Source organism: Ruditapes philippinarum, unplaced genomic scaffold, assembly GCF_026571515.1.
Source record: "Ruditapes philippinarum isolate M1 unplaced genomic scaffold, ASM2657151v2 ctg587_1_1_1_1, whole genome shotgun sequence".
In the NCBI taxonomy this organism is placed as follows: domain Eukaryota; kingdom Metazoa; phylum Mollusca; class Bivalvia; order Venerida; family Veneridae; genus Ruditapes; species Ruditapes philippinarum.
In genome coordinates, this window is record NW_026860903.1 from 38,565 (window position 1) to 182,743 (window position 144,179).

At 32.9% G+C, this 144,179-nt stretch overlaps 7 protein-coding genes across 9 annotated transcripts in view; 3 read left to right on the forward strand and 4 right to left on the reverse strand.

The window, feature by feature from the left end:
* Positions 1–5,596: 5,596 nt before the first annotated feature.
* LOC132713823 (membrane protein BRI3-like) lies at positions 5,597–16,318 on the reverse strand. 3 transcript variants are annotated; one of them, XM_060696497.1, is made up of 5 exons: positions 16,190–16,318; positions 14,663–14,712; positions 7,430–7,482; positions 6,790–7,013; positions 5,597–6,482 (listed from the first exon to the last, which is right to left on the reverse strand). In XM_060696497.1, the coding sequence occupies exons 3-5, from the start codon at positions 7,455–7,457 to the stop codon at positions 6,354–6,356; spliced, it is 381 nt and encodes a 126-aa protein (XP_060552480.1). In that variant the 5' UTR covers positions 7,458–7,482; positions 14,663–14,712; positions 16,190–16,318; the 3' UTR covers positions 5,597–6,353. The 3 variants fall into 3 exon arrangements, with proteins under 3 accessions (XP_060552480.1, XP_060552479.1, XP_060552481.1); XM_060696496.1 differs by lacking the exons at positions 14,663–14,712; positions 16,190–16,318 and adding an exon at positions 8,514–8,665; XM_060696498.1 differs by lacking the exons at positions 14,663–14,712; positions 16,190–16,318 and adding an exon at positions 7,663–7,790.
* A 22,470-nt stretch (positions 16,319–38,788) lies between these two features.
* LOC132713825 (membrane protein BRI3-like) lies at positions 38,789–45,034 on the reverse strand. Its single transcript, XM_060696499.1, has 4 exons — positions 44,887–45,034; positions 41,941–41,989; positions 40,464–40,594; positions 38,789–39,498 (listed from the first exon to the last, which is right to left on the reverse strand). The coding sequence occupies exons 2-4, from the start codon at positions 41,978–41,980 to the stop codon at positions 39,370–39,372; spliced, it is 300 nt and encodes a 99-aa protein (XP_060552482.1). The 5' UTR covers positions 41,981–41,989; positions 44,887–45,034; the 3' UTR covers positions 38,789–39,369.
* A 9,459-nt stretch (positions 45,035–54,493) lies between these two features.
* LOC132713814 (target of Myb1 membrane trafficking protein-like) lies at positions 54,494–74,500 on the reverse strand. Its single transcript, XM_060696488.1, has 15 exons — positions 74,265–74,500; positions 71,424–71,508; positions 69,692–69,776; positions 68,602–68,748; positions 68,186–68,320; positions 66,760–66,822; positions 64,328–64,549; positions 62,539–62,617; positions 61,846–61,994; positions 61,061–61,169; positions 60,295–60,373; positions 59,759–59,843; positions 59,192–59,215; positions 56,107–56,127; positions 54,494–54,661 (listed from the first exon to the last, which is right to left on the reverse strand). Exons 1-15 carry the CDS (start codon positions 74,320–74,322, stop codon positions 54,494–54,496), a joined length of 1,509 nt encoding a protein of 502 aa, XP_060552471.1. The 5' UTR covers positions 74,323–74,500.
* Positions 74,501–89,430: 14,930 nt separating this feature from the next.
* Positions 89,431–97,046, forward strand: LOC132713826 (dynein regulatory complex subunit 3-like). The gene is made up of 10 exons (XM_060696501.1): positions 89,431–89,603; positions 90,306–90,422; positions 91,233–91,399; positions 91,955–92,101; positions 92,821–92,940; positions 93,283–93,395; positions 93,940–94,114; positions 94,411–94,542; positions 95,164–95,358; positions 95,825–97,046. Exons 1-10 carry the CDS (start codon positions 89,444–89,446, stop codon positions 96,074–96,076), a joined length of 1,578 nt encoding a protein of 525 aa, XP_060552484.1. The 5' UTR covers positions 89,431–89,443; the 3' UTR covers positions 96,077–97,046.
* Positions 97,047–97,826: 780 nt separating this feature from the next.
* Positions 97,827–107,499, reverse strand: LOC132713827 (ATP synthase mitochondrial F1 complex assembly factor 2-like). The gene is made up of 8 exons (XM_060696502.1): positions 107,344–107,499; positions 105,004–105,048; positions 104,238–104,383; positions 103,541–103,638; positions 102,381–102,461; positions 101,400–101,515; positions 100,016–100,131; positions 97,827–97,998 (listed from the first exon to the last, which is right to left on the reverse strand). The coding sequence occupies exons 1-8, from the start codon at positions 107,465–107,467 to the stop codon at positions 97,861–97,863; spliced, it is 864 nt and encodes a 287-aa protein (XP_060552485.1). The 5' UTR covers positions 107,468–107,499; the 3' UTR covers positions 97,827–97,860.
* Positions 107,500–107,534: 35 nt separating this feature from the next.
* LOC132713828 (glucose-induced degradation protein 4 homolog) lies at positions 107,535–118,748 on the forward strand. The gene is made up of 5 exons (XM_060696503.1): positions 107,535–107,748; positions 112,432–112,599; positions 112,905–113,003; positions 117,245–117,375; positions 118,245–118,748. Exons 1-5 carry the CDS (start codon positions 107,608–107,610, stop codon positions 118,306–118,308), a joined length of 603 nt encoding a protein of 200 aa, XP_060552486.1. The 5' UTR covers positions 107,535–107,607; the 3' UTR covers positions 118,309–118,748.
* Positions 118,749–135,131: 16,383 nt separating this feature from the next.
* LOC132713829 (protein P200-like) overlaps positions 135,132–144,179 on the forward strand; it is a 14,289-nt gene continuing 5,241 nt past the window's right edge. Inside the window, exons 1-3 of the mRNA XM_060696504.1 lie at positions 135,132–135,568; positions 138,357–138,508; positions 141,326–144,179. The exon at positions 141,326–144,179 is cut by the window's right edge and continues 5,241 nt beyond it. Coding sequence (XP_060552487.1) covers positions 135,455–135,568; positions 138,357–138,508; positions 141,326–143,720 — 2,661 coding nt within the window. The 5' untranslated portion in view covers positions 135,132–135,454 and the 3' untranslated portion in view covers positions 143,721–144,179. The remainder of the gene's footprint in view (positions 135,569–138,356; positions 138,509–141,325) is intronic.

The following is a 144,179-nucleotide window of genomic DNA, read 5'->3' on the forward strand; positions in this document are numbered from 1 at the left end:
AGATACATAATAATTAAGTTCAAGTTAAATGGTTTCATATACATGTATAAGCTTCTATATGATTATATTTCTATATGATTATATTATCATTATATCAAAGGTTATCTTAGAGCAATAAGAATGGCCTCAAAATCAAAAGTTCTTGGCAATGTCCCTTTTTTACGAGAAACAAAACCCACTTGTTATTCTGGCTCATGTTATTGATCTGGCAGGGAGGGAACAAGTAGCGTACACATATATATAGACCGAACAGTATGATCTCCCTCAAAGTATTAATATATTTATCTTTATTAAACCTAAAACGTTGAGATTGTTATGATAAAATCATTATTACTAATTATTTCATTTGTTAATTTGCTATGATAATATTCTAAATCTATGAGGCATTTATTATGTACTGAAGTTTCAAGTTACGCCGATTATCATTAAATTTGTTTAAGATATAATTATATGTCTTGTTTTGTTAAATAGTGACTTAATGACGACCAATATTTTACCTACATGATAAATTGATAAATAATGTGTTACTTTACTTTTAACAACAATAGAAAACACATCATTCATCATACGATTCATAATTGAAAGTTACCCAGAAGCTTATTTTAAGGTTTGTATTTGATTGCAATCCAACATACCTTATTTTTTCCATTTAACGGGACGAACAAATAAAGAATACTAAATACTGCATTTGCTGATAAGACGGCACACCCTTGGACGTTTTTTAAAGGATTCCGTTTCGCATTACAGAAATTCCCCCAAAAAAAACCAATTCAACTATAACTGATGGATTATTCAAATGCCTTATCGTTTCGTTAATCTATTACCATATTCATGATGCGAATATTTTCTTTGGATGACTCACAACCGGAAATTCTTTTTGACATTTTATACGCGAAGTATTTATTTTGGGATCGTCCCTGACAGACGTGCGGCATCCAGACACCAAACGTTTTTTGAAGCGGTTTGTCTCTGTGGCTAATATCACCATAAATGGTCAAAGGTCAAATAAAGATATGAGAATAATTGCATGAAGAATTCTGCTTTCCTGAGGCCCCTTTTGCCTTTGGGATTGGCTTTAAGGGCTTTGAGGTATCAGAATTTCAGCCACCGTTTATCCCTGCGTGATCGTAAGAGGCAGCAAAATCGGGTCTATGCAGGTGTTTTGTAAAAGTTTGTAACATCCGAGGTAAACCAAAGTCATCTTTCTGTTTCGGCACCACATGACATAAACTGTGCTGGTGCGCCGTAAAACCATTCAAACAAAGAGACAAATTAAATTCTATAATAAAGGGGTTAGCAAAACTGTTTGACAGTTGTCAGCATACTATAGGTTTATATTATGTAAGGTCAACAGAGAGGATGAAATGTCCAGATTGTGGCTACATGAATTTTCTTAAAATGCGCGCAAGAACATACATAATTATGTTCACTATCATGCGATGTAGTGTCGCACGAAGTCAAAGGTCAAAGTCACACTTATATAGGTCAGCGGAACAAAACTTCCAAAAATTGAACAATGGCAGAACACAAAATTTCGATTATATCGAATTTGCAGGTAAACACTTAGCGATGTCCAAACTTCGTCTATGACATCGGTCACGTGACACCCAGTATAGTGCCATATATATAAGTAATGGAATGTACGGAAGCGAAAAAGTGCCACCTTCGCAATTACGTGTTATAACGCCATGACCATTGAAAGGATATTAGTTTGTTCGAACCTTTCTCTAATCTACAAATCGTTAACAGAAATGCTTATTTCTGAAATGTCTTGTTATATTTTAAATCAACAGCAACCCTCGCACACATATAAAATGACCATGGCCATTTTCTTTCATTCTAGTTTTATCTGTAAAAGTTGTTGTAAATTTATATACATAGTCGTTACCAAAGTTATTATATGTTTATTATTTGTTTTGATAATCATCAAGATCATTGTAAAGACCATAAATTACATAAATCCATTAAGAAATATTTTCTAACTGCCCCATTGAATAATGACTGATACAAATTATTACATATTTCAGTATTACTGGTATATTCTATATGTTAATACTAATTCGCTAAAATGATCTAATGAATGATTGCATTTATTCATTACGGCAAATTATGCAACATTTTCCTTTGATGTAAATGTCATAACATATGCAAGCGGAAACATGTCGAGCTGTTGCATTGTACTGGAAACTACAATTCGCTCAAACATGTAATCATCCCGAGTCTTAATTTTCTTATCAAGGAATAATATTCACAAAATTCGTTTTAATTCTAAAATTGCGTTTTTGTTATACTTCATATGTATGCATGTCATAAAATAAGAAGTCATTGCAAAAAATAAACTCTGATGATCGACTTCTCATTGGGTTCTGGACGAGAACGCCCCTATGGTCACGGTAGAAACCCCTTGAGCACCCACGGCACATACTGTAGATGCTGCATATTCGCATGTAAATGCACTTTGGCGACCCTATTTAATTTGAAGTGTGACAAGGTAGTTCTTCTACGACTATAAAGTTTTCAGAACGCCATTGCAGTCGTTGTGAAGAAGCCTTAAGAACGTCATAGTTGTAACACACACTACAAACACAATGAAGGCCCCATTAGGTCGCATTTAAACGACCTGTAAAAACCCGATCCATAATTGACAGTGTGATGCCTTACTAATTGCAATTAAGTCTAAAGACAAGGGGTTCCTGAATGACTAGGGTTTTAAAAAAATGTGGGTTACGGTCGCCGTAAGAACGCCACGTTAGGACCTCGTAAGGTTTGACATGGGTATTAGGGTACATGTACGACAGTACAATCGAGACTGCCTTAGCGACCCCCTGATTTCAACGACTCCCTGTCTTATCCGACCTTGTTTCAGTTCTCCCAACGTATTTTCCTATATAAATGGTCTGAATTAAACGACTCCCTGTCATATGTGACAAGCGACCCTAATTGATTGGTCCCAATGCAATGTTTTGTCTGATTTAAACGACTTTCACTCCTTTTAATTGACCGTTAATCAGATAAATAATACCTGTTTTAACATCCAGAGAGACAAAATAATTAAGTCCAATTATAATCCAGTAGTCAGTACTCTTCAAACCAACTCTACACACCTCTGATTACATGTATATTATGCAGGTGTCGAGTGACGTAGCGTCTGGAGTGTCCGTAGCGTCTGATGCAATCGATGTGTGTTAACAAATTGAGGTCACAGGTGTAATGAACATAATGAACTGAGTAAACTTGATTAAGACTTGTGTTTAAAAAATTATGGAGTGCCAACGGAAGATTTTTTTAGGCAGAATTTTTTTTTTACTTTACCTTTCTATGGCTGCATGGATAATATGGAAAAATGTTGATACCAGACTAATATGGATATGTTTTTAAAAGTATGATATTTATTTTAAGGATTTGAATGCATCAAATTCAAGTTTATTTTGTACCATAATGATACAATATTAAACTAATACAAAAAATAAAATTTTATATGATATACATACTATTATATTTGCTTTACAGGGATTCTTATTTTATTTACATCAAATATTTAAAGTACCTATGTATATTTGCAATTGGTTAGATATTATTCTTTCACACAATTATACAGTATATATGTTAAGTCACAATGATATATAGACAGATAGATGGTATTTAAATTTAATTTTCTATGAGACTGTATTAAGAGACTCCCTGTCATATGTGACCTTTTTCTCAAGATCCCTTGGAAAGTCACATATGACAGTCTCAACTGTATTTTATTGCAACTAATCAGTACACGAATACATGTAAAATACATGATTGAAACAAACAAAAAACACAGAGATATAGAGCAAATGGGTCGGGCTAAAAGTTATAAAAACATTTGCAAAAGCCCTCGATCCTCACCTTGATCTGTCAAATAAATTAACTACATCATTTCAAAATATACCGTTGACTTAAAACTGATTTATCACAAATGCCTTCAGGTATTTTTTGTTAGCATGTTTGCATATAATTAGTATCGTCAAATGGATAATAAAATGTCTAACACGATACTATGTCATGCATAATCTAAAATTGAAAAATTAAAGTTTCGTATGAGTTTTGCGGGGTTGGATTATAAGTTGCACTGCTATGATGATACGGGGTTGTCTCAGACGTAAGGGGGTGGGGGTTTGGGTGAGTGAAGCAGAAATATGCCCCTCAATAACCTTTCCAGGTTAAAGTCACCTACCCTTGGCGTAGGCATCTCTTTTCAAAGCACATATGAAGCTGGAATGGAATTTTGGCCGCCAATTCTTCGTTTAGTCAAATCTCAAGAATGGTTTATCTGAATACTTAGTCAGATTTCGTGAAAACTTCGTATTTTGAGTACGTTTTGTGACATTGTCTCATACGCATTGCATGTTTTAAACACACCAGATCACACGACAGAAAGAATATCTTCACGAAGAATGCATGAAAATACGATACAATAACTGGAAGTGAAAATTCAATTTGGAGATTCATATGGAGTCATAAGGTCAACAACCCAACTCACCCCCCCCCCCCCCCCCGTGTACCTATGAAAATTAAAATATATTCAGTATTTTAATTTTATTTATTCATGAATTCAGGTAATTTTTTGTATTCAACCACATTTGACAGCTGATGAATTGATATTTGGAAATCTATACTCTTTTCTAGCGTACCTTCCCATAAAACAATAACTAAATACTTCAAAATACTACCGTATTTTATGACTATTTAATGTTAACAGCCACACATAAAGGTGTGCTTTAATAAAAGGGGGAACAATCGGTTTGTTATCCAATGTATTCATATCATCAGTTGTCGTTCTTTACCATTTTCAACCTATGGCAAGAATATAAATGACTGAACGTAGCAAGAAATCAATGTCTATGACTGTTATACACATGATTGTATTAAATGTAAAATGAATTTAATAATAACCTGCATTATCAGCTTCTTGTTTATCTTTCCTTTATTTCGTTCATATTGACATGTTTACATATTTGTATCAGTATGGATGATAAACAATGTATTGGCAAATTTCTGAATTTTACTTGAATTAACCCTTTGTATGTCCACTTCCAGTGATACAACGCTCCTAATTATTTTATAAATATACTGGTGACATAAATAATGATAACTTAATTTGACATCGGTCTTAAAGAAGAAAAAGGTTGACTTTTTTAATGTTTATAAAGACAATATCCACCCAACTGATATCCTTCATGTAGGATTACTTAACGTTTTATTAATATGTTTTAGATATAATCAATGTTTTGATATTGCAAAATTAACAGGATCGAAACATAGTAATATTTTAAAATTGAATTTCTTTAGATCTGAAGAGTAGACATAACTGATAATTGGTGCTATGTAGCACACACAGTGCTTTATCAACCATTTATGTTGCATTAACAGATAAGTTCATAACGGTTCTAAAATTTGACTTTATAATTCGTAGGATTGTTCTCAAGAAATTTCCATTTCCATGCTTTCTAACTATCTTATAATGCGGCTATTTTTGTCATAATTATATACTAAAGGACTTTGAGCACGCACGCATTATTAAGAGTGTTATCACAACGACGGCACTAATAATAAAAATATATCCATACACATTTGTTTTATCCTTTATTTTTGCTATCAATTAGAAACAATATATTTTAACTTAATTTGATAATAAAGAAATTAATCGCATGATAATAAACGGTGCCCTAAAAATCGAAAGTAACATTTTTAACAATGAAACTTCACTGTTACTGTAAAGATGTGTTCTTATTTACATCCCGAAGATATGTCACACGTTTCAACTTAATAATGATAATAATAATAATAATAATAATCTTCAGTAGTTTTCAAGATTGATTGGCACGCAGACTTCAATAAAAAAAATCATAAGTTCACAAAGGGCTATAGGATGGTTATTGGCCGTGTATGTTGCTCTCCAGACATGTATGAACTAACAAATAAATATCTTTTAAAAAGATGCAAGTTAAACATTAACCAGTGTTCCACTGACGCCGACACAGGGATAAAAAAAAATAGCATATCACCACTTTGCTTCGAAAAGCCGAGCTAAAAGGGAAAAATATAATTATGTTAAAATTTAAAGCTGAAATATTTGAAGAATTATAATTTTGAAAAGAAAGTCATCAAACTATTTCCCTTTTGAATACTCCTTTTCAAAACAAATAATCAAAGAGGAATCAATATTGTTGTTTCTATAATAAGATGTTTAATTAAAACAAAGATTTCTCACATAAATCTTACATTGAATCATATAAAATATAAACAGCATTGTAAAAAGATAAACAATACACTGTATTCAACATAAAAACATGCAGATAAAATAAAGTTCCATAAAAATGTTGTTAATATGAGGCTCCACATCTGTCACATCTTTTCTCCATCAGGAGGAAACAACACAGAACGCCAAGTGGGAAGAAACAAATTGCCAGAATGATACCAAGTGCAGTAAAACTATCAGATACATGGCCAACCTGAACAAGGAAATAAAATTAAAAAAACATTACAAATTTGAAGGCATGAAGTTCTTATAGTTATAATATAAACTTATTTAAAATAGAATTAAAGATTTAAGAAACGAGGTCCTCAAATTATGAATGTACTACTTTTTTTATAAAGAATGTAATCAATGCTCTACTCTACACAAAGAAAGGAGGTCTTATTCTTTTCTATCAATGCAACTTCAACCTCTAAATGTTAAATTAATACGTATAATATATATTGAAACTTAATTTGAAAAATATAAACGCCTAAGAATACTATACTAGTAAATCAATTTACCCCACATGCTCGACAACCACCAACAGCGACGACTTGTTGCTGCGGTTGTGTAACAACTACTACATTTGAAGATTGATGATGTTGTGGAGGCGGGCCGTATCCCTGCTGTGGAGGCGGGGCATAACCCTGTTGTGGAGGCGGAGCATAGCCCTGTTGTGGTGGCGGGGCATATCCCTGTTGTGGAGCAAATCCTGGTTGAGGGGGATAACCTTGTTGCTGGTAGGCTTTGTTGCATAAAACAAAATAAACAACGGTTGACAATTGTGCAGAAGTGAAAATACAAATATAATGTCACGTCATTGCTTTAGTAAATAACATAGAAATAGAATAATTAGTTTTCTCTGCAGCCATACATTTATTCTAAGACAGTCGTCAGATGTCTTACATATGAAATAACTAATCACTGCATGTTTGATTTATTTTGATGATGGATATTGAGATATGAAGACATTTTAGATAATTTGATGGCGTGTCAAAATGGTGTGAGTTCACCTTTTGAGGTTTAAGTGTTTAACCAAGATAGATAACATTTTACAATAAAAATTGACATGCTTAAATTTATTTACGTAGAGGAAGTTAAGATATTAATGCAAACAGTTGTTCTAATGTTTTATCATGAACTATGTGACTCTATACTTACGAGGGGGAGGCCCGTCTATTTTCGACATATTTAATTACTGTACAGAAAATTCTCTGAAATTAGACAAAATTTTAATTATAACATAAGCATTTGAAAATATTTAACTGCTGGAAACTTAATGATTTAATGAGAATGTTTAAGTGTAAATAAATTTTTGTTATGTATACATGTATAATGATTTGTCTAGCCAATACAGCTGTTTACTCAATTTAAGTTTATTAATATTACGATACCTTTAAAATTCCTTATGAAAAGTTCTTTATTCAAACACATATTCAGCTGGGCAAGGCTTAAAATCAAAACCTTTGCTGTGCGGGTTTATAAAATGAAAAGTAACAGTACAGAAACGTTTCAGTATTTAAATACATTACAGTGCGTCCACGTTTTAATGCTCGGATAAAAAATTAATATACTTATCTTCATTGCTAGGATGTAATTTTGAAATAAAGTGACGTGTGATGATCGAGATTAAAGGTTATCAGCCGACAAACATATACGCTTGATTTATCTTTACCTTATTGTTGTGAATTCAATACTATGATTGGAAAATAACAAACAATCGTTATAAATTGACCAGTCTTAACATTGTTTTGTGACATAAACTTGACTATGTTAAATGTTATAGTATATGTACAACATAATTTTATATGACTTAAATATGTAGGTTTTGAAGAGGTTATATGTAATAATGTGTAAACTTGAAATATAATATGTTTACTTTTAATGAGAATCTGTTAAATATGTCTAAATTTAATATCTGTGCATTAGGAGCGTATGACATCAAATTCAATCGAATGAAATATCTTATATCATTATTAAGAGAAAGTATTATTGTATACTCGTACATTGTACCATATCAACATGTATTCCTATTCAATAATACACTTTTACCATCTATAGTTCTGCTTCACTATTTTTTCCGCTCAATAAACAAGTATATAGACATGTATTCAACTATTATGCTAGTTAAAATTACAAATCATCATGAAATAAACAATATAGCTAAAGATTATTTAAATGTTTGGATTTTTATTAGTTGATGTCAATTAATGGTGGAACCAGATTAAAATAGGTCAAAACTAACCTTTAAACCCCTTTTATAAGTCCTTTATATACACTTTCTGTAATTTAGTACACTATGTATTGAATTTACATTGGTTGACTCCTAGTCATGTGGATTTATTGTTGTGTGATAAGTTACCGTACTGTTCATAAAATTAGCTCAGTCCCGGATGCAGACTGGTTTACACAACAAAGTCAATGTGTCATGACCTTAATGTAATAATTAACATAACAATAACTGGTCGCAAAGTAAAATGTAGATAACCTATTATTATGTACGTGTATATCCTCTATATGTCATAAGTGTACTCGACGGCCTTCAGTTTTTCTTTAGGTTAAATATGTTATTTTTAGACCAATCGTTTCATATAATTGGCAAATTAAAAGAATTTAGGTGGAAAATGAAATTTGCAGACGATAAAATACATTAATAGTAAGGAATCCCCTTGACACCTCTTATCTACCGGGCTGCTTTCTACGGACGTCAGTTGCGCGTTATAAAAAGCCCTCGAGAAGCTGTTGTTTAGAAGGCTGTACAGTGATATTTTGCACTTTTCCAAGATGAAATTACTGAAATAATTGGTTTGAAACAATATAGAATTGTTTTTCCAACAGAAAATAAGACTGAAGGCCGCTTTCAAGATATCAAAGCTTGTCTCGCTAAAAGGCCAAGAAAATGACAGAGCAATGTGTCATTTTATGGCATTAGTCTTTAGATAAATCAGTTGATATATAGAATCTGGTCAGAATACACGCATGTGCAGTTTTGGTTGACGATACTCAATGTGAAGTTTTCATATATTAATATAAATGTGTTTTTTCTTTCGTCTGATAACATGTCACTTTTATATCAGTTTCGTTGTTGCCTAGGTTAATTTAAAACAATTATTGATGAGTTTAATTAAAGTAATAATCTTGAAATTGTTATGATATAATTTCTAAATTACTCATGTATGCGTGTAATTAAAAAAAGCATAATCTAATTTAGATAGAGGGATAATATCACTGCATCATTATTACGAGTATTTATTGTTCATTGTGTATGATTTATTGCGAGCACAAACACCTATCATTCCCGATGAATGTATGATTATTTACAAGTGAATTTAGCTCATGAAGTAGCAGTGAACTGTACGCAGAACGGCAGTATCACACACATTTGAGCCGCGTCACGACAAAACCAACATAGTGCGTTTGCGACCAGCATGGATCCAGACCAGCCTGCGCATCCGCGCAGTCTGATCAGGATCCATGCTGTACGCTATCAGTTTCTCTACTTGTAAAAGGGTTGGTAAGCGAACAGCATGGATCCTGATGACACTGCGCGAATGCGCAGGCTTGTCTGGATCCATGCTGGTCGCAAACTCACTATGTTGGTTGGCGGCTCATTTTTATTTTGTATAACTATGGTAATCACTTCATGTGAGATATCTTCCTGGTTGTCATATTTCACGGTTGTATTTCATTTTATGTTTAATAGCATACAAGTCGTATTTGTAGTAAATATTTAAACAATGTTAGAATACCTGTTAAGGTTATACCTGCTTCGTTTATATTATAAATAAATAAACATTTTGACAAGTAGACAAGTAGAGTATATTGGTCACGTGACTCAAATAGCGTGGGATGGTTACATCCGGATGTTGAGTATCATCATCATGTGACGGAGGGAATTAAAACATTTTCGTTATTTAAAAAAAATTATCGTTTATTTAGATCTACACTTTTTTGCACAGTAAGAACAATCAAATTTATGGAAATCTATTATTCAGGATTTGTCAAGTTGACATTTTGCTGTCGAACGTTCCAGTGCTGAGCCTTTCTGTATTCCTTTCTGTGTGTGTCGTCCTTGATCACTAATGCATTAATGATACAACCGATTCGTGAAGTATTTCATTTGTTTCCTGTATTACTTGATCTATTTTCCTTCTTTACTATTCTAATTTTAATTGTACTATGTATGGTTCGATGGTGGTTTTATTGTTTTAGTGTCCCATTTTCCGCCCTAGTGACTATGGTTTTTGTGGTAATGTTTTGGTGATCATTGTTGGGGGTTGTGTTCCGTTAACAAAGTGCTACTTTTGTTGGTCTTTGTATTTATATGTGTTCCTGTTCATAACAGACAATGAACGATGCAACATCTCTCATACCCCATAGCACCGGCTTAGCAGTGCTAAACGATATTAGTCGATGATCCCGAAGAATTAAAATATATTAAGACACAGCTGTGTGGTATTGACCCATCACATCACTTAACATCTGCTGTAGATGTTCCGTTACAAATGATATACAACAATATGACTTTCAAATAATTTATCATGATTTAATTTATTACTATTTACATATCTGTCAAATAAAAATCGAGCTAAAATCAAGAAGTCTCACACGTCCATCTACTCGGAGTTTCTGTATATATATAGTGATATAAAAGCATATTTTTTTTTGGTATTTGCGACATTATAATATATGCACATAGCAATGTTAGGTGGATATTGGATTTTTTTCCCAATGTGATATAAGAAAACAACAATGTTTATAACAATGATTTCAATTGTTTATGAACTGTCAAAAGCAATATTTGAGCCGTGTCACGACAAAACCAACATAGTGCGTTTGCGACCAGCATGGATCCAGACCAGCCTGCGCAGTCTGATCAGGATCCATGCTGTTCGCTATCAGTTTCTCTACTTATTATAGGGTCTGTAAGCGAACAGCATGGCTCCTGATCAGACTGCGCGAATGCGCAGGCTGGTCTGGATCAATGCTGGTCGCAAACCCATTATGTTGGTTTTGTCGTGACGCGGCTCATTTATAGTATGAGTATAAGAAAACAGTTGTTCAGTAGGTAACACCACATCTGTCACATCTTTTCTCCATCAAGAGAAAACAACACAACACTCCAATAGGGAAGAAAAGAATTGCCAGGATTATGCCCAGAATTGTGAAATTGTCAGACACGTGACCAATCTGGAAAAAAAATCATATTTGGTGTAATTTATTTCGGTTGTATTAGGGCATTAATGAAATATATTTACAATATAATTTGCAGCCACGTCCAATGATACAAATCATATTGGTTCAAACTAAAGATAATTCTTACAAATTGTTAAAGTATGAAAATCAGGTTTAACATGCACACACATTTGCTAATGTTCATTTAAGGGGGTGAATATGAAATATTTCATGATCATAAAGTGCGAACGAAGACAGTGACCTTCACCCCTGAAGCTGGTAGAAAGGTAAAGTTTGGTGATTATTATAGGAAATATGTTTTGAATTTCAGAAATCATATTTAGAGCACACCGTAAGCCTAGCATCCCCAGCTGTTTAAAAGTTTCACTTTTTAATTGACACTTGTTCTTTTCAGATTCCTAAAGTAAAGGTGATTGATGACCTTTTTTCTGTTTTACAAAGATCTTCCGTCTGTTACAGGTAAACATACTCGCATTCGAAATCATACCGTTGTTAGCATATTACAACATAAATGTTTGATATTTATTAGAATTTATTGGGTAGAATTTGCCGTTATTTTGTTTCATGTCAAAGATCTCATTGACTTTTCTTAAAATTAGATTTCTTTTAAGTTGTTAAGTTCAATTTTTTTATCAAACGTTAATAGAATGTTTTTCCCAGTCTAACGCGTCACACATGACGGGTGGCTGCATCTATTCAGGATATTTCAAGTTGTGCAAATGCATGACAATTCAAAAAAAGATATGACCATTTACAAAAATCTCTAGACAAAAGCTTACAAAGTACTACTATAATCAGAACAATAATTCGATATTCAACCACGCGCAAAGTCAATCTCTAAATGAAATTTGATGTAAACTATTTCCTTATTGAAACAGACATTCGAACGATGGCATTTTAATCTAGTACCATTAGTATTGATATAAGTTTAAAATTCATTGACAATGCATTTTAAGATTCAACGAGTCATAACGAAATTAATATTTGTCGAGCATTGTTTCCTTATTACAATAAATATTCATGCTGAGTTTTTTTTAAATCCATAAGTAAAATATAGCTAAAAATGGACATAGAGGTTCAGGACGGAAGGACTAACGGACAACAGACGATGCAATTTCAATATCCCCTATTCCGATTTTATTGGCGTGCGATAATAAAGAGCATTAACATATTTGGGTGCATCTCATATAGAGCTATCTATATCATATCAGCTTAAATGAGCTTAAATCTGTATTGTTCTGTGGCAATATACAGTATATTTACAGTCATATTTGTTTTGAGCGATACAGAGATTATAAGTCAAGAAGAAGAAGTACTATCTAGGCATTTGTCTTCACAATAATAACCTAATGCTGTTAAACAACTTTCAATGAAAGTGAAGGTCAATCTGTTCGTTCGCTTTTATGATCAAGTGAGGTCTCAACATAAGCTTATTGTACATCAAGTTCGATTACAAAATTTCATTTTTAACTCTAGTTATCAAAAGAAAACCATTTTACTATTTTAGTATCAGTAACAAATATTGACCTTAGCCAAAGGGGGGGGGGGCATATACCACGTTTGATTTCAATGTCTCATTCCTAACTCATATTTAGTTACCCTGGCCTTGACCTTATGCCAAAAGCTTTCCCATGCCAGGTCTCTACAATCGCCTGCTATATACCAAGTTTGTTCTCTAGTTATTGGTTATCTAGTTGTATTCTTTTTGTGCAAGAGATAAATATTTCAAATTGATCACGTAAAATGAGCTTAAAAAATATAGAGTAAAACAATGATTAAGAGTTTACCCCACAGTGTGAACACGTTCCTATAGCAACGACTTGTGGCTGTGGCTGCGCAACAATAACATTAGTTGTTCCATAACCAGGCTGTTGCTGATATGCTGAAAAATAACATTGTCTGGGGTTTTCTCTATAATGTTAAGTGCAAAAACAAGTATACCCTTCCATTTCAAGGATGAATATTACAAGGGATAATAACGCTCGTTAGGTTAATATAGAATGACTTAAGTTCTATATGAGAAGTAGTTTAAAGTTGTGATAAAAACGCTCATTTGTTTAAAAAGTTTTTTCCGAAGATCCTTCATTTGCTACTTTCCCTATCACCTGTTTAGAGACATCGACTTTATTTATTCATTTAGTTAAATACTATAGTAGCAAATTTAATTTTGTAGGGTATTTGAAAAGTGTATTTGTCCATATAACTTGTATAATACTGTTCGAGTACTTTGAGCTGGTGATGATGTTAGGCTTTTCCGTAGGACTTCTCTATGCCTGATAACAACCAGCGTCCCGAATATCGTACCGTCCGAGCGTATAACAAAATGTACTTGAGTATGATACAAGTACCGGATCAAACTATTCTAGCATGATAAATGTATAATATCAATTTCATTTAACCACAAATATATGATATGTTATCATTTTTATCTTAGCAGGGATGATTGATTCACCAGTTTCTTTGGTATCATTTAATGGGAAGGGTTCAATTATTATAAAGGTAGACTAGTTACTACATTATAATACTGCACGTTTGCAACGTCGCTTTACATTGGATAATCGTGATGTTTATATGTTTTTTTTTATAATACTGCACGTTTGTAAGGTCATTTTACATTAGATAATCGTTACGTTTATATAGTTTTAAATACACGCCTGATGTCAATTTTCTAAAAAAATCTCACTTTTTCTCAAAAAAGTTTGCTGCGTAATAAATTCGTTATAAATATTCTTGACAGGTTATATGACCGTAAATAAACGGTAGGGGCTCGGGTTATATTTCCAAACAACAGTTTACATAGAGCCATATAACATTTAAAAAATCTTTATAACTAATAATATACAATGCTGCTGTCAATTTATTAAGACATCACATTTTTTCCAAAAAAAAGGAAAGAAATATGCCGTATTAAAAATCGTTATAAATATTCCTGACCTGCTTTATGACCATATATAAACGGTTGTTTGCAATATGACCGTTCGGTCAGATTGGGTCATATAACCTGTCAAAAATCTTTATAACGAATAATCTACTTGTCACATATAAACATCCTTATATTAACATGTTGTGATGTCCTGTAATGCCTTGTTGTTATATAATCATTGCATATTGGGCGTTTGTGATTATAGCTACATGTACAATGTAACATGTACGGGTAAAGACAGTTCATGAACATATGCATTGAAAAATTATTCTTACCTGGAGGATTTCCTATTGGTTGTGACATATTGCACGTCGTCTATGTGTATCTACAAAGGAAATGTAAAGTAAAATATTTAAACTGGTGTGAAATTTTGAAACATAAAACTTCTTTCAAGGTGATAAGGAAGTTAAATTTCGTATGCAACAACCTAGCGGTGTGGAATTTTAGGAAGAAGATGGGAAAATTCCAGCCCACACAAATTGACGAGAAATCGAGGCCGTTTAGGGATTTATTTGGCAATATTTTCAAGAAATATGTAGACACACATATAGGTATTTCGTTTTATATGCGTTCATGGCAATGGTCCAGTTTCAGCTCAGTTTTTATTAAACCAAGGCATATGATATGCAACTAGTTATAACAAACAAATGAACAGAAAATAAGTCAAAAATCAACAAATATCACAATAAAAGAATAAAATTTATTATAACAAGCTAAATTAACAAAAAATAGGAGATCATATTGTTCATTTCAACTACAGAATTCAATATTACATGTATTTTACATTGTAACAAATGGGAACGGAGAATGAGAAGTATTTTCTAAATTTTAACATAATGTTTTTACAATATAAGGATAATTATATATATAGCAGAATGTTTTATCACAACTATTCATTTATCTGTCAAGTGTGGTCAAGTTTAAAAATATTGGGATAAATATAACAATTAAGGAGCAGAGATTTACGTCTAATGTCATTAAAGTACGAACATTCAAATAAGTAGTGAAATTCATCACCAATTGCTTGATACGGACATAAGGAACAGAGTCTATTATTATGATCAATTGCCAAATGTCTGCATTTTTCAATTGGTAATAGGTGAATTATTTTCTAAATTTACATAAATATTTGCCTATGTCAAATGGAAGTATATCTAGATATTTTTCAAAACAATGAGTATTTTTATATGTACGATACACTAAGCACTTGTTTTATCAAATTTTATAAAAATGATTGTAAGGACTTTAAACTCGATTTTTGTGTGGCCTTGGTCAATGTGGTTCTGTATATTCTTTCAGATGAACACAAAACTGGATAATGTTACTGGCTGATTAGACTGATTATATATAGTGTAATTCCGTATTAATGTGTTTGTGTGATATGGATGATTTGACAGTCAAATTTTTACAAATGAAGGGGAAGGGTATTCTTTCTTAAATTTGTGGGAGGGTTAGGAAAGTTGTTTTTCTTTTCGTCTCTCTTTATTTTAACAAAAAGGGAATATATATACTTGATATAAATTAAATTTCAAGGAAAACTATTTTTCCTAGAAGGAAGACACCTGAAAATGACACATGTGTACGACAATGTTTCAAGGTTTGAACAAAAGCACAAACATATATGTTTACTAAGTGAACGTCAAATATAAATACGTAAAATTTACAACATAGAAATTCATGTTGGCGTTTAATCCGATAACTTGAAAGTAGTTGTTAAATGAATTTAAAGATGATGTACAAAATTTTTAATATTTTATAAAATGCAAAAATAGTGCTTGTTTTCATAAATTGAAAACACATACCTTGAGATAATTTAAAAATATTCCCCCTCCGATGTTTACTTCTCGTGTATGTACTAGACAATATATACTTGTAATAAAACACAGATCATGTGACTGAGCCTTATAGATTACCGTAATCTACATAATCAAATTCAAGTGGTGAAACTTCTTCATGTTTTAACTTGTTCTTCTGTATCTAATTTGATTACTATTAATATAGAAAGTTTATATAGGTCTTCTTTTAGGTAGGACAACTTCAGTAAAATCTAATTTATTCGGCTCTAAATAATGCTCCGCTTTTAGATCTGACCGTGACCAAATACGAAGTCCAGAACAGCGAGCTTTCATAATTTTGAAAGCGATGTGGTTTTTGATTTTGACCCTGGGAAAGCCAATACTTAGTGAGTAATTTTTACGATTTCGAGAGCAAACATGGCGTTGTCCATATAATCTACAGGTAAACTGGCAAAACAATCTTGCCCATTAAAAATTGACTATTATTTCAAGTTAATTTGTTAAAAATTGCTTCAAACATTTTTTGCATATCAAAAATCAACATTTTCTTTAACTTCCACGGATAACGGTATTTTGATACTTCTTCTAATGCCTATAGAAACCGATTTGATTGCATGGCTAAAATAGCTTAAGATCAGTAGCATAATACAGATTGTAAACCCGCGACAGTTTTTTTTATTTATTTGTTGTTGTTATTATTGTTGTTGTTATTATTATTTTTATTATTATTATTATAATTATTATTATTATTATTATTATTATTATTATTATTATTATTATTATTATTATCATTATAAATATATTTCAATATTGTTTTGGTAAAGTTTCAAAACTGTCTTATAATCGCCGTAGAATTTTTACAAAGGAAGTCATGAACAGGAAGAAGGTAAAAAAAGTTTATTTGCATATTTACGGTAATTAGAAATATTATCTTCCTGTTTATGTTTTATTCATTGTGTTCATCAAGGTTACTCATTATGTGTGGTTTCATATTAAATCGATTTTTGGCAATATACCACTCCATATTTGATAAGAGTTAGGATAAGTATTTAGTGTATAAGTGTGCCAAACAGGTGTAACAAAAAGTGGCCCTCCTCCCTTTAAGTTGAATTATTTAAAATTAGGACATGAATAAGGCCCTGCTTTACAACAGTCGCATTGTTTTAGTTTTCATTTTCGGGGGTTAAGTGTCAAGCTTATCTGGACAATTTTGGAAGAATGTCCTCTGAAATGATTTCTGCGGAAAAAAGACTAACCAACACTTTATGACAATACAATTTTCAATTAATATTATCTACGTAGAATTCTTGAATTAAAACTAGAAATGGAATCACGTACGTTTCTAATATTGATTAAGTGAGATTATGAGATTTTGATTTATATTCGCCACCTATACCCAATAAAAGAATGTATTGCATGTGCAAGCTGGCAGCGTTTGGTTTATGCTTTATATCTTATCTATATAGCTAGATTGCTCAATTGTCTATAAAAGCATAAACAATATTGATGATTATAATTTAAAAGCATGCAAAAGGTTTATAACACAAATCAACTAATATAAAAGTTCAACTCTGTGTCTGAAACAAAGCAAACAGTACATATGGTCCTGATTTCATAGCTGTAGCTCATAATACAGTTAGTTGGTAACATTGTCAAAATTTAGATCATAATGATATCAAATAAGGCATGTGGTCCAATTTGCAAGGGTGTAGATCCGAATACATGAAAGTATGTCGATAAGTCAAATAATCTAGGTCAACTTATATCAAATCGGGTCATGATTCCAACAATCAGACAGAGGTCAACAAGACAATGATTCTGTGTACAATAATGACAAAGATTTTGAAATATAGACCCAAAGGTGGGGTCAATTAACATGTAAGTTCTAGGCCTCGCAGTTATCGGTGAAACAACTTTTTTCTCCTATATTACTTTAAGTAAAATCAAGTGGTCCTTAGGCAGTGTAGGGTAATGATTAACGAACTTGGCATTGTTTCTCTATAGAATGCTACACACCAAATATATATGGTCCAGACATTGGAATTGGGAGAAAAAAAATTAATAAATGTTCAATCAAGTAACTTCCCAGGGTTGTGGGAAATGATTAGAGATCCACTATATGATGTTCATAAAAATCAAATATGTGAGCTTTACGCTCAGAGAGAATTAGATTTTATTTAGGTTTTCCTATATTAAATCAAATGACCATCGGGGCGGGGCAAATTTTAAACACCGCGTCATGACTTTGATATACTTGATAAAGGTCCAATAGACAACTTTACACCAAACATATCAGGTCTAGGCTTTATGGAATCAATTTTATGTTTTTCCTATATGATTATGAGAGTAAAACGATAGTGTTATAAGTTGAACAATCTTGGTATACCATTAGCTGATGCTGAACTATAATTATCTAAGTTGTAGGCTTTGTGCTTTTTAGTCCCTCTGCCCTAGATATTTAATAGACATATTTGAATAATATTGGTAGAACTTCATGCCAGGAACATTTCAGCCAAGTTTCATAAATTTTGACATAGTGGGGTCGAGGTTTCAAAAGAGATGTCGTTTGAATTTCCAGGTCAACATTAAATGGTTCTTGGGCCTTATTTTGTCCATTTTTCTGTTTCTTTTTATGACTTATTTTGGCATAAATAGAAGACACTTTGATGTTCACATCTTAAAAATTATTGTCCTCAAAAGACGTGCGGTAATAATACAAATAAAACGTAGCTCAATAACGATCCGAAAGTAAATATTTTTTGTAACTAATTTAGTATATCAATTTGCGGCTGTAATCAGTACATTAAAATTTTTAATGTCCTTAATATTTTTACTTTAATACTCGACAAGTTACATAATAATCGTTAATGCTTCCTGAATGCACTACAATTTTATCAATAATAGATAGCGTCTAATTAATTACAATACGTTAAAATAGCTGTTATATTTTTCAACCCTCATTTTCTTAAAGGCACATTTAAATAATTAAACAAATTTACAATTATTTTTTTTGTCTAAGAAATATTGGCGACAAGATATGAACAACAAATAACTGATATCAAACATTTCTGTTGTAAGTTGTGAAGTTCTTGAGTTTGTTAACATTTCAACAGTGTGCCCTTATAAATATGATAGCTATGTACCATGCAGTTATTAAAATGATGAGATTTTGCATTAGTTTTCAATTCCTTTAGTCAGTATTACTTTATGTCCTGTGATTTCAACTAAAGAATTCTCGCCCCTGTTTACATATAATAAACCGATATTGTTGGGGGGAAGGTATTTAATGTGCACATGGCTGTAAATAACCGTAACAATTTACAAAACGTAACAGTGAACTGCTTGTAGATGCTGGTGGGATAAGCCGAAGCCAACCAAAGACAGATATACCGCACACAAATAACATATTAAACAGTAAAAGTGATATATAAGAACGGCCTTGCCGAAACCCTCAATTAATTTAAAACTTTTCAGTTGTTGACACATGACGTTTTCTTTTTGACCAACATCGTGACCATATGGAGAAAGTATTATTATTGCTATGTAATTCATGTTGAACCATGATCAAGTAAAACTTATATTAAAAATGTGGTTAAATTGGTGGGATTGATTGTTTAATCCTAAAACGCTATTGCACCATTATTGTGTTAACTGTTTAAATAATTTCTCCTTCTATTTGATTAACAGTAAGTAGAATTTTTGCTAAACTATTTTCAATTTTACTAGATTCGAGTCTCCAAAAATTGGCTGAGGAGAATATATCTTTGGGGTTTTTTATTTGGATTTCGAAAAGCCAAAAATACTTTTGATTTTACTTTTGTTTTGAAAAAGGGTGATCCCTCGGAAGCATTAATCACAACAAAATTACATGAAAATTGCAGGGTCGCTTTGATTAAGTCTGTATATGAGGGATGAAAAGTGCCACTTCCCTCATGCCCCCTAGCATCAACATGGCGGTACTCAATTTTCAACTCTTTAACAGTGCTGGAATCAAAGATAGCAAACCCCGTTTGCTTAAATGTTTCAGAAAATTACGTAAGTGAAAAACCATGTGTTCGAGCTAATGAACTAAGACTAAGAGCTATTGAACACGCTTTTTTACTTGGGGACTATACACCGCTTTTTATGGAATGGCGCAAAAGTGTCAAATTCAAGATGCCATGATAACCGCCACATCTGCAGATGTTTCTGGATTCAAAATTACACCACTTTCATATTTAAATATTGAAATAGAGAGAGAAATAGATTTCTTAAAAAGTCTGAAACGGCGAAATTGAAAATGTTGCAGGTTCGGTTTGATTGAGCCTGTTCATGGACAGTACTGGAAAGTGCAAGCTATTATCCACGCCTCCTAGCACAGGCTTAAGTAGTATTCAACATTTGAATATATAATCGTAAAATTTTGAATAAAGAAACATCCGCAGAGGTGTTCATACGGCGGTAATCATATATTCGTGAATTCTGCTTAAGCCGGTGCCAGGAGGCATTGACGTTAGTTTGCACTTTCCAGTACCGTCCATGCTTAATCAAACTGAGCCCTGAAACTTTTACAATGATGTCGTTTTTGGAGTTCTTTAGGGATAAAGACCCATAAGGCCCGTAACTCTAGCCTGAAGTGTGACTGAATAAAAGCCTTTTTGATCTTCGAAAACTCATGGTTACAGTTTTGCGTACAACACCAATTTCGAAGCTATTGTATCTTTTCATTTCTTCAAGACTCGAACCAGTAAACCCGCAACCAAAAATATCGAAGCGTATGGAACGCCATAGCTGCCTCATGTTGTTACATTTCGTTTTATTTTTCCCTATGAGCATCTTATTATGTATAATAGAAGTGTTGGCTTGCCAACGTTTTATGAGAACCTGTCTTAACGAAGTCTTGTTAGGTCAAATATTCATTTTCTCTTGCCCAAACGTAGTGCTGACTTGTCTAAACACTGTCTTATTATTTGAAAACGTCATGTTATCATGTGCAAATCCGGTGTTAACATGCCGAATGGAAGTCTTACTATGTCTAACATGCACGCCATCTTTTCGAATTAAGATTTCAATATGTCTGAACACAGACTTGTTTAAATGTTGTGTTGAATTGTCTTGAAATTGTCTTATCATGTGGAGCAGTAGTGTTATCTTGTCGGAAGTTGGTGTCATCTTGTCCAAATAAAATCCTGGTATGTTATGACACTATTGTATTATGTTATACTGTCGTTTTGTCTTGTCCAAATGTGGTATTGACTTGTCTAAACACCGTCACATTTTGTCAGACTGCCATGTCATTGTGTTCAAATTCGGTGTTATCTTGCTTAAAGAATGTCTTTTATGTCAAAATAGCATGCTGTCTTGTCCAACTGTGGTGGTAATTTGTCTAGAAATTGTCTTATTATGTGAAACAGTAGTGTTATCTTGTCGGAACTTGGTGTCAACTTGTCAAACTCATGTCTTATTATGTCGGCTAGTAGTGATATCTTGTTCAACCGTTATATTGACCTGGCTGAGTGCTGTCCTGTTTTGTCAAACTGTTATGTTGCTTTGTATGAGGTGGTGTTATTCTGTCTTATTGTGCCAAAACATCATGCTTACTTGTCTAAAACTGTTGTAATCATGTCTATAAAATACTTATTATGTGAAATATTAATGTTGACTTGCCAATAAATTGTGTTTGTTTGTGTAAAAGTTATTTTATTATGTCAAACAGTATTGTTGGCTTGTCGAAAGATGGTATTGACATGTCTAAACACTTCCTTATTATCTCAGATCGTCATGCTATTTTATCCAAACTTTATGTTAACCGGCCTAAACACCGTTTTATTATGTGAAATAATGATGGTATCTTTACAAATTATGGTTATGCACTGTTAAAACGCTATTTTAATTTGTTAAACTGTCATGCAATTGTGTCCAAATGCAGATTCAACTTGTCTATATTCGTCTTATTATGTCAAATAGTCATATCATCTTGTCGAAAGTGGTGATGACTTTTCTAAATTTACTAACTTTTTGTCAAAGTGTCATTTTATTTTGTCAAGGTTCAGTGTTTATTTTACTAAACATCGTCCTTTTATGGCGAAGTATCATTTTTCCTTTTCAAATGTGGTGTTTACTTGTTGAAACACAGTATCATTATGTAGTACAGTGGCGTTAACTTGCCAGTTTATGACGTAAACATGTCTACACGCCGTCTCATTATGTCAGATAATCGTGTTATCATGTCCAGATGCAATGTTGTCAAAATTTAGTATCACGTGACCAGAGCCCGTGCTGAGCGTTAAAGATAGAGCAAAAAAGGTAACGGGACAGTTTAGCAAAATCAGACAGCGCTTTCTCAAGATTGAACTAAATTTGAACAAATTAACACAATTATTAGACATAATAAGACTATTTCTGTGCTTTACAAGAAAACATCAAATTTCGAAAATATAACACTTCTGTTTTACATGATAAGAAAGAGTTTAGACAAGTCATTACCACATTCGGCAAGATACCGCAATTTTTTGACTTTATAAGACTGAGTTTTAACCAGTCAGACAAAATAGCATACAGTTTATCATAATAAGGCATGATTTAGCCCAGTCAACACCCCATTTTGGCAAGATAATTCGAATATTTGATATAAAAAGACAACTCAGTATTGTACATTGGCAAATTAACACAGTTGTTTGACACAATCAGACAATGTTAAGGCATTTAAACACCGTATTTTGACGAAATTCCATGACAGTTTGATAAAATAAAGCTGTGCTTTTACAAGTCAACACCAAGTTACGACAAGAGAACATTACTGTTTCAAATGATCAGACAGTCTTTTGACAAAACAGCTCCACAATTTGACCAAATATCGCGACTAGTTGACATAATATGACACATTTCAGACAAGCCAAAACGACATTTTGACATGATAACACTACTGTTTGAAAAAAATTAAACAATGTTAACACAAGTCAACATCACATTTTAAAGAGATAAGACTACTGTTACGCATAATAATGCAATGTTTAGACAAGTCGTCACATTACAATGGCATTACAACGCTTATATTTGACATAATAAGACGCTTTCTGGGCAAGATCAAAAGAAATGTAATAACATGAGACAGCTATGGCGTTCCATAGAAGCGACTCAGTTAACCAATGTCAAAGTAATATAATAACGACGACGATGGTTGAATATGTTCAGTTAAGAGCAACGTCTGTTACAAATGTGATTCTTATGTCCACACTTGATTTGGACAATCACATTTGTAACACATTAAAACCTGTTACGAATGCGATCCCATGTGTAACAAACGTGTTAAAATGTGATATGTTACGAATATGATCGAACAATGCAGGAACTAACATTCTGATTTCACCATGTTTTGTGAACAAAGTTTACCTGTTCTCTACTCTTTGTTTGAACCTATATATCTTAAAGAATATGTACTAAGTCTAAAAAATATTCCAGGAAACAAAAAACTTGATTTGAATTTCTTAAAATAATCAAATTTTTGGCATGTTTTCAATTTGCCTATGCCAATTTTGAAACAAAAAATGAATATGATCGCTAAAGCGTTGATTGAAAAAGGTAAATTTTGAAATTATAGTGTTTTTAGCTCACCTGACCACGAAGTGGTCATGGTGAGGTATAGTGATGGGGCTATGTCCGGCGTCCGGCGTCGTGCGTCGTGCGTCGTTCGTCGTCAACAATTGGGTTGTTAACAGTCTAGCAGTCACAGTTTTGATCGGATCATCATCAAACTTTGTCAGAATGTTTGTCTCAATGAAATACAGATCGAGTTCGAATATGGGTTATCTCGGGTCAAAAACTAGGTCACAGGAGCTCAAAATAGAAAAAGCTTGTTAACACTCTAGAGGCTACAGTTTTCATCCAAATATTCTGTGTGTGTGTGTTGAGTTTATTTACCCTCGCCACCGGTTAAAAACCATATGGGCGAGCATATGCTTCATTTATTAAAGGGAAAACACTTTATTTAGTTAATGTCTGCATATGTGACTAGTGAGTACAATATTTCCTGCCCCAACAATGCAAAATATTTGCACTGAATGGGGCCGGAAAACGGTGGGATTACATCCCACACTAAGATTAAAAAGCTGTATTTAAAATTTAAACTTAAATTAAAAAGGGGGGAAGACGCTTATACGCGGACGTCTTCTATATAGGGAACAAAAAAAAACCCTAATAATTATGTTTAATGATAGCTTCATTTATTGCAAATCATATTTATAATGTTAAAACAAATATTAAAAGGGGGGAAGACGCTTATACGCGTACGCCTTCTATAACAGACCAACACAGTTAGATTTGTTTATCTTAGTTTTTTATAAACTTTATTTAGCACATGAGAAGGTTTATAAGTATAAACCTTAGCAACACGCCCGAGAACATAGTTCTTTACAAATGGCCATCATTTAATAATTTACTTTTCGTAGGGAGAACAGTGCAGAAACGATTTTGACAGATAGCGCCGAACCACGTTTAGTAGGTAAATTTTGATTGGCCGAAAAATGGTGTGATTTGTATGGCTAATTAGGGATAAGATATGATTGGTTGATAGTAAACAGATTTCATTGGCGCATTTACTATCCGATTTTGGAGCTTAGCTCGAAGAATTTTGTGGTCTAGACCACGTGGTCTCTGTATTGACATTTCTGCACCGTCTCCCATATAATGCTAAAAATAGTAACAACGGTGTCTGTTGGAGACCAACCACGACACCGCTGTTTAAATATTTAAAAACAAGGAGGGGAATAGTACTGATACAATTGGTACATGATCTTATAAGAATAACAATGATATTCAGTAATTATATTGTTATTCTAGACTCTCTATAGACCTATACAAAAAGAATATAGAGAGATAGAAAAATTATACCCTAAAATGGCTATTAATAACTTGCTTGGTTACCTACAATGTGATGAGTACTGCCTTTTAGAGGAGGAAAAAAGCTGCCTCATACTTGTTCTACTCAATGAATTAACGTATGCTCCATTTTTGTCATTGAGTAGATCACAGTATAAACTGTTTTATAAAATATTTGTTTATATGGGTACAATCTGATATGGAGTCTTTGCTAACATTAAGGTTGTCTTTAAGAAAAAAAGAACAGTATTGTAGTCCATAGGGACTTGTTATGCTAGTTTGAAATAGAATAGGACATCCTTAATGTGATGAAGTCCTCTTATTAACATATAAAAGAAGACTTCATACTTGATTGAGCCCTATATAGCCTTTGCTCCATATTATTGAATAGGGCTCAATTTTAACATATAGTATGTTATAGATTGTACCCTATATAAGAATGAATAAAAATAAGAAGATATATGATATATTATATATTTACAAACAGACCAGCTGTTTTATTATTTACAAGGATAAAAAATATAGATAAGAGGTAATAAAATGGAGTCTTTATGTAAACATTGTAGGTATCATGTAGCCACAACCCAATTTTGATTGATCATGTTCCAGGGACAATTAAAAATAGGTGATAGTGTACAGTCAGTATATAAGAAATATGTATTAAAATGTATTAAAAATGTAAATAAATAAGCAATATATAGTTGTCTCAACCGTTAACGGCCACTTTTTAGGACCACTTTTAAAATTAAAAATTACATATAATAAAAGAAACAATAGATTATTTACAATAAAAAGTGTCTGACTGTACACTATACAACTTTAAAAAAATAATTATATTTAATGGAGCTCATAGCTATTATCACAAGAATAGAACAAAATAAAACAATAAAGTAATGATGGAAACACCCATTGCAGGTAATTGGAAAATTTATACACCTATATGGATATACCATATTCTACATTAATAAAACTGGCTCTCTTGGAGCCAAATGATAATTAGTTGAAAATAGAACAATACCAATTAAAGCTATTCATGGAGGAAATATGTACCCAAGGAAGGACAAACCACAAATTACCTTAAAATAGCACCATTAAAATAGGTATTAAATTAATACCAAATTACCCACATACCTATGTGTATTTATACTATATGGAAACAGTTGAATATTTAATTAGGACAGCATTGGGTCAAGTTTCCCTGAGGTACGGCCTGTCCACACGCTCAGTTCAGCCCGCCCCATATCTGTCCCTATCAAAATCTAATTGAAATATTTTATTTTACATTTAAATTCTACTCTGGCACCCAGGTTGGTAAAAGATGTAAACAGATTTCAGTATTTTCATGTACAATGTTGGTTTCCCCTCTGACAGGTTATATTTTTTATGTTTCTATGTATATAATTTCATTCATTACAGTAATTGGGGACACTTTGCCATTTATTTCTTTAAAATTCTTTTGTATTACATTTCATATGTTCCTTAATAGTTGAACTAAGTATGATTATAGAGTAAAACCAATAATAACCCAAAAATTCAAGTATTGGGAGGACAACTCCTACTTATACCAGAAATTTACCTTTTCTAGCTATAATTCTTATTTTCCTCCTATCCTATTATCAAAAATTATCTTAAACTTGTTAAAATTACATATTTATATCCTATATAGATCATGTTATAACCATTTGATCTTATTATGGCCATTGTTAGTTATATCAAGCAGCAAATTGAGAAAATATACTTCATTAATCCAAGTTTGAGTTGCTTCCCTTGTACTATTATCTGAAATTTAGTGATTTAAGTATTAAGTTTTATGTGTCATAGGTAATTGGCCATATCTTCTTTAAAATTTAATGGATTTTGATGGAATTTTCTTTATTATCTCATTAAAAGATTGCTCTTAATTATTATAGTGATGTGGCATTTGTAAATAAAGAACTTTACTTTTTGGGGGAGTTTAAGTTGGTGAAATTTTATAGTTTATTGTTGAAATTGACTATTTACCACATATTAAATATGCTGTATAGGGAAACAACCATAACTTTTTTAATAAACCACATAAAATAATGAAAGTTCTTTTAATTAGACTCTCTTAATGGTGTTAGTTAATTATAATTAATTAATAGTTTGAATATTTCAATTGTATTTGGGTTTAATTTTTGGTTTTACTGGGTCATATTATGTCAATAAATAGAGATTTCACTGATTATCCTAAATATCTCTATTATGAGTAATATACTGTCATAGATGCTAATTAAGCATTTTTTTTTCTAAAACTAGCTTATAATCAAGTTTTTAAATCTAATGGTTTGAGTTACCAATTAGCCATTAATAGAAATTGGATACTTATTTAATATATTTGATGTTATCCAAAACTATAAATCATAACAAAGACCGGTATCGGGGGACTGAGTATGCAAACTGGGTCCCATTAACACCTAATAATAAATTAAATTGATTTATACAAATAATGCAGTCTTTATATATATTGTCAGAGGGGATGAAAGGTGGGATTTTACATTAAAGGCCAATCATGACTTCATATGTGAAATATGACTGCTGGGATCAAGGTCACAGTTGTATTTGAATAAAAATTAACATTAAAGGCCCATCACTACTATAATTAGTGATATGGGTTATTATTTGTTTAAAATTTTTGTCTGTTAGACAACAGTTTAAGAATGAATAACTCTAAAGCTTTAAAATATGTACTGAATATTTCTTTGGTGGGTTTAGAATATTTTGTGTGCTATATCCCAAACCTACAGCACCAAGTGCCGACCGCAGTTCATATCTATGGTCCCTGAACTGGTCGCACTCATGCAATAGGTGGGATATATTATATCTCACTCCACATTGGGCACAATTGGGCTCATTTCTGATATAACACACCAGAATCCCCTGGTAATAGGGTTGTGCCCAACCTCAGTCTTGTTATGGCCCTATCTATTTTTAAAATATTTGAATATTGAACTGGGCGACTGAGCCCACTGAGCTATTTATATGTTTCCTCTGATCCTGGCATGAATTGGACTCAGTTTGCCACAAATGAACTATATATTTTTTTATTTTGGAATATATCTCAGTGGGGAGAGTGAGATTGATTCAGTGACATTGTTGAGGTTTTAAGCCCATTTTTGGCCGCCCTGGTCTGCCTGTTCATTGCCTGAGATTCCTATATGTGCTGGACACCAAACTATGGTAACCTGTTTTCCTACATTTAGGACTTTATTATATAATAGAATTATTTTCATTTAATAAATCTGGTCTCGACTGACTGTTGTTGGATTTCAGTGAGAATCAGTGAAGAAAGTGAATCCGAGAAAATGACAGCTCTTTGTTTATATCACTGTCCTGAATCCAGCACATAGCATTCTAATAGCAAGGAGCTCGGCGGTATAGATGGATGTATTATTAGTTAACCTATCAATTTTTTCATATTGTATGGAAGGTATTACTACAGCCGAGGCAACCCTGCCAGAGTCCGGGTCTTTTGATCCATCTGTATAATGTGTGTTTTGACCTATATATTTGTTAATTAATATTTTTGTTTCTGTATTTGCGAGATGCGGCAAATCAGATTTGTTCATTTTTCTTGTAACGTAATGTCGACCTCAGGCAAGGTTAGGGTCCACGGCGGAACCTCCATGGGCCGCTTCTCAACAATGTTTTGAATCCTTAATACCACATTCCTCCGCCAGGTCCTGCGTTGCAGCACCAAAAGGGAGGACTGGGTCTTTAAACCTATTTAGTGTATAGTGGCCTTTTCCCAGCAGTCCTCGGACCGGGTTGTCTGTCGCAGAGGCTCGAACCCGGGTATAATATTTTAATGTTTGTGATATTCTCCTTATGATAGAGGTACTATACCGGCCTCCACCTCCAGGTCCCTTGCTGGTGTGGGGTGAAGGGCCCCCCAGGGCCAATCTGAGAGCAGTGTTTTGTACGGTATCGAGTTTATTTAAATGTGTTTTTCTTAGCACAAGAATAGATCTGAGCACCATAATCTATCTTTGAACGTATTAAGGATTTATATAGGAGTAATAGGCTATTCTTATCAGTCCCAAAGTCAGTGCCTTTTAACATCCTCATAACATTTAAATCCTTTTTTACATCTGTTGACCAAATCATTGATATGCGGCCCGAATGTTAATTTGTCATCTAAAAGTAAACCTAGAAATCGGACCGTTTTAACAAATTTAATGGGTGTACCACCTAAGATACGTTCAAATTGTGCTTTTTTTTGATTACCAAATACAATACCACAGTTTTAGTTTCAGATATTTTAAAGCCCCATTTTTGTGCCCATCCCCATAGTGAGTCCATGCCAGCTTGTGCATCCTTGGCTAGCTTAACCAAATTGGACCCAGATTTCCAGGTGCTGGAATCATCAGCAAACTGGCTAATGACCATACCAGAACCTGAGAGAGATTCTGGTAAGCCGTTAATAATAAATAGAGAATAATAACGGCGAGAGGATCGAGCCCTGGGGTGTAACACGCTCCACTGGCTCTATGTCAGACATTGAAACCTCAACTCGAACCGATATTTTCCTGCCCTCTAGAAAAGACCTTAAATACTGGAAGCAGGCACCTGTCACACCATGTTCTTTTAACTTATATAAAATACCGAAGTGCCATGTAAGATCAAAAGCTGCTGTTAGGTCTAAAAAGATAGCTAGCACTGATCGTGATCTGTTTTTTTGCTAGGATCACGTCGTGTTGCAGTCGAGCAAGTTGGTCTAAAGTGCTCCTACCCTTTCTAAATCCAGACTGAAAAGGGTTAATAATGTTTTTTGATTCCAGCAGGTATTCTAAACGGGCCTTAACCATTCCCTCAAGCAATTTCCCTGAGTGTGAGATGTAAGGCTAATAGGTCTATAAGATTTTGGTTCTGTTTTGTCTTTGCCATTTTTGTATATAGGTATGACACATGCCTCCTTCCAAGCATTGGGGTAAATCCCCTCAACCCACACCTTGTTGTACAACCTGAGCCAGATGTCCAGCACCCCCCTTGGCAGGTGCTTGAACATCTGGTAGGTTATTCCATCCTTTCCCGCGGCGGAATCACGCCTTTTATTCAAACATGACCAAAAATTCCGTGATAGTAAGAGGTAAAATTTAAAGGCGTGTCATTTTCCCCCGGCTCATATATATTTTTATTTTGTGACTCAAACTCTGCCTGGTATCTTAAGGTGTCTGGTAACATGTTTGAGTCACTGGAGACCTGTTTTGTAGTGCTTTACTAGAAATTGAGCCTTTTCAAAGGGAGTTTTAGCATAATTTTGATTTAATTTTTAGTAATGGTACAGGATTTGTAGCAGAGCCTTTAATTCTTTTAATTTTCTGCCAAAATAATTTTGCACTACATTTCTGAGTGGACACTGACTCACAAAACTCTGACCAGTTTTTCTTTTTTAGCCTGTAATATAGTATGTTTAACAGTTGGCTTCTGCTACTTCATAAGTTGTTAAATTTCCAGGGCTTGGATTTTTTTTAATTTGTTTATAGATTTTTTTCTTTCCTGTACCGCTTTTTGACAATTTTCATTCCACCACGGGACAGACTTGTGCCCACCTGCCCTGGGGGTGACGGTCGGTATAGCCAGTCCAGCCATGTCCATTATTTTACCTGTTAAATTTTCTAAAAATATATTGATGTCATTACTGTAGACTTCCTCATATGTAATGTCCTGACATAATGTATGAAAAGTAGACCAATCTGCCTTTTCATAATTAAATTTTTTTTGATTGGGTAAATTTTGGTTCTCATTGATTTTTGCATTTAGTGATATAATTAAAGGGAAGTGGTCAGATCCCATTGTATCATTTATTACACCCCAAGCAAAGAAGCCGAAATTTTTGGAGGCTGAGGTAAGGTCTATACATGACAATGAACCATGAGCCTTATTTAACCTAGTTTGGTGAGCCATCATTTAAGAGCACTAAACCCGTGTTTTCGACCCATGACCAAATTTCCTTTCCCCTATAATTTGTTCTTGATGACCCCCATACTTGGTGATGAGCATTAAAGTCTCCAGTTATCACACAATTAAGTAGATTGTTATCTTGAGTAATGATATCATTTATTTTACTCAGTGATAACTGGTCTGCACCCCTTGAATATATATTAACCAGGACTAAAGGGGCACCTGTTAAATGTATTTTGATTGCCTGTATTTTCAAAAGCCACTTCCCCTACTGAATTAATGGGGTTGTCCACAGCAATGACCTCATAGTTAATTGAATTTTTTATAAAAATAGCTAACCCTCCTGCTATATTTTGACTACCAACGGCACTCTTATTAAAGTGTTTATATTCAGGGGTGTATCCAGGAAGTGATCTTTCTTTATTTGAGTTCATTTTAGTTTCCTGGATACATAAAATATCAATATGAGGGTTATTATCAATGAAGTGTTTTATTTCTGTATGTGTTGACTTGTAAACCCTGAATATTATGAGAAAAGATATTTAAAGATCTAGACATGACTGGGCCGGTTGAGAAAACTTCTTGTTGTGGGGAGACTTTATAAAATTACTTATAGAAGATCTCCCCTTCTTGAGTTTACCTGGGGTGCCAGGGACCTTATACCCCCTCCTAACATGTTAGCCCCCCGGGATGTCAAGGCCCTGTGGGTTTTTGTTTTTAGATCCACAGTCCCATCATTGGCTATTTTTTTCGGGCTCGGACTTGAAACCAAATTTTGTTTAACAGGACATTTTTTATAAAAGTGTCCTGTCGGTTATGGGCTGGTCTGCTTTTATTTTTGATTATGCTGATAATCAAACTTACAAGATCTTCTAAGCAGACCGATTTGGTTTCTGCAGATCTATTATTGTCTTTTTTAACATATATAGATCTGAAATGTACATGTTTTTGATTGGCCGGTGACGTTTGGGCTGACTTATTGGCCAATGACGGAACCATAGTTATGCTCTTAACCGGTGTGTCAGGGATAGACATTAGCCCGGAAAGAGACAGATTTTGTATCCCTCGGGGTCGGGTCCCTCGAGGGACTATTTAAATACGAGGTATGCATGGAGACCATGGAGTCCTCGTCGGTGACATCAAAGTCCCCGCAGTCACTCACGGTCCGATCCTTAGAAACCGTCCGTGGTGATGGGTGACCCTTCTGCCACCGGCGGTGACCCCCTGGTCTCCCTGTTGTTGGGAGTGGATGAGGAGGGGGGTTCTTCAATAGTACCCCCACTCCCACTCTTATCAATTTTACCAATTTTACCAATATGCGGTTGAAGGTTCGAATCCCTATCAGGAGTCCTCACCTCTGCCACACTCTTATTGATCAAACATCCCTGCTCGCCATTAACAGGCGAGCATGGGGGTGTGGCAGGAGGTGAGTCCCTGGGGGGGAGGCCACGATCATCTTCCTCCTTGATCATGGCCTCCTCCTCCTTCAGTATAAGCTGGGCCTTAGTCCAGCCCACTTTCCTGGCCCGGGCAATGGCTGTTATTGCTGTGGCGCGGAAATAGGCGACACAGCCCGTGTATGCCGCGCTATGTCCTTCGCCACAGTTTATACATTTAATGGTCTTAGACCCACAGGTCCTTGTATTATGGGCCCCGGCACACCTACCGCACCCAGTGCTACCCCTGCAGGACTTGGCCATATGGCCAAAGCCCTGGCAGAGATAGCACCTGGTGGGAGGCCTAACATATGTTTCTGTTTTGTATTTTATGATTAGGTCATCCTCCCTCAGGTACACATCAAGGGGGCAAGCACCTGCGAATGTAAGTTTGATTGCCGTAGACGGCTCCCTCTTCTTATTGGGAAGCCTATCCACGGCAACAAGGGATGCCCCCTTGGACCTGTCAAACTCCAGCCTATGCTGGAGTGTTGACAGGTCCTCCTCCATGGATATGCCGTGGATGACAACATCATATGTTGTCTCCCCCGGCATATTTGTGACTACACACAATATATTATTCAGCTTAAATTTCCCTGTTTTTATACTAATAACAAGTGCTTCATGAGAAGCAAACTCTAGCAGAAGATTACCTGATGCCAAGGGTGTTGCCTTCTTAATATTTTTGATCTTGCTGTTTAGCTCCTTGGCCAGGGTCCTAATTGGTAACGCTGTGATTTTCTTACTTAACCCTTTCAGGACCCCTATGTTCTCTGCCGTGTTGCAAGATATCTCATGGTTCTTGCGAGGGTCCAAAGCACAACCAACGACCCTCGAAAGGTCCATGTGATGTCTCGATGGCCCGTGACGGGCCACCTTGACTGGCATTTTTGCCAATTACTGCGGTTATACCGCCAATTATCAATATATTTATATTTACTGGATTTAAAAATCTATTTATAAATTAAAACTATAATTATAAACATATACTATGTATATGATATACTTTCTTATTATGATATACAGCTGATTGTTACATATATACACACAAAAAAAAAATCAGAGTGGCTCACTAGTCAGGTAAATAAACCAAACACACCAATGGTCAATATGACCTTGTATATAATTTTGTATGTCAACCAAAAGAACCAAAAATCAAATTATCTAGAATAATAAATAATGGTTGACCTATTAATCAATGATCAAATATATAAATAAGTTAAATACGGAGTATTTAACTATATATGCTACTAAACAGTAGGTATATGTACTAATAAATAATTTTTAAACGTGAACAAATAGCTAGAAGACGATCGGGCTGGTGTGGAACCGGTATGGAACGTGGCGTAGGTGGGAGGAGTACTGCTTGGCTGACGATCAACGTCGAATGTAGAATATAAAACGTGTGTAGGTGAACCGTAGATGGTGGCGATCAATAATCGATGAGGTGTACCAATGTAATATTACGTGTCTGTGCTTATATATAGTCTATTTATATCATAAAACTTTGATTTTGTAAATATTTTGACTTTGTTTACAAAATGGCCTCCACCGGAAGCGGGTGAAGGGAGACAACTGGATATTCTGGAAATTTGTCAGGAAGGTTGTTTTGATGATATCTAGGTCAAGTTCGAAGATGGGTCATCTCCGGTCAAAAACTAGGTCACAGGAGCTAAAAATAGAAAAAGCTTGTTAACACTCTAACAATTGGGTTGTTAACAGTCTAGCAGTCACAGTTTTGATTGGATCATCATCAAACTTTGTCAGAATGTTTGTCTCAATGAAATACAGATCGAGTTCGAAGATGGGTTATCTCGGGTCAAAAACTAGGCCAAAGGAGCTAAAAATAGAAAAAGCTTGTTAACACTCTAGAGGCTGCAGTTTTTATCCAAATATTCTGGAAATTTGTCAGGAAGGTTGTTTTGATGATATCTAGGTCAAGTTCGAAGATGGGTCATCTCCGGTCAAAAACTAGGTCACAGGAGCTAAAAATAGAAAAAGCTTGTTAACACTCTAGTGGCTGCAGTTTTGATCCAAATATTCTGGAAATTTGTCACGAAGGTTGTTTTGATGATATCTAGGTCAAGTTCGAAGATTGCTCATGTCCGGTCAAAAACTAGGTCACAGGAGCTAAAAATAGAAAAAGCTTGTTAACACTCTAGTGGCTGCAGTTTTCATCCAAATATTCTGGAAATTTGTCAGGAAAGTTGTTTTGATGATTTCTAGGTCAAGTTCGAAGATGGGTCATCTTCGGTCAAAAACTAGGTCACAGGAGCTAAAAATAGAAAAAGCTTGTTAACACTCTAGAGGCTGCAGTTTTCATCCAAATATTCTGGAAATTTGTCAGGAAGGTTGTTTTGATGATATCTAGGTCAAGTTCGAAGATGGGTCATCTCCGGTCAAAAACTAGGTCACAGGAGCTAAAAATAGAAAAAGCTTGTTAACACTCTAGAGGCTGCAGTTTTCATCCAAATATTCTGGAAATTTGTCAGGAAGGTTGTTTTGATGATATCTAGGTCAAGTTCGAAGATGGGTCATCTCCGGTCAAAAACTAGGTCACAGGAGCTAAAAATAGAAAAAGCTTGTTAACACTCTAGTGGCTGCAGTTTTCATCCAAATATTCTGGAAATTTGTCAGGAAGGTTGTTTTGATGATATCTAGGTCAAGTTCGAAGATGGGTCATCTCCGGTCAAAAACTAGGTCACAGGAGCTAAAAATAGAAAAAGCTTGTTAACACTCTAGAGGCTGCAGTTTTCATCCAAATATTCTGGAAATTTGTCAGGAAGGTTGTTTTGATGATATCTAGGTCAAGTTCGAAGATGGGTCATCTCCGGTCAAAAACTAGGTCACAGGAGCTAAAAATAGAAAAAAGCTTGTTAACACTCTAGAGGCTGCAGTTTTCATCCAAATATTCTGGAAATTTGTCAGGAAAGTTTATTTGATGATATATAGGTCAAGTTCGAAGATGGGTCATCTCCGGTCAAAAACTAGGTCACAGGAGCTATAAATAGAAAAAGGTTATTAACACTGTCTCTACTGGCTGCAGTTTTCATCCAAATATTCTGGAAATTTGTCAGGAAAGTTGTTTTGATGATTTCTAGGTCAAGTTCGAAGATGGGTCATCTTCGGTCAAAAACTAGGTCACAGGAGCTAAATATAGAAAAAGCTTGTTAACACTCTAGTGGCTGCAGTTTTCATCCAAACATTCTGAATTTGTCAGGAAGGTTGTTTTGATGATTTCTAGGTCAAGTTCGAAGATGGGTCATCTCAGGTCTCATGTCCAGTCAAAAACTAGGCCACATGAGCTAAAAATAGAAAAATCTTTTTAACACTCTGGTGGCTGCAGTTTTAATCCAAATTGCCTGGAAATTGGTCAGGAAGGTTGTTTTGATGATTTCTAGGTCAAGTTTGAATATGGGGCGTGTCCGGTCAAAAATTAGGTCACATTGCCCAAATATGGAACAATCTTTATAACACACTAGAGGTCACATGTTTTACTCAGTTGTCATCTAACTTGGCCATGATGCTTGTTTAAGACATTGCTTGGATGCGGTTGTGTCAAGTGAGCGATCCAGGGCCATCATGGCCCTCTTGTTATTGTTTTCTAACACATGAAAACCCTACATCATTTATACTTGACATTGCCATTGACTAACTGGTCAAAGTACATGCTATATACAGGTAAATAATGATTGTTTACAATTTTGTTCTAAAACTTTAGAGACCTTCCTTTTTATATAAAACTGACAAAGCTAATTTACCAATAACTCCATAATCTGCACAATTTTACACCAATTATATATTTAAAGTTTCAACAATATCATATTTATATATTCCACAAACACCTGAGCCATTTAACAGAATTGAGGCTATAAGACTATCAAAAAATGCAGTTTTTTAACATATATCTCTGTTATCCCTCGTCAAAGACGGAGGGATATAGATTTGGCGTTGTCCGCCCGGCTGTCGTTTATCATATTGGAACTTAAAACTTCATATGTGGTTTACATCACTTTGAGAAGAACTGGTGTTCCTCAGAATAATAACATTTTTGTTAATGTTCTTTGCAATATTTCATACTATTTAATTTGCGTTCATCATCTGATTTTCAACTTTACACCCCTGGGCCAAATACTAAACTATTTCGTAAGTCTTTCGTTGTATTTGGACGGCCTTCCTGATTATCAAGTCTGCTAAACTGTAAACCATTTAAAATCTTTATACTACAGATATTTTCACACATCGGTGTATACAAATTGATAGCCTCATGTATGTAACATTTGTGTATTTTAATAGTTTGAATATGTTAAATTTATATTGTTCCTTGTTGAGAGCCTCTGGGAAGATCAATGTCTTGTTCAAATGAGTTCTCTTGTTAAGTAACTTCTTTATTATTATATTATAATTATTATTATCTCTGTGTTGGGCATAACTAAAACAGTAGTTAACTGCTGAAATTATTTTATTAATGAGAAGCACATTGTTTTATAGCATCATACTTATTGACTTCAAACTTAAAATGCTGCTTCATTTTTAGAACTGAAATGCATTTTTAAAAGGCGGGTATTTAAGTACAATTTTATTTTTCAAAATTTGTAAAGGACTGGCCTAATTGTTGACTGTCAAGGGTAGTTTAATCTGTTAAGCTCTTTTGTAGAATTATACGCCTTTTTCTGCGTTGCTTTTTCATGCCTTGTTTAAACAATGCTTTCTTTCTTCGTTGATTTTTTCCATTATATACGTTCTCGACAAGAGTTGCATAATATAAGTAATAGTACACAGTTCTTCATGCCTTATAACATTTTAGTGACCACCCCATCTCTCAGAGAAATTAAGAATCCCTAAAGAAAGTCCAAAACGGCAAAATTGAAAATGTTGCAGGCTCGGTTTAATTGAGCCTGTTTATGGACGATGCTGTAGCCACCAGCTTCGGTCCGTCAAATGTTTGCAGACTGACTGATCGGTCACCATATGCTATAAGGTTTGTCCGATTTTTTAAGGATTGTCATATTTTCCAATTTTGAAACAATCTTGTTTTATATAGAACGGCAGGTTTTATTTCAAATCTGCCCACTCATCTTAAATAAGATATTTACTCTGAGGACGATATGTATTTTCACGGGAAAACATTTTATAATGTCTGTTAATTCTATACTAGAGTTTTGTAAGACATACATCATTTGATTACGTAGAGTGCATGTTGTATTAAGTTAAAAACAATGTTTGATGATTTAATTTAATAATAAAAAAAACATATGAAAACATTTGGTCGCCATAGTTCCCGGTCTTCAGCCTTCTTCAGTGGCTGTTATAGCATTTTAAAATTCATATACATGTATAATATTTAGCATTATTCTATTCATTATTTCATTATGTTATGTTGTAGGCGTACTCCATGTCTTTTAAACCAAGCTCTCTTGACGGTCATTCTGTCTGCTAACTCCCAATATTACAAGGATATCAATAAAAGGAAAACAATTCAAATCCATAAAAAGTTGTCAATAAATATACTAGTAGTGTGTTTAGATCATATTGTATTATACTGTGCTTCTCTTAGTTCACAGTACTTAACGCGTAACAATGAACTAATGGTACAGAAAAATGTCATTAGCTGTAACATTTAGGTATTTTCAGATTGATGTATCCGTGCGCATGTACAACCGGAACGCGAAAATGTGAAAATGTAACAATCCGGAAAAGCGAAAATGTTATACTATGTTGTCTCTGTGATTTCTCATTTTTGTATTTTAAACATAAATACGACAGATGGAATGCAAATATACGACAGATTTTATGTGTCGTACTTTCGCCCTCGTTCTGTCGTATTTTCGTTTTGTGCCCCTAAACTACGAAGAGACGACAAAGTCCAACATGATTACCTCTTCGTATTTTCGCATTTTGAGGCGAAGAAGGGCGTAAATCAGCCACCAAAGTATAAAGTTGATTACATGATTGATGTAACGGAAATTTTAACCAGAATACTTAGAGCACAAATCTCCTAACATAGATTATAAGTGAAGGATTAAGCTCAGTCATTTATGTTTGTGTGCATATTAGATTGTAATCGATGTTGATTGATATACCTGAAATCTCATACATAACGCTAGATCCAGAGCCATTATATTGTACATCATTGTGTAACGTTTTAAGGCACACAAACCCTGTTGGTGATGTTACAATTGATTGATGGATGTTGTAATTAAAATCTCCAGTTCTACAGTCATTTCTTTAAAAAAGCTTGTTGATTGCTTTCACAAATTCCGTGAACTGTGTCACAAATACATCATGGTGTCACAAAAAAATCTGAAATCTCCCATAGTGTCAAAGGGGTTAGGATACATAGATCAAAACCAACACAATTTATCAAAATACTTTTAGCTTTAATAATAAGCATCATCAGTTGATAAATAACAAGGAAATGAGGAAATGACGTCTAAGAATTCTGAAATCTCTTATGGTGTTAGGAATCTTGAATATATGTATTTCATTGAGCCATAGAAAATCTAGAATATCTGCATCATGGAAATCACAGAAAAAATGTTACAGTGTTAGCTACCGGTATCAAATTGTTGATTGAACTTAATCTTCAATTATTGATTTGATTAATAGTTTCTCAGAAGTCTCATATAAGTTCATAGAAATCATAAAGATTTCTCTACAGTCATGGCACATAATCTTCGATTGTAAAATGATAAATGGTTTTACGGATGACTAAAATATCATGGAAATCTCAAAGATTCCACAACATCGATATTTATTTTCTGTTGATTGGTTAACAAATAAATAGAAGTCAAAAATGGTATCATACATTTAGCTTTCTTTGTTGATTGTAAAATGTTGAAGAAGTTGAAACTGGGGCTATTAAAATCTCAAAGATTTCTTCACAGCCATTTATCTTAATTGTTGACAATGGAAGCTGTAAGGTCTCGAGATGTAACATGATATTTGATATGGATGAGTGACGGGCATGTTTTAATACTTGGCTCCACAATGTGAACATCGTTTCTCTGTCATCAGGAGACAGCATATAATTCCAATCGGGAAAAATATTAGTAAAATAAGAAATCCTAGCAGTGTGTAGTTAGTTTTCACAAAACCAATCTGAAATTAAAATAACAGTAAAAATGAAAAATCCTAGCAGTGTGTAAATAGTTCTCACAAATTCAAACACCGATGATGATATTGTCTTATATATATATATATATCTCCTTCTATTATGTTATATGTATCCTTTTATTATCTTATATATATATCCTTCTATTTTGTTACATATATCCTTCTATTATCTTATATATATCCTTCTATTATCTTACATATATCCTTCTATTATCTTACATATATCCTTCTATTATCTTACATATATCCCTCTATTATCTTACATATATCCCTCTATTATCTTACATATATCCTTCTATTATCTTACATATATCCCTCTATTATCTTACATATATCCTTCTATTATCTTACATATATCCTTCTATTATCTTACATATATCCTTCTATTATCTTACATATATCCTTCTATTATCTTACATATATCCTTCTATTATCTTACATATATCCTTCTATTATCTTACATATAATCTTCTATTATTTTACATTATATATATATTGCATAATTATACTTATAGATAATTATGTTATATCACATGTTACATTCTATTCTACTTTATGTAGTTACATTTCGTTTGTTCTTCTATTGTCGTGTATATATATTTTATGTGTTATGTTGCATATATCCTTGAGGAAACTCCTTTTTGAAATTATCAGAAAATCAAAAACGGTACATGTATATCTTAAAAAGGAGTAAAAAGTTAGCAAAGAAAACGAAATTGCATTAAAGGGTATATTGAAAATAGTCATGAGAACCATTTTGATAAAAGATGAACGACCAACATTTGAAAAAATATTAGATTTTGTCCTTAAACATTTTATATCATAGGAATTTAAAAAAAAATCCATTACTAACCGAACTTCAAATATATTTTTCGTAGGCACAACGATATGTATTTCCAAATATTTATCAACTAGAAAATAACACGATAAATAATAAGCATTTGACTTACACCACAATGTGGACAATTTCCAGTGCCACGTGGCACACCAGGTTGGGATATGACTACCACGTTAGATTGCTGCTGAATCTGCGGCTGTCCGTAAGGCGGAGGATAGGCTTGGGGGTTTACTTGATTAGGTTCTGTAGATAAAATAACTGCATCAAGATTTATATAAACATTCCAAATATATGAAGTAGTATTGTGAACTATATAAGCTATAGGATAGTTATATAAGGATCTAATTTATATAAGGATAATTATATAAGCTATTTAATCAAAATATATTGACGTACCAAAGCTAGATAACGAGATATTTGAGCCGCGTCACGACAAAACCAACATAGTGCGTTTGCGAACAGCATGGATCCAGACCAGCCTGCGCATCCGCGCAGTCTGATCAGGATCCATGCTGTTCGCTTACCAACCCTATTACAAGTAGAGAAACTGATAGCGAACAGCATTGATCCTGATCAGACTGCGCGGATGCGCAGGCTGGTCTGGATCCATGCTGGTCGCAAACGCACTTTGTTGGTTTTGTCGTGACGCGGCTCAAATTTTTTGTTCTGGTTCTAGATAGGAGATATGGAGCACAATATCTCATCGCGTAGTACAATAAGTTGGACTAATCAACTAAAATGATCCTGATGAGTACAATATTTTGTCTTCATTTAATGTCTGAATATATGTTTGTATTTTGTTTTATTAAATATTAGTATGACCTATAGTATTAAACTGTAGTATTGAGGTGTACCTTATTCTATGGAGATCAGAAAAATAAAATGAGCGCATTAATGCAAACAATGAAAAATAAAATGCATAATCGACAGCATAAGAGTAAAGTAGTGCGATCAAATACAATTAAAATTTTGAAATACATGTACGTTCAAATTTTAAGCTCAGCAGACAGTTTGCCTGTTAATATCAGCTGTTACTAGATTAGGGAACTTCTACACACAGCTTAAGAATACATACTGGTAGATATGCTAGAAATAGAATACAAAGAAAATAAGCTACTGTCAATGTTGTTCTTTAAGAGATTTAGAAGATGAATTACATTTTGTTCTTATATGCCCATGTTATACAAATATTCGTAGCCTTTATATTATTTTAAAAGATATTATTTTGTTCTTTTTATCTTATATAATTAATTATATAATATACGACGTCATTGTTACTTCATCCCCGTCCGACTGATTTTAGAATACCCGACTGTTTTAAACAGGGCATCCAGTCAATTTGTTAATATAATATGAATTCTAATGGGAATAAGTATGTTCAAACTTAACACAGTGTATAACAAAATGTTTAATGATACAGATCTTATATATATAGTAGCTGAGTGTAAACGAAAAATAGAACCAGAAAATGTATATATACAAATTTATGAAGTAGCATGTTTGAATAAAATTAGCATGTTGTTTTTGTTTATTATTATTATTAATTTTTTTTATTAGAATCTATTATTATTATTATTATTATTACTTACGTGGCTGATACTGCGGAGGAGGCGGAGGATATGACGACATCTTGTTTATCTGAAACACAACATGAACACGTGTTTCACGTCACGTTATTCAAATAAGTACTACAATAAAATACTTATTTTCTTTCTTTTTAAATAAACCGACTTAATAAATAATTTTACAATTTTGCACAGTTTCTTTTAAAGACGTTCATTGTTTTGTGTTCTTTTATTTTCTTTCCCGAAACCTTTGTCAATTTTCTTAAACACTTGTGTTAAAGAAGTTTTCTGTCTCTTTCATTAAAAGGACAAAAGAATAATATTAGTGCTTGATTGAATTCAATGGAAGTTTGCAGTGTGGCCAAGAAAAAATGAAAGACATAGTAACATCAGCAAGAAGTATGTAATGACCTAAAATATAGGAATTGTTCATCAATATCACATGGACGAAACTGGCAAATTAGATCTTTGACTAAGATGGCCGAGTATTACCGGAATAAAAATTGTCTTATGTACCATCGTAAGTCTACAAACTTGCTATTTATATAGAGCAGAATTCGGCGATAAGCTCTCCTTTGTGACCTCTGTAATATCTCAATTATTATACTACTGTTTGATAAAAAAGTACATTAATTTTACACATTACAGCTTATTTATAAAGTTATAAACCTTTTAAGTTCATACAAATATTTGTTATAAATGACTAAACAACATGTAAAGAAAATTGAAACATCGCGTTACAGATATTCCACATTTGTAATCAACACTATTCAAGTTTATTTATGGTTATACCAGCTTAACAAAAACAAAACAAGTTTTGAAGTCTTTCACTGTATTTGATTATACTGTAAATAAACCAGTGAAGCAGAAGTCAGAATATTGAATAACATTCTGGTCGAAAATAGAAAATTGAAACATAACTTTATTCTCCTTTTTAAAATGATACACCACACTAAAGAATAATCCCCTTTGACCGTATGGTTAGCTCAATCGGTAAAATGAACGCTACTGTCAATGTTGTTCTTTAAGAGATTTAGAAGATGAATTTCATTTTGTTTTAATATGCCCATGTTATACAAATATACGTAGCCTTTATATTAAAAGATATTATTTTGTTAACCCCAGTATGTACACATTTATTGCATTGCTGCAAAGTAATAATAGAAAAGAGCTATGTAAACTAGCATTATATTACAAAAATGGTATGACTGTTAGAACTACAGTATTAAATTATGTTCAATGATAGATTAGAATTTAGTTTTTAAAAATAGTTTTATGAGTTTAATGATAGATCAAAATTTAGTTTTGATATTGATTTTTCTTCTTTGATAAGTTCATCCTAACTTAACTGAGGCTCAAAAACAAATATCTGAAGTTTCATTACAATTATTAATGTCTTTATATTAGTTATATTTAGGTAACAGAAAGACGGTTATTCAATACGCATGTCTGCGCCGTCCCCAACGTGATCACTAACAAAAGATTAGGATCAGGATCAAATGATCCTGATTTTCTTTTCTTTTTTTTTTAAACTAAAATTGAAAGTATTTTTTAAATTAAATAGTACTTAAACAAAATTTGAAAAATGCTGATTTGCACAGAAACAAGCCTAAATTTAGGGATGATTTCGACAAATAGCAAATCAAATACAAAAATAATCAACAAGGATTAATTTTAGAATCAGGAAGAATATTTGGATCAACTATAAAAATATCAATAATTATCTTGATTAACCCTTTACCTCATATATACGCGAAACAACGCACTTTCGACCCCCCCCCCCTTTTTCAGGCCTCAAATAGTGAAAAATGTCCTATTTGGGCCCCAAACACATGTTTTCGTTTGAGAAATGTTGGTAAAAAAATTGAGCACTTTTTCGGCGCCTTCCCCCATCCAAAAGATACATCAGGGGGTTGCCAGAAGGGGGATGTGCCCCCTTCTGTTAGGGGGATTAGAAGGGGGCGGAGTCCCCCTCATCGCCAAGAAAATTTTGGACTTGTGAGAGGTTAAAAATGACCCCAGGTCGATCATAATGTAACGTGTAACCAACGCTGAAAAGCCTTTGACTCTATCCCAATCCCTTGAGAAGTTGCAGCACTTTGAAATAAATTTTGATGGAAAAAATCGAGGCAAAATAGTGATTTTTGGCAATTTTGAGATGTCCCCTCGTTGGCATGGTAACAGGAAATTTCAGACTGAGCATGTCGTTACAAAGGCAATGGTCCAGTCAACATTTGTGCCAAGTTTGATTAGTATTGAAGCATTTTTCATAGTTTCATAGCAGTTTGAACTTGTAACAGGAGGCTTTTCAGTGAAAACGGCTTTTTTCACAATATGCTCATGGGGGAAAGGGTTAACTAAAAAAATTATAAATGTGACAAAACAACAATTTTTCACCAAAATTAGGTGAAAGACCACATGTTAACATGGAAAAAATAGTTTTTAGGTGATTCCAAAGTTTTTCATCATTTTTTGTTAATAACAACACATTTATTATAAAATTTTATAAACATGCTATTTTAAGTTTAATTTAATCAAGTTGATATCAAATATTAATTTTATTGGGATAAATAATGAAGAATATTAGATTTTTTATTTAATTTGATCCTGATCTCGATCCTTAAATCTTAAACAACATTATAGACTCAGTCTTTCCCAATTTTTATTCCCCGCTGTCACTTTCAATCTACCTAATTATAATCTCTATTTTTAATTCTGTGATTTTTTTGTATACTTTGTATGATACATTATGTTAACCAACAACTGAAAATGAACATCGCCTTTACCAAAATTTCGTTCTGTTACGTTTTAATTTTACTTGTAAATACATACGTATCACCAGAATACATTGTTTCACTTAGCAGACACATTAACATTGACTAAATGCAATGTAATTATTCTCTTGACACATTCAACAACAGTTCAATATCAATAAATTTGTAATTAGGAATAAAAACAATTTGAGAATACCTTCTAAAATCTGCTTTATAATAATCCGTATTTCTTCAAAAAGTTGTAGCACTTCAAATCGTTCTTTATAATTATAGGTTTATATCAGAGGTGTATATATTGAAATAGGATTTATAAAAAAAACCAATAATGGTCGGATCAAACAAATATGAAGGTTAAAGTCAACAAAGAATACTTTAGTATACAATGATGGCCTGGGATTGCTTACCTTACAGGTTTAAACCAGTAATGAGGTCACATTGGGTTTGTCATTTTTTCGCTAAGCTGCATAATTGTTAAATAAGTGACCCCCGGGCGGGGCCATTTTTTGACCCCGGAGACAGGATTTATATGACTTTTGTAGATGACCACAGTGATACTACATGCCAAATATCTAAGCTCTGGGCATTGTAGTTTATGAGGACAAGTCTTTTTAGTTTTTTAACCATACATGTCTATATAGTTTAAGTAAAGCCCGGAATGCAGCCAATTTTGACCCAAAGGACATGATTTATTTAACTTTATATAGACCAACTTGACGATGCTACATGCCAAATATCTAAGTTTCTGTCATATCAGTTTCGTAAAAGACTAAAAATACTTACTTAATGAGCCTACGTAAACTAAGGGATCCCTAGGGTGTGGCTATTTATATGTCTTTTATAGAGGACCACACGGAAATGTTACAGGCCAAATATCTGTCCCTCTCAGCACTGTGCTCAGGTGAGCTAAAATAACGCATGTCAAACTCATTTGTATGTTTCATAATTCAGCTTTAAATTGCACATTCATTATCAGTAAAACATCTTTTTTTGTTTTGTAAAAAATCAAATATATGTTAATAATTATTTGATTATGTATGTAATCGCATATCTAAAGCGCGATAGTTGAGAACATAACCACTTGTTCTTAAAATAGCGCACTGTTAATGTACCACTGACTGACACATTTCAATATTTTGACATTCTTGTGAAATTCTAATTTGAAAGTACATTTGTAACTCAGTGGAGACAGATACGAGCGGTTCCTCCAGAAATTTTGTAAAATAAAGGTACATGGAGCATTCTGGGGCGTTTTCTCAAATATTATTCATAATAAACTGAATACATATCATGATCTGCCATTAAACTCAAGAGTGCTATCTCACATAAGTTTCAGTTTTACCAGCATTAAATGATCCGTCTAATCCAGTAGTTTTTAAACGTAGAAAGTAAAGATTGGACATGTTGGCCTGTTGTATACATACCCAGATAGAAAGCTAAGGTAATTAAGTGGTAGGCTTATTAACTTCCCAGCAGAAATAAAATTACAAATATAATATTTTAATTTTCATTTAACTATTTAACTTTATTGGGGGTTACTTGTCAAATGTCATAAATAGAGGTGCTTTAGAAATAGGTCTAAAGTGACAAGAATGGGTGAAAGATTCACTGATAAAGTAATGTGACTAAAATAACAATGAATACAAAATGAAAGTTGGTTGTTCATATTTATTTCATGCAATATATCGAAGGACACAGAATAATGTGATACTACGAAACAGGTTATTTATCACAATAGTTTGAACACCTATCACAAAGTGACATCAACAGTGAGAGTACAGTATAGTGAGTTCTAACATTATCCCTACTGAAGTTCTAACAAAATTAAACACACGAACTTCAATTGATATTTTGTTATCAAATTTGTATAAGGTTTTTAAAACATGATTCAAAGACTGTATCTTTAAAATAGACCGTTTCATTAAAAAGCTCCTCAATAAAGCAAAAATAAGCTGCTCAAAAGGGCTAAGTGGGCTGTCTATGCATACTTGAGACTGACATTTCAGTTATCACCTGTATATAAACGTATTTATAATAGGATTAATTACCTTTCTTGTGTTTAAAGCTAAAAGACTTTGTTTAAGTCATATGGTGACCTCATAGGTTTTATAAGTGTAAGAATACTTCAGGATATCCCTGTGTAAATGATTAAATATATGGTCAGAAAGCATTGACCACTGACCGAACATTAGCTAAATCAACTATCTCTCCCTATAATATGTTTCAACATCACTGGAAAGATTTGATTCTACTTAACTAATGGGACCCAAACTGTTCTCTTATATAGCAAGGGAATATCTGCCATATGACATTGATCAGATGTTGGCAATATCGTACCTGTAATGTTTTATCATAACTGGTAATAAGTTTAAAAGATAATTAGATGGTGGACACCTGATGATCTATAAATATTATAAGCTAAAATGCCAATGTTAGCTAAACAAATATTCTTTCATTGCAAAAAACATTTCAACATGGCTAGAATTAAAGCAATCTATCTAAACGTTTTTTATGAAAATAAATACACTAGCAGAACAAACACATATGATTTTTGGTCTATAATCAACTTATTTCTAAATAATTGACTAATTGACATAATAATTTAACAGTAAGTAAATCACCAATTATTTTCATGTTCTTTATAATTCACTAGATACCAGTAATTATCAATAAATATATCAATACATTTTGTATTACCACAAACTAAACAATAATAAAATTAAAATGACATTATACTCATTTAATTTTTTTCGCTGCCAACTTTAGCTGAATGAATTATATATTTCAAAAGATTGACTATTATATAATAACGGTTATTAACCAATAATTGATTTTTTTTTTCAAATTTATTAAAAGATAAAATATAACCTTTGCCTAAACTATAAAAAGACTGCTCCACTCATTTTTTAAGTTTAACATCAACGACACAATGTGAAGGATATTTCTAGAATTTTTCATAAGTCACATGGGAATACATGTGAAGTAAAACATAAAATTGTAAATGACTAAGCAAAATGTGAAGTTATTTTTTTTACTTTAACCTGTACACTCAGCATGCATAATGTCACTTTAATCATTTAAAATACAAAACAAAGTAATTTTTTACATGATTTGTACTCCTTTGTTTTCCTTTCCACTCGAAGCAATAAAATATAAATGATAAAAGCATAATGAAAACAAAACAGCGTCTGTACCTTGACTATAAGCATAATAAGTCATTACATGTAACAGCACAGAAAACAAAACTAAAAAATCAAAGTTTTTTCCAACATATTTTTCTCATCATTCTGCAATGTATATTATCAATAATACATAAGTGGTCTACAAAAAAAAAACCAGAACATTATATTATGTATGCATATAAATTTATAAACCCTTAGCCAACTAAGCAGCAACAGAATTTACCCAGGCAACCAGTACAGACAAAGATCATCCGATCATACATGTCATCTGATCATGATTTCCCTACAAATGAGGAATGAATTCTTCCAAAATAAAATATGGACAAGTCCATTTAAGTAATATAGCATGGTTACTGTAAAGAAAAGCTGTAACAGAGAATAATTAGTTTAACTGACAACAAAATATTGCAACTCAGACAACAACTAAACAATATATAAAATAACTGCACCATCAAAATAATATCTAATCTTTAACCACAATAATAAAACACAAGAATAATAATAAATGAAAAATGACTTCATCTTGTTTGGTTTGACATTTGGTCATTTGTTTATATTGAAAATTAATAAATGTAATAATTTCCCCTCTCTTATAGTGCTACATTATATTAAATTTCCTCTCTGCAGATTAACTTGTAAGAAAAACCTTAATCTTGATTAACAACCATAGTAATGCAAACTTCTACAAATCAAGCAAATTTGTGTATTATGCCTTTAAAACACAAGAAAAATATCAGACCTGATATTCCAAAGAAATAATCATTAAATAAATCATTAATTTTAAATAATACATAGTATTTGACATGCCCCCAGTGTATGTAACTAAAAATCACTAAATGTTTTCACTGAAAACAAAATTTGGAAACATATATTTGCTGCTTACATTTTTTTCATGATAATCTAATGTCCTTCCATTTTGACTTACATTTTTTTAACATAAAGCAAGAAAAATAATTATGAATATAAAAAAAAATAAAAACAGACAATTCTTCACCAAAATAATTCTTACATTACCAAAAAAAAATTTCATTAGTAATATAAGTAACAGTATTTCTAAATCATTATTCTAAACAACAGAAAGTAGTTGCTTTGCTTACTAGGTAAACCCTTTGATCTCAATTTATATAATAAGCTTTCTTCCCTGCATTTATCTATACAAAAATAGAAGTTTTAAGACATTAACAATAAAAACTGTATTGAAATACCTCAGCAAGAAATGACTGAATTTATTAGTGTTACAGAGTGTGATATATAAATGTAATGATGACAGACAGACAGATAGACAGACAGATCAGAAGTTATGAATCAAACCCTCACAATGGCACTATAATGATTTTCTGATTACATCAAAATAAATGAGCCGCGTCACAACAAAACCAACATAATGGGTTTGCGACCAGCATGGATCCAGACAAGCCTGCGCATCCGCGCAGTCTGATCAGGATCCATGCTGTTCGCTATCAGTTTCTCTTCCTGTTATAGGGTTTGTAAGCGAACAGCATGGATCCTGATTAGACTGCGCAGATGCGCAGGCTGGTCTGGATCCATGCTGGTTGCAAACACATTATGTTGGTCTTGTCGTGACGCGGCTCAAATTCCCCGGTCAATAAATATTTGGGATATAGAGTAAATATCAATTGTTTTCTATGTAATTAAATCTTTTTATATCATACATGAAAGCAGTTGGTGTGTTGAAATTTTGTAAAATATTTGGTCTAAAACATATTTCTCAATCCAAGTAGCAATATATATACATATACATAATATTTCTTTCACCATTTGTACAACTTCGAATTTAAATAGAACTAGAGGATGCTTTTGTAAAAAAGCGCATGTCTCCCCCACTGCTGAGAATAACTGTGAATGGAAACAGGAATGGAAATGGAGATAAAAGAACAGAGTATATAAAACCAGACAACTGATATATCACTGATATATCAATAATAGTTAAATGTCCTCACTGATAAGAACTCTAGTTATCATCCGGAAATGAGAAAATGACCAATGGTCACTGTGACCTTAACCTTTGACCTACTGAGCCCATAAACAAGAGGGATCATCTGCTCAATAAGACCAATCATCCTATGAAGTTTGAGGGTTGTAGGTTCTAAAGGAACTCTAGTTATCATCCGGAAAGGAGAAATTAACCAACGGTCGCTGTGACCTTGACCTTTGACCTACTGACCATTAAAACAATAGGGATCATTTGATTAATAAGACCAATCATCCTATGAAGTTTGAGGGTTGTAGGTCAAAAGGAACTCTAGTTATCATCCGGAAATGAGAAATTGACCAACGGTCACTGTGACCTTGACCTTTAACCTACTGACCCAAAAACAATAGGGATCATCTGCTCTATAAGACCAATCATCCTATGAAGTTTGAGGGCTGTAGGTCAAAAGGAACTCTAGTTATCATCCGGAAACGAGAAATTGACCAACGGTCACTGTGACCTTGACCTTTGAACTACTGACCCCAAAAACAATAGGGATCATCTGCTCAATAAGACCAATCATCCTATGAAGTTTGAGGTCTGTAGGTCTAAAGGAACTCTAGTTATCATCCGGAAACGAGAAATTGACCAACGGTCAGTGTGACCTTGACCTTTGACCTACTGACCCCAAAACAATAGGGATCATCAGCTCTATAAGACCAATCATCCTATGAAGTTTGAGGGCTGTAGGTCAAAAGGAACTCTAGTTATCATCCGGAAACGAGAATTGACCAACGGTCAGTGTGACCTTAACCTTTGACCTACTGACCCCCAAAAACAATAGGGATCATCAGCTCTATAAGACCATTCATCCTATGAAGTTTGAGAGCTGTAGGTCAAAAGGAACTCTAGTTATCGTCCGGAAACTAAAGAATGGAACGGACCGACTGACGGACCGGAACTGATCGGGGACGGTAACGGTTCGGCTACAACGGACCTGACGGACGGGACAGGGCAAAAAACAATATGTCTCCCCCCCGAGGTGGGGGAGACATAATTCTTAATTTGAATGACCCAGATTAAATGATATTCTGTTAATTTACCAAGTTGTTTATTTCATATTAAAGGATTTGATTAAATATTGCATATTTGATCCGCACAACCTATTTTATTTCCAGAATAAATTATATCAAAATTACACCATTAAATACAAAACTGGTCAACTGTACTGTTACACTGACGTGACATCTATCTGCCAGTTTATTACAGTATAGACCACAAATCTTTACTTATTTTATAACTGAGAATAACAATCTGGCATGAAAACAAAATAAAACAAAAAAAATTTTAGTTTTAACATACACCTGAAATCAATCAATTAATGCTGAAGTACAGATAATCCTAGATTTAAATTCTGTAAGGTTTTGTTAACTCTATAACAAGTAAAATGAAATACAAAAACCATTTATGTGACTTTAAAAGAAACAAATAACATGGATGTACATTCATAATGAACAGATGCTGACAAGTGACCAGTGCTGGACACTATATAACTTAAAAACATCTTTTTCCCTCTGTTTTTATTTCTTCATGACAAGTGTAATAACATAGCTGGTCACCTTATAGTCTTATATCAATAGGTTATAAGTTTGGAACCAGCCAGGTACTCTTTAATTATGAAGATAAGATAAAGTTCAGGTATGGTATAAAGCAATCACTACAAGGCAAACATTGGATTATCATCATCATCTTTCTGTAACTGCCTTCTATTTTGCTGTGCTCCTGTCTGTGCAGATATGGAGGGTAAAGTGCTGGCTGCAGAAGCTCGGTCTGTTAAAAACTTGTCAAATTCTGAAAAAGACAAAATATATAAATTTCCAAATCCTAGAGGAGAGTCATAACATTCAACATAGGAAATCATTGATCTAAAATTTTGTAAGCAATATAAGTTTGAGTTACAAGCCATAATTTTGCTGACCGCTGAACAACTTCAATATTCCAAAAAAACAATGTATTTTGCATGATCAATCCTCATCCTAGCTACTTTTTAATACATCCAACAAAAGTAAAAGCAAGTAACTTGGCAATTTCACATTTAATTTCTGGTTTTAGGTTACATCTACTCATCAAACAATTACTTACTGCTATTCAAATTTTATAACAATAATCACAGATACATCACAACTGAAATGCCTTTACGGTCTCTATTACAGGAAAAATAATCAGCTACGCCTCAAAGCATCACAAATTTAACCACACATATATACTTCCACAAAAGAAAAATGTAAGCCTGAACTAATATCTAAAATAAAAGCAAAATATCAAACAAAACTGACAAGAAGAAAGGCAAGTCCAGGCTATCCAAAATTTGATAATTATATGTACTATATACATGTGTATTTGCAATTACATTAGTCATAAATTTGCATAGAATAGTCAACATGGCATAATCAGTTCCTTGAACTTAATGAACTGATGCATAAGACCAAATTTTAGGACTATATTTTAGACAACCCACTTTATTTCCTTAAATTCTCAGCCACTTCTATTGACTATTATAGTAACACAAACATTTGTATATCTTTTATTATAACAAATACATAAAAACTTTCCAGAATGACTCCATAAGAACTATACAGTAGTTGAGTTTCCGATTTTTTCTTTTGTTTATTTTTTTTGTTTATTTTATTGTTTGTTTGTTGTTAATATATAAATCGTAGCAAAAAAAACCTTTGTGTGTGTACATATTTCATCTTATTTGCTTAAATAGTCTCAACATAAAGTCTAAATATTATAACCATAGCAAAACAGATAGCACACAACAAAGTTATAAATAAAATCTGGTACATGATTATATTCCATCTTGTGGACAAAAGTTTACAAATTACAACAGCATAGTTAGACAACATGATTTTCCCAAACCAAATAAAAATAAAAACCCAAAATATTCTTCATGATTATATTAATCTAAAATATTTATTTGATAGTAATGTTGCTTTTTAACCCAATTTTTACAATGATTTCAAATGAACTTATAAGAAATCTTTATCATATGAGACAAAACAACAACTGGGACTAGGGGCAAACACACACTTCATGCATGTACAGAAACATACCTTTTGTCCACAAGTAGAATTATTTATCTAAAATTCAAACAATTATTTTCATAAAACTGAGTTCACAAAAAAAGTCACTGTTTGAATTAAGAAAAAAAAGAAAGATTTGTTTGTTTGGGTTTAACATCACACCGACACAGTATAGGTCATTTGGCAGTGTTCCAGCTTTACTGGTGGAGGAAGACCTCAGGTGGGCCCTTCCGTTGCATTATTCAGGCATGAGGGTACCTGAGTAGAAACCACGGCCGTTCTGTAAGCTAGTGGTGCTTTCCTCACATGGGAAAAATCCCAAATCCCTGTCGGATTCGAAACCCACAGCGGTGAGGGGCAAGTGGTTTGAAGTTAACGACCTTAACCACTCAGCAAATATGATTTAAACCAGTTTGATGATAATATGTTCAAAGAACAATGTTAAAGCTACATTTACTAAAATATCTTAACATATTTTTCCATCGGCTTACAAACCAAGCATTCTATAGTTTTGTTACCATTATTAACAGTATTGTTGTGAATCTCATTAAAATTGTTCATAAGTTATGATTTTAAAAGGAAAAACCCCATGGTAACACTTAAGTTTGTATACGAATTTTAACATGCAAATGAAGACTTGTATAATTAGCTTGTGTATGTGCTACATCACAATGGTAAAATCAATTGTAACCATGTGGATCACAGCAAATTATGAGATATTCTTGTGCGCAAACAAACTTTCAACCATTTTAGTTTCATGGTACATTAGCGCTGTCATTTACAAAAATAATCATCTTCAGAAAAATATTGAATTTGTATGAAAACATCCCTAATATAAATGCAGAAATTAACCGTTACATTCGGACTGCTACTTAAAACTGTTTCTTGATATTTCTATTGATGTACAGATGACCAAAAGGCGGAGATTTCTCATGCAAAATAGAAATTGTACTTCCAATTTTCCCCACAATGAGGTTGTAGATTTTACAGCTTAATAAAACTCATTTTGGTTGTCTGGAACACCAAAATAAGAATGGGAGTTGATATGAACATATTTCATTAACAAAATGTAGCTATTATTTTTTTTATGAAATTTATTTAATGTAGCTTTAACTGTCATAGCATAATTTCATGTCATATTCTTTTCTATTCTATTTGATAAATTCACTAAAGGTGTGCCTTTACAATGAAAATATCACAATATTGTAACATGATTTCCCTACTATCAGTTACATAACAAAGTTATAATCTTTGATGATAACAAGGTTAAGATTTATTTAGCTGGAACAAACAATGCTCTTATTTTAGAATTTAGATTTTCAGACACAAATCATTCTCTGGTAGATGAATTAACAGGAATTATAACATGAAAGACGAATGCCCTCTTGGGTTTCTTGCGTAAAGTTGTTCTAATCCCTAATTCAACTACATCTATGTTGTTTGCAACCTATGATTTTGTGTCACAGCTAATCTTAAATCATTTGGTTTTTTTTGCATTATTTTTAAATAACAGGAACTACCAACCAATAAGAAATGGGTTCAAACAATGTTCACAACAAAGTTTTTTCATATTTTTCATCTCAAAAAAATGTTCTTTTTGCCAATCTATTCTTTTAGGACTAAATTCGTTTCTTTATCAAGGGAGGGGTAATTTAATACTGACCTGAATGGAAAATAGGTTTTCCTCCAGGTTTTTCCTGCCCCTGTTTGCTCCTCATGCTTTGCTTCAAACCATTGTTCCATTTCATCATAATCTGTCTCTTTGTCTTGTAACTGATATATATATAGAGATAAAATATATATATCAAAAGTATTTCAAAACATACATTTTATGTATATCAATGTCTAATTATCTTCATGCTTTGATATAGTATTATTTTAAATATATTAAAAGTCTAATATTATAAAATTTCATATTTTTAAGTTTATTTGTGAGAAAAGTACTGTGTAAAAGTAAGTTAGAATATATATGTGTGATACACTACAGAAAAGATTATCTTACAGTTATATATTACAACAATAACTGACTTTCAATGTATATTCTTAGAGAATACAAGAGAGCAATGTTGGTCTTCAATTGCTCACTTGAAGGTGTTGTCTACATAGACATGTTTTGCTCAAATTATTTTATGAACAATTTCACTTAATACATTTAATACATATGAAAACAAACAGCCTGGAAAATGAATAAATACAAATTGAACACATCAGGTCAAACAAAACTAGCTACTACATATGGTTATTTTCTAGGGAACAGTTTTTCTTATTATTTTACAACACTGTGGTAGACTCTGCAGACAGGGTAACTATCACATCAACAATTTTACCCCCCCCCCCCCAAAAAAAAAACAAACAAAAAAAACCCTAAACAAACAAAAAAAAAACAATTAATGAGAAGTTCTGTCTACATTTCTGTTGGTTAAGATTTAAATTTTTTTTTAACAATGGAAAGAAAGTTTTCATGGAAGGATTTTTTGGAACAATAAAGTATTAACATGTATAATATATGATATGCACTTTTAGAAATTTTGACACTATAGAGGTCGAGAATGACTCCAGGTGAATATTGTATCACTGTAGAACAACTAATATGCCCAAAGCTAGGTGGATAGCATCATCACCCTATAAATATCTAAACCCATGTAGAAAAGGTGTTGGTAGTTTACCCTCCCAAACAGTAGTTAGTAACAATGGATTTAAAGTTTGATCACCGCATTGTTGCTGGGAAGACTGTCAAGCAGTTTACCAGTGCCAGTTACCTTCACTTTCTCAAGGTACTGATAACTACCTTATATGCCAGAGTACAGTGTGAATGTGTGTAGAAAGGATTACATGATCAGTCATAATGAATGTGACCTGCAACATCCAAGAATTGAACCAAGGTTGCTCGATTCACAGTTCAATGCTCTTCATATTTAGCTAACTGGAATGTTAATTGGCAAATGTTTAAAGTCATAAACTTAATACAATCAGTCATGAAGACAAAATTCTCCTACCCTCCCTTCAAGATGTACAACTTTCTAGTTTCTAAGTCCCTTTAATTAAATATCATGTACTGAACATCTGTAAGGTGTATTTAATTCACAATTTATGAACAATATTTACAAATGAAGTGGGCAATCATACACAGCATGGAAAGCAAAACAGAGTATTTAAAAAGCAAAAGGTTTAAAGAAAATTGACATATAATATATTGGCTTTAAAAAACACAAACAGACCTTCCTTGTTTGTAATCCAGACTAAGTAAAACATGAAAACAAACAAAATATATAAGACAGCAATATAATAAAGGAAAAAAAATAAAGCCAAGCATGTAATGTATGATGTATAAAAGCATACACAATTAAACTTCAGTTATAAACTTTGACTCTTTAAAGACAATCATATATTTATGAGGCCATCTCAAACAAGATCTTCCCATCAGAGAGCATGCTCATCATCTGTTTGATAGTTATGAAGGGGAGTAATCCAGCAAATATTGATTCTAGAGTCATGGACATTGGAAAGTAATCCTCAATTATGAACATGAAGTCATGTGTAAAGTTTTGAAAGAATAGCCCTAATAATAAAATTAGAGCTACAAACGTAACCAAGAATTAATTCTCTAAGGTAAATGTTACAGTTGGTTATTATTTAATCAAAATCATGCTAGAGTATGGGCCTTAGACAGTGACCTACAATTATGAGTCAAAAACATTAATGAGCCGTGCCATGACAAAACCAACATAGTGGGTTTGCGACCAGCATGGATCCAGACCAGTCTGCGAATCCGCTCAGTCTGATCAGGATCCATGCTGTTCGCTTACCAACCCTATTACAAGTAGAGAAACTGATAGCGAACAGCATGGATCCTGATCAGACTGCGCAGAATAAACTGATGTGCAGGCTGGTCTGGATCCATGCTGGTTGCAAACACACTATGTTGGTTTTGTTGTGATGCAGCTCAATTTTGTGAAGTGTATAGATCCAGTGGTTAATGAGATATAAAGTTATATATAAAACCTTCACCATGTGTTACACAATCATGGATACCAGCAGCAATTTTCACAAAAAAACTTATGACAAATTTTATCGTAAGTGAAATCTTACTTTCACAAAATATCGTAAGAAAATCTTAAGTGCAACATTTTTTCGTAAGCTTTAAAAATGATTGTGTTTTTGTACAAGTTCAAAATTACTTTTATCACATAAACATGCTGCAGGAGTGAAATAAGCCATTTGATACAAAAAATACACTTATGTAATAACAATTTAATGTGGCATCATTTGCATTATATACAAAGATAGCATCACAGTGTGCTAATGGTAGCATTACAATATCAACCTGGTTCCTGTAAGGGAAATTGACTACTGTAAACTGTTCTTATTTTTGGATATATGATAAATGGGACATTATATTTATGTAGATTCAATGCTAAATTTATTAAACACATAGTATAAAACAATACTTTGCTCTCCTGAGGCTTGCATGATATGATTTTATTCATCTTGTTCAATAAAATTAGTATTAAATCTACACTTATTTAATATTCTCTTTATATTTAAAAATTTGTATAATACTGTAATATGTAGTGCATGGCATTTTTTATGACATTTTATATAGGTTATTAGTTAATAATACAAAACTGCAAACTAAAGGATAAACAAGCAAACTATAATACAAATTTTCCCTCTAAAAATACTACTTCAACAAGTGTCACAGTTAGCAAAAATGATAAAAGTTTAAACTCGACCTAATAACTGTGTCAAACGTTTAACCGACCTTAGTCATAAAATTCTAAGATTTTCTTCAAGACATGAAATTACATACTTTGTTGTAATCAACAAAGATTACAATTTAAGTCCAATTATATGGACTTATAAAGTAACTGTCCATTAGGACATTACCATACATGATCAGATAGCATGCAATTGGACAAAACAATTGAAATTTAAATAGAATGTCATATCTTGTTATAAACTAGAAATGTGTCCATAGGACACGGATGCCCCCACACGCCACTGTTCTGTCAATCTTATGACTCTAGGTCAAATATTTTTTGGACTACATGTGCCACAAGTTGAAAACTAAAAATCAACAAAGGGCTATAATTCTATTAAATTTGGTCGCAGCAAAAATTCCTTCCTTTACTACCATCTACACATTAAGGTTGTTCATCCCTGGAAGTTTAAGCAAAATCTGCCATCCGGTTAAAGAGGAGTTGCGTTCACAAAATTTCTACATAGTATCTAGTGAAAAAATCAACAAAGGGCCATAATTCTGTTAAATTTGGTCGCAGCAAAAATTCCTTCCTTTACTACCATCTACACATTAAGGTTGTTCATCCCTGTAATTTTAAGCAAAATCTGTCATCCAGTTTAAGAGGAGTTGCGTTCACAAGATTTCGGGACGTACGGACGGACATACCAAAATTTTATGTTTATGAGGCAAATGAGCTCATAAACACCACCTGGACCAACGTCCATAAGCAAAATAAGCTCATAAAAACAAAAAAATAGCTCTTAATTTGAATTTTATGAGTTTATGTTCTTTATTTAACTACGGAATGAAGCTCATAATAATCAAATGTTGGCTCGGACTGACTGACGGACGGACGGAAGGACAAGTGCAACGCTATATGCTCCCACATTGTGGGGGCATAAAAACTTAGGTAATGTTTAGAATATTCTTTTAAAAATTGGTACTTTGTCTGATACTAACCTCAGTTACCGGTTAGTGAGTTTCATAACTGGGTTTTAGCTAAAAACGAACTTGACACCCCTGATAATCATGAAGTGATCACAGACAAAATTGTTATAAAATTTATATCTTCAGAAGAAAGAAATCTTGGCAAAAAAAATATTAAAAAAATATATATCGCTAATCCATATTTCAACAAAAAGCCAGGTTAGAAATATATATCTCCAATCTGAACTATCCACAGGCATTGTCACAAACATCCCATAATAATTCATTTGTAAAAGTATTTATTTTGATACTCAACTTTTATCATAAAACTATGGTGGCTGACTAACGCCTTGTTGTGTTTTCACTTTTTCCCCACAAAAATGCAGAAAAGAAATTTAATTTTTGTCAAATCTTTGACTGTTTATTCTCATTTTCATAACGTCTACTTATAAAACTAATCATTTACCTCCACTCATCAAAAGCATGTACAGAAGAACATAGTGTGAGTAGTAAAAACAAAGTTACTGTGAATCAAACTACAAGCAAGAAACAGCTGATATTAGATAATGTAAATTAGACTGTTACAAGCTGTACAGAAACTACACACTATAAACACATTCCATAACCATGGTTACCTGAAGAATTTCCTCATCTGTTGCCTAAAATATTGCAGTTTTATATTTCATTTCATGAAGAGTCAACATATAGCATCTTTATTTATATGTTAATAACAGACACACACACACACAAAAAACAACAATTCCTAGCACTTATTTTAGGATCAATAATTATACAAATAATGAGATTCAACTATAGTCACTTCCGCCTACAATGTGGCTTTCACACTCATTTCAAACTGTGTCATAAAAATTAGATTGCCAAGGTAAGTATTTCTCTGCATAGCATGATGTTTTATAAAAAGAGTTAAAATTATACCAATCATATCTTTCTTTACTTTGGCTTAAAACTACTCCAATCTCTGTCCATAAAATGTTTAATCTTTCGTTACAGCTAAATTTGTGACATACAGACTTGCCCAGCCTTAAAACTATCCATTGTTAATCATAGACATTTCATTTTTAAATTATTTTATTTAAGTCTAGTTATAGTTAGACTGTAACAGCATGCATACTGCCTTAGCTCAGTACAAGTGAATAGGACTAGTCATTATTTCAGCTAGTGTTCTCTATAAATACACATACCTGTGTTTGTGCCTTCATATTGACAGCTTGACCAACACCTGTACCTTGTCCAAACTGATCCTCATTTACATAGTTAGTACCAGACCTGTTAATATAATATAACGATAAGGTCAGCTTCATGATACAACTATACAAATGGAAACACACATATACATAGTGGGAAAAGAAAACAGTCTCTTCTTTAATGTTGCATTCTCTAGCTTTTTCACTTAATTAGTCCTATGTCATCATAATTGGCTTCAAATGACACAAATTATTATGAATGTATGAAGTTTTCCATGCCATAAAAATCATTAACCTATGTTCTGTATTTTTCCTGTATCTTTGGATAAAGAGATCTCACTTGTTTTAAACAGTGTGATATGACATATATCTCACTAATTATATCTCACATCAAAAACAACTTTATCATGTACAACAACCAATAGTTTGCTTTTAATTATTCACATATTTTTTGAGAACCCACACATGAATTTATAGAAGTTATGAAACATGGTTTATCTTATTTATTTTAAACAACAGTATTCAACTATTACCCCATATTTTCTCTATTTTGGTCAAATGACTTTCTGGATTGAGCAAACATGTCAAAGTCATCGTTGGCCCCATTTACATCTGTAAAATATAAAATCATGTACAATAATGATGTGTAATATGAGTTAAATAGTTACATTAAATGTGTTCATACCAAAAAGGTTATTTGAAAATACTTTAAAAATCATTATTTCTATTAAAATATTTTTTAGCAAAGCTATCATCACCACTATACAAGAATTAACTTTGATGGATATAATTATTTCATTATAATAATCACTTTAGTGGTATCTAGTTCAAACATTTGACCTACTGAGCATTACCAATGTCTAGAAAAGGTATTACTTAATTCAGTTTTTAAGTCATATTGACAATGTAATCACATCTTACAGCAACTTACAGCTAAGAACAGTTTGACAAAAAGAGATATATGCAGTGGTGGCATGGCTTAGCAGTAAATGTGTCAGGCAAGTAATCTTAGGATCACTAGCAGTGTGGGTTCAAACAAAATTAGTGGCCACAGAATCTAGAGTGAGTCTATAACCTTATACATTCCCAACATAATTGAACTAAAATGAATTCTGGTCCCGAAGTGACCGAAACTAGTAGACACCAATAAAATATTGTAAACTTGCCCTAGTGTTGACGTGTATTACTCTTTATTTTTAACTTGCCTTGGTTAAAATGAATTCTGGAATAACTAAAATGATATATCAGAAAGCAATAACTTATGTTTAAGGTTAAAATAGAGGAGTAGACTAAACTTACTCATATTAGCCAGTTGATCAGCAACTTGTGTTGTTGTAGTTGTTGTGTCATCCCCTAGATCTATCAAATTACCAACATTGGTACTTCCAGCACTAGCAGGCGCTGGTACCTATACAAAGAAAATTCCCTTAAGAATTAGAACAAATTTATATGTTAGTGTTCCTTAAATTTTAAATTAGCTAAACTTTGTTTTCCTTATTTCTGTGTCAGAGCACTAAAGGACTAGTTGTTAAAGTGTCTACCTTTAACCCAGAGATCAAGAATTTAAGCTTTCTTATGTCACTTACATGTTTTTTCATACAGCACCAGCACTGTGGAATTCAGAAAGCAGGCAAAAAAGCAATTATTAGGGATCAGATGAACCTTTTTCATAATCAAGTTTAATCAATATAAACATTTCTGTTTTCATTTCAAAGTATACCTCCCATATTATATTAATTACACACAAACATCTTTTTGAAATAAAATACATCATGATCAAACAAATATTTCTCTCATCGATGGAGAGGACAAGGACAATACATGAAAATCATTTTTGGACAGGTGAATGGGACTTGATTTCTGCTGAAATTATTTGACATTAACCTTTAACCTGCTATATTCTTTTTAATGTACTTGTTTGGTTTTACAGAATCTAACTATCAATCAATAACTTTATAGGTATTAAGATAGTAATCTAAATTTGTCAGTCAACCCTATAGATATACATGTAGTTATTTAACTTACAATAACATTATATGAAATTGTGATATCACAAGTTTCAGTGTACAAGTTATTTAACTTACAATATCATTATACGATGGTGGATGTACAGAATCTGTTGATGCAGGCTCAACTTCCTGGGGCTGACCAGTCTGTCCAGTTCTATAACGCTCAAATCTTTCATATCGTAAAAACACATTGTTCAGGTCATCATTAACACGTAATAATTCATCTGAAAATTAATCATTGTTCACTTTAATTTAATGTGCATGAATGACCTTCATTTAATTCAAATTGTTAAAATTTAAACTGAGTACTACTTTAATTTTTTAATGCACAAATTAGCTTATACAACATATGTCAAAAATGATTTTATCAACATTAATGGTAGTTTCTTTAATGTGAAGATAAGTTAATTCTATAACACTGAAATATGTTAGGTACATATTAAATAATCTGAGTATTATTGCCTTTTACAACACACAGCCATATTGAGCGTACAAGTCAATGAATGATTGAAACTTTTCAAGACACAACAAACTGTATCACATATTTATTATCTTATAATAATATACACATGTATGTTTACTCAAATGTACTAGAATAACATCACAATAATGATGTTGAAACAGTACTGAACTTGTCTGACTCTTAAATAAAATTACATCATTTCACTCTAAAAAGAATTATACTATGTTAATCATACTATGTTTTAATATCAAAACTGTGCTATTTGCAGTATAAAAGTCATATAAACATATATAAAAATGACTTACTAGTGACTTCTTCATTAGGTATACCATCTAACAGTTCAACAATTCTTTGTTGCATCTGTCTGTTTGTTCTATTTAACTCCTATAAACATTATACACAAATTTTACATCATTACAATATCAATACTACACACAACCCTTGTTTTCTACCTGGTTTAAATACTAATATTTCATATAAAAACAACAGTTGTTTTCTACCTGGTTTAAATACTAATATTACATAGAAAATAATCTACAGAAGGAATTTCAAAATCTCTCATGAACAGAAATATGTTCAAATTCTGTTACAATCTCCCATGCAGTAATCTCCCCTTACAGGATTAGATAGATCTCTGCCATCACAACATTTTGTTAAGATTTTTGACGATATGAAAATTTTTGAATTTTGATATTTATTTTAAAAAGTAAACACAGTTTTGCTAATGTTTCAAAGCCATAATGTGTTACATGTGAACTTAACTAAGAAATAATTTCAGAAACATAAATACATGTATTATGAAAATAATTTTTAATATCGGACAGTGCACGGAGTTTGATACTGTTAGTGATAAAATACAATAGTAACTCAAGACATAATCATATTTTCATGATATGGAAATCAAAATGTTCATCCTCAGGGCATCGTTAACATTAATGCCCTCTGAAAAATACTTCAAGAAAGATCAATTTATTATTAAACATATATTCAAATAACACTTTATCACTTCATACTATAGTTACAAATTATGTAAGGTTTCATAGGGAGTGTAGGACAAAAGTCCCCCCGGACGAAAGCCCCCCTTCTAAAAATGACAAGGTGGACAAAAGCCCCCCCCCATGAAATTTTCACATAGGACAAAAGCCCCCCCCATCAAAAATACAGTTAGGACAAAAGCCCCCCATCTTTTTTCACATGAACAGGTGCTCAAATTCATCAAATTTCGTACAAACTTTTAAATAAAAATGAAAAGAATCTGTTTTAATGTTATTCATAATGTATATATTGAAGTGATGACAAAGTTTATGATAACAGATAAAATAATGCATGCATGCGATACCGAATTCATAGCTTTTCATATACACAACAAGGGTCAGAATAGTAGTAATGTTTAATCACTTTTTGCAAAAAGGAAATCAAATTAATATCCTTAAGCACTCTTTCACTACATGTGATTGTCATCATACATATCTTTTAAACACATAAAAACACAACTTTAATACACTAAATGTAAATTTGATTGACTATTGGGGGGGGGGGGGCTTTTGTCCTACCTTGACTTTTTTATGGGGGGGGGGGGCTTTTGTGCTATGTGTAAATTTCATGGGGGGGCTTTTGTCCACCTTGTCATTTTTAGATGGGGGGGCTTTCGGTCTGGGGGGGCTTTTGTCCGTATCCCTTTCATAGGATATTCAATATTCTATTCAAATCACCAAAACAATTTTTTTATTGTTGGATTTTAAGCTTGATTATTGCCAAAATGGAGCAATAGCCTAGTGGTTTAGATGTTCACCTCTCAACCCGTCAATAATGGGTTTGAACTCTACAGGTGTCAGAAACAGATTTCTTCAAATGATATCAGTACTGGCTAGACTCTAGAATGGTACAAACAAGCTAAAACCTTTCTTCACAATCAAGCTTATATCATTTTAAAACTAAATGCAACCCTTGCATTATGTGAAGGAACCAGCAGGCATTCACTTAAAATATAGTACCACAAATCTTCTGTTAGCTAGCTAGATAGCTTCATCACAAGAGAGAATAGAACCTTTAACTTGTATATGACTGTTAATGTAAGAAAAAACAAAACTTCACCTGTAATAATTCTAGATCTGAAGAATCAACATTGCTTGGAGATAATTCTGTCAGCATCTCACTCATAACCCGAACATTGCCTTGTACAACATCTAGTTCACTACGCAGCTTTGCCAGCTGTTCTGGTGTTGGAACAACCGGTATACCAGGCCGCCGGACTGGTTGAACAGCAACGGGAACCGGAGCAGGGGAAATAACTTGACCAGTGTTTCGTACTGACGACTACAACAAACAGACCATTCTCATTATGTCTCTTTAAAACTTTAAAGAAAATAATTTAAATAAATAAAAAATAATGAAATAATGACTATAATAAAAGAAACACTATGGATCAAACAAAAAATATTTTAAATGAAAACATAGAACAATGTATAATTAAAAACTCTAATTAAAACTTAAAACAAAGCTTATAAAAGAATTGTATTGAAAATGAAAAAAATCACAACAAAAGTACAATTACATAATAAGTGTGTACTACATATACATGTATAACAAGATGGACATGATGATTTTAAATCACTCACCAAAATAAATATTAAGCTTGAAGGGAGGCAAAATGTGAAAGAGTGAAACTCATCATTATTCAAGGTAATTTCTATTTTAAGTTCCTAATGGGGCCAATGTAAGATAACTGACCAAATGATTTAGATGAGACTGTATCAAACATTGAAATGTTAATACATGTACAAGTAATTTGCTTTACCCGATGACCTAATGCAGTGAATGGGAACCAATTTGAAATAAAAACATCAAAGAATATTATACACCAAATTTAGTGATATTCAATGGAAAAAGTTGTCCCATGTTTTGGGGTGGGTTTTTTGTATGTATCTTTAGTGCTGGTAAGGTTTTCTCTTAATCTTTACAAGGGAGGAATTCTGAGTTTGTTTGAGAAGATGATCTTTAAATTTATTATTAAGATTGAAACATCTGTCTTTTTTAAAAATAAATCAGAAACATTTAGTTTTCTGTCAGCTTTAAATGACATAATGATTGTAGTTCCGTAACTTCATAGATAAAATAGCCGAACAACATAAAAAAACAATTTTTATATCACAGAATATACCACAGAAACAGAGTATAACCTCACAAAGATAAAACAACAATTAATCAATCCAAAAAATACATTGGTCATATCCTGGATCAGGGCCTCACACTTTCTAAAAGACAACATATATAACATAGTCTCAACATCTTTGTAACTCAGCCATCATTAATATCAAACAACATAAAAATAATACATATCAACAAAACCCATAAGGGCCTCACAATGATAATAAAACAATAAATATAAAACCACCTCCATAACCTCATCTTCATCTTCAACAACGTAGGCTGACTAATGATAAAAATAATTGATAATTTAAACTACAAGGAAGTGATAAAACAACTTTAAAGAAATGTAAACAAAACTAGACAAAAATGAAGAGACATACTGGTGTAAATGTCTATTTGTATAGCTTGAACTGGGATTTTTAGGTATCTAGGCTGAAGAAGAAGTTTGTGAAGTAATTCCTACACCTGTTAAAGAAAGCAGGATGTATATTTTCCTTTACTTTGTTGTACATCTTAGGCGCTTAAATTTGACAATGATTCTTTTTTTGCTACTGAGATTAAATTTAGGGACAGTTTTTATTATCTTTCAGTGTTTTTTTTCTCACACTTTTATTAGAGAAATGGTGGCTGGGCCAATGCAGAGGGGAAATTGTGTTGCAGGGGGAAAAAGAAGAAATAATTAAATGGATATTACAGTTTGTGATGGAATATCATTATCTTCTCAGACTACCATGCCCCTCTATTTCCTACTCAAAAACAGATAAAAGAGGTTTTTTTCTTCCAGAAATAATGGGGAAATATGTTTTTTGGAGAGGGAAAAAGATCAAATTAGATCCTAAAATGGTCCCAAATCGCATTGTCATTTAAAATATTAATTATTTATATCCCTGTATTGTTTATCTCGCATAAAATATACTGGACTTATTCTTCCTAAAATATATATATTTCACTGTGATTGTATATGAGTCATCAGATAAATCTTGACTACAACAGACCAGGAAATTTCTTACATTATGTGCAAAATTATAACAAATAAATCAATAATTCAAAATGCAAAGTGCAATGTGAGTGTTGTGGATTTATAAGCAACATTAAAAAAAGAATATGTATATACATGTATATTAAAATACTTTGAAGACATACCGATTTGCCATCACTCCATCACTCCATTTACATAAAAAATTAATCAATTTTCTTTAATTTTATTTCAATATGGTAACAAGCTTGAAGCTGATGCATTATATACAGAGCTGCTGAAATATGCTTTTTGAGTCTTAAATTTCCTTTTTAAATTAACTCAACAAAATTTATTGTTTCAGTGTAACAAGTGTATTTTCAAAGCATTTTAGTGAAGAAATAAAGGTTGTGATACTAACTGCTCTATTGGTGGTACTGCCTCTACTTCTAGTAATTGGTTCTGGATCAAAACCACCTTGTGTCTAAAATATAATAAAACTATAACATGTGTACACACACAGAAACAGAAACACTTAATATATAAAACCAAAAATATCACTCAACATAATTATACCAATACAGTAAAATACAAATATCAAATTAACAAAAATCAATTTCAATCTCTATAAGAAAGGGATATATTTTTTGCATATAAATGTGAACTTTCTGTGAATAAAGCAATTACACTCCTATATGGCAGATAGCCTGTGATTATATATGGCACAAAGTATATTATCCCTCTATATGACAGATAAACATAATAGAAATATGACACAAGCATGACTCAGTAGTCTCAAGTTTAATTTCTTTCCTCATCAACATGTATATAATGATGAATATCAAAATGGAAAGAGTAATAAAAAGTTATTATATAATATAAACACATTTTATGACATGCCATCCAATATTAGTATTGGATATTTACATCAGACTTTTCTAATAAATAAGATATTAAAATTCTAGAAAGCATTGAAAATTACCTTGAAGTTTAATTAAACATACAGGTAAGCAGAAATGAAAAATATACTTTTCATGTATAACACAAATTTACAATATAGATATTTTAAATTTTATAAACTGAGCACTTGCTCAGTTCAAGTTTACACTGAAAAAAAAGAAGAATTTAACTCCTTGTATAATGTAAGGATAAGTGTCCGAACACTTTTGTTCTTTAAAACAACATATATTCTACCAGTATAAAATAATGTTTTAAGTATAATTAAGTTTAAGGTAAAGCTGTCACTGCTAAGAAAACAATTATACATCAAGCTTTATAGGTAGAAATAAAACCATATGTCTAATGTGTTCTCTATTTAAGGAATGAGTGATTACTTTAAGTAAATCCACTATGATTCTTGCAGCCAGATAGATAGCTACCTTATTTGAAAGAATTCAATGGCCATATAGAATTTCAACATTTGACCTGGAGCATGAACAGCAGCTACATATTGCCTTGCTGATGTGAACATTTAAGCCAAGTTTGGAGAAAATCCTTCAAGGGGTACAGGATTTATAAATTTGACAGGATAGCCACAGACTGACCAACTGATTAACCGCTTTGGCATAATGATTCCATCATAGCCCCTTCCACATGATGTGGTGGGGCTATAAACATCTAAGAAATTTTGAGTTATGCAAACAAAGTATATCAAGAGATTTTCAACTAAAACTGATCTTCAAAACTTCTTTAAGCTTTTTTTCAATAATCTAAGCTAAAAAGTGCTAACCAAAATTGAATATTTTTAAGAACAAACAATTCCTTATATTTATGCCAAGTATTCATGGTATTATATAATTATGTAATAATATATCAGGGAAGATAACTTTGGTCACAATATAACATACCCTTGCTGGAGTGTGTATTGGAGCTAGATTATCTAAATCAGTCATTGGGAATTCTATGCCTTTTCCTTTTAAATCTTGGTAAACTTTCTCAACATCCTTCATGTCTGGTGACCCTCTGAATGCATCTGCCCATGTCTAAAACAATAGTAACAACATTATTCATCCTTACATCTAACACTAAATCTTCCATTAAATCAATATTATATAAATTGACAGTTTTAAAAGTGTACTTCTTGGTTACTGTTAAAATTTCTATTGGCTTGTGTCCTTCAAGTTAGACATATATTATAGTGCCTGGTTAGAAGCAGCAGCTGCCAGCAGGCTAAGGGTTAAATATACCAATACAAATAACAATTACATCATGAATCTATTAACATATGACTATAGAGTCAGAAGAAGAATAAAAGTTAGTGTACCTGTATCATACTGAGAACCTTCTCTTGTAACGCTTGTGGGGGATCATACTTCGGTCCTATCACCTTTACCATATCATTGAGAAAATCTTTGTTGGCTATTTGGATATGAAGTCTGCGGCCACAATTCTTGACACATGCCTCTAAACACTGTTGCAAATAAACACAGAGTGTCATTCCAGTATTAAACTTGAAATTAAGATAAGTGATTCAATTTCATACAGAAGGCCAAGAAACACTGTGAAGAGTTAAAATTTGAGGAAATTTGTATTTTCTGTGCAATAGTCAATAACTTAAATTTTGTAGTTTAGCTCTGTCCAGCAAAATTTTATCATTTTGAAATAAGAATATCAATAAGTCTTGAATCACCATTAGCTAAAATGTTTATAATTATGAGATGTAAGGGTAAAACAGGTAGCAAATGTTTGTATAAAATAGCAGTCTTTAAATTCCAACCTTTCATTTTTACCTGGAAATTTGACGTGGAATAAAACACCATACTCAACACATCAATAATTTTCTTGTTAAAAATAAAATAGCTTTCACAAATTGTGGTTGATTAAAAGTCTAATGAGAACTGACAATATCTGTCTACAAGAATACAGTATGGAGAGATATTTCTGAGAAAGAATCAACTGTAACTAAACAACACTTTCATACAGCTACAGTTTGTTTGTTTGTTTCATTTTACACTTTTCCCAACGGTATTTCAGTCATATAGGCGGGTAGTTTCCTAACCATCGTTCCTGGAGAGTTACACCAGTACAAGACTACCTTCCTCCGCGCTAAACTACCAAAGCATCTCCCGGGGTTCGAACCCACGCCAGAGAGGTAACTGGATTAGAAGTCATCGACTCTAACCCCTCAACCACAGAGGCAGTCACAGCTACATGTAAATTGCCACAATAAGCTAAGTTTATAGATGTATGGAAATAATCAGTGTTCATTTACACAGTTTATATCTGCAGGATGAACAAAATACATGTGCACACATAGTAGAATCTGTTCAGAATACATATACAAATATGACAAGTCTTTATTCTGGTCAGTATTGCCACACGCTAGCTAAATTAGCAGTCAATTCACTACTTACTGTTAATGTGTATAAAACAGCTGTATGGTTTTTGCCCATATTCTGGTTTAGTCTTTTTCTAAATGCCTTGACAGCATCTTTTGGACTGTAACATAAATTAGTATAGATTTTTTTATTTCCCTTTTAGCTTAATTTAAAAAAATGTAAACAAAAGAATTACAACAAGAGCTGTCACAGGAGACAGCGAAGCTCGACTAATAAAATACTGGACGCAGTAAGGAGGACAAAACTATGAAAGAAAAATCAATAATGTATAATTACGTATTAAGTTATATTAAAAAATAACATTTGTTAACATAAATTCCAAGATCAAGGGGAATAATTATAGAAATAGTCACGCTAGAGTTATGGATCTTGCCACACAACATTTGTGTAATGATAAGAAATATATATTTGAAGTTTGAAGTAGATACCTTAAAAAGTAAAGAAGTTATTATATTTCTTAAAGAAAATCCTTAGTTCAAAGAGAGATAAATCTGTAAATATTGCTTCAAGAGTTATGAACATTGTCACATAAAATGTAATTAATGAGTATTTGAAGTTTGAGGTAGATACCTTTAAAAATAAAAAAGTTAAAATAAAAAATAACATTTTTTTAGTAAATAAATCTAAGTTTATGGGGAGATAATTCTTGCAATATTGGTGCTAGAGTTATGAACCTTGTCACATAAGATGTGGATGACGATTACGTAAATATATTTGAAGTATGAAGTTGATCCCTTTAGAAATAAATAAGTTAGAGTAAAAAATAATATTTTTTATTGAAAATTCTAAGTTCAAAGGGAGATAAATCTGAAAATATTGGTGCTAGAGTTATGAACCTTGTCAAATAAGATGGGAATGATGATAACCTAAATATATTTGAAGTATGAGGTCGATCCCTTAAGAAACAAAGAAGAAACAGTAAGAAATAGTATTTTTTGAGGAAAATTCTAAGTTCAAGGGGAGATAAATCTGAAAATATTGGTGCTAGAGTTATGAACCTTGTCACATAAGATGGGGATGATGATAAGGTACATATATTTGAAGTATGAGGTTGATCCCTTAAGAAATAAAGAAGTATCAGTAAAAAAATAGTATTTTTTAAGGAAAATTCTAAGTTCAAGGGGAGATAAATCTGAAAATATTGGTGCTAGAGTTATGAACCTTGTCACATAAGATGTGGTTGATGATAAGGAACATATATTTGAAGTTTGAAGTTGATACCTTAAGAAATGACAAAGTTATAGTGAAAAATATTTTACTGCACCAAAACTTTAATCTAAAATCTGGACGCGGACGGGGACGCCGACGCCGACGCCGGGGCGAGTAGGACAGCTCTCCATATACTTCGTATAGTCGAGCTAAAAATGTTTTCACTAGTATGCTTCTATGGAAAATGTCATCCTGGGATGAAAATCACCAGATTGAAAATCAAATTATAAAACTATCAAAGATTATCCTATATGCAATTCTTAAGAAAGTTGGTTTTTCTAAAGTTTTTCATTTCCTTCATTATTGTTGTAACAACATGGCATATAATGTGAGAGCTACATTCTGGCTATTAAAGTCTTTGTCAAGTAATTTAACATACAAGTTTTTGTTAAAATTTGTGATGGTCAATTTCAATCCTAATATGTTTAATTAAGTCTTTTTCATTTTTGGTATGTAAAGTTTTACAGGTACTTTTAAATCTTTTTTTTTCTTTTCTGGACCAATTCATATGTATTCCTTGGATCCAACTCCTACTCACCCTTCATCTGTTTCATTAATTTTGTCACATACTTCCATGTACAAGGCCCAGTTTTCCGATGGCTGAGTTCCATCTGTAGATTTCTCTACAATAACAGAATACAAATATGTTGTTACAGACTTCAAAATTTCCATGTCACTATAACAGATAACACAATTGATTGCCGACTTAAAAATCAAGAACCAGAGAAATTATCTATTTGATACACAGAAAACAATAAGCATATCAGATTTAATTTCCTTGATTGATTTAAAAAACTATATCTTTGATTGATAAAAAAAATCATATCAAACATAAACATTATATAATCATACTAGGACAAGTAACAGGTCAATACGCTACACAGTACATGTAAAGTAAATATTAACCACATTTTATTAGTAAAACAAAGCAATTTATTTCCAATACAGTATTGGTAATTAGACATTATTATATGCAATATTACAACTATTTTTAAAACCTTGTGATGTCATAAACAACACTTTACACACCTGAATATAGTACAATAAAACAAAAGTAATTGGATTTACCTCATTTATCAACATATATATGAGACAACAAGTGTTAACTTTACTAGATAATGATCATTCATCAATTTACTATAATTATACCATGTTTTACCTTTGCTTTTTTTGTTTGAACATTTTTACAAACACTTTTAGTTTTAAGAATTTAAATTTTAAACATTAATAACGTAATTATGAACCATTTGCCCCAGTTCTACTTTAAATTAAACAGTCCATTCAACATTTACAGAGATTATAAGACAAAAGTAAAAATTAAAATAAATAAGTAAATTCCGAAACTTCAAAATGTGGATTATACTGGAACTATAGGGCCTAGATTTATGGATCTAATAAAATATGGTGCGGGTGTTGCTATGGAACATATAAATGAATTAGAAATGCATCAATAGGACAAGGATGCCCCAACATGATTTCACAGTTGTCAGTCTACAGACAGAGGGCATGATAGAATTACTAGCTTATATTATGAAATATCACTGATACTAGCATAATAAGCTAAACAGAAATGTAAAAGACATTATTCATTAGGCATCAGGTAAGAGAAAGTCAAGTATGAGGGCCACTCATAAAGTTCCCGGACTAGGGCCATAACTAGTGATATCAAATTTTTTAAGGCAAGGGTAATTGGGCAATTGCCATGACAGTTACATGGTAAATTATTGTATGACATCAAATTCAATATGTTGTACAGCTATGGTACTGGCGATGTTAGATTATTACCGGTAAGTATAATTACTATTATGACATTTTGGCAGCAATTATTTGAAAAAAACACACAAAAAAACTCAAAAAAACAACAGATTAGATGAATAGAACATATGATTTCATTTAAGAGGGACATCAATGTGCTCTATAACTTTGTTAGTGTGATATTGCCAATGTAATGTTAACTTGAATAAAAAAAAATTCTTTTAAATTTAAAGTTAATTATCCAAATTTTATTGGAAATATGTTATAGGACATACTGGATATATAATTTTTTTAGATAGCACCCAGTTCTGGAACTTTATGAATGGCCCTAATAGTTTCATAATAAATGGAGGTAATAATTATAATGCAATTTTATAAGATAGATGTATATATGTATATATTGACATTTAAGCAAAACAAAAAACAAAATCAGCTGATAATGACTTTAATTTGTTATTTTTGCAATTTGAAGATTTAGCAACTCCACAGAGCAATTCAAATTTCTAAACAATTTTATATATTTGAATTACAATGTAAAAGATATGTAAATATATTTGAGTGACAAAAAATAATCTTTTTAATTAGGAAAGAGAACTTGACGCAACAAAGTGTGCTCCAGGGTTTTTTATTATGACAGTCTTATCGTAAAGGCAGTCATCTATGTAATAGAGAAATACAGAATCCTTAAAGAAGACATGTCAGCATGCTGAAATATTGAAATCCCTAAGATTCATGTCATCATGCTTAATTATGAGACTAGAAAGAGACCCAATCAGTTGTCGGAAAAATGATTTATCTTTATTATCCTAATGTCACTATATGACCTATAATGTCATCTCTTTGAGGTCTCACTCCTGTGATACCATGTAACCATGAGTCTGTACTTTGTTGACATTTTCACATATTGTGTAATTTTGTGAATGGGCAGTATCTTTAGTCAGATTTTGACCCAGAAGAAAGTTATCTTAGTAAGTTAGTATCAAGCTTTGGTATGTCAAAATATTTGGACTAGACTATACGCCAGCAGTGAACATGTGTCATCCTAAAAACACCTGCCTTGACTTTGACATTGTTTTAATCTTCCTATTAACAGGACTGAGGAGTCAACAATGAACAATCATGCGCAAAGACCACTGCCAGGTCTAGTCTCAATATTTTGCCTGCAAGACGGACTGATGTTACATCTAATATAACATATATGTCAGTTGTATATATATATTTCAAAGAACCCTGTGGCACAATGTGTTGGCCTACAACTAGGTCCCCTGCAGGGGTTTGAATGGAAGAAATAATATACAGTATCTAAAAGTTCTACAAAATCATTAATGGAAGATACATTATAATACAGACTAATCACCAAATACAAAAATATTTTAATAAATAACTACTTGTATCATGATTTTTGACAGTATATTTTGCAAGCGTCTGGGATTCAATATCACATGAGTATGAGTGTGCTGCCATTTTTTGTTATTGTTTACGTTTTGTCAGGTAAAATTTTGACAGGCAACACCCATTTCGTTGAAAAATAGTATTGAGGAATTTTTTTCAACTGTCAATAAGCAAGCCTAACCAATTATACATCAAATCAACACCCTGCACATGTATCAATAACAATTATTACCAATTAATTGGCCAACTGGAGTTGAAAGAGGATTCCCGTGTCCGAAGAGAGCAGCCATTTTTAAATCATGACGTCACAAGCATCTGTTGTCTAAATTTAGCAAAGAAACAAGGTCATTCCTCCTAAATTTTTTTATAATTGATAATTTTAACAATATATGAAATAGGACTTTTTCATGAAATTTGTTAAAACAAAATTAAATTGTGCTTTAAGGAAAAAAATAGGATAAGTATTTTGAAATAGTGCTGCCAGTATATCCCGTATGCGGAAGAATTACGGACAGGGCGGACCGTGAGACAGGGCGGACCGTACCAGTTATGACGGGGCGGACCGTATTTTGGGACAGGGCGGACCGTGACTCGAGACGAGGCGGACCGCGCTTTAATGAAATAATAATATTTGAATATTGATGTTTCTTTGCTTTTGTGTGTGTAATTATCCGTCGGAATCAGAGACGTAGATAACAGAGATAGGCAACTTTCTAGCCAGTTAAAATGTCACGCGTGCCAACTTGTAGCAAGTAAAACTTATTAACCAGATATCAAAATCAGTAAAATACTATATTTTCTGAAAGCTTATGCATTTGTCTATGGCTGCAGGTAAAAATATTTACAGTTCCCATTTAAATTGGTGGCCATGGCTACGGACACAGATTCCATGTCCCATTCTGCAGAACAGACACCATGAAGTTCTCCTTTGTACCTTCGGTCATCCGCCTGTGGAACCAGCTTCCAGAGCACCTAGCCACAGCAGTCAACCTTGAGGCCTTCAAGGGAGGACTAGTCATGGGGCCCTAACATGTTCTTCTTTCAAATCTGCACTTATTCGCCGCACAACACTTTGTACATACACCCTGTACGTCAATGCCCCAGAGTGGGTTATGTACAGTATTGGAAGAAGAAGAAATAAATGATACATCAATTTTTAAAGAGAACTACAAAACTATTCATATGACGAAAAAACTGGCTCAGTGGGTATGGAAAGTTACATTGTACCAATATTTTAACATGCAGCAATAGATATAAAAGATTCACCTTTCAAATGGTATATAATATTAAAGGATCAAATGTACATCCATTAAGTTTTATTTGCTACAAAATGCCTATTTTTTCGTTTTTTCATTGGCATGAGTGATATTTCAATGGAGTATATAGGAGCTGCTTATCTCTGTTATATATGTCTCTGTCGGAATGTATCTGTAACTTTCAATTTATAAAATGAGTGGGGCAGTCTTTATATATTTAGAATTTAAAGGTGACCACCAAAGGAACGTCCCTGTGAAGTTTGGATGAAATTGACTAAGCAGGTTATGAGGAGTTGTCTTTCAAAGAAAAAGTTTACAGACGGACGCCGGACAAAAAGCGATCACAATAGCTCACCACGTCACTGTGATAGTTTTGTCAATTGTTTTGATCAGCAATTCATATTATTCTATTTGTTTAGGTGGTTTTTGGTTCAACTTTGTCATCTATTATAACTTTTGCTAAGATTGTTAATTTATTTGAAAGTTTATTTTGATTTTGTGGTTAATCATTAGACTACAATGTATTATCATAATCTGGCGGTTTTTACCTCCCAGTTTGGTTATTTCGATACAAATATTGATTGCCATGTTTGTTATTATGTAACATTTGTCATTTATGACATTTAATAAATGCCCTATTTCATTCAACCTAATTGTTGTGTTTTATCTCATACCAAACAAGTTTGTCTTGCCGGTTATATTTGCTTGACCTGGACAATACATAAATAGATTAACTGTTAACTTAGATTATCGTAAATAGCCATCCTATTACACAGGTATATACATGTTATCATATATAAAATTCTGTAGCTGTCCAAGAATCATAACTTGTGTATGATTTAAAGCAGCACGCCTCCAGATTCATGCTAATTTTCATGAAAATTTTGAAAATGTATTTGAATGTGTAATATTGTATAGTTACCAAAAGGAAGCAATTGACATGTTATCAAATGGTACAAACCACGTTAATTACCAAAAGTGGTCAAAATATGCATAAATAGCCTTTACTGCGTTTAAGTAACGCAGTAGAAATATAGTTGTAAATACTGAAAAATCAGTCATTAATCGCACATAATATGTAAAATATTACTTTAATCTTGAAACTTTTATTTTTCCTTACATCTTATTACATTTTTCTCAAGTTTGATTTTATTGAAATATTTTTACTCACCTGGAGGCATGTAGCTTTTAAGCTTTTGTGGGCTTTATAATTCCCAATTTAGGTTTTGTAAGATATGATCTCCATAAAAACCGTATAATGCAATCTCACACAAGTTATTTTTGGTGTCCATCTTGTAGCTTATTATGATTCATGTGTTTTTTTCATATTTTTGCTTCTTGATGTTGTTGTCATTTCCTTAGTTTTTCTATATTGATTAAAAAAATGGATTTTGTTTACTTTATATTACAGAAAGTTTAGTTCAGATGTTTTCATTTTTCTTTTCCTTTATATATTTGGTAATGCTTTTTGTAATTTTGTTGTTGTTGTTTTTTCAATATTTATATAAAGTGTTGATTGAAAAACTTCTTTGTTTGTGTTTTATTTTACCGTTTGTTACTAGAAGCAGTTGACAACTTTCGTCTTTACACAAGTCAGTAAATTCTGACTGAAATACATGTATTAACTTATCTCTATGTAGGTCAGTATTTCTTAACAAACCATTGAAGAATAAATTGCTACATTACAAGATAGCTATGCTATCACTAAAACACATAATTCCATTGCTTAGTTTAATAACTCAGAATGACAGTCCCGTCACAATTACAGTGCTTTCTGACCAGACTGTTAACAGGCTGACCTAAACTTTAACCTGAATATCCCCAAAATTTGAACAGTTTCATAACTGGATTCTGGAAAAAGTGCATTAGAGAATTTCAGCAGGTTATTGCATAATTATATGAAAGTAAAAAAGAAAATGCCAGCGCAAACTTGTTATAACCACTACACTTCAACAAGAAGAAGTGTTTAATATATAAAGATGAGTTTAAACAACGAATGCTCTTGAAACAACAAAATATATTAAAAATGTAATGAATTTGACAGAAATATAGAAAGTTGGTTTGCTTTAATGCAAGGATATGAGACAGGAAGCTGTTTGTGAAGCAACAGTTTGTATGGGAGCATAAGGCCTGTCAATCATTGTAGTATAAAATTAAGGAGATGCCCCAAAATTTAAGAATGGCATCTCACTTATTTCTTTACAGATACACAAACATGTAACGAAGAACATTTATACAAAAGCAGCCGCATGTATATAGATATTTTCACTGAATATATATTCGGTCATTCATATATTCATATTTACACCCATAATTACACAGGGTCATAACGACTTGCACAGCTATAAAAAATTTTATGTCTTGTTGGAATATTATAGCCATAATTTCATGAAATTTAACTGCATGCGCCTGGTTGACTTGTGTTGAATTCTCCTTTAAATTTGATTCTTTGACGAATTAGTTTTTATTAGAATTGGTTTTTGTGCTCTGCCTTAATTAAGATGATGTCTGTTTAGTGAATTAATATACATTGTATATCAATTATTTCTTTGTTTTCATATTGTAATTAAGTAATATAAATAATCTATATTCCTCTATACAGCTAAAATGTTATGAATGGTATATATAAAAAATATTACAATTAAGGTAATTGTTTCAAGTTTATATTAACATTAGCGCAAAAGGAAAACATGTTTTATATATGTAGATGTATTCTCAAACCATTCCCATAATTAGCTTACACAACCTATTTTATACTTATAATTGTATGGGTCAATATCTATAATATTAAATATAAAGTTAGATTAATCCACAATCCGCCTTATGTCGTGTGCACATGATTAATACATACATATGTAGATCTAACTAGTATTAGATCGATGTTTAGATTTTTAAATACAAATCTGTTCAATATGAAAATGCTTACAGTATATATACGACATGTTAGGATGATAATGATGCCGAAATATATATAGAAAATTAAATAGCAATATTTAATTTGAAAATATACATGGTCCGTCTCGTCTCTAGTCACGGTCCGCCCTGTCCCAAAATATGGTCCGCCCCGTCCAAACATACGGGCTGCCCTGGTACGGTCCGTACTGTCCCATGGTCCGCCCTGACGTACGTCGATGCGGAATATCATACCGTTTAAAACGGGAATTAGTTTATCCGGAAGTTTACATTGCCCAAGCAACAACAAGATTTGCAGATTTTTTTTTTCGAAGAATAGTTGTTTTGGGTTTGTACAATTTTATATATGTCAATTCACCATGTATTCAAATAATATGCATTATATTGTAATAGATCATTTTGATATGTGTCTGTGTGTGACATTGTTTTGTAAAGATTATGTTTCAAATTTTGTCAGCGCACCTGTCAAGCCTGCCTGTAATGTTAAGACCCTTGTCTTCTTCTTCTTCTCTTCTTCCAATATACTGGCCACCTTCAACTGACTGAAGTTAACTGCCAGGTTGTGGTAACGTAGACGTGTTTGCTCGTCAAAAATACCAAGAAAGTTCAAAAGAGTTGTTTAAAAGTGGTCAAAAGGAGAAAAGATTACAATCTTGAAATCAAGCAGATCTGGAAAAATAGTGTTGTCTGAGGCATGTTCAGGACAGTTATGATAATATAACAATCCGCTCCACTGACCATGCGCCCCAATTAACAATGTGCCGGCCATTTTAGTGACCTGACTGCCACACTTAACTGGTTGGAGACCACTAAAACCGGACGACAATCAAACCTGGACGGCACCAACAAACACTTTATTTGGTTATTTTCTTTGTTCAGTGGTTGTCCATCAATCAGCCATTCTAATATTAACAATTAATGCATGTTTCTTCTGAGATTAATTAATTAAATTGATTTTGTATTTCTTAAATGTTAATAGTTTTGTGCTATTACAAAAACATTGCGTTGTAAATTCTGACGTCAAGTGTGAAATACCTAACCTCTTTACTGAGCTTTAATCATTTTCAGAATGAACAAATGAATAATTTAAACTTTTAATAAAAGTTCAGCATATGCTGCTGGAATGTTGTATTTTATGTTAAATCTAAAAAAATAACTTAAGTCATTATCTGAATTAGATTAAAGTTATAAATATCTGACAGGACACATGGTACTGTAGTGAGGACAATTTAAGAAATTTTGGTACCCCCCAGCAGTCATGCTTCAAATACAAGTGTCTACAGTATCGGAAATAAACAAACTAACTCTTCCATTTGAAGAAGAACCTAGCTTATCTGAGTTAAATTTCAAATTATCTACCATTAAAATTGTGAAATCTGTATGAAAAAATGTACAAAAAGTGTCTGATTGATGGTTCCTGACCAGTATATTAAACTTTTTTCAATCATTTGGATTGAAAAATATGTATGGTTTGGGTATTTTGGCAATTATTTCTTTTTTGTATTTTTTATGGATGACATTTACATTTAATTGGGAGATTAATATATATGTTTGCATTATACACATCATTACTTAAAAAAAACATTGTCAACAATGTATACATGTACCTGCTTTAAGTGACAATTAAATTATGTAAATATTAACTACACTCATATAATGCTCACTTATTGATAGCTAATTCAATATAATTTATATGTAGATAAGGTTAAATTAAGCCAAGTTCTCTTTTTAGAATGTTTACGGTAATAATTTCCCTTTAAGGCCAAACCAAATCTATTGTGGTGTTATGTGTTCATGTTTGTCTTTGTACCTTTTGTTATGAGTGATTGAACTGGTTTTGCAAGTTGAGTGATGGATGATTGGTTTTGGTATGCAAGTTATTTTTAGATGATTTGGTTCTGGGATAGCTAACATTTCTTGGTAACTGACCACTCCTTGTCTCGCTTTCGAAGTGTAAAGAGCTATAAAAATATTTAACATTCAGTAATTTCTTTATAGAAATACTTGATTCTGATTTCTACTATTAATTTAGATCTCATCTATTTAAAGCCTGGTATGTATATTTGTATATATTTATTTGTGAAATTGTTTTTATTGTAATTTGAATTGTTGTGTAATATTCTGTAATATGTATTTTGTGAAATGTATTTGTCTTGTATTATATTTGGTTGTAATGTGATGTCTTATACTTATATTATTTGTTACAGGTTTTATTCTTGATTGAATAAACATATAAACCTCATTGAGTATTGGTTTAACATAAACCCCACCACTACAAATTGGCTCCCCGACAAAGGACAGGAAGCAAACCAGGCGAGCTGTTTCTGGCAGAGGGGAGAGCAGCGCTGACCGTGGCAAAGCAGACCAGGCCAAGCAGCTGGATCCTTCCCTATCCGCGGCTGTCAGAGCAGCAGTAGAAGTAGACCATCATTCATACGTTTCATCAACTTACATAGGTATACCTCCCACCCCCATCCCCATCCCACCCCACCCATTTTTGTAAATAGAGCTCTTCGCGCCACAACAACTAGACAAAGACACATGTACATATAGTGATCAGCTGATATTTGTAAATATAAACAGTGTAATCTAGGACGCGGAGGAATTTGGAACTGTGAACTGTGATATTTGTGTATTTTAATTGTGAATATTTACGGATTTTTATATATATGTAAGTAGATATTTTATTCTTGTATATTTTTATTGTTTTTGGCGGTATTTTTCATTTTTTGTAAGTACTATTTTTCTTTGTTAACTTAGGTACTACTTTCGGCCCATATTCCAAATTTTGTGTGACCTTTTTCGGAAAATTTAATAACAAGGTAAATTTCTTTATATTTATACATATATTAAGTAGATTTGTGGTTTAATTCAGTTTCTTTTAAGGTAAATTTTTGATTCTCTCATTAACTAGGACTTGTCATTTGATTTATTTGATGTAAACAACGATAATGTAATTTTGTCACACAATTTCGCGATTTTTTAAATTTCTTTAGGTATTTTCGGATAAGCCATAAATTTCGTATAGTACAATAAATTTACATTTCTTTCATATTTTTGTAGATCTTTTTAAAAAAAAAAACCGCTACTGTTTATTTGTGTTTTTATATCTTTGTGTATATATTATTCTAGTGTGTGTATTAATTACAATTATAAATTTGTTTAACTGAATTGATATACATTGGTTTACATTTAGTTATCTGGGTAATCATAGTAAAAATTAATAGTATAAATACACTTAAATAGATATTTAAGAAATCTTTAGGGGCTTTCAATTATTTGTTTACTTTAAAAAAAAGATAGTTAGAAAAATTTAAGGCTCTTGATTACTGTGTTTATTGTTTACATTGTGTATTGAACAGTTGAATTCATATTATTATATACACTCTATTTCTTATCTTTCTATCTGTACTTCTCTACAAACTAACAAATTAACACCCAGAACCAATTCGCGTGAAAGTATTTTTTTTTGTTTGAAAGTGAGTGCTGGCGTGTGATTTATTCGGTTTATTTTGTTTTTGGCGTTTGTTTGGTTGGTAAGTCATTTGATTGGACGGCATAGCAGTATCAAGTCATCTGGTAATTGGTAATTGATTAAGGGTATTAATTGTTGACATTTTTTTTGTTTTGGCTAAATAAATTCCTTATTTTTTTCCCCAGACATTTTAATTTGAACTGCCCATTTTTTTTTAAAGTATTTTACTGGTCATTCAAGTACTGGTTACATCCAGGAACTACAGTGTAATAATTATTCTATTTTTTTTGTGTGAATTGATAGGTAAGTACTGGTTACAACCAGGAAATATTTAATATATAAGTACTGGTATTTACCAGGAATTATTTGAGACATATCTGCCCAAATATAACTTGTTTATTATATGTGTAATTATTATTCTGTTTGAATATTGAAATATTTTAGTACTGGTTATCCCCAGGAACCTGTAATATCCAGGTAACACTTGGTGTACTGACAACTCAGTACTGAACCAAATTATTTGGTATCATTTTTTTGTTGAACAGTACTGGTTCAAACCAGGAATTTGTGAATAAGGTTCTTGTATTAGTACAGTTAGTACTTGGTAAAATACAGAGTTATCTTTTATTATTTTTTTTTAATGGTGTATTGAATTAAAAACAATTCTGTTTATCAGGTAAATAGAAGCATTTGTACTTGCTTTTAATATTGTTTGTGAATACATCAATAAATTTGATTATTGAGTTTCATTTAAAATAAACTTATTGGTTTTTCACCATAAGTTAGGTGTATTTCCCTGGTCTATTTTACCCCAGATTTCCGCTTCAGTGTCTTATTCTTTGTACACTTATTTTTTTATTTTCTATTTATTTTATTTATTGACTTTGTTTTCATCTGTCTACTCAATCCCAGGGTCTATTTTTCCCCTCTTATTTTTTTTCATTTTTTTTTTGAAGATGGAAGATTCAGAAGGTGAGAAGAAATATTCTTTTTCTGAGGAAGAGATGATTAATTTTTTGTCGTCAAAGTACCATATCTCTGTTAAGGATGGAACACCAGCAGCAGCTAAGACACCCTCTCATGGTTATGGTAGAGGTTTAAAGCCAACTTCCTTCAGTTTTTCTCCTTCTGCTCCCCCATCTGCACCTTCCCCAATCTTATCCCGTACCCCTAAGATTCCACCTTTTTCTGGAGATGACCCTACCCCTAAAGGTGAAATTTCTTATTATGAGTGGCACCATGAGGTACAGTGTCTTAGGAAAGATACATCTTTACTTGACTCCCAAGTTCGTCAAGCTGTGAGATCTTCTTTAAGGGGCACAGCTAGACGTTTGGTAGTTTCGTTAGGTGAATCTGTGTCCATAGATGATATTTTACACAAGTTGTCTGTGAATTATGCTGAACCTTCAAGGCAAGGTGTTACTATGAAGGAATTCTTCAATGCATCTCAGGGCGTTGATGAATCGGTAGCAGCTTATGGGTGTCGTTTAGAGTGCACTTTGCAAAGAGCTTTTGAGGGTGGTTCTGTACCAAAGTCTGCTAGGAATGAATTATTATGTGAAAAGTTATGGTCAGGTTTAAGGTCAGATTCTTTAAGAGCAAGCAGTAGACATAAGCTTGACTCTGCTTCTGACTATGATGATTTTTTAATGGAAATCCGTAGGATTGAGAAGATACTATTCCGTCTGTCCAGCCCAAGTCCAAAATTTCTGTAAATTCGCAGGTGTCTAGTGAAATGGCTTCTATTCCCTATGTAGAAAAATCTATGAAGGGCATGGAGCAACGTTTCACTGAGCAAATGCTTGGTTTACAGTCTGGTGTTGATAGGAGATTTTAATGCCATTTTACAGAAACTTGATAATCTCTCATTACCTACACACCCTACTACTTTGCCTCAATGGAACACACCACCACCCCCAGTACAGACATACAGATATCAGACACCACCTCAAACAGCACCCAATAACACACCAGTCCGTAACACAGCTTACAATACCAATCGCAGTTGGCGTGGCCGTAGTAAGGGTATAAATCAGCAGGGCCATGTTGCTGCGCAACAGGGATCTTCTGCGGTTTACCCAAACTAGGGTCCGCCTCTGTTGTTGGCCAATCAGAGGCGGTTATTGAGAAGCAATCACTTGTTAATAGAATTATTGGATGTTCCAATAAGGCCAATATTGTATTTAATGGTATTTCAGCCATAGCTCTAGTTGATACTGGCTCAATGGTTTCAACAGTATCAAACTCATTTTATTTCTCATTGTCAAATAGACCGCCACTGTTGAATTTGACAGATTTCAATATCAATTTAGACATTTCAGTTGCAAATGGGCAATCTTTAGATATTTTAGGGTACATTGAAGTTCCGATTGCTATACCGGAATTAAACCTTCAGTTGCCTGTGCCTGTATTAGTTGTCCCTGATACACATAACAACATATCTTGTCCTGTGATATTGGGTACCAATGTTATCAGGCTCTGTAAACTTTCATCTTCTGATTCAAATTTGTCTCAAGTTTGGCAATCAGCATTTGACAGTTTAGTTTGTAAGCCTCACACAGTCAAATCTACCAATGACCATCCTATCACAGTTGCACCGTATGAGTCTATTTCTGTTAATGGTCTTGTTAGAGGTGTCTCTAGTGATACTAAGCTTGTGACTGAAAACCCTGATGCAGATGTTTTATATATTGTTCGGCCACAAATGGTTTCAGTGTCCAATGAAAGCGGTTATGCAAAGGTGCCAGTACGCATCTGTAATCTGACTGCGAGGACATTGACTATTAAGCCGAAATCTAACATTTGTGTGGTTAATGAAGTTACAGTGCTAGACAACCTTGCTTCTTCTCATTCTGTTTCTAATGGTGTGAACCCTACCTCTTCACAGCCAGATTTATCTTCTCTTGGTTTGAATGTTGATACTGAGAATCTGTCCCCTCAGCAACTTTTGCGTGTTCGCCAAGTTTTAGGCAGTTGGAATCATGTATTTTCCAAGGGATCAACTGATATTGGTTGTACTGATCTCACACGCCATAGGATTGTTTTAAATGATGACACCCCTTTCAAGCAGCCTTACAGGAAAATTCCCCCTGGAATGTATGAAGAGGTGAGGCAGCACCTTAAGGATATGCTTGATTGCGGTGCCATCAGGCCTAGTGACTCTCCTTTCTCTTCTAATGTTGTTCTTGTTCGGAAAAAGGATGGTTCACTAAGGTTCTGTATTGATTTTAGAATGCTTAACTCTAGAACAAGAAAAGATGCCTATATGCTTCCTCGTTTTGACGACACTGTAGACCTTTTAGTGGGTTCTAAATTTTTCTCTAAACTTGACTTACGCAGTGGTTACTGGCAAGTTGAGATGGAGGAAGATTCAAAGCCCTATACTGCTTTTTCTGTTGGTAATCTTGGATTTTACGAATTCAATAGGCTTGCCTTTGGATTAGTTAATTCAGGTGCTACTTTTCAGAGAGTCATGGAACGTGCCATGGGTGACCTTCTTTTGCGTGAATGTCTTGTTTTTGTTGATGACATTTTGGTCTTTTCTGAAACTTTTGAGGAGCATATTGTTAGGCTTGAAAATGTTTTTCAACGTTTATCTTCTCATGGTCTTAAACTTAAAGGCTCTAAGTGTGAATTTTTCAAAACGTCCGTTTCTTATCTAGGGCATGTTATCTCTGAGAATGGTATTTCTACTGATCCTGAGAAAACTTCTGCTATTTCTTCTTGGCCAGTCCCTAAGAACATTGCTGAATTAAGGACATTTCTTGGAACTGCAGGTTTTTACAGGAGATTTATTAAGGATTATTCCAAGTTGGCCAAACCCCTTAATGACTTACTTGAGGGTCATGGTAATTCTCCCAAATCTAAGTCCAAGCGTTCTAGAAAGACTGCTACATGGGTATGGGGTGATGCCCAGCAATCTTCTTTTGATATTCTGAAGGAAAAACTTACTTCTCCTCCTGTTCTTGCTTTTGCTGACTTTAGTAAACCCTTTAAAGTCCATATCGACGCGAGTGGGTCTGGATTAGGGGCCGTGTTACTTCAAGAGCAGGATGGCTCAGAGCATGTCATAGCTTATGCCAGCAGAGGTTTAAGACGTAGTGAACGTAATTACCCTGCTCATAAACTTGAATTTTTAGCTTTGAAATGGGCTGTCTGTGATAAGTTTCACGACTATCTTTATGGCAACCAATTTCTTGTTTCTACTGACAACAACCCTTTAACTTATGTCCTGTCCTCTGCTAAGTTGGACGCGACAGGTCATCGTTGGATTGCTGCTTTGTCTGCCTATGATTTTGAAATCATATATAAGTCAGGTAAACAGAATCAAGATTGTGATGGGCTATCTCGCCGACCACAACTCTTCAGCGATGCTGTCAAGGCAGTGTGCTTTGCTGCTTCTGTCTCTCTTTCTTCTGCTGAATGTTGCTCAGGAGATGAGGTCCCTCATATGGCCAATGAGGAATCTTTTCCTTCTGAAGCTGCAGTCAGACCAGTGGATTGGGCGGTAGAACAGTCTAAAGACACTGATATATCTTCTGTTCTTTCCATCCTACGTTCTGGTTCTCGTCCGAGGGGGGAGGAGATGTCGAAAGACGTCAAATCTCTTCTTCGTGACTTCTCTCGTCTTTCTATCAAAGATGGTGTTCTTTATCGTACCGCCACTCTGGATGGAGAAGAAGTACAACAACTTGTTATTCCTTGTTCTCATAGGAATATTGCTTTTACTGGTGTTCATGACAATGTAGGCCATCCCGGACGTGATAAATCTCTATGGTTAGCTCGTCAACGTTTTTATTGGCCCGGCATGGAGGCAGATTTTAATAGTCGCATTTCAGGTTGCAAAAGTTGTATTTGCAGAAAGACACCGGTAGTACCTGCTGCAGAATTGGTTCCAATCCAGACTTCAAGACCCATGCAACTTGTGTGTATGGATTTCTTGAAGCTGGAGAAGTCCAAAGGAGGGTATGAGGACGTCTTGGTCATTACCGACCATTTTACCAGATATGCCAAGGCTATTCCTTGCCGTAATCAAAAGGCGACTACCACTGCTCGTGCCTTATATGAACATTTTATTGTCCACTATTCTTTTCCAGAGCAGCTGCATTCTGACCAGGGGCGGAATTTTGAAAGTCGGGTCATCAAGGAACTTTGCAAAATTGCAAATGTTCGAAAGACAAGAACCACTCCTTTCCACCCTATGGGAAATCCATCAGCGGAGCGATTTAATCGGACCCTTCTCAGAATGTTAGGTACTCTGGCAGAAGATCATAAATCTAAGTGGGCAGATTTTGTTCCTTCTCTTGTTCAGGCTTATAACGCCACCAAGAACTCTTCTACAGGTTTTTCTCCTCACTTTCTTATGTTTGGATGGCATCCCCGTCTTTCTGTTGATGCCTATCTTGGTACTTTTCCTTCTAACTCTGAACATCTTTCTCCTACTACTTATGTTTCTCGTTTGAAGGAACGCCTTCAATATGCTTATCGGTTAGCTGGTGATGTTGCCAAGAAGCGGGCTGATCAAAACAAGAAGCAATATGACCGTAGAGTTCGCGAGAACAAATTGGTTGTAGGCGATATTGTTTTGGTCCGAAAAGTCAATCTTCAAGGGCGACAGAAGCTGGCAGATAAGTGGGAGAAGGACCCTTTTGTTATCATTGACGTACCATTTCCTGACCAACCTGTATATAAAGTACAACTTGAGTCTCGAAAAGGTCCTGTCAGAACCCTTCACAGAAATATGCTTCTTCCATTTATTTCTATCCCTGAAGAAGATACAGATTTACCTGTTGAAAATAAGCCTAAACCAAAACCTAGGCGTGTTCCTATACAGAAAGAGTATGATGCTGATTCTAGCTCGTCTGAATCATCATCTGGTGTATACATCATACCACAAAGGAGATTTCCAGTTACTCGCAGTCGCAATACTCGTGTTGATTATGGACATTCTTCTGATGCTCATTCTATTTCTATCCCTTCATTTGTTCCCAGGATTCACCCCAATCCTGTGACATATTCCCCAGACAATGTCCCAGTTACTCCAGTGAGTGTACCAGTTACTCCAGTGAGTGTTCCAGTTACTCCAGTAAGTGTTCCAGTTACTCCGGTAACTATCCCAGTTACCCCAGTAAGTGTTCCAGTTACTCCAGTAAGTGTACCAGTTACTCCAGTGAGTAGACCAGTTACTCCAGTGACTATTCCAGTCATTCCAGTACATACGCCCGTTTCATCTTCACGCCCTATTCCACGCCCTAGACGTGTGATACATCCACCAGATAGGTATGGAGAATGGGTTTAAGTGTTGTATAATGTTGTATCATTTTTTTATGCAGTCCTTTTAAATTTCACATGGGTCCTATGTATGGAGGTATATACTATGTATTTATTATTTTCAAGTAGAATTGACAACTCTACTGTATTGCATTATTTCTTTATATTTTACTGTTTAACTATTGCAAAATAGTTATAGGAGGGCAGTATATCTTAAATAATATGATATATTTATGTCGTCATATGAATATACAGTGAATTGCATTTTGTTTTTCGAATTGATCATAATGTTATTTTTTTCATAAATCCAGGTTTCATTAATAATTGTTTAAGAAAATGCCGGTGTCATTTTTAACTAGAGGGGGGAGTGTGTAGATAAGGTTAAATTAAGCCAAGTTCTCTTTTTAGAATGTTTACGGTAATAATTTCCCTTTAAGGCCAAACCAAATCTATTGTGGTGTTATGTGTTCATGTTTGTCTTTGTACCTTTTGTTATGAGTGATTGAACTGGTTTTGCAAGTTGAGTGATGGATGATTGGTTTTGGTATGCAAGTTATTTTTAGATGATTTGGTTCTGGGATAGCTAATATTTCTTGGTAACTGACCACTCCTTGTCTCGCTTTCGAAGTGTAAAGAGCTATAAAAATATTTAACATTCAGTAATTTCTTTATAGAAATACTTGATTCTGATTTCTATTATTTCATTAGATCTCATCTATATAAAGCCTGGTATGTATATTTGTATATATTTATTTGTGAAATTGTTTTTATTGTAATTTGAATTGTTGTGTAATATTCTGTATTATGTATTTTGTGAAATGTATTTGTCTTGTATTATATTTGGTTGTAATGTGATGTCTTATACTTATATTATTTGTTACAGGTTTTATTCTTGATTGAATAAACATATAAACCTCATTGAGTATTGGTTTAACATAAACCCCACCACTACATATATAATACATTACCCTGAAAGTCAAATAAAAATATACAAATGAGAGTTAATATAAGTTCTTTTAAACCAGTATTTTCATATATTACATCATTTTATTGGATCAGGTGGGGGTTGTTGTAGAAAGTGCAGCAATTCAGGGGCAATTCTAAGCCTTGGAAATGAAACAGATAAAAATTAGAATGATAAACCAGAATTGCTCCTGATTATCTTTTGCTTTCATTATCCATGCAAGTTACAGTAATTTCTAATCAATTTTTACATATAGCAAATGTGCATTTGTCCCAGGAAATTATTTATAATTAGCCTGAAGTTGCTGTATTTAACTTATAGCTCAGGGGATGGCCATGGCATGTTATTTACGAGAGGGGGTCAAGTTCTTAATGGGGATAGCAACCAAATCATGATGAAAAAGGATCTACATGTATACATACTAGTTCTAGTCTGTGAAAAAATTGAAATCTTTTGAAGATGAAATTAAACTCTTGAGTCTTTGAATAAACAAAGAATTTTTATCATTCAATTTTATCAGGTAATCATCAGCCATGAGTCGTTTATACGACACTGTTGAACCATCAGTAATTGATGAGGATATGCTCCAGAAAGCTGTTGAGGAACAAGGACCTAAGGATGAAGCAGGAAAAATTGCTAAAGCTGAGGGTATTGACTTTGGAGATGTGGAATCACTCAGATTAGAGTTCAAAAGTATGATATTTACATTTGATTAAATATGTTACTGTTCCCTTGTGTTGTAAAACAGAAAATATTTAAAAGTTACAGTACAGCTACTGACAATTATTTATATGGTAAATTCATTGTTTTACTTCTAATTGCTTCAAAGCACATAATCAATTTTACATATTCATCACTTATTTGGTAGTGGTTTGAACAAGTACAAATATAGTGTGAACTTTAATAAACTTGCAATTAAAAAAAAACAACAGATGTTGAATTATGGTCAGACAAGGATATCAATCTATTGTTATCAGTGTAGAAGAATCACTTGCCAAATTATTGTTCAGGAAAAATAATTTTGCCCTGTCTCTCTGAGCTATACAGAATGATGCATCCATTTATGTTGAGCTGTAACATAACCTGCTTTATTGAAGGATATCCAAATATCAAATAAGATGTCAGTAAGTCTTGTTTAAGGCCCATTAAACCTTTAGAAATGCTATCATTTTTTATTTTCTAAAAGCTTATTCTTTGGTGTCCTGTTATAGGAGCTGACACATCTTTCACTTCTTTTGCTTTTTAGCAATGAGTACTGTAATTATGGTGTTGATCTAATTCCTACAACATCTTGGTAAAGTTATTGATTATGAAAATTGATTCAGAGATAAAAAGATTTTCCAAAAATTGAGAAAAAAAATATAATTATCTTTTTATTTTGTGATTCATTTGCAGATATTTTGGAAATTGACAATTTGTGGAGTTTTACCTGTCTCACAAAATTGCAGCTTGATAACAACATTATAGAAAAGATAAAGGGCTTGGATGAACTTGTCAACCTTATATGGCTAGGTATTTATGTTAAATTAATTACATGTTTAAAATTTACAAATATTTAAAAAAAAAAAATCATAATGGACATAAATTGGAATATTACAATAAAAGAGTTTTTTGATATGATGGAACAAGGAAATAAAAAAAATGTGTAACACTATCAATTTTTGCTGGTGCTTTACAATTATAACGTTCAGTTACTACTACACATTACAGTTTACAGATTAATGGTTATATTAGTTTTTTGTAACATTGATACTCAACTTAGATTGGGTGACAAAATTCACTAACAGGTATATATTGTATTTATTTCAATGATTGTATGTCCTTTTTAACTCACCAGTTAGATGAATTATTTCAATTGACAATACATGTAGTTATAAGCTAAATACACATGTATTTTGAAATTTTATGAAGAGCATGGATATATTTAGCCTTATATATGATTAAATTGCATGCCTTTATTAGAGGCCCTAACTGCAAACAGCATATTACATGTTTGAGTGCCTCCATTACAAGGTTGTCTACCATAATAATAAGTGAGTGAATTTAGTTTGTCACTACTCTGTGTTTGATTTCTGCCAGAGAGATCAAACTGTTTCATGCGAGGAAGTTTTACACCTTGTGAATGGGAGGTTGATGGTTCTTCTCAGGAGAGCAGTTAATGTTTCGTTCCTCCTATAAATAACAGAAAATATTATCTTGTCTTTGCTAGTGCAACGTCATATATGGTCATTTTGGATTTCCTCTCAATAAGATTTGTTTGTTTGACTTTAACAGACTATATTATATAAAGATTTAGCATACACTGTAATGTTTTACATTTAGATCTCTCTTTCAACAATATTGAGATGATTGATGGTCTAGATAAACTGACAAAACTTCAAGATTTAACATTATATAACAACCGTATCTCACGGATAGAAAATATGGAAAAACTTACAGACCTACATGTATTCTCTCTTGGAAATAACAACCTCACAGATCTGGAAAATGTAAGTCACATGTTTTCTATTATGCTGAAATCTTTTTTACCTCAGGTTTATATTAACATTAATTACATACCTGTGCCGCTTTTGCAACTCTGTAAAAATGGTAATTGCATGGAGTGCATATATTTCGATGTGACGTCATTTGCATTATATTGAAATAGCGTTAAGATGTGCTAATATGTTAGCTTTATACTATAGACGCGTCATTGAAAAAATTATTATTTTTCAATTTAAACACTCTTTATTTTGGGTATGTGATAAACAGAATATTAAATTCGTGGAAGTTCATTACTGAACTTGTTTGATAAAATGATATTATGCTCGCCAGAGGCTCACATAATATAATTTTTAATTCAACTTGTTCAATAAATTCTGTATTGAACCTACACTCATTCAATATTCTCTATTAAATAAGTCAGTTTTACCATACTCTGCATAATATTTAAATTCACATCTGTCATGTTATATACATGTATTTATGAAAAATCATAGATACAAAAATATGAATATCTAGTTTATTTCAGACAAAATCAAACCAACAATTTATTGTGTTTTCAGGTTGTTTATTTGAGAAGATTTAAGAAGTTGAGAACATTAAACTTGAATGGTAACCCATTCTGTGAGCAGGCAGACTACAAACCACATGTTATAGCTTACATCTCTTCCATTGATTTCCTTGACTACAGACTTATTGATGAACAGTCTGTAAGTACATATTGATAAAACAGAAAATGTTTTTCTTATACATATGCTTGTACTAATATTTCTGGAACTGTTTTAATTCTTCCAATCATCTTGTTAGTTTCCCTGAGTCAATTAATCATCATTAATAGAAGTTAGACATGCCATTGATTTTATGTTAGAAAATACACTGTACAATAAACAATAAATACATTTTTTAAATGTACTTTCTGTAGCACATCAGATTTTGTGATTTTTGATAAATTAAGGTTGTTTTTAGGTTATTTATATAAAAGTTATTGGCATGGTCATTTTTGATCAGTTGTAATATCTTGATAATTTGGTGAAAATCAAGCATGCAATTTTGGTTTCCCAATGGTTAAAAATGGTAACTGATTCACTTTCAAAAATGTGAATGCTAGTCAGCGATTGGCTAATAGACAGGTCTAGAGAAGGTAACCCCTATTGGTGACTGGATTCACTTTCATAAATGTGTTTGCTAGTCAGCAATTGGCTAATAGAAAGGTCTACTGAGAAGGTAACCCCTATTGGTGACTGTCAGATCCTAAAGCATAGTGTTATTTAAGATCTGATTTTGATCATATTGGTATGTTAAAAATGTATAATATTAAGATGTAATAAGTTTCAAAAAATTTACTAAAGTAGCATATTTTCAAGCAGATAAAGCATATTTCAAAGGCTGATGTGATTGGAGAATGTTTCTATATTGTGAATGTTTTCAGAGAGCTGCGGCGACAGAGAAATACCACCTGTCTATAGAGGAGATGTTACATAATGAGAGACAAGCTGAGCTTAGACAGGCTGAAGATGAACAGAGATTAACAGAAGAAGGCACACATAAGGTCGGAAACATACACAAATTTTCCCTCAACAAAAACTGAATATAAACATTTTCTTCACTGAATAAAGTTGACATTTTCCTCTCAATAAAAAAAGTTAATCAAAAAAATACTATTGTACTGGGCAATCTTAACCAAATGCATACAGTATAAAAATCTTTGAATACTGTATATATATCTCCCTCAATCCTGTAACTTAAGTGCAAAGTCAAAATTAAAAGCTGAAATTTGCCTACAGAATTTCTGTATACATGAACTTGGAATTTGTCATAAGTACTGAGAGTGGTAACTGTACATTTTGCCTGTCGTTATAAAGTGATAATGATATTTGTTATAATGTTGCAGGAAGCCTATGTAGATGGTTTGAATGGACCTGACTTGTTTGAGGGCATGTATGCTGATGATACAGAGGGCAAGAAGCTGAAAGAGATGCCTGGTGTTGATGAACTTGTCATGTTATATCCTTTATACACAAATATTATACTTTGTTTCTCCCTACATGCTCCAGTATATGATTAAATGTGTACCGGTAGTTAGAAGCAAGTGACAAAACATCCATAAATATTGTTATGTGAATGTTTGGGGGTTTTTTTTAAGTTATGATTATGCTTACTAACATTTAAGTTTTTTTAATGATTTAATAGAACTAATTTAACAATATCTTTTATACATCAATATTATATGGACATGATAGTGTTGAATGAAGTCTTGGTGGAATGAATTATACATCATAGAAAATAATACTATATAGTAATAAATAGAATTTCTAGTTGTCTTCAAAAATAAGTACTTTCATGTTAACATATTGAAGTTTTCAGTTATCTAAGTTTCTGTTAGTGGACATTTTAGAATACTTCACAAATCTTAAAACATTTCTTTAAGTTGAAATAGGCTCACAAGTTGTTACAGCTCAATTTCATACAAGATCTGTTAAGAATACAAAATGTTGTATCCTTACACCTGATTGCATCAATATCATTCCACTCCTTAACATTAATGCACATTCCGAGAAAAATTTGTCAACATCTGTAAACAAATATTTGAGTATGGTCTTCAAGAAAATGATAAAAGACAGGAAGAGGTCAACCAGTTCTGGGAATGTGCAGAGGAAGCAAAAACAGAGAATAAGGAAACAGGCATGGTACACATTGATAACTTCATGAACATGAAGAAAAAGGTATTGTTTAATAATGTCTTACACTGTTTAATAATGTTTTTTTTTTAATTTCTTACCCTGTTTTTTAAATGTCTTACACTGCTTTTCATACTGTCCATATCAGCTGAATTTTTACATCCAAAATATAATGCATGTTTATAGTCTGAACAAGTGGCAAACAGGTTTGTCTGAATTATTTTTTGGCAGAAGTTAATTTGGTCACACTTCTAGATTTTATTGCTGGAGAAAGTACTACATGTTGTATGGGTATATTAGATAGTGTTATAATTAAATTATTATGCCACAACATTTTTCAGATATTTGCGGAGCTAAATCATATCACAGATAACAGTCTGTTGGATCAGAAAGTTAAGGAATACAACAAAGATGTGACAGAACTATGGGATAAACTCATGGGATTAGAACTGCAACTTGTAGATCAGTTTGAGGTGTGTTTGAAATGTGAAAAAAAAATTATATTATGATATTAATGCCATTCTTTGCCAGATTTATGTCGCTCAAAACAGTTATTATACCTCATTTTTAGGTCATTTTGCACAATAAAAAAGAGCTACAGATTTTAAAATTTTCACACAAGCCTTTGGTTTAGACAGCTACATGAAATGGTCTAAGAATCTTTGGGGGGAAAAAGGTTTTAATTCTGTCTGTCTCGTTGAGTTCCTTTAATGAAACAAGTTAAGAGCAATTTGTAAGATTGTAGGTGAGATTTTAATGATATAAATCAAAGTTTCTTTAAACATATTACTGTAACACTTTTTCTTATTTTGTGAGCTATTACACAATAACTCAAAGTTTCATCTAAGAAATATAAAATAAATTGTGAGGCCTAATTAGCTCAAAATAGAAATTGTCAGCAAGCAAAGATTGGTGGAACTTAAGTTATCTATTTAAATATTTCAGTAGAAATTCAATTTATAGGAAAGAAAATAGGGCATATTTTTCTTACATTTATATGATTTAATATCATATTAAAACAAGGTATCATGTTTTTTTCCTGTTCCAAAACATGTTCAATGTATCAAATGCATGCCTTTCTATTTCTTTTTAAGGAAATCATCAAAGACTTTGAGAGAAACCTGCAGGACATGGGATCCAACTTCATTGAAAACGTACAAGGTTACCTGTCACAGTGCCGTGACCTTGAAAATGCTCATCATGAACGCATGCTCGAGATTGCCATCATTACTCTAGAGAAGTTTGTGAAAAATGAACTGGATGACGAGATTTCAGAAGACCTGAGAAATGTATGTATCATTTTACCAGTGTTTGATCATTTACCTGCATTAAACAAACAAATTAAGTGGTATTTGCAGTCCTTTTGCTTCTAATGAACAAAAGTAAACATACACTTTCACCGCCACATTTATAAACACGTAATGTAATTCCAAGTACAAATTTAATTTCTAGAAATTTCTGGAATTCTTGTTTCAATAAATATAAATTTCAGAATATGAATTTATTCTTAATGAAACATTATTATTAGAGTTCATATTCTTGTTGAAGTTACATTTTTGCGAACATGGCAACAGTCTGCACTGCAATTACCTTAAATGTGACTTAGGCAGTGAATGGTGTAAAAGAAAGCATGCTAGAGATAGCCAATTTATTTTGAAATACAAGGTCTTTCGTTGTATGTTTTTTAATCTTAATAATGCTACCTGTTTAAATGCTACAAATTTGACATTAACTGTAACTGTTTTTTCTTTTCAGTTGTTTGTGGACAAAGACACAATTATCAACGCTGTGACATCATCACATGATGTGCACTTACTAAAAATAGACAACAAGGAAGATGATATGGTCACGAGAATCAACAACTGGATGAAAACTTCCATCGAAAAAATTCATTATGAGCAGGAAGTGAAGCGTAATCGTGAACGCGTTGCTGAAATAAACAATTTGATAGATCATTTACGAGATGAAATAGACAACTTGGAAGTGTTACAGGGTGCTGGATATTGAGGAGTAGAAATGAGCCGCGTCATGACAAAACCAACATAGTGCGTTTGCGACCAGCATGGATCCAGACCAGCCTGCCCATCCCCGCAATCTGATCAGTATCCATGCTGTTCGCTTACAAACCGTATAACAAGTAGAGAAACAGATAGCGAACAGCATGGATCCTGGATCCATGATTATGTTGGTTTTGTCATGACGCGGCTCAAATGTGTGAGAGTTCATACTGACTGACATTTCGTATCATTTGAGAATGTAATGAGAAGCCTGAATGTTGTGTTGATGCTTCAGGGGAATTGTTGATTGTTATGATGACCCTTCAATATCAACTACAGTTTCATGTTTTCAGTTATTTTGTGATGATAAAATAGTACCCTAGCAATTAGTGATTTATCACTTTTTTACACCGCCTCCGTGGTCAAGGGGTTAGAGTCGATGACTTCTAATCCACTTACCTCTCTGGCGTGAGTTCGATCCCCGGGAGATGCTTTGGTTGTTTAGCGCGGAGGAAGGTAGTCTAGTACTGGTGTAACTCTCCAGGAACGATGGTTAGGAAACTACCCGCCTATATGACTGAAATACTGTTGGGAAAAGGCGTAAAATGACATAAACAGACAAAAAACTTTCTTTTCTTTTGAAAGCTGTGAAACTTCTATTTTTTTTAAACATCAGTTTATTTACAATGTATTATTGTTCTGTGAAATGTTGACTTAACATATTAAGATGAACACAGGGCAGATCATTCTTGTCTATTACAATAAATGGAGTACAAGATTTCATATTCATCATTATAAATGTTACATTTTTGAAAGAACTTTTGAATAAGGCATATGCATTTAGTTATTGGTTTTAAAAAGCAGAGTCCAAAACTATATCTTGTATTATTTGTGCAGATGTTTAAATGTTATTTCTTGTTATAAATGTGTATGTTATATTTATTTCTGAACTGATTTAAATAAAATAAAATCATACTTGATATTGTCTAAATATTTTATTATTAACCTCTGACCATTACTGCAAATTTTATCTTGATTTCTTCTTGCTACATCAAAACACTATCAGCATCTTAAGATGCAGTGTGTTCAACAGAAGACCATTTGCTAACACCATTATATTGTATGTTTAAAGTATTTCATTGACATTAACGTCAAATTAAATTCTTTATGGAACTTCACCTGAAATCTGCACTGTAAGGCAGGTAATATAAATCAAACAGAGGTAGTGTGTAATGGGCCTGTACAGGAGTGACAAGGGTAGCTGACTTGGAATCACTTGCTCCTCACCTGCATTGGTTCAAATCCCTCCAGGAACTTTGGATTCTTTAATATGAAGATGCTTTTCAGCCAGCTTACAGAAAATCAGTAGATCTACTAAGATTGTGCCTGAAATAATTCATGAAGACAACATCCTACATTTTTGTGATACTAGGGATCACTTCTCCATTGTTTATCTGTCCTGTCTCAAAACTTGTTGGGACTACTCCTTAAAAACTACTAGTGTAATTTCATCCAAACTTTACAGCAAGTCTAGTTCACAAGCACGAGTATCGGACCTGGGAAGAAAAAATATGACCAGATTGATAATAAAACCTGTGTTCATCTTAAAAGTGTCAAAAAAAAAAAACAAAAAATTGTAAATAATGACCCCCTTTTAAAAATATACTAAAATGACCACCAATCATGTATAGACATATACATCGAAACAAAACAGACAGGTGTTATTTCTCCTATAATAAGAAGTGAAGAAAAACAATAAATACATATGAGAATTTATTCCTAACAAGTTACAGATTAATTTAACATGGCTTTTTCTCGAATTGATGTATTTTCACTTGACCAGTGTACAAACAATGCAGATGCTGATAATCTACTTCTTAATTCTAATACATCCATATCATGGTACCATTCTACATTGCCCCAATACGCAATCTGAAATAAATATAATCATAAATTATTGTACTTTAGTAGTGTTACAGTATATTCATAAGGTCTTAAAATAATAGTTACTCTAAACAAACAAAAACATGTTGCTGCCAAATTTGATAGTTAATCACATTTTCATCAAAATAATCATGTGACTAAGTAGTGTTCTTGTGACTTACTAGAGATGACCCATTTTAAAACCTTACATTTTCTTTAAGGACAATATAAAGACAAGAGTCGGTTGAACCAGGTGATGTTCCCTTAACAGGTTTTGCACACAGACAAACTACTTCTTGTGGATATTTCTTGTAGTTTCATAGTTTCAGAGTTATGTCACGCACAAAATTCAATGTGTAAAAATGAACAAAGGACAATAACTCCAAAATTAGGCAAGCCAGATTTACGGTTCTTTTGCACTGCACCTCTACTCAATGAGATCTATCTACTTACAAAGTTTCTTGTTAATACCTCTTGTAGTTTCAGAGTTATGTCCCGGACAAGGAAAGGGGAAGGACAGACGTTCTAACAAGACATTACTTATGTGGCTCCTCTATCGTTCTCTCTAATATTCTAATTATCCACATAAAGGAAAATAGCCACATAAAAACCTTACAGAATCAAAGAGAAGGTACAGTTTTCTACTGTTCCTCTACCCACATAAGTATCCAAATGTTAGCTTGGACAGACATCCGGAAGGACGGACAAAGCTGCCACTATATGCTCTCTCTTTTGGGAGCATAAAAAAGTTTCATAATAACTATATCTAATCAAAGTGGAACCAATAGAGAGGTTTAACCATTAAGCTGCTGCAGCTCTTAAGCTGCGGTCTCACTTACTCCAGGCAGAGCCCAGGACCATCCCGGTAAGTTACCGGGATGATCCGGGGTGAAATTATTGTTTCGGGCACACTTACCCCGGCAGCACTATGGTAGTTCCAACTAACCACCAAGGATGCGCTCCGCATCATCCAGGCAGAGCCCAGGTGAAAGTAACGGTTCATGCCGGTGCTTCCACGGTCGTTCCCGGATGACGCTGGAAGAGCCCCGGTTGACCCAGGCAGAGCCCCGGTCGATCCAGGCAGAGCCCCGGCAGAGCCCAGGACGATCCAGGCAGAGCCCCAGTAAAACCCTGGTGGAACGAAAACGCCCGAAAATGATAACATTGATACATAATTTTTATTTAATATAATATCTATTGTTTCAGAATAGTAATTCATGATGATTTTCTAAAAAATCCTTGTGCCAGACTGGATAGAAGGGAAATGGGAAGGGTATAAATACAAACAAGTGCAATCATCGCAAATTGTCGTTATTCTTTTGAAATGAACCGGGCTTTGCCGGGGCTCTACCGGGATCAACCGTAGCTCTACCTTTATCCTCCGGGGCTCTGCCTGTAGTTATCGGGGCTCTGCCGGCATCTACCGGGGCTCTACTGTAGCTCTACTGGCTATATCATACCCCGGATCATCCCGGGTTTGTGCCGGCAGAGCTACGGTGCTTCCCCGGTATAACCCCGGTCATTCCAGGCAGAGCTAGGGATGAAGCCGGCAAAGCTATACCTTCCCGGATCTTCCAGGACCACCCAGGTGATATTAAATATTTTATTCCATCCGGGGTCGAATGCTGGATGTTCCTATGTTCCTAGATCATCCCGGACGTTGCCGGCAGAGTTACGGATGTACTCCGGTTGTTCACGGTCGTACCCCGGTCGTTCCCGAATCACCCCGGACGTCTACCGGGGCTCTGCCGGGATGTTAGTGAGACTGTAGCTTTAAATTTGTTTTTTCCCAGCTGCATTTTTGGAACTGTACATTATCAATTTAGGTAAGATAACATGGTACAGACTGGACTGACTCTTTACTGGTGAAAAAAGCTAATCATTTACTGTTCCAGAAGATTATCAGACACTTTAGTGATGACAATTATCTCACATTGTCTGGAATCTTATTGTGATCAAAATTGCTAACATCAGTATTTGTGATTACATGATAGTTCAGTCCTCATTAACAAGTATATACACGTACCTGGAAATCTTGTTCAAGTCTAGACAACTCCACACATCTTTCTACAGAGATATGTTTGTCCATCAGTGCAAGTACTAGTACGAGAGATTTAATGGCTTCTGCTGCGTAACTATAGCCTGTAACACAACAGATAAAATATGTGAGATAACAATATGGTAAACTAACATTTTACTTGTTTATATGTTTACAATTACTAGTAATGTTAAAACAAGAATCAATACGATACAAAAAGCATATACAATTTGTATCAACTTGTATTACATTGCTAATTTTAAGCTTTTCATAAATTGATAATAGAAAGAAAAAATCCTATTGAATATAAAATAATAAAGAAATTTATTTTTTAAGTTAAAAAACCATACAGTTTATTCCTTATTCCTTATTGGTGATTTATTCCTTATTCTTGATATAATCTTTGCCAAATAAATAAATAAAACATAGTAATAAATGCTGTCACCGTATACTATTCAACCATTTATAAATAATCTGCAATAACTATGAATACTCCTTGGAAACATTAAGTTCTTTGATGAACAAAATAATAGCTTCTCAAACCTACTCATTTGTGAATGTATTTCAACACATACTGATAAATGTATAAAAGCTGTATGAACTAAAGACATAAAAATCTATTTTTAACACTGGTGACCTTGACCAAACATCTACTGACTTGCCCCCTCACCCAAACTTAAATGTCCGCTTAAGATACCTACATGTACATGTACTTACAAAATATGAAAAACATCAAGCAATAAATAAAGACTGAATAAGGAAACATATAAAAATGTTTTGTTTTTTTCAAATAAATACAAGAGACATCTGTTTATAAACAAAGAGTGTAACAGGCATAATAAAGTATAATTAAGGGTAATAATTCAAAAGTAATGACTTCTGGTTCTTTAAGACTGCACTTTTCCTCACATGTGACAAAATGACGGAAGTACAGAATGGGTAACACTATATTAAATGGCATGGGCATAAAAATTTACTATACTCAATAAATTTCTGCAATAAAAGTATTTTACTGAAAGATGAGCATAGAATATCTTTTTAGTTAGGTAATTAAAACATTAAGCAAGGTAGAATTGGAGTCTGATTTCAATGGACTTTTACAATGTGTGAGGTTTTGATCAAATTCCTTTGATAATATTCAAGTTATTTGCTCGACAAGAGTGTATAACAGATGGACAGAGAGACACTCCAACATTACAGATTTATGTCCTTTTTTTTCTTTTTATCCCACACAAACCAGAAAATACAATCACTGTTACATGTACTCATAATTTTAATTTAGTATACTAGAAATGATCTCACTTGATTGTAAACAATATCATACTAATAAAACCTATAATTTGATTCATTTTTAACAGAAGATGTAGCTTACCAAATAGTGCCCAGTCACTCTGCGACTGCATATGTCGTGTTAAGGTTGTCACGGTTTCAGTGGGAAGATTTGGGCTTGTCATAATACTCTCAGCAATAGGTACTTCTATCTCATACCTATAACAATAACATATACAAGTCAAAGTTTAAAGTAAGGTATCTTTAAATTAAATGTTACTGCTTTTCTAAATCTCTAAGCCTGCAAGCTGCAACAGATTCTACCCATGCAATCAATGAAGACCAAAACAAGAGCCAGTTGAACCGGGTGATGCTCCCCGAATAGGTGTTGGACACAGGAAGTTAAACCTCTTGTAGTGTCAAAGTTATGTTCAGAGTCACAGACAAAGTTCAAAGAGTAAAAACAACCCAAATGTTGCGCGCGACACATCGTCTCAATATGGTGATCATTTCTGTAAAATAGTTGTAAATTCCAACTTCAAATAACCAAGTTATGGGCTGGACATGATGTTGCTGCAAGGTCATGCTGTGACCTTGACCTTCAAGGTAGCGACCCAAATGTTGCGCACAACACGTCGCCTCAATATGGTGATCATTTCTGTGAAATAGTTGTGAAATCCGACTTCAAATAACGAAGTTATGGGCCGGACACGAATTTGGGACGTACGTACGTGCGGACGGACAACCCGGGGACTAATTTTTCGGGGAGCATAATGAATGGGAAGGATGGGCAACACTGTTTGCTATTTAGTCAGTACATATTTTGAACTTTTCCTGAAATTGATGAATGGTTTTGTCCTGGTTGAAAGGTGGACAAGAAACAAGTATATTTACTATATTAAGCATGCTGAAGAAAACTTGCTAACTGCTATTAAGAGTTCTTTTTTGTTTTTAATCATGTTTGAAAAACGATTCTTAAGAAACTGCTTTCATTATTAATATAAAGAAATGCACAATACCTAAAATCTATTTGAAATCACCAGGATTAAGACCCGTGTATAACATAGTACATAGTATTACAAACCTATCTTCTATCCAATGTATGATAGGATCCCATTCTTTCTGTTGTAATGTATAAAATGCATCAGGTTCTAACACTCTGTAACTGTCACATGTAAATAATAAAACACATATTATACTTTACATCAAATTACATTCAATGTTTGCACCTGAAACAGTATATATATATATTTTCTTAATTATAACTATAGTCTATAAAACAGCTTAAAAATACCTTTCTCCAACTGGTTTAGACATACCTTCTGTTGTTTTCAGTTTTTTTTTTCTTGAAGATTTTCAGAGCAAACTAGTATTAAATGTTTTTTCCCCATTATATTAGATTTTCTGGAAATCTGCCAAGGGATATGACTTTATGACTTGATGAAACAAGTTTTGATGTATTACTATTGAAACATTGGCAAAATGAATAAATAATCAATCAAAGACAACAAGAGTTGTCGGTAGGACAGCATGCTTGTGATTATTTTAAGTGCTTGATAGTGAAACAAGAGCCTGGATTATGAAGAATTTTCTATATCGAAAAAGGGCATAATTCTGTCAAAATTCATATTAGAGTTATGAATCTTGGATCATGACCTACTATTATGCTCTCAAAAAAGTGTATAAAGTTTCAACCCATTTCCCTGGGTAGTTTCAGAGAAACCAAATTTCATGCAAAAACTGAACCAAATTCAAATTGTGATGCAGGAACCAGGGTTAGTATAAATAGCTCTCTCTATTCTTCTAATTGACAAGCTTAAAAACATGTATTATTGTTGGCATATTTATGATTACTATTATATTTAGGAATATTATGAACTTAGCACTTGCTTATAATTGTAATCGTAAGCACTACAAAAGGGTTCAATATTTTCAAAATTTACTGAAGGTCTATAGTTCAAATTAGAAAATTTGTCTCAATAAATGATCGTATCAATGGTATTTGAAAGCTGGTGACCACTAAATAATATTTGAGGTATCTTCATGAATTGCAGACACAAAGTACACAAAATAAATTATCCTAGTAAAGTTTGACAATGAAATACAAATTTCATGTAGCAGTATCTTAACTTTACAGCCAGCATAACCCCATTTAAACTATAATAATGGTTCCTTTAATAGACTTTGTTTTTCAGTGACTAAGTAAATTAAAATGGAGGAATAATAGTACTAAAAGTAACATACCTTACAGTATCTGTTTCCAAGAAGTGTATGATACCCTTGATGAGATCATCACGAGATTTGTGCATTGGATTATCTAAAGCTGTGTTACATAGTGAAGTCTGAAAATCATCATTATTATTGTAAATATATATACATTGTACATGTGTACAAATATACTGTATGTAGTTTTTTTTGTTTCATTATTTTTTCTGACATGTTTTGTTACATGTAGCATGTTTTTTCAGCAATAGCATGTTTTTCAGCAATGAAAAACACACCATTTTGAAAGCAGATATGCACCCCTGATATAACAATACATGTATTGTAGTCATTATTACAAGAGTTCCCACAGTCTTTACCAACTTACAACAAATTTGTTTCTAGATCTAGATAGTGATTTGCAATTATGATCCTGAAGACATATGTCATGTTTCAAGTGAATACCTTCTGTAATTTTTTTAATTAATAGTGCACTGTGCACACAAAATTTTAACCAGGAATTTTCAATGTTCCCAAAGTGACATAGTTCAGTCAAAATGCATGATAGAGTAATGGGTGCATTTATGATCTCAATGCCATGTGTAAAATTACAAGCAAATATCTTTAGCAGTCAATGAAATAATAAGTTGCACTTAAAAATTTTACCAAAGTGGAACACCCCTCCCCCCATTGAGTTTGAATGACAAGGTAACAGAGATAAAAGTAAATCAAATGTTACCAAATGCATGCTATGTCTCTGTATAACTTTTTTTTGTCCATTCCATTCTGTAGCAACAGCGAAAGCAAGTTCTTCATTCGGTACTCGAAACAAATTACCGCCAGGAGTGCGAAGCTTTCTTTGATCTAAGTTAATTTCATACCATCCTATATGGAAGAATATATTCAAATAAACATGTGTTTCAAAAATACTAAATACATGTACTTTAATAATTTTCATTGCGAATAAAAATTCAAAATAATCAATAAATGAAATCCTCTTAGTCTTATCAATGAAATTTGATAAACCTGGTCTGAATGTTTAAAATCTTAATTTATCATTTACTATAGAATTGCTAGTACAAAAGCATCAATACATAAGCACTGACACAAATGTGAATTTACACTCTAAGTGCCAATTAAATTATTATATCCATTGGAGGCCATGGCCAATAGGTTAATGTTGTTGACTTCAAACCACTTGCCCCTCAAGGCTGTGGGCTCAAATCCTGACAGGAACTTTAAATTCTTTCATGTGAGGAGGCTATCCAGCTAGCTTACAATAAGTTGATAGTTCTACTCAGGTGCCAGTTCGTGCCTCTAAAATAATGCAAAGAAGGTCACCTAAGTCTTCCTTCACCAGTAAAGCTGGAAAGTCCCCATATCACCTATACTGTGTTGGTACAACTTAAAACCTAACCCCCTAAATATATAATTAGCAATTGCCAGTGAGAAACAAAGTTCATACATAAATTAAAGATACAGACTTTGTATGAAAATAACCATACCTTCATATTTTGATATTGTTGCATTCTTGTAGAACCTTTTTAATTCTGTAAAAAAAAATATAATCATTTAATTTGGAAAATAAAAAACACAGTTTTAAGAAGATACTAAAATAAAATTAAATCCAATACAAATATAGATTAATGTTTAAACTAGATAATTTTGTGAAAACAAATGCTTTTGTCCAAAGTCTGACAATAAATAACAAAGTATCATGTAGTAAAATTTTGTGAATTTTAAATTTCAATTCTAAAGTTAGGATCAATATTATATTTCAGTATGTGAAAGGCTCTTCCCCAGAGATATGTTGCTTCCCCCTAACATCTTCTTTCAATAATTGCTTCAATCATAATGTTGTGATTCATGCATAATACAGCAGGTTTAACAATCATACATAATTTATTCATGATATAATGTCTGTAATTCATGCATAATGCAAGAGGTCTGTCGTTCATTCATAAAGATGTAATGATGTAAGAGGTCTGTAGTTCATCATGTTCATGCATAATGCAAAAGGTCTGTAGTTCATGCATAATGCAAAAGGCATACATGCCATAATTTTTAGACTCATTTCCGGGACACTTTTCATTTGGAGGTGGGGCATTGATCAGCAAATGTATTTTTTTTTAAATTTCAATAGTGGCATATAGCTAAAGAGACTTCAGCGAACAGGTTTGACCTGTTTTACTGTTGCACAACGTCAAAATAAAAGCAACATATAAAGTTATGGAAGCCAGAACTAAGTGGCATACAACCTATATTAATTACCGGTATTTACAACTTGCAAATTTAATGAAACCATAAACAAAAGACAAAATGTCAATCTTTTTTAAGTATTTAAATTTTAGGCATCGTAAATTCAATCAGTCACAGAATAGAATAAAGCTATGTTAAGTAAGGACAATTAGCCATGTAGTGTACCTGAAACATTCGCTGAATCTTGAAGATTTTATCACCTCATATTTAGCGGTAATTTTCACAGTGTCTGACCACTAATAACTGCCTGCAGGCGGATTAAATTTATACTGGCCAGTCGTTAATTACGGTGTATAACACCTTCACTCAGGAAGCCACAGGGGTATTATAAACAATTAATCTTTTAATTGATCATAATTATTGCCGCTAATTGTTTGTTGGAAGGGGCACATAGATATACCAATCAAAGGATTAGTGTCACCATTGCAATGCTGTAAGGGGATAATCGTTTGTTATCTAGACAAGTTTATAAAAACTTGACAATAAAATTTTTACAAATGTAAAATTTCTTGCTTCAAAGTAGATTATTTTAGAATATTTTTTTACCAGGACATGAATCATCTCCAAGACACCTCCGGGACAGACACCTTATTTCCGGGACTTTCCCAGACATCCGGGACGTTATGGCATGTATAAAAAGGTCTGTAACTCATGCATAAATAATGCAAAAAGTCTGTAGACTTCATGCATAATGTAAAAGGTCTGTAGACTTCATGCATAATGCAAAAGGTCTGTAACTCATGCATAATTCAAAAAGTCGGTAGTTCATGCATAATGCAAAAGGTCTGTAGTTCATGCATAATGCAAAAGGTTTGTAGACTTCATGCATAATGCAAAAGGTCTGTTACTGGTCTGTTGTAGTTACAGGTATGTCATTTACCATTTCTAATATAATACATACACAGCAGAGTATTCAGATAATAGATGAACCGCATGCAACTTTCCGGCTAATTACAATAATCGCCAAGGTGTTACAATTGAAAATAGAAACAATGCATATTAAATACCTATGACAATGAAAAATGTAAAATAGAAAATGAAGGAAATTTTTTTTTTAACTGACTTCCCTGTTCATAGGTTTCGTCTACTCTCACATTATTTGTCCAAAAATATACTGCTGTGCATATTTGATTAAACTAAACGAACAGATGGGAGTATCTGCATGAGGGTCTGTTTAAGTATTACCGGATATCTAAAATCATTTTTAGATACCATAAAGCAGATTTCTAGAGTGTCAACAAATATCAATAGAGTGCCATGGTATATCAAGTATAATTTAAGGTAAATGCCATGGCCATGATGGGGGGATAAAATATTACCCGGGATGACAATTATAACCCAAATTGCATAAGACAGATTTAATTGTATAAGATTGTTTCTAAGTTCTTACAATCATCCTAGTGACACCAAGAACGTTTCCACGAATGATGTCATTACCACACATAATTGCTATATTAAGGCTTTTCAATTCCAAGGTAGATCTAATTCACATAATTTTGATGGAGTTTTCAATGTCATGCAGATCCGTTTCAGCTTTTCATGGCAATATTTTTGTTATAAAACAAAAAAAGCGAAAATCCACATACCTCTTGTATTTAAATGTCTTCTGTTATACCAAAAATTGTTTTTATCTTGTAATTTTCGAGCTAAAATCGTTTTAACCGACCTTTTACAGAACGTTAAAAAACATTGCCTACTGGGCGCAGCCATTTTGAAAGTGTAATATGTCTCCAGTCTTTTGATTGGTTCAGATAATCAAACCTTATTTTTAAACCAATCATATAACGTGATACAATTCCACATCAACAGACAGTTTGACAGCAAACATTTTGCATTTTATTTTTGTGAAAATGCCGGTTAGGGTTGATCCACCTCCACCGCTAAATGCTGAACAGCCAGGGGTTGCAACATCTTTATTGTACAATGGTTCTAGGTTCCAAGGTCACCAGAAAAGTAAAGGGAATTGCTATGATGTGGAAGTTATTTTGAAGGTATATCATACCCCACCCACTTATTTCATATAAAGATAACAAAATGCATTTTTATTTGAATTTGTTTGCATTTTATAATAGTTATTGACTAATTTTTGTTAATAGACTGTCACAGATTTGCAGCCTGTTCGGGACTAAGACCAGGAACCCTTGGATGCTTCTCTGCATAAGCAAGTTTTGAAAGCATACTCGTCGGAGAGATAACTCCGACGCATAGATAACCCAGACACTTGATAAATATAATTGTTATAGCTTTGTTTTTCAACAAACAAGCACATGATCACCTAATAGTATAGGAACAGGACAGAATGTGATGATTTGTTAAATTTTTTAATGTTTTTCAAATAAACTAAACTTTTTGTTGGCAAAAACTGCTTCAAAACGTTCTTTTTACTAAATTACAATAAGTTAGTTAGAAATGTATTGATCTAAGGCCACTGACTTGGGAAAGATTTTTGAAAAATTGTTTAAATATTTACAAAAAATAGATAAACCATATAAGATGTAAAAATAAATTATTGATGCTGATTTTCCAGTCATTTTTTACTTAAAAATTTAAGTGTCGACTTTATCTACTGTTGTGGGGTAAAAAGACCATGTTTTGTATACCTCATTCAAGACCTTAAAGAAGTACCAGATTCCATTTTCATACATAATTTTTGTAATGTAATGTAAAGTCTTTGAACTGAACTTTGTTTAGGTTGTTCAATATTTAAAATATACTGGAAGATGATTTATATATTGCAAAATATATGTGATTTAGTGTCGGAGTTATCTCTCCAACCAGTATATCCCGGTGTAACCTAAATTCCGCGATATAAGAACAAATGTCAATGGCATTTGCAATAAATTACAGTAATCTATAATTATACTTGATATTATTTTACTACAACTATTTAAAAGTTATTTAAAGTTGATTTCTAACAATGTAATCGTTCAGCGGTTGCCAAATATAAACAAATATGGCTGATGTAAAATATTACTATGATCTGAAAATGTCACCTAAATTCGGCAATTTTGATTGGTTGCAGTGAATTTTTAATTTTGGTGGGATTGTGACGTAGTATGTTGACCTAGATCGGCAGTAAAAGACGGCGACTGTCAAAAAATTTTACGCAACAATATCGATCAAATAGAGGAAACTATAGATAAACCTGAAATTGTATCATGTAAAACACATAGTTTTCTCCATGTCATATACAATTTTTAATGTTTACCAGCCGCATCTCCATCTTTAGCGCAGAAAATCACTCGAGTTGTAAAAATAGACCGAAGAAAGTGGCTAGTGACGTACAGGCCTGTACTGCTAGCCAAAAGTTCTAGCCCTATATGAGTCACCCATGTCTAGTCTTTACGCACAGATGAGACTAGCCATACAATTAGCCTAACAAATTGTGCGCTTTAGGGCTTTTTATTATATAGACGATGGCCGCCCTTCGTCTCAGACAAAGACAGACATCTATGAAATATCAGATTATAAAATTGGTCGGTCTTGCTGTCGAAATATTGAGACTAGCCGTACAGTTTTTTCAATACCAATTAAATGCAATGATTAAGTTGGTATAAACTTGTACGTTTTAAATTACATTTTCACAAAGAATGATAATAAATTAAAATATATATTTTCTAAAATTAGACAGATGATAATCAGCTATTTACATGTAGATCTAAATTAGACAAGATATTGAATAGAACTATCAGAAATAAATTCACCTTTAATTAAATAGTCTCGTAAGCCGATGTAAGTTTTGTGTTACAATGTATTTACAAGTTATAATTATTAAAATATTTTGAACATTATATTTAAACTACCTCAGTCTGTAAATTTTCCCACATACTTTAATGTCAAGGTAATTGACCCAATAGCCTGCTTATGTGATCATGAAAAACAGCTGCACTGCATTATTAAAAGAAATTTTCAATGCCCCTAATAGTGATCAAGATAATATTTTATTACAAGTTTATTGCATAGATCTATATTGTCATAGTTTATTTCTTGGTATTCTAGCATTAACTTAAAGCTACATTAAATATAATATGTAAACATATTTTTAACAGTATTGTAAATCTCATTAAAAATTGTTCATAAGGTACATGTATGATTATAAAAGGAAAAGCCCACTGTAACACTAAAGTTTGTATACAAATTTTAACATGCAAATGAAGACTTGTATAATTAGCTTGTGTATGTGCTACGTCACAGTGGTAAAATCAATTGTAACCATGTGGATCACAGCAAATATGAGATATTCTTGTGCAAACAAACTTTTACCGTTTTAGTTTCACGGTGCATAAGCCCTGTCGTTTAAAAAGTAATCTGACATCTCATAAAAAGACTGAATTTGTATGAAAACATCCGTTATATAATGCGGAAATATACCGTTAAATTCGGACTGCTATTCAAAAATGTTTGTTGATTTTCTATTGATATGGGAATGACCAAAAAGGCTGAGTTTCTCATGCAAATAGGAATTGTACTTCCGATTTCGCCACAATGAGGTTGTAGATTTAGGACTTATAAAACTCATTTTGGTTGCCTGATCTCATTTTAGCTGTCTGGACACCAAAATAAGAATGGGAGTCGATATGAAACATATTTAATTAACAAAATGTAGCTTTTTCTTTTTTTAAGAAATTTATTTAATGTAGCTTTAAATTACCAAAATCTGTGATTTTCAGAGGCAAAAAACTTCTGATTATATGACGCCAAAAATTAATATATTGACTGTAATTGATAAAGTTTTCATAATATTCAATAAAATCTTCTTTTAGAAACACAAGTTTTCATATTCATTATTGTTTTAGGTTATTTATTTTTAAAATGCTGTGCGGTGTATATAGGCTAGTCAGACATGACACACATACAGCTTGAACTTTTGGCTAGCAGTATGGGCCCGTACGGCTTGATACTGCCATACCTGAAATCTGCATATTTGTGCCCCCACTTTAGTGGCGGACATTTACCCTTGTCCGTCCTTCCGTCCGTCCATCCTTCCGAGCAAACATTTTGGGTTTAGGGGCTATATAACAGTAAAGAGAACAAAAGAGAACAATAGGTTCATTCCGTGATCAAAGGGTTTATGGGCTAGTAGCCCTTAAGAAAACAAAGAAAATAACAAAGAAAATAGCCCCTAAACCCAAAATGTTGGAACACCCGTCCGTCCGTTCTTTTTTGTGTTGCACGTAACTCAAAAAGTATTTGACCTAGAGTAATGAAACTCTACAGGAATGTTGATCAGCATGTGAAGTTGTGCACCTGGATATTTTTAGTATTTTTAGAGTTATTGCCCTTGACTTAATAAAATTTTGCCATTTTCAACTTGTGTCGCATGTAACTCAAAAAGTATTTGACCTAAAGTCATGAAACTTTACAGGAATGTTGATCAGCATGTGTAGTTGTGCACCTGGGTATTTTCGTTTGGATAATTTTAGTATTTTTAGAGTAATTGCCCTTGACTTAGTAAAATTTTGCTTTTTTGAACTTGAGTCGCATGTTATTCAAAAAATATTTGACCTAGAGTCATGAAACTTTACAGGAATGTTGATCAGCATGTGTAGTTGTGCACCTGGGTATTTTCATCTGGATATTTTGTAGTATTTTTAGAGTTATTGCCCTTGACTTAGAAAATTTTTGCAATTTTCAACTTGTGTTCCATGTAACTCAAAAAGGATTTGACATAGAGTCATTAAACCTTACGGGAAGGTTGCTAAGCATATTTAGTTTTGCACCTGGGGATTCGCTTACAAGTGGATTTATCCAGTATTTGTAGTTATTTCCCTTGAAAAAGTAAAAACCGTTTCATTATGTTGTTATTTGTTCTTTGAGTACTTGAGTTAGAATCAACCAACTTTACAGGAATAATGATCAACATCACTAAATTACAGGAATAATGATTCACATCACTGTGAAGCTATGCACCTGGGAATTAGCATGTGGATTTTTTTCAGTTTTGTTAGAGTTATTGCCCTTGACTTACAGTAGTATAAATTTGCAGTTTTCAACTTGTTCATGCATAGCTCAAAAAGTATTTCACTTGTAGGTCTGAAAGTTTACAAGAATGTTGGTCAGCATGTGTACTTATGCACCTTGGGGTTTGCTTGTGGATTTATTCAGTATTTGTAGTTCTTGCCCTTTACTTAGTAAAAGATTTTTAGTTTTCAAAAAATATTTGACCCAGAGTCATAAGATTGACAGAACAGTGGCGCGGTGGGGCACCCGTGTCCTATGGACACATTTCTAGTTTTGTACTAATCTCATAGTTCCAAAATTAAGCTGAAAGTCTGAAATTTGTCTCAAGAGTCAAATAGTAAAAATCTTTTGCATGCTCCTAGTTTGTGGTACTGAATGCTTTGAAACTAGAAGGAAAACAAATAATCTTTACCATCAACAAACAAGAACTGGTGATTTGGAAAATGAGGATTGTTTTAGATGGATATATAAATTTTAACACATTTTGCAGAAATTAATAAAATGCTGTTCTGTTTTACTAGAAAATATACAGATTTGAAATATTTGGTACAAAAAACTGATTGTTTAAGTGTGTGTCTAAAATAGGTCAATTTTGACCTACAATGTATGTAAACACTAGTCACATGGAAAAATGCCATTACTTTGAAATAAGTGTAGTTATGTTGACTATACTGAGGTCAGTTTAATTAAATCTGTTGCATATTTATTTTCAGAATGTTGATATGAATACATCATATTTGTGTGGTTATCTAAAGATAATTGGTCTTACAGAGGAATATCCAACACTAACAACTTTTTTTGATGGTGAAATAATTAGTGAAAAACATCCTTTTTTAACCCGTAAATGGGACGCTGATGAAGAGGTGGATAGAAAGCATTGGGTAATACAGACTTGCTGTACTTGATAATCACTTTGATAACCTTTTCTAGGTGGTATCATGAAATATATTATTGTACTCAACAAGCAGTTAAATTGAAATTTTGTTCAAATCAAAACTCCAAAAGAGGATAAAATGTGTTGTAACTTTGTTATATACATCTTAAGGAAAAAATATCTGTCATAATCATTTCTGATATTTGAGGACCTTATATACGAAAACATATATATCCTTAGAATATTCATATACATTTACAGTCATGTTTAATTTTCATTTTATAAATCAGCTTGAATGTGTTTTTATTTCAGGGCAAGTTCCTGTCATTTTACCAGTTTAAAAATTTTAATTCAGATAAATTTGATTATGAGGATTTAAAGACTACAGATTTTGTATTTATGAGGTGGAAGGTATGTATACTACAAATCTTTTTTTTACGTCAGCAAGTATGTTAACTAGGAAGTTTATTTACTGTCATCGTTGTCTGTTTGTTAAATAGTTTGTAAAACAAGTAAAAGTGTTGTAGAAATGTTCTTCATATAACTGAATTGCATTAACCTGTTTGTTTATTTCTTGATAGGTTAATGCCACAGTAATTAATGATAGTATATATATACTTTAACTTATATATTTCAAATCATAACTTTTGAATAATTCACTGATGGCCAAAACATACATTTCTATATGTTTATATATCACATTTCTATATGTTTATATAAGGTGCGGAAAAAACTCAACTGCTATAAAGCAGTTAAGTTTGTTTTTTGTGCCCCCACGTTAGTGGCGGGCATTTAGATTTACCCTTGTCCGTCCGTCCGTCCGTCCTTCCGTCCGTCCTTCCGTCCGTCCGTTCACTTTTGTGTCGCACGTAACTCAAAAAGTATTTGACCTAGAGTCATGAAACTTTACAGGAATGTTGATCAGCATGTGTAGTTGTGCACCTGGGTATTTTCGTCTGGATATTTTCAGTATTTTCAGAGTTATTGCCCTTGACTTAGTAAAATTTTGCAATTTTCAACTTGTGTCGCATGTAACTCAATAAATATTTGACCTAGAGTCATGAAACTTTACAGGAATGTTGATCAGCATGTGTATGTGTGCACCTGGGTATTTTCGTTTGGATATTTTAAGTATTTTCAGAGTTATTGCCCTTGACTTAGTAAAATTTTGCAATTTTCAACTTGTGTCGCATGTAACTCAAAAAGTATTTGACCTAGAGTCATTAAACTTTACAGGAATGTTGATCAGCATGTGTAGTTGTGCACCTGGATATTTTCGTTTGGAAATTTTCATTATTTTCAGAGTTATTGCCCTTGACTTAGTAAAATTTTGCAATTTTCAACATGTGTCGCAGGTAACTCAAAAAGTATTTGACCTAGAGTCATGTTACTTTACAGGAATATTGATTAGCATGTGCAGTTGTGCACCAGGTATTTTCGTCTGGATTTATTTAGTATTTTTAGAGTTATTGCCCTTCAAAATTTTTGCAATTTTCAACTTGTGTCGCAAGTTTCTCAAAAAGGATTTGACATAGTCATTTAACCTATAGGCAGGTTGCTCAGCATATTTTAGATTTGCACCTGGGGTTTTGCTTGTGGATTTATCCAGTATTTGTAGAGTAATTTCCCTTGACTTAGTAAAAAGATTGACAGAACAGTGGCGCGGTGGGGGCACCCGTGTCCAATGGACACATTTCTAGTTTCCAATATGAATCAATGAAAAAACTGCACTGCTATATATCAATACAGTTTTCAAATGCTCATTTAAGTGTACTGAGTATAATGGGTTAGTAAGAACAAAGAAAACGTTTGAAACCATGTGATAAATGTTTATATATCACATTTCTATAATAATGTTTATGTATCACATTTCTATATGTTTATGTATCACATTTCTATAAGTTTATGTATCACATTTCTATATGTTTATGTATCACATTTCTACATGTTTATGTATCACATTTCTATATGTTTAAATATCACATTTCTGTATGTTTATGTATCACATTTCTATATGTTTATGTATCACATTTCTACATGTTTATTTATATCACATTTCTTTATGTTTATATATCACATTTCTGTATGTTTATTTATATCATATTTCTATATGTTTATGTATCATATTTCTATATGTTTATATATCACATTTCTATATGTTTATATATCACATTTCTATATGTTTATATATCACATTTCTATATGTTTATGTATCACATTTCTGTATGTTTATTTATATCACATTTCTATATGTTTATGTATCACATTTCTATATGTTTATGTATCACATTTCTATATGTTTATGTATCACATTTCTATATGTTTATGTATCACATTTCTGTATGTTTATTTATATCACATTTCTATATGTTTATGTATCACATTTCTATATGTTTATGTATGACATTTCTATATGTTTATGTATCACATTTCTATATATTTATATATCACATTTCTATATGTTTATGTATCACATTTCTATATGTTTATGTATCACATTTCTATATGTTTATGTATCACATTTCTATATGTTTATGTATCACATTTCTATATGTTTATCTATCACATTTCTATATGTTTATATATAACATTTCTATATGTTTATGTATCACATTTCTGTATGTTTATTTATATCACATTTCTATATGTTTATGTATCACATTTCTATATGTTTATGTATCACATTTCTATATGTTTATGTATCACATTTCTATATGTTTATCTATCACATTTCTATATGTTTATATATCACATTTCTATATGTTTATGTATCACATTTCTATATGTTTATGTATCACATTTCTATATGTTTATGTATCACATTTCTATATGTTTATGTATCACATTTCTATATGTTTATATTTCACATTTCTATATGTTTATGTATCACATTTCTATATGTTTATGTATCACATTTTTATATGTTTATGTATACATTTCTATATATTTATGTATCACATTTCTATATGTTTATGTATCACATTTCTATATGTTTAAATATCACATTTTATATGTTTATATGTCACATTTCTATATGTTTATATATCACATTTCTATATGTTTATGTATCACATTTCTATATATTTATGTATACATTTCTATATGTTTATGTATCACATTTCTATATGTTTATGTATACATTTCTATATATTTATGTATCACATTTCTATATGTTTATGTATCACATTTCTATATATTTATGTATCACATTTTATATGTTTATATGTCACATTTCTATATGTTTATATATCACATTTCTATATGTTTATGTATCACATTTCTATATATTTATGTATACATTTCTATATGTTTATGTATCACATTTCTATATGTTTATGTATACATTTCTATATATTTATGTATCACATTTCTTTATGTTTATATATCACATTTCTATATGTTTATGTATCACATTTTATATGTTTATATGTCACATTTCTATATGTTTATATATCACATTTCTATATGTTTATGTATCACATTTCTATATATTTATGTATACATTTCTATATGTTTATGTATCACATTTCTATATGTTTATGTATCACTTTTCTATATGTTTATATATCACATTTCTATATGTTAATGTATCACATTTCTATATTTTTAATTGTTAATGTATCACATTTCTATATGTTTAATTGTTTATATATCACATTTCTAAATGTTTATCTACCACATATCTGTATGTTTATATATCACATTTCTATATGTTTATATATCACATTTCTATATGTTTATATGTATCACATTTCTATATGTTTATATATCACATTTCTATATGTTTATTTATATCACATTTCTATATGTTTAAATATCACATTTCTATATGTTTAATTGTTTATGTATTACATTTCTGTATTTTTATAAATCACATTTCTATATGTTTTATTGTTTATGTATCACTTTTCTATATGTTTAATTGTTTATGTATCACTTTTCTATATGTTTATATATCACATTTCTATATGTTCATTTATATCACATTTCTATATGTTTAAATATCACATTTCTATATGTTTAATTGTTTATGTATTACATTTCTGTATGTTTATAAATCACATTTCTATATGTTTAATTGTTTATGTATCACTTTTCTATATGTTTAATTGTTTATGTATCACTTTTCTATATGTTTATATATCACATTTTTATATGTTAATGTATCACATTTCTATAAGTTTAATTGTTTATGTATCACTTTTCTATATGTTTATGTATCACATTTCTATATGTTGATGTATCACATTTGTATATGTTCATGTATCATATTTCTATATGTTTATATATCACATTTCTATGTGTATATATCACATTTCTATATGTTTATATATCACATTTCTGTATTTTTATATATCACATTTCTATATGTTTGTATATCACATAACTATCCTGTAGACAGTCACATATTTTAATAAAATGGCTATTTTGCATATAGATATTCACATAATTGTTTTTAACATTATGCTTGTTTTAGACAGAATGTTAAGATTTTAATTTAGTTTCAGTATTGAACACTACAATTAATAGATCATCTATATAAAGTGTATAATATTGAAACAAAAATATCAAAGTCATCAAAATGTCCATTGAATTACATACATGTATATTTGCTACTTTACAAGCTAACGATATGTTATATATGTTTTCAGGAACATTTTCTGGTGCCAGATCACACTATAAAGGACATAAATGGTGCATCATTTGCAGGTTTTTACTATATTTGTTTCCAAAAATCTACAGCAACTATAGAAGGTTTCTATTATCATAGGAGTTCTGAATGGTAATATATACATATATCTGTTTTATGTATAGACATATTTCATTGTTTTAAATTTTTGTAGTACTATATGTTTTTCCTTTAGACATTATCTATGTTTTGTGATACTTTATCAGGTATATATGACTAAAAGTGAAAACTGATAAAAGATTTTATACATTGTGTTATTGTAAGAGTAAATTTATCTTGAACTACCTGATTTACTCCCTGAAATATTGTGTGACATAAAGTATCGTAGTTTTAGTGAAATTGTCTGTTTCTGGAAATTGAAATTTTATATAAAAACCGTAATTGTATATTTTATATTGTTTATTTGTTGAGTATTGTTGAAATAATAGGTTACTCTTATGTATTTGATTATTGTTAGTACAAATGTTAAACTTAATAAATCTTCGTGCAGTAACTCTTCAATACAAAATATCTTAATGATACAGAATCACCTCCCTTTGTCACCAACAAAATGCTGAATTACCTCCTTTTGTCACCAACAAAAATGCTAAATTACCTCCCTTTGTCAAATTGGCTAATCCATGTTTAAATTCACTTTCATGTATAGATGTGAAAACTGAAATAAAAAGATCAACCAAATAAATAATTGATATAAGGATGTCTGAACAAGAAATTTTCTTTAGAAATACATGTACATGTTGTTTAGTTTATACTAATTTATTTTAATTTGATTGTGTTTGAAGCTATAAGGTTATTGAAACAATCTCAAATCCATTCCTGGAACCAACCAGTACCAAGCAATTGGTGAAAAGTTTGAACAGACTAGTAATCTAAGAACTGCTGGTGGTGTGGGTTCAAACCACATTAGGGGCAAAGAAATACATATAGATGTGTATGTTTACAATGTTATTTATACATTTCAGGTATCAATCTTTAAACCTTACCCATGTTCCAGAAAGAAGTATATCTGTATATCAGTTTAGATGATACTTTCCTAAATGTGCAGCCTGTGATAATGTTTTGTGTTGAACTTTTAATTTATATGTGCTATGTTCACTGGTTTGAACCTGATGGAATAATGCGTTAAGTGATTCGTTAAGTGATTCGGTACCTGATAGAATAATATGTTAAGTGATTCGGTACCTGATAGAATAATATGTTAAGTGATTCGGTGCCTGATAGAATAATATGTTAAGTGATTCGGTGCCTGATAGAATAATATGTTAAGTGATTCGGTGCCTGATAGAATAATATGTTAAGTGATTTGGTGCCTGATAGAATAATATGTTAAGTGATTTGGTGCCTGATAGAATAATATGTTAAGTGATTTGGTGCCTGACAGAATAATATGTTATGTGATTCAGTACCTGATGGAATAATATGTTAAATGATACAGTACTGTTAAAGAAAAATTAAATTTAGAATCTGTGACTAGACCTGTTTTATGTCTAGATTAAAGTTTTTTGAAGATTGTAATGAATTCTTTTTTATGTATATTCTAATATTATTCTTATTTATAATTTTGAAACTTATTCATGAAATCCTCATGCACAACTTTGATAAGTTATTAATTAACACTTGTAATATTTCAAAATGCACTACTTTACAAGGTTGCTTATTTGTTAGTATTATATTATATATTATATGCAAAATTTCAACATTTTTGTGTCGCGGACGGATTAGTGGCCACATACAGGGATCACTTCTCTGTTATCTGCCTGTCTGTCCATTTAAAAAATTGTTCGGACTACTACTTAAAAACTACTGGTGCATTTTCATCCAATATTTATAGGAATGATCAATACCTAGTACAGTTGTGCATGTCTTTGGCATTTTCTGGTTCATTGATTTTTGTCAGAGTTGTGGCCCTTTAATGATTTTTATTTTTAAAGTTTGTTAAGACTACTTCTCTTATACCACTAATGTAAATTCAATAGAACTTTACAGGACTGATCGTTACCTCAAGTACTTGCATATATTTAATAGGTTTTCAGGTTGAATGACTTCTGCTGAGTTTTGGCCCTTGAATAAAATCGTGTTTTGGCCTGTTTATGAATTTTGTGTCTCCTGCAATACAATAGCTGCAGCATGCTGCTACTTTACAAGAGGTTGATCACTCCCCAATACTGCTAAATTGGCTATCATCAGGCAACATGTGATCACTGATTGCTCTTATATTTAAAGGTAACCTGTTAATACAATGATTTTACTAGCTAGCTATTGAATATATTTTAGAGAGGTTACACTGGCTTGCCATTAAATTTTTAGACATTAATTTCATTGGCTAAATATTGAATGACTATTTTTACAGGGGTTCCTCTAGCGAGCGGCTAAATGTTTTATACAGAGGTAAAATTTGTTAAAGAAGTTGTATCAGATGGCCAATTAAAGTGTAACCAGTGTGTCATCTTCCTAACTGCATTAGAGTTGCACACTTCCACTTTATTGCTTGAAAATTCATAATTTTTATATGGTTTCTTTTCTACCAAACATGTGCTGAAGTATGTTTTATTACATTATCAAACATAATAATGAAAATGTATTTCTTTTAGTGTCTTATTTAGTCTTTAAATTTATGATATTTATTATCCCAGACATGTTCAACATTTTATAGTTTATGCCTATGTGTACAGCAAAAATGAGTAAATTACAGGAAAATTGAACATTTGTTCTTTTCACTTGCTTCATAGATTATAAAATCTTGTTTTATGTAAGTCAGAAAAATGCATGTTAATGTAGGTGTGTGCATGCCAATATATTGGATATGTATTTCTAAATATGTATTGTCTGTTATGAAAATTATAGACAAGTTATGCTTCTGTATTTTCTGTTATAAAAAATATGTTAAAATAATGCTTTTCAAATGGATGTGATTTTTTAATTACAATGTATAATATTCAGGGCTTTATGTAATCATTTATAATTTATTTTTTCGCAAATTTTGTTATTTATAATTGGAAACATGTAGATTTTTGTCATCATCGATTTTCATTCCATCATTAGACATTTAACAAAGCTTCATTAACGTGTCATCATTAATTTCCTTTATAAGGAGTTTACATTATTGTGTGTTTTGTTATTGACTCAATAAATGAAGAAAAAATCACTTTCAGAATTAGTTTGTATTAAATATCCAATTTGTTCTTTGGAAATTGAAGCTTTTTAGCTCACCTGAGCATATGCTCAGGGTGAGCTATTAGGATCACTTTTCGTCCGTCGTCCGTAGTACGTCGTCCGTTGTCTGTTCACACTTTTCAAACGACATCTCCTCTGAAACCATAAGGCAGATCATAATGAAACTTCACAGGGATGTTCCTTGTGTGAAGCCTTAACAAAGTTGTTCAAAGAATTCCATTCCATGCAGAACTCTGGTTGCCATGGCAACCAAAAGAAAAAACTTTAAACATCTTCTTCTAAAAAGCCCAAAGAGCTAGAGCTTAGATATTTGGCATGAAACATCTTTTAGTAAGTGTCTACCAAGATTGTTCAAATAAAAGCCCAGGGGTCAAAATTGGCCCCGCCCCAGGGGGTCATTGATTTTCCCTATATGCATATAGTAAAAACTTAAAAAAATCTTCTTTTAAAGAACCCAAAGAGCTAGAGCTAAGATATTAAGCATGAAACATCTTCTAATGAGTGTCTACCAAGATTGTTCAAATAAAAGCCCTGGGGTCAAAATTGGCCCCGCCCCAGGGGGTCATTGATTTTCCCTATATGCATATAGTAAAAACTTAAAAAATCTTCTTCTAAAAATCCCAAAGAGCTAGAGCTTAGATATTTGGCATGAAACATGTTCTAATCAGTGTCTACCAAGTTTGTTCAAATAAAAGCCCTGGGGTCAAAATTGGCCCCGCCCCAGGGGGTCATTGATTTTCCCTATATGCATATAGTAAAAACTTAAAAAAATTTCTCTTAAAGAACCCAAAGAGCTAGAGCTAAGATATTTAGCATGAAACATCTTCTAATGAGTGTCTACCAAGTTTGTTCAAATAAAAGCCCTGGGGTCAAAATTGGCCCAGCCCCAGGGGTCATTGATTTTCATTATATACATGTAGTAAAAACTTAAAAATCTTCTTTTAAAGAACCCAAAGAGCTAGAGCTAAGATATTAAGCATGACACATCTTCTAATGGGTGTCTACCAAATTTGTTCAAATAAAAGCCCTGGGGTTTAAATTGGCCCCGCCCCAGGGGTCATTGATTTTCCCTATATACATAGAGTAAAAACTTAAAAATCTTCTTTTAAAGAACCCAAAGAGCTAGAGCTAAGATATTTAGCATGAAACATGTTCTAATTGATGTTTACCAAGTTTGTTCAAATAAAAGCCCTTGGGTCAAAATTGGCCCCGCCCTAGGGGGTCATTGATTTTCCCTATATTGCATATAGTAATTAAAAACTTAAAAATCTTCTTTTAAAGAACATAAAGAGCTAGAGCTAAGATATTTAGCATGAAACATGTTCTAATGGGTGTCTACCAAGTTTGTTCAAATAAAAGCCCTTGGGTTAAAATTGGCCCTGCCAGGGGGAGGGGGGAGGGGGGCAAAAGTCATTGTTTTTCATTATTTGTGTATAGTAAAAACTTAACATCATGAAACATCTTCTAATGGGTGTCTTCCAAGTTTGTTTGGTTTAAACTAGCCCCGCCCTGGTGGCCTATGTACAGGTGAGCGACCCCAGGGCCATCATGGCCCTCTTGTTTATTATTGTACTTAGAGTAAACTTTGTGTCCCAACTTCAAATTATGATAATGAATATGAAATTTATTAGTATCTATATAACTTGCCCTGCAGGGACACTGTTTCTCTGTTTAAACAATATTTTATTTTCAGTAATTCCATACATAGTCAAATTATATTTCTGTTCAGAGACATAATTTAGAAAACAGTCAATAACTTGTTAACCTCTCCTGGACATTACACATTCACATCATTTCATAGGTTATTGTAACAAACTATTTAGAATTTCAGTAACAGGAACACATCTAATAATATGTCCTACTCCATGGATGTTCCATGATATCTATTGTTTGTTATCCCTGCCTAGAAGGAACATGAAATTGCCTTGTTCATTTATCCAGTCTGCATCAATTTCTTGGAACCAGTTTGTCCAATTTTCTTGAAACTTGGCTGGATCATAAATATGAACAGGGAAATAATTATTAAGGTCATTTAGTGCCTTCAAAATCTGCCATTTGGTTCTGAGTTATAGCCCTTTGATTTTTGAACAGAACGACATTTTTTAAGGAAAATTGATAAGAATATAATGGAAACTAAATGATGTTTATCAAATGCTTTCCAAATCTAAATATTTGAGCTCAATTATTCAAATAATTATGAGTCCTAGAGTCGGCGTTCATGACATACTTGGGTTAAAATGTTGTTTGCAGGTTGTTGCCTCCAAAACCCGTGAAGGGAATAGGTTGAAACTTTACATATTTGTCCTCCATAATAAGCAGGAGTCCCATGACTCTGAATTACCTATTCACAGAGTTATGCCTCTTTCGTACTATCTTAAGGACAGCTGTTGTTCTTTTTAGTTGTAGCCCTTTGTAAATCTAAAATTGACAAAATTGATATATTTCAACACTGATGAGCTAGATTTTAATATAAGTGGGATGTTCAAATTGTAATGCAATTCGATGTGTTTAGTGAGAAGGGATTTAAGTAGCGCAATCCTTCATTTGTTGAAGCACTCAACAGCATGTGCTATGCTCAATTTTAGCATTTGATACAATTTTCAAATGAATTTTGATAGTCATTTTAGAGATACAATGGATACACTGGACTGGAATATGACTGACCCAAAATATCTGCGGGTCCGGTATTTCCTTGCAGCAATGTACTTGTTTAGTCTTGGAAATAGAAAAAATAATCGCAGGAATGGGGGAGGGCAAAATCTGATAGATACGGAGGTTGAGGAAGCAGCTCAACCACATTTTCCTGCTTTAGAAAGTCACGTACAATGGCCGCCTTGTGGCAAGGAAAGATTGTCGTGCAACAGCCGGATATCACACAGACACGTGGCTGGCCTTCGTTTGTTGAAGTATATTCAGTCCCTCTTTCGCGTGTTTGGTATCTAATATCTTGAAACTAATGCCTTGGCTCATAAAAATGTACCCATGTCTCTTCTAATTAAACATTCAAGTTGTACTTGATTGAATGTTTGCAAACTGTCTGGTCTTTGTAGTTTTACATCAAGGTTATGCACGTGCCCTAAGATAAAGAACATTAAAATGCAGTAAAATAGACCTTATTATGCCCCCACTTCAAAGAAGAGGGGGTATATTGCTTTGCATTTGTCTGTCGGTCCGTAGACCAAATGGTTTCCGACTGATAACTAAAGAGCCCTTAGGCCTAGGAACTTCAAACTTGGCAGTAGCGTAGCCGGGCATACGCCAGTACGCCGTAGGCGTACTAAACGAAAATGAATTTTAAAAAATCAAAAAGTCTTAAATGTTGAAAACAGTAGTCCAAATCAGTACCCTAACCCGTGTTAGGCATCGCCTTGAGTTTTGACGGAGAAAAAAGGATTTGCTGACAAAAAATATTTTGTTATTAAGCGATTTAAATAGTATATCGGTATTTTTGTTGCAAGTGTAGACCAGCTAGTACTATATAAGGTAGGACAGTGTCATGTGTATTGACTTGTTGTTATCTTAACGTAGAATCCTATTATATTCAGAATGTTGTTTACATAAGAAGTTATATACTAGCGGGAAAAATCAAATGGCGTCCCCATGTAAAACGTCCGAAGAACATGAGCCTCCTTATGTTGATATTTTTAACTGCACCATTTAAACGATGAACAGAAAGTCAATTTATTAAAGTCAGATTGGCCCGATGTCCATAAATATGCATTTAAATCGAGGTAAGTTTATGCAGAAATTTAAAGTAGGTAAAATAATGCAATTTATCATTATATTCAAATGTATTTTTTTTTCTATCAAATTACATCAAATATTATTCTATTTTATTTTTAACTAGATCTGTAATAAAACTGAAATAAAGAGTCATTTTAAACGTTGTCTAGGGCGTACGGACGAAGCTACCTTTACCAGGAAAGTGAGAAAGTTGGTTACATGGTGGACAGATGGGGCACTTGCGTTGGACCGTCCACCAGCTCCTGATACACTTCTAGGAACATTACCACTGGCTAATGAGCAGTACTATCCCAATGTCCGTCGTTGTTTGTTAGTACTGCTCAGTATGCCAGTTACGACTACAGCTGAAAGATCATTCAGCACCATGAAGAGATCTACCATGACTTCAGAACTTGGCATAATGAATATTTACAGAGACATGAAAATTTATTCTGAGTACATAGTTGACAAATTTGCTGCAAGAAAACTACGCCGCCTTGCATTTGTCTTCAGAGAATAACCATCTCTGCATAGACATAAACAACATCTCCCCTGGGTTACTCCTGACATACAAAGACAAGTACGTAAACGGGACAAGTTGTATGCAAAACTTAAAAAAAGAATTGTTGCCCCAAATTCTGATCCCCATTTCAAAACTCTTAAAGCCGTCATCCAAAGAAAAATTCGTAACTCGTATTGGAAGTATTTGGAGTCAGTTATATTCAGTGGGGATTCCCAACCAGATCAAAACAAAAAGTTTACAGCTTTGTTTAACATAACAAAACAGATAGCTGTGGTGTTGCCCCCTTAAAATCAGAAGGTCAAACTCACACAAATCCTAAGGATAAAGCAAATATCCTAAATAAACAGTTTGAATCTGTTTTCTCTCGGCCTCAACCTTTAAGCCTAAAACAAATATGCAAACATGCAGTAAACCACCCTCCATATTGCATGCCCCCCTATCATAATAACGGTTGAAGGCGTTGATAAGTTACTATCAGGTTTAAATCCTAGTAAAGCACAAGGCCCAGATCAAAAATCGCCACGGGTCCTTAAAGAACTCCACAATGAAATAGCACCTATCCTCGCCCATATATTCAGGTTATCTTTAGAAACAGGTATTGTGCCTGATGATTGGAAAAATGCAACAATAGCCCCAGTATATAAAAAAGGTCACAAATCAAAAGCCAGCAATTACAGACCAATATCCCTTACTTGTATCTCCTCTAATCCAGCTAGCTTACGGAACGTCGGTGGTTCTACTCAGGTACCCGTTCGTGCCTGAAATAATGCACGGAAGGGCACCTGAGGTCTTCCTCCACCAGTAAAGCTGGAACGTCGCGATATGACCTATACAGTGTCGATGTGACGTAAAACCCAAAACAAACAAACAAACAAACAAACAAACTCTCCTCTAAATTAATGGAACATATTGTAGTCTCAAACTTGATGACCTATTTTGACAAGTATAGTATCCTTAGTCCCTACCAACATGGCTTTCGGTCAAAACGTAGCTGCGAAACCCAACTGCTGAGTTTCTCCCAAGAGGTTTTTGACAACCTAGACAGTGGACAACAGACAGACGTGATTGTGATGGATTTTTCAAAGGCCTTCGACAAAGTCGACCATCACAAATTGATCCATAAGCTAAACACAATAGGTGTTAACAAACAGGTATCCACCTGGGTCAGGTCATTTCTTCGCCACCGTAGCCAAAGGGTTGCAGTGGAAGGTCAAATCTCCGACCAGCTACCAGTGTTATCCGGTGTCCCTCAGGGTTCAGTCCTAAGACCCTGTCTGTTCCTGGCATATATCAATGATTTGCCAGAAACAGTCAAAAGTAAAACCAGGTTATTTGCGGATGACACTATAGTCTACTTGACAATTAAAGACCAGACTGACGCTGACAGACTACAGGACGACCTACATAAACTTGAAGTTTGGGAACGGGACTGGGCTATGGAGTTCAACCCAGACAAGTGTGAGGTGCTGAGGATCAACCGTAAAAAGAACCCCACCATCTTGCCATACACCCTTCATAATAAAACTCTCGAATCAGCAGAATCTGCAAAATACCTTGTAGTAACTATCTCTAAAGATCTAAACTGGACACAGCATATAAATAGCATCACCTCCAAGGCCAAAAATTCTCTAAGATTCATCCAGAGAAACGTCAAAACCCAAAACAGGCAACTCAAAACATCAGCCTATGCTACTTATGTCCGACCACAACTAGAATATTGTTCCACCATATGGCACCCCTGGCAGAAACATCTAAGTCATAAGATTGAAAGTGTCCAACGAGCTGCGGCCAGATATGTCTGTAATAATTATAATTTCGACAGTAGTGTAACCCAAATGCTAAATGAACTTGGGTGGCCTTCCCTAGAAAGCCGCAGACTCCAATCCTCTCTAGTAGTGTTCTACAAAATCCAATACAAACTTGTATATGTTGACCATAACCATCTGACCCCAACTAGAAATCTGAACTTCCTGATCCCCCAGTCCCGTACCCAATATCATCTAAATTCCTACTTCCCTAGAACCCTCAGGTATTGGAATAGCCTTCCATATCAGGTCAAATCCAGTCCCAGCCTAGATACCTTCAAGGATAGGCTGGCGACAGCCACCTTCTAGTCCCCCTCCCCAGTATGTTTTTAATCTTGCACTATTCTTTTTATCCTGCACCTTTTTTATCTGTGATCTTTATCTTTTAGTATGCACTAATTCTTTTAACACAGTTTTCCTGACAAGCGCCTCCCAGTCATAGTCAGAATTGATTGTTCGGGAGTAACATGTAGATGTAGATGTAGATATCATAGATATCCCACACCCGTGCCGATTTTGCAACTCCGTAAAAATGGTATTGCACTGGCATATATTTTGACAAGACATCATTTGCGTTACATAAACATAACACTAAGACGCGCTAATTGTTAGAGTTATACTATATGCGCTTCAATGAAAAATGTTTCTTTATCACTTCAAACGGTCTTTGTTTTTGGTAAGTGATAAAAAGAATATTAAATGCGTGTAAGTTCATTACTAAATTTATTGAACGAGTTGAATAAAATATTATGCTCGCCCGAGGCTCACATAATATCATTTTATTCAACTCTTTAAATAAATTTAGTGTTAAACTTACACTCTTTCAATATCGCTTATTATTAGATAAGAAGGGAATTAAATATGTTGTCAAATGTCTCCTGATTGCGTTATTTTGCATCTATAAAGCCAAATTTTCTCGGGGGAAGACCCCCGAACCCCCTACCATTTACAGAGGGAGGGAGTCCCCTAACCCGCCAGAGGCTCGCGTAATATATCATTTTATTCAAATCATTAAATGAATTTAGTATTTAACTAAAACTCTTTCAATATCCTCTATTTATTAGATAAGAAGGGAATTAAATATGTTGTCAAATGTCTCCAGATTGCGTTATTTTGCATCTATAAATCCAAATTTTCTAGGGGAAAGAAGACCCCGAACCCCCTGCCATTTAAAAAGGCCTTAAACAACCCCCCAAGGCGTATAATTACTTTTTGCCGCGCTACGCCACTGCTTGGTATGGTGATTGGTCATGACCAGTAGATGACCCCTATTGATTTTGGGGTCAAAGGTCAAGGTCACATTGACCTTGTAGGTAAAAACGGTTTCCGATCAATAACTAAAGAACGCTTAGGCCTAGGAACTTCAAACTTGGTATGGTGATTGGTCATGACCAGTAGATGACCCCTATTGATTTTGGGGTCAAAGGTCAAGGTCACATTGACCTTGTGGGTAAAAACGGTTTCCGATTAATAACTAAAGAACACTTAGGCCTAGGAACTTCAAACTTGGTATGGTGATTGGTCATGACTAGTAGATGACCCCTATTGATTTTGGGGTGAAGGGGTCAAAGGTCACATTGACCTTGTAGGTAAAAACGGTTTCCGATCAATAACTAAAGAACACTTAGGCCTAGGAACTTCAAACTTGGTATGGTGATTGGTCATGACCAGTAGATGACCCCTACTGATTTTTGGGTCAGAGGTTAAGGTCACATTGACCTTGTTGGTAAAAATGGTTCCGATCAATAACTAAAGAACGCTTAGGCCTAGGAACTTTAAACTTGGTATGATGATTGGTCATGACCAGCAGATGACCCCTATTGATTTTGGGGTCAAGGGGTCAAATGTCAAGGTCACATTGACCTTGTAGGTAAAAACAGTTCCCGATCAATAACTAAAGAACGCTCAGGCCTAGGAACTTCAAACTTGGTATGATGATTGGTCATGACCAGTAGATGACCCCTATTGATTTTGGGGTCAAGGGGTCAAAGGTCAAGGTCACATTGACCTTGTTGGTAAAAACGGTTTCCTATCAATAACTAAAGAACGCGTAGGCCTAGGAACTTCAAACTTGGTATGATGATTGGTCATGACCAGCAGATGACCCTTTTGGGTGAAGAGGTCAAAGGTCACATTGACCTTTTAGGTAAAAACGGTTTCTGATCAATAATTAAAGAAGGATTAGGCCTAGGATCTTCAAACTTGGTATGATGATTGTTCATGACCAGCAGATGACCCCTATTGATTTTGGGGTCAAAGGTCAAGGTCACATTGACCTTGTAAGAAAAATCTGTTTTCCATCAATAATCAAAGAAGGCTTAGGCCTAGGATCTTCAAACTTGGTATGATGATTGGTCATGACCAGCAGATGACCCCTTTTGTGTCAAAGGTCAAGGCCACATTGACCTTGTAGGTAAAAACGGTTTCCGATCAATAACTAATGAAGGCTTAGGCCTAGGAACTGCAAAGTTGGTATGATGACTGGTCATGACCAGCAGATGACCCCTTTTGGGTCAAGAGGTCAAAGGTCAAGGTCACATTGACCTTATAGGTAAAAAACGGTTTCGAATCAATAACTAAGGAAGGCTTAGACCTAGGAACTTCAAACTTGGTATGATGATCCGTCATGATCAGCAGATGACCCCTTTTGGTTCAAAGGTCAAGGTCACATTGACTTGAAATTAAAAACGGTTTTCACTCAATACGTAAAGGAAGCTTAGGCCTAGGAACTTCAAACTTGGTATGATGATTGTTCATGACCAGCAGATGAACCCTATTGATTTTGGGGTCAAGAGGTCAAAGGTCAAGGTCACATTATGTAATATAACAACTTGGCTGTCATTAATGAGGCATACATGATAAAATTTATGCATATATTATTTGGTAAGATTTGTAATAACTTAAATTGCTGCACACAACCTATGGGGTCACAATAGTTATTACCTTGTGGCTAGTCATGACCAGTAGATTACCCTTATTAATTTTTTGTTCACTGGGTCAGAAGTCATGCAAAATAACCTGAACACATGACTTATTGGCTGCCGATAGGGGGCATACATGTTTTACAAACATATCTTGTTTTATTAATAATTCGATTTCAATCAAATTCATTAGGATTTTACATAAAAGAACTATTTAAAGACATTGATTTATAACATAATAGTGACGAGTTGATCGAAAGTAGGGGACGAGTTGACCATATTAGGGACGTGTTGACTCTTTGAGGACGAGTTGACCAAAAGTAGGAGACGAGTTGACCAAAAAGGCGACGAGTTGACCACGGGACGAGTTGACCGGATTTGTGACTATATTAGAAAAAGATCACCTATTGTATTCAGGCAATTTATTTTAAGCAATCATTTGGCGGTTTTTATCAGGAGACGTTTCATGTTATTCTGTTAGGAGATGGGATATCCATCGTGCACTTATTTTCTTCGTTATAAAATCTCGTTTTAGAATGGTATGTTGAGGTTCTTTTGAGATGCCTACTGTTCGAGCTATCTGCCTGACTGTAAATCTTGTATCAGAAAATACAACTTCCTTTACTTTTGCATGGTATTACGGGATGTTGCTGTCTTTTTACGATGTCCACGGGAGCATCTTCTGGGGACATTTTACTTCTTAGAAATTTCTTACACAATCTTGTAACTGATGCATAGAACATATCATGTCCATAAATAGAACATATTTCTTAACATATGTCATGAGCACGTATATTAAGAACACAGCGGTTTTTAATATAAGAGCGTATTTGGTCAGCGAAAACTGAAGCAGTACAAACTGTTTTAGTTGTATTGAACGGATTTACACAGGAGTTATATCAACTGAAAGGCTAATTGATGCCTCTACACGAGACAAATAACTTTTGGGTGCAAAAGTATGAGATATGCCCTTAATTGCATTACAATTTGGACACCCCTCGTATGTTGACATAAATGTCTGTATCACTAAGAAAAAGATACACATTACATTTCATCATAATAAATTATACTGTACATTTATAACGTAATAACCTCAAGAGAAAATCCTATCCAGATACAAATATTGAACTGTTTTGTGAGTTTTTTTAATCAAAATTTACTAGAAGTTTATTGATGAGGGAAAATGTTAGTTACAGCTATGATCCACATTTGTGTTTTTCAACTATGCCATAAGGATAATTTATAGGCATTTCTGTCTAGAAGCCCAAAAGTTTACTCATAGTGGACAATTTTGAACAGAAAGGAGACCAATTCATCAAACATTTATGTAACAAAGTTCACAATGGTATTATTAGTATCTTCATAGGGTAGTGACTCTCCATAGTATATCCAAAAATCTACATGTATATTTCACAATTAGCATTGCCAAATAAATCAGAGTTAATTTATATGTAAACTTTGAATTCATTGAATTTGCATGTGTTTCTCTACTCTTCATTCAAAGAATTGAAATTCTTGGTACTTTAAACTAACGACCAAATGAAAGTACACACGTCATAATAATACATGTAATTAAATCACAAGTATGTTATTTATGTTAATATAAGGTATTTCTATTACGAGAGCTTTTTATCATAACAAGAAAAGCACTGTTGACACACCAATCACTAAGAGGATTTAACTAAGTGATTTGTTTCAGTAGGCAGGGAATGTCATTTCTACGAATTTGTTTGTCAATTCTACATGTCACTCGTGTGATAAAATATACATTCAGCAAAATTTTAATTGAAAAAGTTTTTCTTTGTAAGCACTGTTTAGATTTTCATTAAGTTTTGTAAGGCACGTTAATGACAAGCAATGACAGCTGATCATTTAGACCTTACGACTTTTGGATTAAATGTCCCTGAAATGAACCACTACAATTAATAGAACTTAGTAAGTGTTGATGTTAGTTGGTGGTGTTGATGTTTTTATTTGCCTTTTTTCTTCTTTTTAGGGGAGGGTGGTTACATACTTTTATTTGTAAAGCTGATAAAAAAAGTTATTTTGCTAGTTTTTATAAACATCAACATCTAGATATATAAGTGTGTTGTTTTTAATAATAAAAATAAACAATTTCAGTGCTCCTAAAATCGAAATCCATGTTACTAATAGCCACGCGTATATCTATAAAATTTGAATATACTTGTACCAAAATAAAGGATAAAGTTCTTTTATTTATAATGATCTTAATTTCATTTTAATTATTACCCTCAAAAAGTTTTTATTTTATTCTAACATTCCTACAGTTAACATGAATTAAACCATTATTAATTCGGAAGAGTTTTTAACGATTCAATAAATCTTAAAGTTTAGAAATATTTAAGATTAATTTGTTTTTAATGGACGACAGTAACCGAAGGACCTTTAGAAATAATGCCCGTATCAATATCATAACTAGTACTTCAAACAAATTATACTAGCAACCCAATCATGCGCGCCTGTAATATCTCATTAAAATAAAATCGTTCACTATGCTCTATATATAGGAGAGGTTCAGGTAGATAAAAATCCATTAGCACTAATGATTATCTGCCTTGTTTCATTAATCGGCTGATAAGCCAACTACCTGTGATACACGTGGCTAACACTGGCATAAACTTCCAGCCAGATACAGTGTGGCAGCTAACACGTTATCATAGGAAAAAGCTGTATAATATCAAAAAATAATATCAAAAATTAAATGTATTAAGACACCTTGACAAATTTACCAAATGCATTGTTTTAAACAGTAACTCACTATTGTTTTTATTATCCCGCAGTACTTTTCCCAAAATTTCATTTATTTCAATAGAAAAGATATTATATTGATTTTGTGAATCAAGTCACAGATATATAAACAATCTTAAATTTAGCTCCATGATCAAGTGGACGTGGAGTATTTCCCATTTTTTCATCTCCTATCATAGTTTTAACTATATGATCCTGCCGAAGATAAACTTGTGTAGCAAACGTGCATGGATCCAGTCCGGCCTGCCAGTGTCCACATTGAAGAAATTTATACTTGTGTCTTTCAGCACGTTTGTTTATGAAAACTGTTAAAACAGAATAGTGTAATCATTGTATTTCGTAAAAAAGGGGATTTATAGTCTATCTATACATGACATAACATCACGTAATGTTATAAAACGATATAAAGTACATACCAAAATGTTGTACTTTTATGTGGTAATTTTTGCTTTCTTTTGCAATACTTTTTCTTTCTTAATATAAAAAGATGACGTAGGAACATGTGCCAGCATTTATCAAACGATCTCTCTCGTTAAATACCAGTCAAATGATGTGTATGCATTTTTATGACACTTACTAGTAGTTAATTAAGAGGTTTTAAAGTACTTAATGCTAATCCTTATTAAGAGTTTAGTTAGTGACGAATCTTTGCATCTTCAATTAATCCTACTTAAAACACTTTATGTATTAGTAGCCCCTACGTCACACCGACTACTCTATGTTAGTATATAAAGTAAGAAGTTTCGACCAGTATGTAAAATAACAAACAATATCACGGGGGAGGAAGTGTTACACGAAGGATGGAGTTCTTATGATAACTTGTTTGGAGTTCTTATGATAACTGTCACGGAGTTCATGGAAAACGTTACGGATTTCTGTGGAAAACTTTTCTATTTACTTGGAGAAATCACGTGAAAAATGGTCATTTTTACCTTTAAATGGGGAGTTTGAGGTGCTAAATTAAACTTTGATAATTAAGCTTGCCCTACATATTGTATAATGTTTCAGAAAAAACTTTTATTCCATTTTTCATCGCCTTTTTATAAAAAAAATTAGTAGTTTTGTGTAAAATTTCCAAATTACTTGCTCATTCATACATATTGACCTCTTCATTTGTGATCTTCTTCGTTGCTATACTTAATTACATAATTATATTGGAGAGTTGCAGACATAAAGCCCAGGCTAATAAATTTATACCCGATTTTTCAAATGTCATGGAGTTCTTGTGATAACTCAAAATATGTCCTGGAGTTCTTATGATAACTTTTGTTACTGCCAGTGTGTTTCTTGTGCTAAATTACGGCCCGTTTAAGCGTATTTTATTAGTCAACAAGTGTGTAAATCATTATGAAGCATAGTACGCGTATCATTTGCACACATATTTGGTTATATAACGGTGGTTTAGAGTGTATTTCAGTTCAAGAGATAGTTTTCTTACCTCCGTTTCTTGTGGGTTTTTTTGTGTTTGGGTTTTTGGGTTTGTTTGATTGTTGTTTTTTTCCATTTCATTGGAATGACTGAAAACATACTTGTTGTAGAGCATTTACTTACATGATAAAAATACGCTTTTAATTTAATATCTGAGCATGATTTCTTCATGTATACATTATTCCTGGCAGTTCTAGAGAACATAAAGTAATTATGCTATCGGTCTGCCGAAACAAATTACATGTAAATGGTTGCAGCAAAATAGGAAGTAGTATGCATTACCTTTATCTAAATTTAATGAATGAGGTGGGTGTCATCTTTAGATATTCAATGGATATCTTAATTTCTAAAAGGTATAAATTTTGTCATAGAAACGTATCAAGTTCTATGACAATGATATGACAATAGAAAGTAAGCCTTTAATGGTGACTCACATATATTATTAAATTCTTACTTTCTATTGTCATATCATTGTCATAGAACTTTATACGTTTCTATGACAAAATTTATACCTTTTAGAAATTAAGATATCCATTGAATATATAAAGATGACACACACCTCATTAAATTTAGATAAAGGTAATGCATACTCCTTCCTTTTTTGCTGCAAACCATCCATTTACATGTAATTTGTTTCGGCAGACCGATAGCATAATTACTTTATGTTTTCTAGAACTGCCAGGAAATCATGCTTAAATATTAAATTCAAAGCGTATTTTTATCCTGTAACTAAATGCTCTACAACAAGTATGTTTTCAGTCATTCCAATGAAATGGAAAAAAACAACAATCAAACAAACCCAAAAACCCAAACACAAAAAAAAAACACAAGAAACGGAGGTAAGAGAATATCTCTTGAACTGAAATACACTCTAAACCACCGTTATATAACCAAATGTGTGTGCAAATGATACGCGTACTATGCTTCATAATGATTTACACTTATTGACTAATAAAATACGCTTAAACGGGCCGTAATTTAGCACAAGAAACACACTGGCAGTAACAAAAGTTATCATAAGAACTCCAGGACATATTTTGAGTTATCACAAGAACTCCATGACATTTGAAAAATCGGGTATAAATTTATTAGCCTGGGCTTTATGTCTGCAACTCTGCATTATAATTATGTAATTATGTATAGCAACGAAGAAGATCACAAATGAAGAGGTCAATATGTATGAATGAGCAAGTAATTTGGAAATTTTACTCAAAACTACCAAATTTTTTTATAAAAAGGCGATGAAAAATGGAATAAAAGGTTTTTCTGAAACATTATACAATATGTAGGGCAAGCTTAATTATCAAAGTTTAATTTAGCACCTCAAACTCCCCATTTAAAGTTAAAATGACCATTTTTCACGTGATTTCTCCAAGTAAATAGAAAAGTTTTCCACAGAAATCCGTAACGTTTTCCAGGAACTCCGTGACAGTTATCATAAGAACTCCAAACAAGTTATCATAAGAACTCCATCCTTCGTGTAACACTTCCTCCCCCGTGAATATAGAGTTTTCAGTAGATATAGGTATAAAGCATACGCCGTATCATACATATATAACGTATTGCCAGGTTTTTGTATGTATACACCTACACTGTTCTACGTGATATGTAGATATATTGATAATTTCTCGCAGACTTTTCTTGTCCAACCATTAACTGGCGTTTTAGCTTACACACAGGTAGCATTTTTCGTAAGGAACAAAGTTGGTAGCGCTTCAGTTTGGACGTACGGTCGGACGGACTTAATATTGGATCTAGTGTAGTGCAAGAGATTGTGCGGATTAAATTTTTTTTTCAAGGATTAATTTGTAAAATAAATAGTTGTCAAAATGTCGCAGGATCAAGTGGTCTCAGTGCGTTTAAGGAGAAACACCACCAGCACCCCTTGGGGATTTCGAATGCAAGGGGGGCACGAGTATGGATCACATCTCTTTATACAGCAGGTTTGTGACTTAATTGAAATATGTATACAATGTATATCATTCAAAAAGAGGTTTTATATATATATAGGAGTTTATAAAACTACTTTATAGTTATAAGTAAAGATAATAGGACATTTAGAGAACATTTGTTAGATAACGAGATGTAAACTGTCCTCAAAATTTGCTCTAATTATGATATAATGTCAGGGTCCAGTTTATATACTGCTGCAAATGTCAAAATGAATTATTTGAATTAGTTTTAAAGGTCGTTAAAATATCTCTATAGAGTCCCTTTATTCTCAAAGTCTTGGTTGGCAGTATAAATATTTACCTTTCTACGTTTATAATGAACAAAATGTGTGTCAAAAGAGTTGATTTATTTAAGCGTAATACGCGCAACAAAATAGTGCCTTTTGACGGCCTATTCTTCACTTTAACAGTCCTATGACATCTCGACTTACTGTTTAATTAATTCACGTACCAGTATCGCCCTCGCGCAGTGTTTTCATTCGAGTTTATAGTATTCACTATAATACTGACTATTAAATATACTTTTGCTGGTGTGACATGATTTATGGACATTTGTAAACTTCAGACAATTATATAAAAAGAATACTTTTATCTTCCGATCCAAAGAGAAAAGAAAGGTTAAGTCTCCAGCATATCTCAGCTGATTATAATGTCTTTAGAATTTAAAATACCAACTCTCCCAGCTTCTCATCACATTTTTATACTGCTATTTAAAACCGTTACCAACGCTTTTTTAGTCACAGAAAGGCATTATTAATCTTATTTCATATACCCCTAATATTACATGTATTATAAAACTAGCAAGTATCTGTGATATGACTACATGCTATGTGTGTTATTATTACATTAAAATGCATAACAAATAAAATATGTATATTGTGTTTGAGTCTAAAAGCATTAGGTAGTGTATTGGTCACTACATATTATATAGTAACATAGTTGTCTCACGGACAGCCCATTAAACTTCTCTCTAAAAAATCTCATCTAAATAGAAAGACACGAAAATATACACAAAATAAATTTACTTATTAGTTTGTAAATGAAATAACACGGATCGGTTTTTTTTTTAGAAGATGCCCGATCTCATTTCTTCTTTTTATTTTAAGAATTATGAAAATTCTTTTACGACTCTGTAAAATAAACTTGTAATGGTTGTATCAGCATAAGTGGTCATTTTATGGAGTTACACTGTAGAATTATGATTAATTAGGTAGTTATTGATTTGTTCTGTGATGATACGTTGTTATAAAGCACTTTAACTGAGATAATTGGACATTGTCATGTGTAGATATATTATATCTTCATGTTTCAACATTTAATTGTACGTGCTACCCAGTTTTAGTGTCAGTATAACTAAAGGTTATATCAATGATTGAGTATCGATCACACGACATTTAAGATAACAATCTAAAGTAAACAATATGTTTTACCTACTTATTACAATGTTTGTATAACCCAAAATAAAGAATACGAATACCTTTTCTAAAAGTAGTGTCGGGCAAAAAATAGAAATACTAGTAAACAAATTATGAATTTGTTATTAGAATTCACGTAGGTTCAGATGTAACTTTTAGCCAAAAAATTTGTTTGCAATTCTTATTTTCGTTTTAATGCATTGCAATTGATATTTTGAAATGTGTTATTGCAATTCTAATCAATATCTACATGTCTTTTGCAATCAATGTTTCGCTGTCATTGCAATCAACATCTACCGCAGTTGCAGTAGATCATATCTTAATGCAGTTGCAATCTGTAATAAACAGTAATTGCAATCATTAAATAACTGCTGTTATAATCATTATATAACTGCACGTGCCATTACATGTACTAGTAATGCATAAAAGCAGTTGCAATCGATTCCCAACTGCACTTGCATTCTACAACATTCTAGAAAATCTGGAAAAAGGGCGATCCCTTGAAGCAAAGAAAGCAAAAAAATGCAGGCTTGGATTAATCGAGTCCGTTCATGAAGGAAATGGGAAAGTGCAACGTCTCTCACGCCCCTAGCACCGGCTAAAGTGTTCTACACTATATAATATAAGTTTCATTCTTATTTAAAGTTAATCATATTTAGTTCTCTAGACATGGCGTATTGTTGTTAGATAAAGCGTAAACATTGATAAAAGACAAATGTTTTTAAACAGTTTCAAGCCGAGATAACGGAAGTTTTAAAGATAACAAAATCCTGGCATAAATAAGAAGTTATAATCATGTTAACATTGAGATCCTCCACTTGCTACCCTCCAGCATGCGTGGGTGATGTGCTTGGGTTTATGAGGAACATACACCGAATTGCGCGAACATGTTTTGAAGTCTGCAATAAATAATCTACAATAAATCAAAATCTGCTTAAATTTGATAGACCTTCATGCTGTTTTAACTTCTTTGAATCTTTACATCTCTACAACCGATTGTAATGTGTAAATTATATACAATTATTTAAGACGAAAGATTTTCTGAAAGTCCTGTTATGCAAAAGAATTCTTCTTATTCAAGTCGCCATGGTATTACTAATAAAACATGAAATGTCACGTTTAAATAATTATTTTAACAAGACATTTTCTCTGTGATATTGAATAAAGCAAAATATAAGTGAAACAGATATCTTACAGAAAGATGCATATCAAACGATGCATAATGGGACAACATTATTATAAATGAAATCATATTCTCTACATTCTATAGCACGAGGTATGAAATCATTTCAAACATTTACTTGTTTTACATACTATATAGCACGAGGTTCGAAATAATGTTCATACATAAACTTGTTTTACAGGTAAATCCAAAGAGTCTGTCTCATCGCCTCGGGTTGCGGGTTGGAGACCGGCTTCTGGCCATTGGATCAGTCCAGGCTCATAATATGAGCCACGAAATGGCCAAAATGGAAATCATCCGAGCCGGAAATGAATTAGACCTCATCGTCCAAAGGTAAGAATTTTCTTGGCGAGACACATTATTGTTTGTATGAAAAGATATCAATAAACTCTTATAAGATAAAGTAACTTAAAGTTTTGTCGAATATTGGACGTATGGAATTATATCTCTGTATATAACAATCAAAAATTTATTCTATTGCTTTATGTAGGTATTTAATATATATGTACAAAATATACATGTATGTAATTATTGCGTTATTAAAGGTCGATATAAAAGAATTTTCTTTCTCCAAAATTACCAAGGTAACTAGTACATGGACTTATGTTTTAAATATATGTTTTATATCGTAGTACATATAATTTTATTTAGACAAATATCTATTTTTTGTTGTTTAATACTTGTTTGATAAACAATAGTTGGCAAGCAATAAAATATTAATATAGGTCATCGTATAACATGCATGTCATTATTTAAGTAACTAATAACCATCCTATTAGATATTTTTGTTTGAAATTTTCATAGTCTTTTAACTCTTTAAATGTGGATGATTGAAATGTGTTACAATTTGAATTGGTTTCACATGGAACACAAATATATAATAATAAAAGAATAACTTCTGATAAATGGTGAATAAGATTCCTGTAACTAATTTAATATTTCTTTACGCTGATTTCATACTAATTGGAAATCTTGGCATATTTACTTGGAAAACTACTTGAAGTTATAATAAAAACTGTTACTTGCGGTGGTGTTGTTTTGACACAATTTTGGAATGACGCCAACTGGAACTTTCTCTCCTTGAAAAGTTTACAATTCTCTTGAAAATCGTCTGGAACTGATGTCTGTAACAATTGCCAGACGACCTTCACTTGTCAGAGGGAAATATTAAATGATCCGTAATTTCATTCATCCATCTATTATAAACATTACTAGATTATAAACGTAGATAATTAATATATTTCTTCAACATATTGTCTTCTTTTACTTGATAGGCAGCAGGTTTCTTAATAAAGCCAACCATTAGATTGAGTTCGTGGTGCTATTTGTGGGTGGTTTCGTTAGTTAATGGCTGAGATATTTCATGTCACAGGTCATTTTTTGGCCATTTTATATTAACATGCTCAAACAGTATGTATTTCAACTTTCCAAAACTTATATGAAAAGAAAATATAGTAATATTTTATCAGATTATGTCAGAACATAATTTAGGAGGGAATTCTGCTTGCATGCTCATTATACGATATACGTATATGTGTTTTATTAGCACAAAATAATAGCGCAAAACGCAGCATCTTTTTCTCACTGCATTATTGTATACTCTGTGTATAGCATTCTTATCAAAACAGTTTTTAAAACTTTTCATTTTTAGAGCATTCAGTCAGATAGTTATAACAAATATAAGATAATAGAATGGTGGTCTTAATAGTAGCTATACAACGCGGTCTTACTCTTATTGTGGATAATTATGACATTTGAAATAACGAACATGAAAGTACGCTGACGGATTGGTTTTAAAACCGGATTGCCTTAATTAAATAGTGGCTGCTGTATATACTGACCATTTCCAGCAGTTATCTGATTGTAAACGATTGTTTAGTTTAAATGAAATAATGAGTGGTATTATGTAGGAATCATTAGACTCTGAAACTTTAAAGACGGTTATTCACTCACTATAATTATCTGTAGTACCAAATCAGTGACCCCAATACAATACATTAAAATCCCTTTAATTAGCAAATTTCAAAGAAGGACAAGTTCAACACATAAATTTGGGGGGGGGGGGGGATAAAACGAAGCTGTAAACGATGGATCATTTAAACTTGATTCTTTGATTAGATTATATGGCACATTTGTTTTCATTATTTAAAACAAAAACAACAAAAGAAGAACAATAGCTTGTGAAATAGACCGTTATATTTTGGTAACATGTTATATACATGATGTGCTCTCTCTCTATCTCCATAGAAACAATGCCAAAAACTTTGGCTGATAGATTTTGTAAGCACGATTTTTGATTAATTATGATTATCGCGGATAAGTACCTCACTTTGTTCTGATGCTAACTCGACAAGATATCACAACAAGTTTATATACAAACCTGATATTATCAGGTACGAGTACATGTTACATTCATGCGAAACAAAAAACAACGATTTCCTGTGTCTGCAGACATTAAATTAAAGTAAAAAATACAATGTACATTTGTCTATTTAACCTTAACACGTTAACAAGTATGTATACTAATACTTTAATATCTCATAAATTAAAAGGCTCGTCATGAAACTGGTTTATTGCCTTTATCTTAATGTTTTTAATTATTACGTAATAATACATTTATATGCAAAAAAAAACCCTTTATCCATATATCTTAAGTTGAAATTTTAAATTTACATACAGCAAGATCTTTAAAAGCTTCAAATTGAAAAAAAAATATTTATGTATCAAGGTTTACTTGGTACCAGTTACCATTGTTACTTTCAACTATTTAAGTCACATTGACAGTTCTGTATGTATATATTTTAGATTGTCTGATAATGAATCTATCTAAATGATTGTGGAGGTTTAACAGGTTGTCTTTTAATGCAGGTAATTGTTCACCAATCAAAATGAGGAGCACCAGCTGGGCAATTTCAAACATGATGAGTGATATTTTATGTATATAAATACCGTTTATTCAAATAGAAAATTAGTTATATCTCCATCTTCATAGTCACAATGGTAAGAAACATATCGTGCTCGCTTATGTACCATTCCGGTTATATTACTTTTTATTTTTACTTTAAAAAATGGAGTTGAATTCATCTGCAAAGTATTACGTTATTAATATAAAAGTTCTTCGTATGTATTTAGCGTAAGTTTTCTTTTCAGGGATGCGTCGGCGGCCGTCGATCAACTAGACAGTCGGCAAGCTTACAACAAACCGCAGAGAACCGAGCTTGTAGAAGAACCAACCGAGTATAGAGGATACACCAATCCAAATGTGCAATCTAGATCGTTCAAAATATTGCAGGAATCCCTTAGTTATTCTGAGGCGAATGAAGAAGGTATAGTATTGCCGACAGGCAATACCCCAGGAGAGGGTATAGTCCGTATGGCATATTCTGAGGGGAGGAGGAGGCTTGAGGAACTCTCTGAAATTAATCCAAGAAATTTCACAGAGGAGGGTCAGTCCCCATACAAGGTGACGGAGCATTATAATATTAAGGAGGAAAGTCTAATAAGTGAGCCGGACCGTAGTGTTCAACAGGACCCAAATGTAACAGTGGTTGCGGCCAAAACGTACGATGGGTCTGAACCAAGGCGAAGGAAAAGACCAACACCAGTAGATATAGCACAATCGTCAGTTCTTTCTCCTGCTGCAGGTCAACAACAATATCTTCAGCAAGCAAAAGAACACTACCAAACCAAACAAGAATATACGCAGCAACATCATGAAAAATCGGCACCGCAACCGCAACAAGTTATTGTTCATCAACGGAGGTCACCAGAAAAACCACTGAAACTTGTCAACTATCAATTCGATGAACAGTATTCTCATTTGAGAAAGGAATCAAACCGACAAAAAGCAGTTGTTTCGCCGCAGAAGTCAAATGACTTTATTCCCGCCACTGAGACCGTCTCATCCGTAGCAGCCGATTTAGACTTGAAAATTGTATCACCAAGCGCCGCACCGCAGCAAACTTTCGAAGTGAGACAGACGACAAGAACAGTAGCAAATCAAAATGTTAGACCTGCTGCACAAGCACAAACAGTAAAGCCGATAGAACAGCGTGCTCAGCCAACATCACAAGTAACTAAACCAGTACAACAAGTAGCAAAACCTGTTGAATCAACAGTGCAACCTGCAAAGCAAGTTGTACAACCAGCGGAACAAACTGTAAAACCAGTGGAACAAACTGTAAAACCATCGGAACAAGTTGTTAAACCGACTGAACAAGTCGTTACAAAAATAGTAAAAACCGTTGAAACAGTAGAAGAAACAATCAAACCGGAAAAACAAATAGTTAGACCTTCCCAAGATGTAGGTAATGTTACAGAAGTAATTTCTTCCCAAACTGTCAATGTGAAATCCGGAACTGACGAATCTCTAACGAAATTCGCAGAAAGCTTAAGTGCTTCTGTTGTAGCTTCTGCACAAGAGACCATCAAGACTACATCAGTTACAGAGAAAACAGTATCAGAAAATGTGGATGGCTGTTTGGTATCAAAGGAAAGTACTGTACAATTAGTTGAGGAAAATGTTGCAATCAACACTAAACAAGAATCCGAATCTCTTTCTAAACAAGAGGAGGAAGTGGAAGTTGAGTCAAAGCAAGCTGTTCAAGAACCACAGAAAGCAGTTGAGGAAGAGTCACAGAGTAAACAAATTACAGGTAATGTGACGAAAGAAGAAGTGGTTGCATCTATAGAGACTTCAGTCAAAAAAGAAATAATCCAGTCGGAAGTTACAGAACAGAAAGAAGCACCTGTATCCACTGTTGTTGTAGAAGAAATTAAAACTATGGAAGACATGCCAGAAACCATTCAAACTGCCACTATAGAAAAACCTCAAGAGGAAATAGACGTTAATATAGAAGCATCAACAAATGTATCAGAACAGAACGTACAATCTACGAGAAGACCCTCCCTTCTAGTGCCAGAAACAGACACCGAAATAAACGTTTCTGCACATAACACAGAAGAGCAAACCTCTGTTACAGTTGAAGAAACAAGTAATGAATTTGCGGAAAGTAAATCAGAAGATATTTCAATATCCTCACAAATAGAAGCAGTGATAACATCAGATGAAAACATTGTAGAGAATACTGAACAAACAATAAACATTGTTACAGACACGCAAGCTGAGGAACAATCTTTTAGCATTTCAGTTGGTGAAACTGATGAAACATCTGAAGTAGTTGAAATGACCATAGATACAAATGAAGCATCCGAGAGCAACGCATCTTTTGAGATTTCAACAGATGCTGAAGTTACTATGGATATATCCACTGAGGTAGATGAAGAGGTCAAAATTGAAAACAATGCTGATGCCGATGCGGCGGTAACATTATCCGTTGGGCAAGATGCTGAGGAATCTGAAAGTACTTTTACAGTATCCGTAACAGAAGAAGATGATGATGGTTCATCTGAGGTAAGTAAACCTAAAAGGAAAATAACTGAACCAACAGAAAACGGACAGAATAAACCAAAGCCTTCAAGAGCAAAATTTGTTGACAGTCAAGGTGGAGTCGCAGCAAGACTGGCCAGATTTAAACAAAAATAAGCTATATTCATATGTTTAAATTTACCTCTTTAGGTAGAGAATGACCACAGAATACATTTTAGTTAGCATTTAGTTACATCATCTATATATCTGATCAATGTATACACATTATCATGTCATTCATATATTCATAGCTTACCCAAGAATGGACTTTTACAATACAATGAAGGAAACTCATTGGTATGGCTCCGATGAGTCGGTGAACAATGTCAAAGTTGATAACGTTTAAACACCAGAAAACAACGAGAGAAGTATATTCGTATGTACAGATAAATGTTGCTGCGAATTGGATCAGTGAATTTGTTGAAAAGCGTACATGTATTATATCTAACATGCCTTGGATTTGAAGTGGGAATGCTATTTGAAGAATTTGTTCTGAACCTGACACAATGTTCCTTACACCTCCTCCTCTCCAATATACACATTATAATTGACAATTTTAATTGCACATACAGTTAC

Excerpts from the sequence above, each read along its gene's own strand:
- LOC132713828 (XM_060696503.1), top strand. The coding sequence starts at position 107,608 with ATGCCGGTTAGGGTTGATCCACCTCCACCGCTAAATGCTGAACAGCCA. Across the intron at positions 107,749-112,431 it reads ATGTGGAAGTTATTTTGAAG|AATGTTGATATGAATACATC; the intron begins GTATATCATACC and ends ATTTATTTTCAG. Across the intron at positions 117,376-118,244 it reads TATCATAGGAGTTCTGAATG|GTATCAATCTTTAAACCTTA; the intron begins GTAATATATACA and ends TATACATTTCAG.
- LOC132713814 (XM_060696488.1), bottom strand. The coding sequence starts at position 74,322 with ATGGCTGCTCTCTTCGGACACGGGAATCCTCTTTCAACTCCAGTTGGC. Across the intron at positions 61,170-61,845 it reads CACCATCGTATAATGATATT|GTACCAGCGCCTGCTAGTGC; the intron begins GTAAGTTAAATA and ends TTCTTTGTATAG. Across the intron at positions 59,844-60,294 it reads CAAAATAGAGAAAATATGGG|GTCTGGTACTAACTATGTAA; the intron begins GTAATAGTTGAA and ends TTATATTAACAG.
- LOC132713823 (XM_060696497.1), bottom strand. The coding sequence starts at position 7,457 with ATGTCGAAAATAGACGGGCCTCCCCCTC. Across the intron at positions 7,014-7,429 it reads AATAGACGGGCCTCCCCCTC|CCTACCAGCAACAAGGTTAT; the intron begins GTAAGTATAGAG and ends TATGCAACAAAG. Across the intron at positions 6,483-6,789 it reads GTGGTTGTCGAGCATGTGGG|GTTGGCCATGTATCTGATAG; the intron begins GTAAATTGATTT and ends TTCCTTGTTCAG.
- LOC132713827 (XM_060696502.1), bottom strand. The coding sequence starts at position 107,467 with ATGGCTGCGCCCAGTAGGCAATGTTTTTTAACGTTCTGTAAAAGGTCG. Across the intron at positions 105,049-107,343 it reads AAGACATTTAAATACAAGAG|AATTAAAAAGGTTCTACAAG; the intron begins GTATGTGGATTT and ends TTTTTTTTACAG. Across the intron at positions 104,384-105,003 it reads AACAATATCAAAATATGAAG|GATGGTATGAAATTAACTTA; the intron begins GTATGGTTATTT and ends TCTTCCATATAG.
- LOC132713825 (XM_060696499.1), bottom strand. The coding sequence starts at position 41,980 with ATGTCGTCATATCCTCCGCCTCCTCCGCAGTATCAGCCAC. Across the intron at positions 40,595-41,940 it reads TCCTCCGCAGTATCAGCCAC|AACCTAATCAAGTAAACCCC; the intron begins GTAAGTAATAAT and ends TTTTATCTACAG. Across the intron at positions 39,499-40,463 it reads GAAATTGTCCACATTGTGGT|ATTGGTTTTGTGAAAACTAA; the intron begins GTAAGTCAAATG and ends TTTTAATTTCAG.
- LOC132713826 (XM_060696501.1), top strand. The coding sequence starts at position 89,444 with ATGAGTCGTTTATACGACACTGTTGAACCATCAGTAATTGATGAGGAT. Across the intron at positions 93,396-93,939 it reads GTTGATGAACTTGTCATGTT|ATTCCGAGAAAAATTTGTCA; the intron begins ATATCCTTTATA and ends ACATTAATGCAC. Across the intron at positions 94,115-94,410 it reads TCATGAACATGAAGAAAAAG|ATATTTGCGGAGCTAAATCA; the intron begins GTATTGTTTAAT and ends AACATTTTTCAG.